Genomic DNA, 144,179 nt, shown 5'->3' on the forward strand with positions numbered 1-144,179 from the left:
TTAGTGAGAATCCTTGTGTTGTCAACTTCTGGTAAACTGTTGCCACAGATTTAAAAAAAAAAAAAAATGATGCTGGAAGAAATGGCAGCAGTTTTAGGGGTGCCCAACCAATTGTGCTATTATGTTTATTTTCGCGTTATTTGTTAATTATTTTGTACATAATGTTTCTGCAACCGTATCTTACGGCAAAAAAAAGCTTCTGGACATCCAGGACAGTTATCACTCACCTCGGATTAGATTAAGATTTTTTCTTCAACAAGCAGGACATTCTCCGAACACCCGACAAGGCCAACATCCCAGTTATTTGCAAGTGGAAGAGACACAGAGGACACAGCGCGTGGTGCCAGGTTAGGATCTGCAGAAGGCGAGTGGGAAAGCTGCTGTTACCGTCAATATTACTTGCCATCGTGCAATTATTGGACAATAAATTAGATGAGATACGATCTGTAATATCTTATGTTTCACAGAATCGTGGCTGAATGATGACATGGATATTCAGCTAGCGGGATATATACTGCACCGGCAAGATAGAACCGCACACTGCGGTGTGGGGGGGGGGGGTCTGTGCATATTTGTAAACAGCTGGTGCACGAAAGTAGAATATCTTGTGAGAAAATGCAGACCACATTACTTGCCTTGAGTTTTCAGCTATACTTTTTGTGGCTGTTTATTTACCACTGCAGACGGATGCTGGCACTAAGACCGCACTCAGTCAGCTGTGTAAGGAAATAAGCAAACAGGAAACCGCTCACCCAGAGGTGGCGCTCTTAGTGGCTGGAGACTTTAATGCAGGGAAACTTAAATCAGTTCTGCCTATTTTCTATCAACATGTTGAATGTGCAAAGAAAAATTCTAGATCACCTGTACTCCACACACAGAGACGCGTACAAAGCTCTCCCTTGCCCTCCATTTGGTAAATCCGACCACAATTCTATCCTCCTGATTCCTTCTTACAAGCAATAATTAAAGCAGGAAGCACCAATGACTCAGTCTACAAAAAAATGGTCAGATGAATCAGATGCTAAACTACAGGACTGTTTTGCTATCACAGACATATTCCGGGATTCTTCCGATGGCATTGAGGAGTACACATCAGTCACTGGCTTTATCAATAAGTGCATTGAGGATGTTGTCCCCACAGTGACTGTACGTACATAGCCCAACCAGAAGTCATGGATTACAGGCAACACTCGCACTGAGCTAAAGGGTAGCGCTGCCGCTTTTAAGGTGCGGGACTCTAACCCGGAAGCTTATAAGAAATCCCGCTATGCCCTCTGACGAACCATCAAACAGGCAAAGCGTCAATACAGGGCTAAGATTGAATCGTACTACACCGGCTCCGACGCTCGTCTTATGTGGCAGGGCTTACAAACTATTAGACTATAAAGGGAAGCACAGCCACGAGCCTACCAGACAAGCTAAATCACTTCTATGCTCGCTTCGAGGCAAGCGACACTGAGGCATGCATGAGAGCATCAGCTGTTCCGGACGACTGTGTGATCACACTCTCCGTAGCCGACGTGAGTAAGACCTTTTAAACAGGTCAACATTCACAAGGCTGCGTGGCCAGACGGATTACCAGGATGTGTGCTCCGGGCATGTGCTGACCAACTGGCAGGTGTCTTCACTGACATTTTCAACATGTTCCTGATTGAGTCTGTAATACCAACATGTTTCAAGCAGACCACCATAGTCCCTGTGCCCAAGAACACAAAGGCAACCTGCCTAAATGACAACCGACCCATAGCACTCACGTCCGTATCCATGAAGTGTTTTGAAAGGCTGGCAAGGGCTCACATCAACACCATTATCCCAGAAACCCTAGACCCACTCCAATTTGCATACCACCCAAACAGATCCAAAGATTATGCAATCTCTATTGCACTCCACACTGCCCTTTCCCACCTGGACAAAAGGAACACCTATGTGAGCATGCTATTCATTGATCAAAGCTCAGCATTCAACATACCCTCAAAGCTCATCACTAAGCTAAGGATCCTGGGACTAAACACCTCCCTCTGCAACTGGATCCTGGACTTCCTGACGCGCCACCCCCAGGTGGTGAGGGTAGGTAGCAACACATCTGCCACGCTGATCCTCAACACTGGAGCCCTGCAGGGGTGCGTGCTCAGTCCCCTCCTGTACTCCCTGTTCACCCACAACTGCATGGCCAGGCACGACTCCAACACCATTCAGTTTGCCGACGACACAACAGTGGTAGGCCTGATGAGAGCCTACAGGAAGGAGCCCAGAGACCTGTTTGGGTGGTGCCAGGATAACAACCTATCCCTCAACGTAACCAAGACTAAGGAGATGATTGTGGACTACAGGAAAAGGAGGACCGAGCACGCCCCCATTCTCATCGACGGGGTTGTAGTGGAGCAGGTTGGGGAGCTTCAAGTTCCTTGGTGTCCACATCACCAACAAACTAGAATGGTCCAAACTCACCAAGACAGTCGTGAAGAGGGCACGACAAAGCCTATTCCCCCTCAGGAAACTAAAACGATTTCGCATGGGTCCCGAGATCCTCAAAAGTTTCTGGTTGCATCACTACCTGGTACAGCATTTGCTCAGCCTCTGACTGCAAGGCACTACAGAGGGTAGTGCGTACGGCCCAGTACATCACTAAGCTGCCTGCCATCCAGGACTTCTTCACCAGGCGGTGTCATAGGAAGGCCCTAAAAATTGTCAAAGACCCCGGCCACCGCATTCATAGACTGCTCTCTCTACTACCGCATGGCAAGTGGTACCGGAGTGCCAAGTCTAGGACAAAAATGCTTCTCAACAGTTTTTACCCCCAAGCCATAAGACTCCTGAACAGGTAATCAAATGGCTACCCGGACTATTGCATTGTGTGCCCCTCACCCCTCTTTTACACTGCTGCTACTCTCTGTTTATCGTATATGCATAGTCACTTTAACTATACATTAATGTACATACTACCTCAATTGCCCCGACCAACCAGTGTCCCTGCACATTGGCTAACTGGGCTATCTGCATTGTGAACTGTTGGCCACTAACCTCTGGTGAACTGTTTGCCAACTGTGGCAATAAATATTATTGTTGCCAAAGGATTGCCTCAGTTTCACCACTAGTGGCGAGCATTTGCAAACTTCTGTGAACATTGTGGTATACTATTTAGTTTGCATCAAATTTGCCACAAACTGACAGAAAGTTTGTTGAAAAACAACAACATTTTTGTAAGGGATAACAGTTCTTTACAGGTTACACATCCCTCCCATTAGACCCCTCTCAGACCACTCACAGTCCTATCAAAATTCTTGTTTGAGAAATTGCATTTAGCTAAGAAGCTATTTTTACTTATTTTTGGCCATTTTAATTGAAAACAATCACAGTAAGGTACTTAGTTGTTTACCAGAAATCATTTGATGTTGAGATCAAATCAGATGCCTTGGAACTTTAAATAGTGCAGCTTTCTGTGCCATGCCTTTGCTTACTCTTGTTTATGTTTATGCCTCATGGCCCTGTTGCCAATTTGCTCACTGCAGATGTTGACATAATTCAATATTCAGTTGTTTTAGAAATGGAATGCTTCATTTTGCTCGCATACGTTCAGTCTAAACGGTTTATCATAGGAGTCCTAAACTTGTACGGGTACGCACAGCAGTGTTCTAGAATATTGGACCGTTGGCTTTCATACTTTTCGAATTCTCAGCCCAGCTCAAGCAATTTCTCCAACTGTCAACACATTCAAATGATTAGAGGACTGGAGTACTGGAGACGCGTTGGTTGGAAATTGTGGGGAGGTGACAGTTCGGGCTGTGTGTCCCCGTGGATGGTGATCTCCCTGGTAACTAGGATCGTAAAGTAGTTTCAATGAATCCTGCATTTGATTGTGTTTGTATGTGTGATGCATTAGAGGAGACCATATGCCTTCAAGCGTGTCATGAGGGAGTGCATTTTTATTGATGCTCTGCCACAGCATCAAACTTAACATGCAAATGAGTGCGAGCCACCGGCCCAGGCTCGATCAGAGGCTCAATGACATCATCACCATAGCAATGCTTATTGAGAACATGTGGGAGCAATCTTGCCATGCCAATCACTCATGTCTCACGTTGCAGTGGCGTCGTCGCGGCAGGGATGAGGCAAAGGAGGCCGTTCTCCAACAGCGTAACAGCTGCTCTGCAAGCTGGCCTCTAATATCGCTTATAAGGAGAGAATTGTTATTTGCATATTGTATTGGCAGGAAGGTACCCCACGCATCTCTTATCAGTGATTATGACACCACCATGTTAACAGTGGTTGTACAGCAATTTCACAGCTGAGAGGAAGTAGAATAATTGTATTTTCCAAGTGATTGAATTGAACACCGTGTGCTGGGATTTTTCTCCCTGGTTCCTTGCAGTGTACATGGTGTAAGTGGGAAGACAAACTGCAATTTCAATGTTATTGAATAATTGGTTTCTGGTGGAAGATGTAATATCAGGCCCTTAGCTCCTTTACAATGAAGGTTGTAATGATATATCTCATGCAGAGGTCACATTATTAACCACATGATCTTCCTAATTGTGCTCTTCAATTCTGAAAATGTTTGCTCTAGCCTGTTTCCTTGAACAGCCCATAAAACAAAATAGATGTAACTTATCATCACATTTATCCATCTCTAAACACAAGACATTTAAGTTAGTACATGTGGCTGTGATGTGTCTGTGTGCTTTCACATGAGAGTACATGTGTGGCTGCAACCGAGTGAATTATTAATTATGTGGTTATTAATTCTGTGAAGAAGATAATTGTGGTGATTTATGACAAAAGTCCTCAAATCCAAATTCTATTCCCGATGGATTGTGCTACAGTGCCTTCAGAAAGTATTCACACCCCTTGACTTTTTCCACATTTTGTTGTGTTACAGCCTGAATATATTTTTGGGTCACTGGCCTACACACAATACCTCATAATGTCAAAGTGGAATTATGTTTTTTGACAATTTTACAAATTAATAAAAAAGTGAGAAGCTGACATGTCTTGAGTCAAGTATTCAATCATTTTGTTTAGGCAAGCCTAAATAAGTTCAGAGTAAAAATGTGCTTAACAAGTCATAGAATAAGTTGCATGGACCTATGTGAAGTAATAGTGGTTAATGTTATTTTTGAATGACTACCTCATCTCTGTACCCCACACATACAATTATCTGTAAGGTCCCTCAGCTGAGCAATGAATTCAAACACAGATTCAACCACAAAGACCAGGGAGGTTTTCCATTGCCTCGCAAAGAAGATCACCAATTAGTTATTAATTACACTTTGGATGGTGTATTAATACATCCAGTCACTACAAAGATACAGGTGTCCTTCCTAACTCAGTTGCCGGAGAGGAAGGAAACCATTTAGGCATTTCACCATGAAGCCAATGGTGACATAAAACAGTTAGTCTAATGACTGTGATAGGAGAACTTAAACAACACTAACCTAATTCACTGAGCAAAAAGAAGGAAACCTGAACAGAATTAAAATATTCCAAAACATGCATCCCATTTCCAACCAGGCACTAAATGAATACTGCAAAATATGTGGCAATGCAATAAGCTTTTTCTCCTGAATACAAAGTCTAATGTTTGGGGCAAATCCAATACAACACATTACTGAGTACCTCTCTCCTCCTCTTTTTTTACTTGAAAATCTATGTCAAGACCTGAAAATGGTTGTCTAGCAATGACCAACAACCAATTTGACAAAGCTTGAAGAATTCTGAAAATAATAATGGGCAAATTTTGAACAATCCAGGTGTGGAAAACGTCTGTCATCGCCGCCAAAGGTGCTTCTACAAAGTATTGACTCAGGGGTGTGAATACTTTATGTACATGAGATATTTCTGTATTTAATTGTCAATCAATTTGCAAAATAATCCAAAACGCATGTTTCCACTTTGTAATTATGGGTATTGTGTGTAGATGGCTGAGGGAAAACATTATTTTTAATCAATTTTGAATTCGGGCTGTAACACAACAAAATGTGGAATAAGTCAAGGGGTATTAATACTTTCTTAAGGCACTGTATATCCCACAGTCTGTCCACTGTATGTGCTGTGTGCAACTGTGCATCCAGGGCGAAGAGCGCATCCTGTCAGTTTGGCACTGTCCAAAGGGCTGATTGTGCAGTGCTGTGTCCTTGGTCCCTGAAATGGCTGTGATGTGTCTGTGTGCTTTTACGACCAGACCGGAGACAATATCCTATGTTAGGCTTTACGATCAGGAAAATATTTTCCCCCAAAGCTATGAATTGTCCTCAATATACCTCTTTCTCAAATTATATCTTAACTGTCACGTGGAGCTGAATACATTAACTGTGCATTGGACACTTAGCCAATAAAGCAAACTCCAGTTATTGGAATCCTGATTAGCAACATGTGACTGATGTAGGCAAAGACATTCATAAATTCTCCACCTGTTGATGTCCTACCAGGGTTAATTGAACATGTTAATTTATGTGTTGCATCAGTTGTCTTAGTTTGTTTTTGTATGCTATAAATGCAGACAGATAGATATAGTTTGTCAAAGATGGATGGTCCTACAGCTTTAAGAATGACCGTCTTGTAAAAGTTTAATGAACAAATAACCTGCTCAGATCATTCCGCCTAATTGATATTCCCCATTGCAAGGCACTCACTCCCCTTTCTGTGTGTGAGGAGAAATCTCCCTCCGCCGCAGCCAGAGCCGAACGAGCTGAAGCGAGGTATCAATCAGCGATTTGCACTAGAGGGTGGCTGCACCATCAAACCGCTTCATATCTGCGATCTGCGCTTTTGTTTAAAATCCGGGTCTATTTATACAACACGTTGCCTGGATTTTATCTTGTAAACCTAGTACACCTAATGTGAGAGAGTGGCAAAGAATACGGAATCTCAAATAAAAGAAATGGGAGCCTTTGGGGTAATAGTAGGGACTTTACATTACATGGGACTCTACATCCAACTTAGTGCCTCCACAAGGCAAGGTGGACATGCAGAGGTAGAGAACCACATCTCCGGGAACGGTACGTTTCTGTCCTAATGTTTTATTCGGTTAAATTCTAATGATATTAGTGTGTAACATGCGGAAAGGAACAATTGACAGTAAACACCAGGAAGATACTGCGGTTACAGGGGGAGAGTAGCCTACGATCAGGGCGGAGGCAACTGATGCAAAGGTGTTTTTCTTTATAAAGGGAACACCTGAGGTAGAAGGATGAGAGATTTATTTTGCCGGCAGCTAATTCATGTTCTATATGCACTGTTATTGAACTTTTTTCATTTGTTTATGTACAAATCTGTAGATACCGTTTTTTCTGTGAAATAAAAGTTAATACTTAGCACACTGACAATCCTATTTACGTCATAGCAGGACAATAGTGGGGGCAGAAATATTATGATGAAAATACCTCGTGAGGGTTATTGAAAATGTAATGTTCATCTCAATCAACTGTATTTATCCAAATATATGTGTGTGGAAGCTATCTATTTCTTTCAACTAAATTATATAATATATAATAATAATAGGCTACAATAATAGGCTACAATGGTCAAAATTCTGTTACTAACTGGAGGATTCAAACATCTCTCTCTTATGATGCACCAACATTCTCTCTGGCTTCCTGCAGTCTATTTTACAGTTAGTTGCATCACTCAGATAAACATGTATTGTCTGGGTTCATCATCATCTGTTTGAGATTCCAGCTGCTTGGTTGTCAGCTCAGCAGATGTGTGGGCAGAAGTTTGGCATGTGTATAAAAATGGACTGTCGAGAAGAGAAGATTGCGTGTGAGGTTAAGTGCCTCCATGCCCTTGAGCAAGATAATGATGATACCCCGGAACAAAGTGTAACATCAGATTCTTACTTCTGCCAGCACTATTTCTAACGTCACTATTATGCCCACTGGTATTACTAGCAGATACTAGTATGATAACATGCATGGTATCATTTCTATGGTTGGGTTGTGTGAAGTATAGTGTGATGTTGGGTGGTGTGATCAGGGACGGAAGTGAGATCTCTCTGATGACTCATTAACTTTTAATTTAAGGAAAAGCAGAGGAGGAATACTGCAGAGGAGCAACATTGCCTCACCAGGGCTCGTTAGTCCACCATGGAAAAGCTTAAGACTGGGAATATGTTGCGCTGATAAAACTTTATCCAAGTAACCCAGTTTGAAAATGGGAAGCACCTTGGTGTCCAAAATTAATGTGCAGAAAAAAAGCTTACATTTGTATCAGGGTGTGAACCCTAATTACCTGCTCCTCCAGGGTGTGTGGGTTAACCTCTTGCCAGTGGGCTGGAACCAGATAGACCAGGATGACATGCAGGTCACGCTATTACAGACAGCCAACTGTGTCCATCCACCGCTTGCCATCACCTCTACAGATGCATGAATCTCCCACTGCTTCTGACCTAAATGAGTGGTAACAGGGATAGCATAGAGCGGGTCAACTGGCCCGGAAAGGCTACAAGGTGGGCTAAATATTATAATAGAATGTCCCTGCAGTCATTGTGTCGGTTGACATGATCCATTATTTGTAGTTCACTACAGATGTTCTGAATGCTGCAGTCTGCATCACCAACTGTTATGCAGAGGGATTTTTTACAGTGCATTCTGACAGTATTCAGAGCCCTTGACATTTTCCACATTTTGTTACGTTACAGCCTCATTCTAAAATGGATTAAATAAAAAAAATCCTCACCGATCTACACACAATAGTGACAAAGCGAAAAACAATAATGACAAAGCGAAAAATGATTTTTTTTAAGACATTTTTGCAAATACAAAACAGATACCTTATTTACATAAATAGTCAGACCCTTTGCTAAGAGACTCAGAATTGAGCTCAGGTACATCATGTTTCCATTGATCATCCTTGAGATGTTTCTACAACTTGACTGGAGTTCTCCTGTGGTAAATTAAATTGATTGGACAAGATTTGGAAAGGCACACACCTGTCTATTTCAGGTCCCAAAGCAAAAACCAAGCCATGAGGTCAAAGTAATAGTCCGTAGAGCTCCGAGACAGGATTGTGTTGAGGCACAGATCTGGGGAAGGGTACCATAACATTTCTGCAGCGTTGAAGGTCCCCAAGAACACAATGGCCTCCATTATTCTTAAATGGAAGAAGTTTGGAACCACCGCCCGGCCAAACTGAGCAATCGGGGGAGAAGAGCCATGGTCAGGGAGGAGACCAAGAAACCGGTGGGAGCTCCAGATTTCCTCTGTGGAGATGGGAGAAGCTTCCAGAAGGACAACAATCTCTGCAGCACTCAACAAATCAGGCCTTTATGGTAGAGTGGCCAGACAAAATCCACTCCTCAGTAAAAGGCACATGACAGCTCGCATGGAGCTTGCCAAAAAGCACCTAAAGGATTCTCAGACCATGAGAAACAAGATTATCTGGTCTGATGAAATCAAGATTGAACTCTTTGGCATGAATGCCAAGCGTCATGTCTGGAGGAAACCTACAGTGAAGCATGGTGGTGGCAGGATCATGCTGTGGGGATGTTTTTCAGCGGCAGGGACTGGGAGACTAGTCAGGATCAAGGGAAAGTACAGAGAAATCTTGATGAAAACCTGCTCCAGAGTGCTCAGGACCTCAGACTGAGGCGAAGGTTCACCTTCCAACAGAACAACAACCCTAAGCACACAGCCAAGACAACGCAGGAGTGGCTTCGGGACAATTCTGAATGTCCTTGAGTGGCCCAGCCAGAGCCGGACTTGAACCCGATTGTACATCTCTGAAGAGACCTTAAAATAGCTGTGCCGCGATGCTCCCCATCCAACCTGACAGAGCTTGAAATGATCTGCAGAGAAAAAACTCCCCAAATACATTTGTGCAAAGCTTATAACGTCATACCCAAGAAGACACTAGGCTGTAATCGCTGCCAAAGCTGCTTCAACAAAGTACTGAGTAAAGGGTCTGAATACTTATGTAAATGTGATATATAATTTTTATTGTATTTTATACATTTGCAAACATTTCTTAAAAACCTGTTTTTGCTTTGTCATTATGGGGTATTGTGTTTTTCACCTTTATTTAACCAGGTAGGCTAGTTGAGAACAAGTTCTCATTTGCAACTGCGACCTGGCCAAGATAAAGCAAAGCAATTCAACACATACAACAACACAGAGTTACACATGGAATAAACAAAACATACAGTCAATAACACAGTAGAAGAAAAGAAAAGAAAAGAAAAAGTCTATATACAGTGAGTGCAAATGAGGTAAGTTAAGGAAATAAATAGGCCATGGTGGCAAAGTAATTACAATATAGCAATTAAACACTGGAATGGTAGATCGGCAGAAGATGAATGTGCAGGTAGAGATACTGGGGTGCAAAGATTGATGAGGGAAAAAAACAATTTATTCAATTTCAAAACAAGGCTGTAACGTAACAAAGTTTGGAAAAAGTCAAGGGGTCTGAACATTTTCAGAATGCACTGTATCTAGCCAATCAAATGACATGAATTAATCAATTAAGTGCTAAAGAGGAGAGAAACAACCAGATCCTGCAACTCCCACATAGAGACTGAGACACTGAGAGCCAACAGTGTACAGATTATGAATATACCGGTAATATTATTTAAACCGATAGGTTATTGAATAAAATATGACATGTCAAGGCAGATTTTTCAAATGTCCTTTTCAACAATAGTATGGGCCGCTATATAACAAACAGCCACCTAACGTCCATGTCCTCTCTCTGCTCTAGGCCTACAGTCACTCCTGCTTCAGCCTTAGCAGTTTCTGTTGACTATTCATCAAGCCAGGCTCACGCTGAGCAGGAGAGGCTGACAGGCTAGTTTCTGGTCTGCTCTCAGTGGTGGGCTCCTCTCCCTACCATGCTCAGCCAGGAGGAATCAACTTGGGACAGATGTCCCTCTGGTGGGAAGGGTACGCATGATAAGCTTCTCTGAATGGCACACTTCCTCTCCACTCTCTATTTTATGAGTGGGTATAATATATGTTAGATGAGCCTGTAACTGCACTACAAAAAAATATGCTTTGCAGTTGTATAGAAGCTTTTTGAGGGCCATATATGAAGCGAACCATTTCACTATTTTTGGTTCTATATACCAACATTTCTCCTAGCAGTGGGTAATGCAGGGAAGCCCTGTTGACCAAAAGGTTCCAGTAGAATAAAGTACTATTTACATTCAATTTTTTTGTCATTTAGCAGACACTCTTATACAGAGCAACTTACAGGAGCATTTAGGGTTAAGTGCCTTGCTCAAGAGCACATCAACAGATGTTTCACTTAGTAGGCTCAGGAATTCGAACCAGCAACGTTTTGTTTACTGACCCACGCTAGGCTTCAGACCTGCATTGAATGGACAGGGCACTTATTGCAGGCCTCCTGATACAACCTCCTTACCATTTCTCACTCTCTCTTTCTCTCCATTTCCTTTTCCTTTCTCTTCAAACGCAGCCCATTACAAACTGTAGGGTCAGCCAGCAGTCATGCAATGTGTTTTCTCTCTGTGTATTCAGTTCTGATGGCTCTTGTGGAGTATAAGCACCTCAAAGTGAACCAGTTTTTTCCTTGTCATTTCCCTTTCATGTCCTTATGTCTCTGGCCAAACATATCCCCAGAGCACTTTGGAGAAGAAAATATGTGCCTTTTGACTGGCAATACAGAGTCACAGTCTCTGTCCCTTTCATGCCAGTGTCTCTGGAAGTCACCAATTCTCCCTGGCTCTCCCCACAGAGAACAAACCATATTTCCTCTATATTTCCTCCAGCCTTGATCATAAGACGACTGGATGGAGGGATCCTTCTGGGCTCTGGTTGGAAGAGTGGGCAAGCTTATCTCACATTAGACACATGACTGCTGTGGTGGCTATCGCAGACCTCCTGGAGAGGACTTGGCAGGGCTCATATGTTGGCAGTCAGCGTGAATAGTGGAGCCATGTTGATTTGCTTTAGTGGAGTCGAACTGAGATTTGCTTCTCCAAATAGCTTGCATGCCCCCATGGGTGTCCCGAAACGAACCAATGAAGACAGCAGCTTGAGTAAATGTTTGAAGTATAATACCTCTTTGTTTTTAAGGACAGACCATGTTAAAACATATTTTTAATTTATGTTTTTTCTTTACATGTGGCTTGTCCTTGAAAACAAAGAGTTATTATACTTTTTGTCAGTATTAGGTGTGAAGTGGTCAATTAATAACAGACTTATGTGCTGAGTTAGAAACTTCACCATGGGAACTACTTTGTGCAACCTTGATGACTAATATGGATTGACATCAGTGTCACATCACTGATGGGCACCAACAAATTATTACTCCCATTATTAGCATTACACAACATTCAAGGGCTTGGAGAAAACAACTTTGTTTACCAGTTATGATTATACTTTTTTGTTATTGTAATCAGGCAGATTAATTTGATTATTTTGTAAACATGAGATGGATTTTGGTCACACCAGTAAAAACACATGTATGTTAATGCTTTTCAATAGGCTTACAGTATGTTGCTACTGAACACATGTGGGCTAGTTTGCAGTATTATTCAATCCGGTAGCCTACACAGTGTGTTGAAAAACAATGTTATCAGTGTGGAAATACAACGTTAACTAGCCATCATGATCCCGTCCACCATATCAGAGGCCTGGCTCAATTAGAAGGCTGGCCTGGGGCCATGTTGAGACAGGGACATCCATTATACCGTTTCTCTTTCTCGCCAGTGACCAGCCCTAATTATGCTGCTGTGGAGCGGCTGGTTCACACACAGTGGGTGAATGGAGGCCCAGCAGCACTGTTCAATCATCTCATTCTGGGAGTGGACTGGCTCAGCCAGAGGGGGTGATGGTAATACACAGGAGACTCACTTTTTCTGTTTCTCTTTGTATTTATAGTCTGTTCCACGGTATTATCTTGGTTTTAATGATCTACAAGGCTGTGTTTTACACACTAAGCAAGTGTAGAAAGGTTTGAATAACTGAGAGAAATTTAGTACGAAAGGCAATTTGACAACAGGGAATTGATATCTGCACGCATGTTGCATGTTATTCACAGGATTGTTTAAAAGCCAACCATTAGCTCCTGTATGGCTTTCATATGCAATGTTTCTGTCTTTTACCTGTCCCTCTAATTGCTGACAGTAATATTTTAAAGGCTACTTGGTATTTCAAAAGGCTAGTGGGCTGGATAGCTTGCACCTATCAGTAATGTAGAATGGTAAATGCCATTTTTCTGTGGTTTTGTATTGCTTGACTGCACACACCTCCTGCTCAGAGCTAATGCTCCCTTCAGCAATGGTTCTGTCTCTATCCAGTTACTTTGCTGTTAGATTGGTGCTTTGGCCAAGGACGGCGGGCCTATTACAATGATATGTTCACAAATATAGCAAATAGAGATGTTGCTAATTAGATCGTCCTCTGGCTATCATATACACAATTATGCAATACCATGACATTCAGCCATCTGACTACACTGATGCATTCGTAGTGTTGGTTACAATGATGGATAGTTAATAGCAAGTTTTTGTCCCCAGTTAGATGTGATTGAAGTCATCGCTTCAGTTGACGGCATGGAGGATAACATTTAGAAGGGCATTTAGCTAAAAGAGATGATACATTCTACTGCAGATAAATTATTATTAGGACATCGTATTCACAGAGTCACTTTTGATTAGCGGCCAAAGAAATGAGCTTATGTTTTTTTATTTTTAGTGTGTTGTTACCATATCTGGATGTCTGGGGACTTTTCTGCAGACGGTTGATGTGTTGCGGCCTATCAAATGTGACACTTTTGATAGGCCGTTGTTTTCCTTTTTAATATGGCACGTCAAAGTCATTGCTGCTCTCTCTCTACAGTCATGCTGTCAAAAGCTCCACTGATGTGGCATAGAGAGAGACTGTTGAAAGCCGGTGTTCTGTACTTTTCAATGAAAAAGAGACCGTCTCAGAGTTCTCAGAAGTGTTTCATTTTAAATGGATTAAATGGGTGGTATGAGAAAGTGGGACAGGCATATTATATTTATCTGGTTTTCTGTTCTTATGTGAAGGATATTGACTGGCATTCAGTCATAGGTGGCTGGTGGCACCTTAATTGGGGAGGACGGGCTCATAATGGCTGGAACGGAATGAATAGAATGGTATTTAATACCACTTAATATTTTGATTTCACTCTATTCCAGTGATTATTTTGAGCCGTCCTCCACTCACCAGCCTCCTGTGTAGCAGTCATTAAATAGGCTAGCTCATCAAACATGGAGTTCGTGGTAAGCTAGGATTGAGCAATAAGAACAACTATGCAATGGATAAAGTGAGAATCCAGGTTTTCAGTGTACCTTTAATTTATATTGATAAATCATGTTAATTATCAGGTTGCAAACATGTAACAATTTGACAAAATCGCTCCCGATCTTGTGTTTACCTTTAGGAAACCGCAAATCACCTTTTGCTATTGTATTAGATAACACAGAATTTTCCAAGTCCTTCCTGTCTATATAGGACTTCCGACTTGCAGTCCACAGTGCGCCGGGCCAGCTTGCTTCTGTCTGATTCCCTTTATTTCAGATGAGCGCTAAACATAAGCAGTGAGTTACATCATTCATCAAAGTCACCACAAGTGAAGGGAGATGAAAAAAAGACAGCATGGCTGTTTTGTTAAATCCCTGACTACATGTTCTCCAAAAAGGCCCTGTTTATTTCTTATTTTTGGTGTCAGGTTGCCCCATGAGCATCTCCTTAGGAACGCCTGAGGAGGAGAAGCTGATTTAAGTGGAGGTGAATTTCAGTAGCACTGTCGGGCAATTTCAGTAGCACTGTCGGGCAGACTTCCAGCTCCTCTCCTCTCCTGCTCTCCTATCCTGGCCCTGGCTGGCTCTCTGAGCTATCAGCTCTTCTCTCAGTCTCAGCTGCTGGAGAGAGAGACTCCTGGGTGCATTAGGAGGGCGAGAAGATTAGATACCAAACGCTGATATCTCTCGTAGCGCTGCATCACACCATTTGTATCTGGCCCCAGAGAGCTGGCTTGGATGGCTGCTGGCTAGCTAGCTGGCTGGGGAGATTTAAAGAGGACGAGCAAAAATATGCTCTTTTTTGTTTTCTATGTTCCTTTCTTTTTTTTTACATGAAGGTTCAAAGGGTTTCAGTGGATTACACACCTTTAACAGGCTGTGGCGGCTGTTGTGTGTGGATGTATTGTGATGAGTGCATTTTGAATCCAGATAGAGGTTCTGGATAGCTACTGTATGCCTTTCCGAGGAAGTACTGTTGTGATTATTGATGGTCCCATCTCTGAGGTGAGGTATTTGCCTCTGAATTCATTGATTGTTGTGGGGAGGCTATTTAATCGCTCTCCTTCGTGACGGATGAAACACAGTGGAAACAGTGCCATGGAGGAGACACTAGTTGCGTACGTCAATGGACTCAAAGGCCCCCTGTCTCACAGGATACTGCTTGCATATTGTTAAGCAGGCAGCTCAGCATGGGGCTCAGTGTTTGTCTGTCATGTGACCTTTCTTTTTTATACAACAGTAATATCACTCCTTTGGTACAGTGTTTAATTAACCTAGTTGAATATTTTTTCTGTCCTTTTAGCTCAGCCAGAAATTCTATGAAACAGTGACAGAGTATTTAACACATTCTCCCACTGGAGAGTTTTTGCAGTGTTGGTTTTTAAGACATTTAGATAATGATGATATTCTTACCAATTTCTCCCAAATGCTGTAACAAGAAAAATGCTTTGTATGCACAACAACAACCAATAAACACCCTTCTGTAAATCGCTGAAATGAACAGTCTCATGGAATTATTATGTGATCATTCTGAATGACGCTATTTTGACTGTTAGATGTGTTGGAAGTAGCATACAGATGACTGGATTATAGCGCCTTGGCATTTACACTAGATCATGTTAAACATCCCAGGCCATAATCATTTAGAGCTTTTATGCTTGTTATGGTAACTACTGGTTGTGACCCAAAATCCTTCTTTATTAAGCTCTGTAAAATACATTACACATGTTTCATTGTGGTGTTATATACTTTAGGCCTAAACCTCCAATGACTTCAGCTTTGTCCTGAGAACAGAGAGGCTTCACAAGGTTCATGTATGATCATGTTTGACAGCCGTTTTTCAGATTGTGACTTTATTGACTTTTTGTAATCAGCTGCATAAATCCGATCTCTGTCTTGTGTCAAAATTGCTCATGGAAAAATTGTACGACTCAAACGAGGGTTAATCATATTTTAATTTCAATTACCCCAGCTTCCACTGTTCTCCAAAATATTTACAATACCTTTTCACAGGACAATGACTAGGCCTAACCATGTAGACTATTCATTACAAACAGAAATATCTACAGAGAATTTCACTTCATAAGAACGAAAGCAAAAGACGTTCACTAAACGAATAATTTCTAAATGGGCTGTATGCATTACATCACAGCATAAACAAACCAACAGCCAGATGACCTTTGGATAGTTAGTCACTGTCTGTTTACTGTGTCTTCAAGAAGCTTACAGGTGTCTTTGAAACATGACTGCTGCTTTTTACAGTATATTAAGCGAGCATCGTAAGAAGAGGCAATTATTTCAGTGGAGTGGATGGAGTTGGCTGGCCTGCCAGTGATAAGTGAGGAATCAAAGGGAGAGGCTGTGCTCAGCGACGAGCCTCTCTCTGCCTGGGTCTGTGGGGGCAACTGCAGAGGTTAATGAATCTGCTAGGCCAGCTATCATCTAGGGAGGGAGAGCGCATCGTTGCACATCACTCTCATAACTTGTTTTCATGCTATTTTTCGTCCAGGTGTTTAAAGCTGCAGTGACTACATATGTGTTTATAGATACTGAATAGATATTTGAATAGATATTTCTTGTTAAAAGAATCAAGACTAGGCTATAAAAGAAATACACCCCTTTGTGTGTAGAGTGCATTCTCTGTTCTTTGTAAATGTATTTCATTCCCAGGGCCCTCAAGATGTCCTCTTTTTAAATGTCACTATTCTCCACTATCTCGAGTTCCTCTTAGTTCCTCTTCTTCAAATGTCTCTCCCTTTTCTTTCTTCTCTCTTCTCTTGTTCTCTCTCTCTCTCTCTCTCTCTCTCTCTCTCTCTCTCTCTCTTCTGACACCATCTTCACCCCTGGTGTGCTTCTCTCTCCATCGCTCTCTCCCTTTGTGAACGCTCTGGCATCCCACTCACCTTCCCTTCCCCCTGTTCACCCTCTCTTCCCGCATCTACATTCTATTTTCAAAAGTGCCATGTACAATCCTTGAGTATCTGCCTCCAGATCAGTAGAGATGTGGAGTTCATTAGAGCTCCCCCTGTACTGCATAACACTGACATCTTAAGAGGAGGCTGATGATGACATGATTCATATCACTAGATTGCCTTACAGATACCAGACATGCTGTGCTGTAAGGAACAATATCCTCATACATCATCTCACAGCAGCAGGAGCTCTAAGCGACAGAGGCAGACCCCCAGCATGGATCATAATGGTTTTGAGAGCTGGGGTTTTGGGCTGCAAGGTGGAGGGTGGGGGGTGGGGCTTTACATGTAGCTAACACTGTTAGTGATGAAACATTTTGAAATCTTCAGCCCTGTAGATGATGCCTGGAACAAGAGCTGTACGAATGCTACCACATGGAATTTATTGACCACACATAACAGAGATCACTAATACGCTTCACCATTGTCCTGAGTCCATTTCCTAATGTTATTTACCATTACAATATGAACCGATGAGCTCTGTCTAAAGACCCTCTGATAAACTTAGCTGAAACTTCAATCACTTTTTACATTCTTTTCTGTGGCAGGTGATATTCTTTGAGCTTTGATTTTGAGCCAAAACAGAAGAGATTGCACAAAATGAGCTCTAGTGAGTTCAAGTTGGAGAGATGCCCAAGGCAAGGCTGTGGATGGTAGTGGTGGATTAAATGGAAGACAGTATTGAAGTTTTGGCATCAGTATTCTTGATGCAGGAGTTGGTTATTCGAAGCCAGTGTGGCTCCATTGTGCTTAGCCCTTTGTTTCTGGAGTGATTGTACTGCGTTATTTATTTCTCTCTCTCTCACACTCTCTCTCTCTCTCTCTCTCTCACACACTCTCTCTCTCTCTCTCTCTCTCTCTCTCTCTCTCTCTCTCTCTCTCTCTCTCTCTCTCTCTCTCTCTCTCTCTCTCTCTCTCTCTCACACTCTCTCTCTCACACGATCTCTCTTTCTAACACTCTCTCTCTTTCTGTCTCAATCTTTTATCTTGCTCTCTCTCTCTTTCTTGTGTTCCAGCTTTCATTCCCAGAGCTAGCTACATTGTAAGGGGGGGAACTACCAACCTTTGTCTACTGTTGTCTAACCAGTGGTGTAAAGTACTTAAGTAAAAATACTTTTTGGGGGGTATTTGTACTTTACTATTTATATTTTTGACTACATTTACTTCACTATATTCCTAAAGAAAATAAATGTACTTTTTACTCCATACATTGTCCTTGACACCCAAAAGTACTCGTTACATTTTGAATGCTTCACAGGACAGGAAAATGGTCCAATTCACTCACTTATCAAGAGAACATCCATGGTCATCCCTACTGCTTCTGACCTGGAGGGCTCACTAAACACGAATGTTTCATTTGTAAATTATGTCTGCGCGTTATAGTGTGCCCTGTCTATTCATAAATAAACATTTTGAAAAAAAATTGTGCCTTCAGATTTGCTTATTATAAGGAATGTGAAATTATTTATACTTTTACTTTTGATACTTAATTATATTTTTGCAATTACATTTACTTTCGATACTTAAGTATATTTAAAGAAAAATACTTTTAGACTTTTACTCAAGTAGAATTTTTCTGGGTGACTTTCACTTTTACTTGAGTAATTTCCTATTAAGGTATCTTTACTCTTACTCAAGTATGACATTTGGGTACCTTTCCCACCACAGTGTTTAACCACCAAAATTAGTGCAGAATGGTTTCAAAACTTTCAAACTCAACATTACAGAACAGAAGCATTTATATTCAGAGTTGGACTCCTGTGGTTGCGGTGTTATGAGATATTTAAAAAGTGTGCGAGAGAGGCGAAGACTGTTGCAGTGTAATTTCATGGGGGTGAGAGTGGAACTCTAGATGAGTCACTGCGGTACAGCAACTTCAAGCCCAGAATATGGATCAGAGAAGGAGAATGCAAATTATGTTTATGTTGTGTAATGGCTTGATGTTGTCGGTGCTGTGCAGTGTGACTATCAGACTGCAACTTGGAATAAGGTTTCATTTGGAGGCTTGAGCAGAATTTCTCCTCCTGAGTATAAAGCTGCTGCTGTAGATTCCAATAAGCAAGTTACCAGACTGCTTGCCTCGCTCATATGATCTCAAGAGAATATATGATAGAAATGGTTTATTTCCCATCCCAGCCACACTCAGTCATTTTTATACTGTACAATCAAATATATCTCCATCTCTCTGTTTACAGTACAGTGTGGGCTGCAATCCTCCTTCCTTTTGGCCATTTTCTTCAAGATTCCACAAAGTAATCAATGAGATTCAAGAAAAGGTCTCATGCAGTGAGGATATGTGGTGAATCTCTATTTTTATCTGTCATTAGCTACAGTATATCTTATAAAATAATATGATTTTTTTAGGGAGTCTGGATTAAGATAATAGCACGAAGAAGCACCTCCAGCTAGCTTTTATCAGGGTTTCATTAACTAACTCCACATTTCAAAGGAAAATGATGACAAGAGCTCTCCCAGGCTTTCCAGAGCCTCAAAGATACCTTCTTTCATATCCATTTCTCTGCATTGTGGGGGGGCCTTTGTTCATCTGTCATGTCTGTCTTTCTGTTGCAGTTTTGTCAGCATTGACTGTAGTGATTGTCTAAGTCTATTTAAACTATTGTGTTATTGTGAAGATAATGATTCCTCCAAACATTTCATATCCAACTTCCAAAGTCCTTTGAAGGCTCTAATTAAGATGTGCAGACAGGGTGCTAGTGATTACACAGGCCATCTTTGAATTAGCATTGTTTCTAAGTCAATGTTGTCATGTAGGCATTAATAAGAGAAATATTGTCAATCATTCCCACATATTTTCCGCTCTAAACCCATTTGGCATGATTCATACAGATGGAGGATCTTCATTTGATCAACCTGTTGCAGGAGAACTGTCCTGCAATGCAGGAAATGTAAAACTTGTAGTGTATTTGAGGTTTAAAAAGGTTCTGGTAGTTTCCCTTACGGAAAATGTATGAATCCTACAAAAACGGGCATTCATTATAATTCACATAATAATTCACATTTCCTGTTTCTGCAGGGTTATTTTAAGATCCTATGTCTGTACTAAATAACAAATAAACACGATCAACGTCAAAAAACAATACAGAGAGCCTATCCATTTAATGGCAGTTTACATCACTGCTTTGAATACAAGAAAGCTGTAGGCTCCACTTCCTACCATAAAGGTGAATCAATACAAAGTGTGTCTTGTGTCTGGCAAATGAAATTCAAAGGGATTTGATCGATTTACAAGGAGATATGACTTGGGGCTTGCAGCTCTCTGGAGCGGGAGACATTGCTTTCTCAGTATGCACAGTTGGCCCAGAGATTTACAGAGGCTATTAAACTCAGGCCTGAGAGCGGTGGAATAAAAACAAAGATAGATCGACATTTTAGGAAGAAATGGAATTAGTTTATTGTCTCTATGTTCTCTGGTATTCTAGTGGAGATTGAATAAGCCTACCACCTGGGAGCTAGTAATAAGCTGGCAGCAGCACTAGACTTTCAGCACCATGGCCACCGCTCTCTCTATAGCTCAGACAGTGCTGTTCTCTCTCTCTCTCTCTCATTCTCCAGCCAGTTGATTTTCTCAAGGTTGATGTCGTTTTTATGGGTAGTGTTTTCTGGTAAGCACCAATTCTGATCCGACAATTCCCAGTGGATGTCTAATGTATATAAATGACATTTGCTTTAAGAATAAGTAGTCAGGAATTGCAGGAAAGATCAACTTTTATTATTATCTAAAACACGTGTCAAACTCATTCCACGGAAGGCCGAGTGACTGCCGGTTTTCGCTCCTCCCTTGTTCTTGATTGATTTATTCAAGTCACTAATTAGCAAAGAACTCCCCTCACCTGGTTGTCTAGGTCTTAATTGAAAGGAAAACCAAAAACCAGCAGACACTAGGCGCTCCGTGGAAAGAGTTTGACACCCCTGATCTAAAATGTTTGGTTTTGGTACAATGGTTTGCCATGCTGACTTCATTGTGAATCTTCATTGTGAAGACTTCATCGGTGTGAGCACCACCAATACACCCGTGGGTACGTGAACCTCCGTCGCCATGAACGGGATTAGAAGCAAATTAAAAATGTGTTTAAGGGAGCGTTTAAGAGGATTTGGGCCCAGTTAATAAACGGATGTGCTGGGATCAGAAGAGCTGTGATGTCTTCATTCTACTGAGGCTAGTTTACCCATGTGAGGGATTTCAGCCTGTGTTATACATGGAGAGGATCCAGCTCAGCCCAGGCAGCTTCCTTACTCTCCTCCCACCCAGGCAGGTGTCTGGAATGAAGCCCAACTCTAGCTCCGCTTCCATGTGAAATATAGTGGGTAAAATTAAGATATTCTAACCTCAGAATGTGCTAAGCTCTTTTGACATAGGTTACTGATATCCACGTTTGGACAAGAGTAAACATTCAATGCCAGTTTACATTATGACAGGCTAAACTTTATAAATCTTTATTAAACTGCATATTCACACTATGTGTTTGTGAACACATGCACATCTAGTGTGAGTGTTGGTTTAGTAAACACTAGTTTTGCATAACCTACTGAGTGTGGTGTTATGCTGGAGAGAGATACACCCAATCCTCTTTAGTTTGCCAGCTCTTTAGCAAGGCGTCACTCTCCAGTTGTGACATTGCTCATCAGAACTACTTTAGAAAATCTGTCAAAGCTGTCTGTTGTTTCTCAAACCTTCAGTACATATTTGAACTGAAAAACAAAAACAGGGGAGCTGTTTTAGCAGTAATGCCTTTTTTAGTAAACAAACATTAAGTGGTACATTGAGTGGTACATTAATCAAACAAAATATTACACACTTTGTATAAGTAGGCTAACTAAAGAGCAAGCCAGGTGAGCACAATGATTTATATTTTTGGTATTTTCTTAGGATCCCCATTAGCTACTGCTAAAGCAGAAACTACTCTTCCTGGGGTCCACACAAAACATGAAACATGACATTAATAGACAAGAACAGCTCAAGGACAGAACTGCATACATTTAATAACGGCACACGTAGCCTACATATCAATACATACACACAAAATATCTAGGTTAAATAGGGGAGAAGCATTGTATTGTGAGTTGTTGCTTTATCTGATTTTGAAACCAGGTTTGCTGTTCATTTGAGTAAAATGAAATGGAAGTGAGTTCCATGCAATAATGGCTCTATTATAATACTGTACGCTTTCTTGAATTTGTTCTGGATTTGGGGACTGTGAAAAGACCCCTGGTGGCATGTCCTGGTGGGATAAGTGTGTGTGTCAGAGCTGTGTGTAAGTTCACTATGCAAACTATTTTGAAATTTCAACACATTGTTTCTTATAAAAAGAAGAAGTGATCCAGTAAGTCTCTCCTCAACTCTTAGCCAAGAGAGACCGGCATGCATTGTATTTATATCAGTCCTCTGATTACTATGAAGAGCAAGGCGTGCCACTCTGTTCTGGGCCAGCTGCAGCTTAACGAGGTCTTTCTTTGCAGCACTTGACCACATAACGGGACAATAATCAGGATAAGAGAAAACTAGAGTCTAGGGACTTGCTGTTTAGAGTGTGGACAGACCTCTCCCCATCTTTACAACCATTGAATCTAAATGTTTTGACCTTGACAGTTTACACTCTAAGGTAACACCAAATAATTTAGTCTCCTTAACCGGTTTAACAGCCACATCATTTATTACCAGATTCAGCTGAGGTTTGTTGTTTGCCCACTTTGCCAATGATGTAATCATTAAAATAATTGGCAACATCACATGGTTTTGTGATGAATAAGCCAGCTGATTCGATTAAATAATTTGTCTTTCTGCCCATAATCTCATTTAAAGTACTCAAAAGCTTTTTTTCCATCATTCTTTATCTAATTGATATTGGCTTCATAATACAGATTCTTCTTATTTTTGTTGAGTTTAGTCACATCATTTCTTAATTTGCAGAAACTCAGCCATTTAGATGTGCAGCCAGAGTTATTAGCCACTCCTTTTGCCCCATCTCTTTCAACCATACAGTTTTTCTATGCCTCATCAATCCATGGAGCCTCAACAGTTCTAACAGTCAGTTTCTTAACAGGTGCATGTTTATCAATAATTGGAAAAAGCAAATTCATAAAGCAATCAAGTGCAGTGTCTGGATGCTCCTTATTACATCAGACCAACAAATGATACTCATCAAAATGGAAATGTTTCAACTGGTAAATGAGGATTTATGATTGTATTCCTCATAGTTGCTTAAAAAAAACAAGTATTTCTAGATTGTGTTGTGTTATGTTAAAAAATGACAATTTATGCACACTATTATTAGGGTTAACTCAATATTCTATTAGAGACCATTTACAATCACAGTGTATTATCATTACTGTAAATCAACTGCAGTAAGAGCAAACACCACCCATATTGTCTTCAGAGAGGACTGAGTCATCGTTTCTGAAGCCAACTGTTAACTTAGCTTTTTTCTCCATACAGCTGTGTTCACAGAGGTCCCCCATGACATCACAGCACAGAGTGGCCAGGACGTGGAGATGGCGTGCTCCTTCCGGGGGGCAGGCCCCTCCTACTCCCTGGAGATCCAGTGGTGGTACATCAGGAACCACAGAGACTGGACAGAGAAACAGCCCTGGACCTCCAATCAGGTAGCTAGACTGCTCACTCTGTCACTGCTGAGAGAATGTTGTTGGTGAGGTGTTCTGTGATCAGTGATCAAAGGTTTGAGGCAGAAGATGGAACAAAGTCTTCTTATTCTCCCACATTGCAAACAGAAATGCAAATAGCAAGCATAGCATTAGAATACAATGCACAAACTCCTGACTAAATCCCAATCCTTAGAGTTTGCCATCGAGGCACAGCTATACAAGTCAGAATCAGTACCAACTAATAAAGTACATAGGAATAAACTGAGTGAGGTGAGCAGCAAGGTAATAAACCACACATTAATCACTGCAGTAGGCAGAAATAGCAGCAGGTTCCCAGGTGCCCCGGAGGCACAGGAACAGAAGAGGAGGCTGAGGAACCATCTCATGGGAAAATGCACCTGAGCTGGGTAAAGCAGAGCAGGTTTTCCATGAGGACACACAGAATGTTTTCCAGTCCTCCTGCTGTGTTTTCCAACACTTTTTAATTGGAAAAGGGAGAAATGTAAAGAAACTTCCTCTCACCTCACTCTGATTCATTATTCATGAAGTGTCCCTGAGGACTAGCTGTGTTACACCTTGCTTCCTTCCCTTGCTGGAGCGTAGGGCAGGTGGTGCTACTGACCTAGAATACTGTACAGGCTGTGCTGTAGTGAACCCTCATTTTCTTGATGAATCATGCCTACATGATAATATAGACACAGGTTGAAATGTATAGCATAATTGTTTTGTTTTTTCGAATTCATATTACAATTTTGGGGAATACTAAGATTGTGGAGATTGGTGCCTTGGGGGAAACAGAGGTGGGTGGTTCCATGAAAAGAGTGCCTTTTGCATCCCTTTGATATTTTAAGTAGAAATTGTGCACCAATATGGAATTTTAAAAGACTGTTATATTTAATATGTTGCCGTTTAATATAGACTACATGGAGAATTCAATAAATCTAATGTTTTTATATGAATAAAATCTTGCTGAAGTGCTAAATTCAGCATTTTGACATGTCCCTTCGTGACTTCTAGGTAGATTTTACCCCAATAAACCCCAACATTTAAAAAAAAATGTCATCCCCATTGTAAAGCCATAGTTCTTTTGTTGCTTTAACAAAGTCATTTCTGGAGATGATTATGTATTGTTTAGTGATTGATTTATGTCTGTCCCTCATTTTAAGTTCAACCCTGTTACATGAACTGAACTCTCGTCTTAATATGGTGAAACTATTCCTTTTGAAATTGTATTTTTTTGACCAAGTTATACTTCTCAAAATGCCCCGACCCAGGTTTCACCTCTCAAATCTATTCCTCTGAATAGAGTGGTGAATCTCCACATCCCGTACGGAATTTTGAGTACAGCTGTACGTTTTGGATGCAATTACCTGTAAAGTAGGCATTATTAGGCCCATTATCTATGTTCTGCTCTTTGGTAAAATTACCTGTAAGTGGACTCATCATCGATATGAGGGAGTGGGGAATTTAAAAAAAAATAATACAAGTATTTCTAAAGTTTCTTATTCTTTGAAATCTCTTTCCTACAGGTTGTACCCCAGGACGAGAGGTCAAAGGATGCTACCAAAATAAGTGTGAGTCTTTACTTGCTGCAGTATATGTTATATTTCCTGCCTGTGTGGCTTCTCTTTTGCACTTTTGTATTTGTCTTGTTGGCAATCTAGTGTCCAACAGAGGCCTCATTACCAAAGAATCAATGCAATAATTATTGACATTTATTGGGGGCTGTGGAAGCTGAATGTCAGCTTTTTTTCAAGAATCCAGAACTTATGAGAGTTCCACAGTATACCTTGAATCTTGTAATAAATCAAATCTAGTGATACTTAACTTGACATTTTTGCCATCCATTGTGAAATTGTGGGAGGATAACCAACCTTCCAATTAATGGCAAAGCATTTCTTAGCCGCTATAAATGCTAGGTTACACAGTTTCTTCTGACAACAGTCTTCAGTATCAACATTTCCAAGCAAACAAAAACGGAGAGAATCTGTTGACATGCTGAGATAAAATAACATACTCTTTGACAGAATTCAGCCACCCTTCACAAGACCACAACATATGCAAATATGTCACCTCCAGCTAGGAAACGCTGTCACTACTGATAAATCCATGATAACCGAGAATTTCAATATGCATTTCTCTATGGCTGGCCATGCTTTCCTCCTGGCTACCCCAACCCGGCCAACAGCTCTGCACCCCCTGCAGCTACTTGCCCAAGCCTCCCAGCTTCTCCTTCACCCAAATCCAGATAGCTGATGTTCTGAAAGAGCTGCAAAACCTGGAACCGTACAAATCAGCTGGGCTAGACAATCTGGACCTTCTCTTTCTAAAATCTTCGGCCGCCATTGTTGCAACCCCTATTACTAGTCTGTTCAACCTCTCTTTCGTATCGTCCGAGATTCTTAAAGATTGGAAAGCTGCTGCGGTCATCCCCCTCTTCAAAAGGGATGACACTCTAGACCCAAACTGTTACAGACCTATATCCATCCTGCCCTGCATTTTCTAAAGTCTTCAAAAGCCAAGTTAACAAACAAATCACTGTCCATTTCGAATCCCACCCTACCTTCTCCGCTGTGCAATCCGGTTTCCGAGCTGGTCACAAATGCACCTCAGCCACGCTCAAGGTACTAAATTATATCATAACCTCCATCGATAAAAGACAGTACTGTGCAGCCGTCTTCATCGACCTGGCCAAATCTTTCGACTCTGTCAATCACACTATTCTTATCGGAAGACTCAACAGCCTTGGTTTCTCAAATGACTGCCTCGCCTGGTTCACAACAACTTCTCTGATAGAGTTCAGTGTTTTAACCACAGGGTTCAATTCTCTGGCCTACTCTTTTCTCTGTATATATTAACGATATCGCTCTTGCTGCGGGTGATTCCTTGATCCACCTCTACACAGACAACCCCATTCTGTATACATCTGGCCCTTCTTTGGACACTTTGTTAACAAACCTCCAAACGAGCTTCAATGCCATACAACACTCCTTCCATGGCCTCCAACTGCTCTTAAATGCAAGTAAAACTAAATGCATGCTCCAACCGATCGCTGCCCGCACTCGCCCGCCCAACAAGCATCACTACTCTGGACGGTTCTGACTTAGAATATGTGGACAACTACACATACCTAGGTGTCTGGCTAGACTGTAAACTCTCCTTCCAGACTCATATTAAGCATCTCCAATTCAAAATTAAATCTATAATCGGCTTCCTATTTCGCAACAGAGCCACCTTCACTCACGCTGCCAACATACCCTCATAAAACTGACTATCCTACCAATCCTCGGCTTCGGCAATGTCATTTACAAAATAGCCTCCAACACTCTACTCAGCAAACTGGATGCCGTCTATCACAGTGCCATCCGTTTTGTCACCAAAGCCCCATATACCACCCACCACTGCGACCTGTATGCTCTCGTCGGCTGGCCCTCGCTACATATTCTTCACCAAACCCACTGGCTCCAGTGGCTCTAGGTCATCTATAAGTCTTTGCTAGATAAAGCTCCGCCTTATCTCAGCTCACTGGTCACATAGCAATACCCACCCGTAGCACGCGCTCCAGCAGGTATATCTCACTGGTCATCCCCAAAGCCAACACATCTTTGGCCGTCTTTCCTTCCAGTTCTTTCTGCTGCCAATGACTGGAACGAATTGCAAAAATCGCTGAAGTTGGAGACTTTTATCCCTCACTAACTTTAAGCATCAGCTATCTCAGCAGCTTACTGATCGCTGCAACTGTACACAGCCCATCTGTAAATAGCCCATCCAACTACCTACCTCATCCCCATATTGTTTTTATTTTGTTTTTTTTTGCTCTTTTGCACACCAGTATTTCTACTTGCATATCATCATCTGCACATCTATCTCTCCAGTGTTAATTTGCTAAATTGTAATTTTGCCACAACTTTGGAAGAATGCTTGGGGTCATTGTCCATTTCAAAGACCCATTTGCGACCAAGCTTTAACTTCCTGACTGACGTTTTGAGATGTTGCTGCAATATATCCACATAATATTCCTCCCTCATGATGCCATCTATTTTGTGAAGTGCACCAGTCCCTCCTGCAGCAAAGCACCCCCGCAACATGATGCTGCCACCCCCGTGCTTCACGGTTGGGATGGTGTTCTTTGGCTTGCAAGCCTCCCCCTTTTTCCTCCAAACATAACGATGGCCAAACAGTTATATTTTTGTCTAAAAAGTACAATCTTTGTCCCCATGTGCAGTTGCAAACCGTAGTCTAGCTTTTTTTATGGCGGTTTTGGAGCAGTGGCTTCTTCCTTGCTGAGTGGCCTTTCAGGCTATGTTGATATAGAACTCGTTTTACTGTGGATATAGATACTTTTGTACCTGTTGCTTCCAGCATCTTCACAAGGTCCTTTGCTGTTGTTCTGGGATTGATTTGCACTTTTCGCACCAAAGTACGTTCATCTCTAGGACACAGAGCGCATCTCCTTCCTGAGCGCTATGACGACTGTGTGGACCCATAGTGTTTATACTTGCGTACTATTGTTTGTACAGATGAACGTGGTACCTTCAGGTGTTTGGAAATTGCTCCCAAAAATGAACCAGGTCTACAATTTTCTTTCTGAGGTCTTGGCTGATTTCTTTTGATTTTCCCATGATGTCAAGCAGAGAAGCACTGCGTTTGAAGGTAGGCCTTGAAATACATCCACAGGTACACCTCCAATTGATTCAAATCATGTAATTTAGCCCATCAGAAGCTTCTAAAGCCATGACATCCTTTTCTGGAATTTTCCAAGCTGTTTAAAGGCACAGTCTACTTAGTGTATGTAAACTTCTGACCCACTGGAATTGTGATACAGTGAATTCTAAGTGAAATTACTTGTGTCATGCACAAAGTAGATGTCATAACCGACTTGCCAAAGCTATAGTTTGTTAACAAGAAATTTGTGGAGTGGTTGAAAAACGAGTTTTAATGACTCCAACCTATGTGTATGTAAACTTCCGACTTCAGCTGTATGAGTACCAAGTATGTCTACTTCACCATCAGGCTGTTTTGTTGGTAAAGGTACTGTAGTGTAAACATTGTATCTTTTGAAATTCCAATATGTAATATGGTACACTCATCGTGATTGGGTTTTAGTCCAGAGAGGCTAGAAAGTGATCTGGATCTCAACGTGACCATGCAGGGATGGAGATTGCAGATTTAAGAAACCTTCTGAAGCTCAGTACTTTCTGAGAAGTAAACCATTATTTACTATTTTACATCTGGGGTTGCTGTACATAACTTTAACCCATTGTATAAGAGATTCACCAAAATTAAAATAGTCCAGGCATTTCTATATCATTTCTAGTCATATTTTATCATCATCATTTTCAAAATCTGCTATGAAGACCAGGCCTGGTATCTATGATGTTTTATAATGTTCTATTGTTTCAAGTAATTTTCGTATATTTATCTCCAATATATCGTCCATGTAGGAAATATCTGGTAAAACCTTTTTAATTCTATGTGCTATGCATTTCGCCGGGATTTTGGCATCACAACATTGAAGTGTAAGAGGCCTCCAGTTTTTTAAATGGACTTCTTTATACTTACCACCTGGGTCCTGTTTCAGTAGTATTGAAATCAGACCTTCTTGCCTGATAAAATGGTAGACCTGATAGTCTGCCATTTTTCTAGAAGTTAGTTAAAACATGCTAATAATGGATCTTTGAGTACATCAAAAAAAGTCTGATATACCTCTACTGGTATACCATCAAGCCCTGGTGTTTTTCCAGACTGAAAATGTAATTTAATTGCCTCAAGAAGTTCCTCCTCTGTAAATTGGCCTTCGCACAGGACTTTCTGTATATTTCTTCATTTTAGATGATTATTATTCCGAAAGAAATCCTTACAGTTCACATCATTCAGTGGAGATGGAAGAGACTGAAAAGAAAACATGTGCTTAAAAAATGTTGCTTCCTCTTTCAAAATGAAATTTGGTAAATCATGGATGATTATATAGTGAGCAAACCCAATGCCATGATTAGATTGTGAAAAAACACACCAATCTCTTGCGTAAGTCCTTTAAACAATTAAAGCTAATTTACCAAGATTTCTGAAAATGTATTTATAGCGTTTTGGAAATAAACTCTTCACTTACAGTACTTCTGCTAGAATTATGTGTTTCAGTTCTGTAGAAAGACTGAGGCTGCAGTAAGAGGGTGTGATGTCTTCTTGTCTTCTGCGCCCAACCTCACGACTGCAGTGCGTTCTGATGTCTTAATTTAACCCTTGTGTAGTCTTAACATTCGGTGTACTCCCCTTCTCCTAAGGGTCAAAAATGACCCGCCTTCACTAAACCCCTCAAATAAAGCAGCTTAATTTAATTTTAAACCCCAAATCTATTTTGCATGAAGAAACAACCTGTCATTCATCACACACTTTGTGAATATCTGGGTTTTCCCTCTTCACAATGCAGAAAGACTGCATTCAATCAGTGGACAGCTCTCGTTTTTATTACATCACACCTGTCATCATTGTTTTCTTTACTAAAGTAGAGGTTTATTATTATTATTATTATTATTATTATTGCTAAAGGTACTACATGGGTGTAAACATTATTTTTTTTAGCAAGAGATAGCACTTGTATAGCCTAAGAAAGTAGCAGAAATGTGCAGAAAGTAGTTTTGAATGCATTTTATTAAAGGGAAACAATAACAGTCTTGACATTTCTTGGCAGCATAGTGATATATTCTTATATACTGTACAATGAGGAATTCAACTACAAAATACTAGTCTTCTCCCATGTTTTAACCATTGCCCCCACCCACAAGGTGTGTAAACATCAACAATAAATAAGAATAAAAGAAGATAATAAATACGAAACAAAAACGTGAAGAACATAAATCAATCAACTCTAATTAGCACATGTAGGACAGTATGCAAGTGTGTATGCATGGACTTTGCAGATGTATTTCTCACATGTGCAGCACATAGTATTTGTTTTATAGTCCTTCTTTTGGGGGGCAGAATTGGCATCTCCTCCTCTTGCCTGCCCCAGCTGCAGCCTCAGGTGGATCAGGACAAGATTCAGCCCCCTGAACAGCTTTCACAAGCAATTCAGAGGCTCCTGTGCCGGGTTGGCACTCCCTTCTTTGAATGTGTGGGGTTACAAGTGCCTTTCCTAGCTGTCATCCTCCTGCAGCTGTAAGTTACAATCATCTTGTCCAGGTTGTCCACGCCATGGTGATCTTCCTCTTCAGAAGCTGCTGGCTGAGTTCAATCAGTAGCACACGTAATCTCAATTTATAATTGTTTGTGTGTCCTGTCTGTCTGTCTGTCTGTCTGTCTGTCTGTCTGTCTGTCTGTCTGTCTGTCTGTCTGTCTGTCTGTCTGTCTGTCTGTCTGTCTGTCTGTCTGTCTGTCTGTCTGTCTGTCTGTCTGTCTGTCTGTCTGTCTGTCTGTCTGTCTGTCTGTCTGTCTGTCTGTCTGTCTGTCTGTCTGTCTGTCTGTCTGTCTGTCTGTCTGTCTGTCTGTCTGTCTGTCTGTCTGTCTGTCTGTCTGTCTGTCTGTCTGTCTGTCTGTCTGTCTGTCTGTCTGTCTGTCTGTCTGTCTGTCTGTCTGTCTGTCTGTCTGTCTGTCTGTCTGTCTGTCTGTCTGTCTGTCTGTCTGTCTGTCTGTCTGTCTGTCTGTCTGTCTGTCTGTCTGTCTGTCTGTCTGTCTGTCTGTCTGTCTGTCTGTCTGTCTGTCTGTCTGTCTGTCTGTCTGTCTGTCTGTCTGTCTGTCTGTCTGTCTGTCTGTCTGTCTGTCTGTCTGTCTGTCTGTCTGTCTGTCTGTCTGTCTGTCTGTCTGTCTGTCTGTCTGTCTGTCTGTCTGTCTGTCTGTCTGTCTGTCTGTCTGTCTGTCTGTCTGTCTGTCTGTCTGTCTGTCTGTCTGTCTGTCTGTCTGTCTGTCTGTCTGTCTGTCTGTCTGTCTGTCTGTCTGTCTGTCTGTCTGTCTGTCTGTCTGTCTGTCTGTCTGTCTGTCTGTCTGTCTGTCTGTCTGTCTGTCTGTCTGTCTCTGTCTGTCTGTCTGTCTGTCTGTCTGTCTGTCTGTCTGTCTGTCTGTCTGTCTGTCTGTCTGTCTGTCTGTCTGTCTGTCTGTCTGTCTGTCTGTCTGTCTGTCTGTCTGTCTGTCTGTCTGTCTGTCTGTCTGTCTGTCTGTCTGTCTGTCTGTCTGTCTGTCTGTCTGTCTGTCTGTCTGTCTGTCTGTCTGTCTGTCTGTCTGTCTGTCTGTCTGTCTGTCTGTCTGTCTGTCTGTCTGTCTGTCTGTCTGTCTGTCTGTCTGTCTGTCTGTCTGTCTGTCTGTCTGTCTGTCTGTCTGTCTGTCTGTCTGTCTGTCTGTCTGTCTGTCTGTCTGTCTGTCTGTCTGTCTGTCTGTCTGTCTGTCTGTCTGTCTGTCTGTCTGTCTGTCTGTCTGTCTGTCTGTCTGTCTGTCTGTCTGTCTGTCTGTCTGTCTGTCTGTCTGTCTGTCTGTCTGTCTGTCTGTCTGTCTGTCTGTCTGTCTGTCTGTCTGTCTGTCTGTCTGTCTGTCTGTCTGTCTGTCTGTCTGTCTGTCTGTCTGTCTGTCTGTCTGTCTGTCTGTCTGTCTGTCTGTCTGTCTGTCTGTCTGTCTGTCTGTCTGTCTGTCTGTCTGTCTGTCTGTCTGTCTGTCTGTCTGTCTGTCTGTCTGTCTGTCTGTCTCTTTTTGTCTCTTTCTTTTGTGGTGTGTAAATTATTGTATAACTGCCGGGTCAAAAAAAAAAAACCTGGTGGTGTACAGCTTTCATGGAAATATGAACAAAGGTGATGTTTCACTTTTTCTAATGTTGGGGTCACCCCAGGAAAGTCATCAAATTTCAAGTTTAAAAAGTATCATTTAGGGGGTTTTCTCTGCTGTTAAACATAGTGGCGGGTCATTTTTGACCCTGAAGACAACACAAGGGTTAAAAAAGGAGAGACTGTGTGCTCCTTGCTGGAGAATGATCGGGGAGTCAGTAGAACTTTTGTTAGCTCATCTGTCCAGGTAGTGCCTTGTTGCCGCCAGCCTGGCTGAGGGTAATGATTTGTTAACGGCTAGTTCTGTGCTCGCACAGCGGCTCTTCAGCTTGCTGCGCGTGTCCCTCTACTCTCTCGTCTTCAGGAGAAGATGAAGCCTATCTCTGATCTGAGCATTCCTCCCTGGTTAATGTCCCTGTTGGCTGACTAGCTGCTGCTGACTAACCATAATGAAACCAACAGCTGTGGTGTAAAGGAGGACGCCACTGGGCCGTCGCTCAGCCGGTATAACGGTACGGAGTCGCTCAGCCGGTATAACGGTACGGAGTCGCTCAGCCAGGAAAACGGTACGGAGTCACTCAGCCGGTATAACGGTACGGAGTCGCTCAGCCGGTATAACGGTACGGAGTCGCTCAGCCAGTATAACGGTACGGAGTCGCTCAGCCGGTATAACGGTACGGAGTCGCTCAGCCGGTATAACGGTACGGAGTCGCTCAGCCAGTATAACGGTACGGAGTCGCTCAGCCGGTATAACGGTACGGAGTCGCTCAGCCGTTATAACGGTACGGAGTCGCTCAGCCGGTATAACGGTACGGAGTCGCTCAGCCGGTATAACGTGTACGGAGTCGCTCAGCCGGTATAACGGTACGGAGTCGCTCAGCCGGTAAAATGGTACGGCGGGTTCCAGCCCATAGTCATTGGTTCCAGCAGACATGGATATGGATATTAGCCTTTCATGTTTCCCCACAAATACAGCTGATGGCATCAACCAGATCATTTTCATATTCTATTGATGTAAAATCGAAGATGCTGAGATTATACTAAACCATGCAGACCTACTAACTATACTCCAGCAACATTATTTTGCTCAGTTTTATTGGTTTTATTCTCAAGGCTGAATGTGATTTTGTGATTTTCTCTCTGAGCTTAGAGGACTCTGGGCTGATAACAGAGATGCACAACCACAGACTAATCATCAGCCTTGGCTACACTACCTGTGTGGGAGGAAGCTGATATATAGAAAACTGTATTTATACCCTGGTGTGTCACAACCATTGACTTTCCCACAGTATGTGATCACTTTGTGTTATCTAAGATTTGACACGATAAAATAGATTTTTAACAGGTTTTATAAGCCACTGAACTATTAGACCCCTAACAAGTAAAGGTGTTCTGTATGTATGTAGGGCCACAGCAACTCCTCATTTGTTTTAGCGAACAAATGGAACAGATCTCTCTGCAACATGGGAACGAAGTTCTGACTCTGTGTGTACATGTAATTTGTGTGTGTGCCTCCTCACATCCCCCCTCAATCTGTTTGGTTGCCAGGCGGCTTTGTTTAGTGCAGTGGCCGGGTGGCTGTGCTCCCCCTGGGCTCGGTGGGGCTGCCAGCAGTACAGGGCTTGGGGAGGAGGAGGTGCATCTGCTCTGTAAGTGTGTACTGTGGTGCATCTGTGGCAACGCAGCTAGCATCTCATTACAGAGCCGGCTGCCAGCCTCATTCGGATCAGACAGCTTGGCTGTCACACACACACACACACACACACACACACACACACACACACACACACACACACACACACACACACACACACACACACACACACACACACACACACACACACACACACACACACAGGATGCAGGGACAGAGGGGGAAGTGGTGGGGATGCACAAGGACGTTTGTTTTCTAGGAAAATTATTAACAACAGATATAGACACTTAGAATCTTCAGAGTGGAAGGAGAAATGTATCTGGCTGGCAAATTAGGGTTGAAGTGAGCATATTTCCTCTGAAAGGATAGCCTGTCAGGAATCCAAATGTATCATTTCTCTCTTGGGAATAATAGACCAATATATTTTCTCTGTCTATTGCAGGTGGTAAAGGTTGCTGGGAGCAACATCTCCCACAAGTTGCGTCTGTCCAGCGTGAAGCCGTCTGACGAGGGCACGTACGAGTGCCGCGTGATCGACTTCAGCGACACCGATAGCAATGCTCGCCACCACAAGGTGAGGGCCTACCTGCAGGTGGAGCCAGAGAGCAACCATAACCCGGCGCTGCGCCACCATGGGGCCAACTTTCAAACCAAGGACACCAAGGTTCTGGCAGGCAGCGGCCACCAGCCGGAGCATGGCAAGCACTCGCCAGCAGGCCACCACAAACCAACAGGCACTGGCAGGGAGCTGAGGAAGAGGTCTGCTGAGGGTGACAGCGCTACTGACTGCACTGACAGCTGTCCTCTAAGCCTCACAGCTCACCCATAACCTCCCTAATCTGCTCCGGCCTCAGCTCCAAGCTACAACCTTGTCCTACACCCCAGATGGGCAAGTCCAGTCCTGGAGGACCACAGTGTGTAGAGACTTTTGATTCAACCACCCCAGCTGTAACATACATGATTAAACTAAAGTCTCTGTACACACCGCTTCCCCTGTTGCGTACCCCTGCCCTTTGCCCAACATGCACACACCAAATGGACTCTGGTGCCACCCCAGTCCTATACCTTGGCCTCTCTCATCTCCCCTTACACTGCCCTAACGCAACAATGTCCCACCAAAAACACCTCAGCTCCACTCCCAGTCCCAGCCCCCTCTATCTATATCACAACCCTCTAGATCAGGGGTGTCACAGTCATTTTTCCCCGGGGGCCGCATTCCATTTTCAACGAGGTCCAGAAGGCAGCACTGAAAATTGGTTATATTTCCTCACCGTCAAAATTAGCTAAAAACAGTCCTCTATCCATAGTTTTGGGAATTTATGACGCTCCCTGACTCTCTAGCTTTTATTTCTGTGAATATCAGCGAGCTGGACCTAGTCAAGAAACTGTATGAATGTTGATCCATTATAATTTTTACACAGTTTTGATTTGGTTTTAGTCATTTTAAAGTATATTGAAATACTGGAATGGACCACCTCGCGGGCCGGATCCGGGCCATATGTTTGACACCCCTACTCTAGATGGTCCACACTCTATAGATTACTGTATAAAATGACAAAGTGAGCGCATGTTCAACATGTTTTCTTCAAATGTTTTTCAACCATCCATGAGGAGATACAGTTTTAAGTTGGACAGTTAACTTGTTGCTTTGTTAATTCATTTTGGTTTGTTAATATCTTAAGTTACTCTCCGTTTCTATGTTGCATTTGATTTAGCCAAAGTAAGATAGAGAATACTTGTTTATTTTTCGGAGCAGTTCATTTGCTGTCTCTCTATGGGCAACTTCATGGAGAAATATAATTTGGTCACTGAAGAGTTTCTTCTCAAGTATGATTTCCACGCAACCAGATCTAAACCAATGTTTATCAAATAAAACCTGTTTGTGGTGTTTTCTGCTTTCTCTACAGACTGAATGTGGCATTGTGAAAGACATGGATTAAAGGAACTGTTTCTAGCTCTTAAACTTTGCTTTAATGTTTTGTATGAAATCATTATAAAAATGTATATTTTAGAATTTCTTCTAGGTTGTTGGTCTCGCACTAAATGTATGCCTTTATCAAATTAAATCAATTGTACATGAACCTATTTACCTATTTATTGTGACTTGAATGCGAACTGCCTTCAGAGTAACTTCATTATTTAGTACCTCTAGTATGTACGGGCTTGAGACGTTGATGATGGAAAATATGTTTGTATTACATTCATCATGAAAAGTCAGCATCTGACCTTGCAATTATTTATATGCTAACACACACTGATTTGTATGCTGCCATTGTAGAGACATTATTATTCAAAGCCAGAATACTTCATCACAGTCAACTCATAAGGCAGTCATACATTTCCTCTTGCCAGTCTCCTTCCTCACACCCATGCATCCTGAGTAATCAACAAATTGAGTCTTACAGTATGTAATCTCTGAACTGCTTTACTCTTAGGTGTGCCAAACAGTGCCTGCCTAATCAGTCAAGCTAGGCTGTCAGATGATTTGATGATTAACAGAATATGAACCATTGCTGCATGAAATTATCAAGCGTGGTTGGAGGGAAATCGCTTCACCCCGTCCCTGGCTGTGTCTGTATGGGCTGCCAGGCAGGGCCTCCATGGCTGATGAGTAATGGCGCTATTGTCAGCGTTGGCAGCTGGATAAATAGCAAAGTATGGTGGAGATGAAGCACTCCCTCGCCAACGCAAAGCACATGTGGCAACCCTGTTCCGGTCTCCCCAGCATGCACATTCATTATGTCACGGAGAGGCTTCCAGACCCCTCAGTCTTAACAAGACCTGACAAACAAGCCAGGGCTCTAACCTACACTTCAACCCTCAGTGGACTTCAAGTTGTATTCAAAATCACGCTAGGACTTTCAATCAGGCGTTTGTGCAGCAAGTGGCGGATTTGTTTTGTGTGAATCAACGGGAGGTTTGTGTGGAATGACCATGACCCCTGGTTATCAAAGGAAAAATGGAACCAAGATGGGAAGCTGAAGCCGTTCTGTTAGGTGACCTAAACTGGGATATGCTTAACACCCCGGCCATCCTACAATTTAAGCTAGATGCCCTCAATCTCACACAAATTATCAAGGAACCCACCAGGTACAACCCTAAATCCATAAACATGGGCACCCTCATAGATATTATCCTGACCAACTTGAATCAGGATCTCAGCGATCACTGCCTTCATGCCTGCATCCGTTATGGGTCCGCGGTCAAACGACCACTCCTCATCACTGTGAAAGGGGGTGACACTCTAGACCCAAACTGTTACAGACATATATCAATCTTGCCTTGCCTTTCTAAAGTCTTTGAAAGCCAAGTTACATTTCGAATCCCACCGTACCTTCTCCGCTGTGCAATCCGGTCTCCGAGCTGGTCACAGGTGCACCTCAGCCACGCTCAAGGTACAAAACGATATAACCGCCATCGATAAAAGGGCTTGTTGTCCGGACCTCTGGCAGTCTCTATGGGGGTACCACAGGGTTCAATTCTCAGGCCGACTCTTTTCTCTGTATATATCAATGATGTCGCTCTTGCTGCGGATGATTCCTTGATCAACCTCTATGCAGACGATACCATTCTGTATACATCTGGCCCTTCTTTGGACACTGTGTTAACAAATCACCAAACAATGCCATTCAACACTTCTTCTGTGGCCTCCAACTGCTCTTAAACGCTAGTAAAACTAAAAGCATACTCTTCAACCGATCGCTGCCCGCACCCGCCCGACTAGCATCACTACTCTGGACGGTTTTGCCAAACATACCCTCAAAAAACTGACCATCCTACCAATCCTCAACTTTGGCAATGTCATCTACAAAATAGCCTCCAATACCCTACTCAATAAATTGGATGCAGTCTATCACAGTGCTATCCGTTTTGTCACCAAAGCCCCATATACTACCCACCACTGCGACCTGTACGCTCTCGTTGGGTGGCCCTCGCTACATATTCGTCGCCAAACCCACTGGCTCCAGGTCATCTATTCATCTTTGCTAGGTTAAGCTCCACCTTATCTCAGCTCACTGGTTACCATAGCAACACCCACCCGTAGCACACGCTCCAGCAGGTATAGCTCACTGGTCATCTGCAAAGCCAACACCTCTTTGGCCACCTTTCCTTTTAATTCTCTGCTGCTCCAATTTTTTTAAAAATTGGACTTATATCTCCCTCACTAACTTTAAGCATCAACTATCTGAGCAGCTAACCAATCGCTGCAGCTGTACATAGCCCATCTATAAATAGCCCATCCAATCTACCTACCTCATCCCCATATTGTTTTTATTTACTTTTTTTTTGCACACCAGTATTTCTACTTGCACATCATCATCTGTACATCTATCACTCCAGTGTTAATTTGCTAAATTGTAATTACTTCACTACTGTGGCCTATTTATTGTCTTACCTCCTTACTCCATTTGCACACACTGTATATAGATTTTTCTATTGTGTTATTGACTGTACTTTTGTTTATTTTAATTTGATTTACTTTACCTTTATTTAACCAGTTAGGCAAGTACGATTGCGGCCTGGCCAAGATAAAGCAAAGCAGTTCGACATATACAACAACACAGAGTTACACGTGGAGTAAAACAAACATACAGTCAATAATACAATAGAAAAATAAGTCTATATACGATGTGAGCAAATGAGGTGAGATAAGGGAGGTAAAGGCAAAAAAAGGCCATGGTGGCGAAGTAAATACAATATAGCAAGTAAAACACTGGAATAGATTTGCAGTGGAAGAATGTGCAAAGTAGAAATAGAAATAATAGGGTGCAAAGGAGCAAAATAAAAAAATAAATAAATAAATACAGTAGGGGAAGAGGTAGTTGTTTGGGCTAAATTATAGATGGGCTATGCACAGGTGCAGTAATCTGTGAGCTGCTCTAACAGCTGGTGGTTAAAGCTAGTAAGGGAGATAAGTGTTTCCAGTTTGAGTTTTTTGTAGTTCATTCCAGCCATTGGCAGCAGAGAACTGGAAGGAGAGGCGGCCAAAGGAAGAATTGGTTTTGGGGGTGACCAGAGAGATATACCTGCTGGAGCGCGTGCTACAGGTGGGTGCTGCTATGGTGACCAGTGAGCTAAGATAAGGGGGGACTTTACCTAGCAGGGTCTTGTAGATGACCTGGAGCCAGTGGGTTTGGCGACGAGTATGAAGCGAGAGGGGCCAACGAGAGCGTACAGGTCGCAGTGGTGGGTAGTATATGGGGCTTTGGTGACAAAACGGATAGCACTGTGATAGACTGCATCCAATTTATTGAGTAGGGTATTGGAGGCTATTTTGTAGATGACATTGCCAAAGTTGAGGATTGGTAGGATGGTCAGTTTTACGAGGGAATGTTTGGCAGCATGAGTGAAGGATGCTTTGTTGCAAAATAGGAAGCTGATTATAGATTTATCTTTGAATTGCAGATGTTTGATGTGAGTCTGGAAGGAGAGTTTACAGTCTAACCAGACACCTAGGTATTTGTAGTTGTCCACATAATCTAAGTCAGAACCGTCCAGAGTAGTGATGCTGGATGGGCGGGCAGGTGCAGGCAGTGATCGGTTGAAAAGCATGCATTTAGTTTTACTTGTATTTAAGAGTTGGAGGCCACGGAAGGAGAGCTGTATGGCATTGAAGCTCGTCTGGAGGGTTCTTAACACATTGTCCAAAGAAGGGCCAGAAGTATACAGAATGGTGTCGTCTGCGTAGAGGTGGATCAGAGACTCACCAGCAGCAAGAGCGACATCATTGATGTATACAGAGGAGAGTCAGCCCAAGAATTGAACCCTGTGGCACCCCCATAGAGACTGCCAGAGGCCCGGACAACAGGCCCTCCGATTTGACACACTGAACTCTATGAGAGAAGTAGTTGGTGAACCAGGCGAGGCAATCATTTGAGAAACCAACTCTGTGTTGTTGTTTGTGTCGCACTGCTTTGCTTTATCTTGGCCAGGTCGCAGTTGTAAATGAGAACTTGTTCTCAACTGGCCTACCTGGTTAAATAAAGGTGTTCTCAACTGGCCTACCTGGTTAAATAAAGGTGAAAATAAATAAAAAATAACATACATTTAAAAAAAGGTGGAATTGCAGGCAAATGAAAGCTCTGCCATTCTACTTACGGTAGAAAAGATCAATTATGGCATAGATTGCTACAGCTACTTGTATGATAGGCTAAGCAGTTACAACGAAGAGGTCAGGAAAAATACATTTCTGTTATAATAAAAAAAACAATAATTGTTTATTAAAAAGAGGACTATTAATTACTACCTTTTTTTCTCTCTTTACATTCAAAATACTGGTCGTTTCTCCATCCCTTGGGAGCACATTGGAATATGTACACCCTTACCCAACACAACAGAATCAGCACTTAACATTTGTGTTTCAAAGTCACTGTTAAACTATAGGATGAAGTCTGCAAGGCAGAGTCCCTGAAAAGAGGTTGGGGGACAAGCTATGCTCTCCTGAGGCTGTCGTCAGTGTAGTGTTCCTTTCCCGGCTTGGGGACAGACGGGTGGATGACTGGGGTACTGTTCATCAGTGCAGCTCACTGGATCTGAATCCCTGCTGGCTGTGTGTCCTCAGGCAAAGTCCTCCAGGAGTTTCAAGACATTATCTGTGTATTCATTCCTCGGGAGGCCCATCCCACTCAGCTCCACAGGCTGCAGGTCAGGGTGGGGTGGGTTGTAGGAGCAGGGACAGTACAGCTCGTTCAGAGTCAACCAGAAGGCATCAGGATCCACTTCTATTAGGCGGAGGAAGACACTACACAGAATAGAGATAGCACATAGATCAATTCAACTGAATAAAATTACAATAGAAAGCTTACTCTAAAACATAAGGTCATAAATGATATGGGATAAATCACAATGTACAGACATGATAAGGAGATGGTACCAGATAAAAACAGGATTTTAATTGTACAGCTAGATTTATTATTGCAATACAAATATACCTCAGACAGGCCTCTTGCAGTTTGGGTGGCTGTCTACAGCTGAGGTAGGGCAAGCAGGATTCCGTTACAGCATCCATATCGGAGTCCCCTGCAAATACAACTCAGATATACCACATATATACCAGAAGGAAAACCAAGGAAAAGAAAAAAAAAATGGGAAAAGAAAAAAGAAAATGGAGATACTGTTGAGAAAAAAAGAAAATACTGAAATGACTTGGGAATTTCACAGCAGCCTGCCGCCATCTCCGGATTTCACACATCCACTCCCCACTCTCAGTACCTTTCATAACCATGGCAACTCCATCACTTTGTAGTAGTCCCCTTCCCATTCCCCCGATCCCAGACACGTATTCCCTAAGCTCCTAACTGGGCTGCCATTCAAACCTCATTTCAAAATAAGCTCTCGCTTCTTGCTAAAGCTTTTCTTATTTGGCAATTCAACCCAGACGGTGAAAAACCAGCCTGCTCGTTGTGTCAGAAAACATTGGTGCATATTTGAAAAGATAAATGGGATTATTTCAGAACTCATTTGATCCAGTATACCTATCCCCCTCTTTTCTGTGGAATCAAGAGGTGAACACTGAAAATAAATACTGAGAGGGAGGCCATGCTGGCCCTGCCTTGTGTGTCTCGATATCCCTGGACTAAGGCAGCAGCAATGTCTGTCTCCCTTGGGAGCTTGGTTGGGGAAATGTACATGAACATACACCATTCAATGCAGTCTATAGGATACACCCGTGTAATTCCATAACAGTGCAATAGTGGCACCTAGTGGCCAAAAACGTTACCGTTTTAACATTCCCCCAAAAATTATGAAAATAAAGCTGAGTGCCTACCTAGGTCCAGATGAAGGCAGAGAGCCCCCAGGCCCTGCAGCACAGCCAGCTGTAACTTGTAGGCCAGGGTGTGGCTGTAGACTGGGCCAGCCCTGGCACTCACTGGCGCCTGTTTGGACAGCCAGGCAGTCAGCTTGGGGATCACCTCTTTAGACACCCTCTTCCTCAGGAAATCTCTGCAGGTTTCCCCCAATGTGCACAGAACCTAGAGAAATACATCATTATAAATACCAACTGTTCTAGGTGAATCATATGTATACAGTCAGGTCCGTAAATATTTGGACATTGACCAAGTTATTATTATCTACCACAGCATATTGGAATTTAAATTAAATAATGAATATGAGCTGAAAGTGCAGACTTTCAGCTTTAATTTGAGTATTCCAAATCGGGTGAATGGTGTATGAATTACAGCACTTTCTATATGTGGTCGCCCACTTTTTAAGGGACCCAAAGTAACTGGACAATTGGCTTCTCAGCTGTTCCATGAGCAGGTCTGTGTTATTCCCTCATTAGTTCATTTACACTCGCGGCTCCTGAGTGGCGCAGAGGTCTAAGGCACTGCATCTCAGTGCTAAAGGTGTCACTACAGACACCCTGGTTCGACTCCGGGCTTATTCACAACCGGCCGTGATTGGGTGGCCCAGCGTCGTCCGGGTTTGGCCGGTGTAGGCCGTCACTGTAAATAAGAACTTGTTCTGAACTGACTTGTCTGGTTTAAATTAAAAAAGGAAGCAGATAAAAGGTCTAGAGTTGATTTCAAGAGTGTCATTTGGAATCTGTTGCTGTTAAACCCTCAATATGAAGTCCAAAGAGCTGTCACTGCCAGTGAAGCAAGCCATCATTAGGCTGACAAATCCATCAGAGAGATAGCAAAAACATTAGGTGTGGCCAAATCAACTATTTGGGACATTCTTAAAAAGAAAGAACGCACTGGTGAGCTCAGGAACACCAAAAGTCCCGGAAGACCATGGAAAACAACTGTGGTGACAGAATCATTATTTCCCTGGTGAAGAAAAACCCCTTCACAACAGTTGGCCAGATCAAGGACACCCTCCAGGAGGCAGGCCTATCTGTGTCAAAGTCAACAATCAAGAGAACACTTCACTAGAGTAAATACAGAGGGTTTACCACAAGATGTAAACCATTGGCACGCCTCAAAAACAGGAAGACCAGATTAGTTTGTCAACCAACATGTAAAAAAGCCTGTACAGTTCTGGAACAACGTCCTATGGACAGATGAGACAAAGATCGACTTGTACCAGAATGAAGAGAAGAGAATGGAAAAGGGAAGGAACTGCTCATGATCCGAAGCATAACACCTCATCTGGGGCAGCAGGGTAGCCTAGTGGTTAGAGCGTTGGACTAGTAACCGGAAGGTTGCAAGTTCAAACCCCTGAGCTGACAAGGTACAAATCTGTCGTTCTGCCCCTGAACAGGCAGTTAACCCACTGTTCCTAGGCCATCATTGAAAATAAGAATTTGTTCTTAACTGACTTGCCTAGTTAAATAAAGGTAAAAAAATAATTTAAAAAAATCTGTGAAGCATGTGACAAAGGAAGCAGGATCAATCCTGAAGTGTTTAGGCCTATATTATCTGCTCAGATAGAGCCAAATGCTTCAAAACTCATTGGACGGTACTTCACAGTGCAGATGGACAATGACCCGAAAGCAACGCAATACTTTTTTAAGACGAAGAAGTGGAATGTTCTGCAATGGCCAAGTCAATCACCTGAAGCCAATTGAGCATGCATGTCACTTGCTGAAGGAAGGCAAAACTGAAGGCCAAACGCCCCAAGAACAAGCAGGAACTGAAGACAGTAAAGGCCTGACAGAGCATCACCAGGGAAGAAACCCAGCATCTGGTGATGTTTATGGGTTCAAGACTTCAGGCAGTCATTGACTGCAAAGGATTTGCAACCAAATATTAAAACTCACAATTTAATTTATGATTATGTTAGTTTGTCAAATTACTTTTGAGCCCCTAAAATTGGGGGGCTATGTATAAAAATGGCTGTAATTCCATAACGGTTCATACAACATTTTTGACAAAACCTTAAATTAAAGTCTACACTTAAAGCACATCTTGATTATTTCCTTTCAAATCCATTGTGGTGGCGTACAGAGACAAAATTATGCAAATTGTGTCACTTTCCAAATACTTATGGACCTGACTGACAAATTAATTCCCATGTGTACTTTTTCCTAATTATGCAATCAACTATGTATTATGTAAACAGGAAATGATTATTATTTAACTGAGTGAAGGTGAGAGCAGTAGTGAAATAGACACCCTGAAGGCTCGGAGGACAGCTAATGGTTCATCAGCAGTAAGTCTGAGCAGCAGGGCAGGCCAGCAGCGGTGGGCCATGGGCAGTAGCTCATTCTCCTTCTGACTTAGCACACACACACACAGCTCCAACACATCCAGGACCTGCAACAAACCAAATCAAAAACCTGGGTCAGGACTCACAGAATTGGAGATAGTGAGCACACGTGACAGCAACATGTGGCAGAGGCTTATATTTTATTGAACTCTCTGGTCTTTAGATTTCAAGCTAAGTATCTTTGAATTCAAAAGAATCTAGAGGACTACCTTGAGTCTGAGTCTCAGGCTGGGGTCTGAGAGCAGGTGAATGCAGCGCTCCATGACGTCTTTAGCTATGGTGATGTGGGCTGGAAGCTCAACTTTCACATCAGGACCATCCATATCCTCTTCACAGTCCATGCTTGGTGGGAGCTCTGAATTCAAATCAAAATAATAATACACGTTTGAATTCAGTGCTAGAAACCCAGCGACTCATAACACTGATGGGTTCTGATTTCTGTTGCACTGTTTTTAATTGATATTTTTGAAACATGACTAACTGTCACAGCAGCACACCACACAAAATCGTCCCGATGCCTAAAAAGCAGTGCAATGACTCAATGACTTATTCAGGTCTGACACGGCACAGTAGTGTTGAGAACCTTCACCAAGCACAGTGCTAATGTTGTGCATCATTAATGTGAGAACTTTGTTTTCAGGGGAATAGTGTGGCAGTCAGAGAGAGCCCTAACTAACCTGGGTGCTCTGTGCCCTCCTCCTCTGCCCCGATGCCCACTGCCAGCTCCTTCTGTTTGTGGTAGTCCAGGAGAAACTGGCGCACATTCAGCTGGTCCTGCTCGCGCCACACCTTCTTGGTTCCCAAAGCGTCACTTGTTCCCGCAACACTAGAGGGGAACCACCTCGCTGTAGTGGAAAAGCAACATGATTAAGATTGTATTACTTAGGCTGTGTTAGCTAAAGGTTGTCATTTTGTGTCCTGCGTTTCAATTTCCACTGAGTTCTCCAATTCAAAAGCATGCCATGACATGGTGATAACAATGTTATAAACTAGGGAAAACATTTCAGTGGATGTGGAAACTTCACCTAGAGCCTTCATAAGTGAGTGCAGCACAGTGCAGAACAGAGGGGACGTCTCGTCGTAGCTCATGTCCAGAGCCAGCAGCACGTCCTGGACTATGTCCCCCACCAGAGGCAGCAAGCTGGGGTCGGAGTGACTGAACATGACGGTTAGGACCCTGGGGGCGTGGGGGTGGACACCCAGCCTCTGGAGGTTCAAAGACACGTCGTTCAGCAGGTAATCTGAGTTCTCATTGATCAGCTCCTTCAGGGAGGCGTATCCACAGGCCTGGCTGATGTCCCACATGGCATCCAGCGCTGCCTGGCTGATCAACAGGGTTTCATCCCCGGCCTTCTCCAGAACCGGGTACAGTGATGTCATCAGAATGAGACGGAAGTCCATCCCCAAGGCCTGGGCGAAGCAGCCTATCCCCTCCAATTGAATGCAGATCTGCCAGATGTTGCTGTTCAGCTCGTGGATGTTGGAGCTCTTGTGGACTGCTTGGACCAACTGGAGGGGATTCCCTTTCCCTTCAACCCCATTAGATATGGAGAAGAGACTAAACTGAGTTTGCTGCTCCTGTTCCCCTCTGTCTGACTCCTCACCAATAAGGGTTGGCAGGTGCCAGTGGCTCAGGCAGATGTACTCCTCTATGATGGATTCTACTACTGCTTTCAGGTCCTCCTGACTGGGCACTCCCTGCCTCTCCTGGCCTCCTGCCACACCGATGCCTGCTGCTCCTGTGATCACCTCATTCAGCACCATTGCAGCTTGCTTCCTGTAGACCGATGACTCCTTGTACAGATCCATGAAGTGATCTACTAGGAGATAGACGTTCCCATAGTAACCTAACACCCTGCAGATCTCCTTGAGCAGGGAGAAGATTCTTTCGTCTGTGAAGTAGAGGAAGTGCTTCCTCTGAGCATGTGCCCCATGTGGCCCGGGCCCCGTCTCCACAGTTACGGCAGAGCTCCTCTCCTCCACGATGCGTACGTCCATCACGTCTAACTCCAACACCTGCATCAGGGCCTTGGACACCCGCTGGAGGTGGGCCGCCGAGTTGAGTACCACTATCACCTTGGGGCCCAGGATTTTGAGGTAGCCCAGGAACACGTTGAGGACAAACACCTTACGCTGGTCATCAGACGTTCTCATGAGGCGCGGCAGCGAGGTGGCCAGGGAGTGGAGGTTCTCTGACAGAACGTCAGTAAAGGCCTGGTTGTTACTATCTGAGCTCTGATGCCTCTCTGCCACCTCCCTCAGGGCAGCCTCACACCTCTCCCTCACAGTGGGCTCCTCATCGTTCACAGCCCCCACCAGAGCCTCCAGGAGGGGGCCCACACACTCACCCAGGGAGGAATTACAGTTGGCCAGGAGGTGGTCTGAGAAGTTCACCATTTCAAGCCTCACTCTCCAGTGCTGATGAGCTGAGGTGCAGGAGATTATCTTTTTTAACAGTAAGGCCAGCCTCCCAGAGGTGTCTCGCACCCAGTCCTGAGTTCTCTGCACTACCAGCTCCCATACTCTCCCCAGTTCCCACAGCTGTCTCTCCCCAGTCCCTGTGTTCTGAAGCTGGTCGTCAGCCATCACCAATCCCACTGTCTTGAACCACACCTTAATGGCCCTAACTGTGACAGCATGTCCATGTCTCATATCGCCAGTGATCACACGGCTCACAGCGATGGTGATCCCAGGTAAGAAAGAAGCCATGGTGCTGCCTAGGATACGCCTCTCCTTCTGATCCACCAACACATGGTCCATAGAACAGTCACACTGGAGGGTCAGGGCCTGCAGGCATTTCAGAGCAGCAGCCTGCACGGTGCGGGACTTCTCCTGCTCTCCCAGTGCCAGCAGCAGGGAGATAGCAGCCCCAAGGCCAGGCAGCATGGTGGGCTCAAACAGCTTGAAGACCACGTCACCATAGGCTGCATGGAGCAGAGCATCCAGGCACCTCAGTACTGCAGCTCTCAGCTCCTCGGAGGTAGGTGCTGGCTTCCCTGGGTCCGTGGGGGAGCAGAGGCAGAGGCAGAGCTCTGAGAGAAGGTCCCTCAGCGTCTCCCAGCTCCGTACACAGGTGTTCTCCAGGACATATCCCATGGCCTCGGCCACAGCCTGGATCAAGCCATCCCGCTTGGGGCCAGGGATTTTGAGGATGAAGCGGAGAGGAAAAAGGACATAGTCCTGCAGCTGCTGCAGAGTTCCATGATTTACATGCCTCAGCTGTGTGCTCAGGGTTTCCACATTGCCCACCGTGGGCTCACGAGTCAGGAGCACACAGGCTGGACGGAGGTAAGCAAAAGCAAGCTTTGGGTCATCAATCTGATGGTCCATTCTTTGAAGACAGATGTCACTCACTGAAAGAGAGAATGATGATATTGGTCATTTGATCATAAACTGTTTTGGGATGCAGTTTAGCAGTAGGCATGCTCAATGCATTCAAATTATTTTGACTATCAGAATAATAGCTTAGAGGTATATATTTCAGTTACCTAAATGTTCATCGTATAGGCCTAACTTTGGTCCTTTGCTCGTCACCCCAAAACAGAACTTTGCCTGGCCATCCTTGCTAAAGGTAACGTTAACGTTAGATAGACAGAAAGCTAGCTATCTAATGGAATGCTTAAATGCCAAAGCAAGAGTAACCTAACAAAGTAAGCTTCAAATTAGCTTACCTTTGTTGGTAAATATTTTGTGACGGACATCTGAGACGAACTCCTTTCGAGATACAGCACTGAAACTGAATGAAGACTGTCCTAGCTGGCTGTCACACCAGCGTCACTTTTCCCTGTAGCTACGTCATTATCCTGCGTCGCATAGCTGTGTTTACCATGCTTGTTTGCTAGCTTGCTTGCTTTGGTGCAGTTAATACTTGTAAATGAATTATATTTAAACATATTTTGGGGTCAAAGTTCACTTCGCTACACTTCAATTTTTTGACCTGCAAAACTGGCTAAAGGAAACGGTACGATTGTATCTTTGTCGTTTTCCCCCACTAGCAAAGCATGATGATACTTGACCGACAGCGGTTGATTTAGCGAGCTAATTTGCATGTAAATGTATGTCGTTTAATATAGCTACACGTGACAATAATTTGATAATATTTCAAGTAATGATCTAATTTCACCAGTTACTCTGCAACGTTTTTCGAACAGATTTTGTACGGTGTGACTGTGTCGGGTGAAAGGTCAAGCGGCCATCTTTGAAGAGATCCAGAGACTTTTAGAAAGACAGCTGGCTAACGGAGTGACGGTATAGCGACATATATGTGTATTGAAACGCACATTTACTAGACTGTGAATGGATGTATTGGTAATGAACTTGCAACTAGTATCCCAGAGTAGCTAGAGAGAAAACAAAGCCAGTGAATAGGTTAGCTAACTCGCTAGGCTAACGCTATCTAGCTAGGACTTTCTAGATGGCTATTTGTAAATAGATACTATAACGTTAACGTTAGATAGCGAGGTAAACACGTTAACTAGATTGCGAACTCATCAATGTAAAGGCGATTGCATAATTAATTGAACACGTTTTTGTAGGTAGTTAAATTAAGGAAGACTCGAGAAGCATGGACAAACAGACGTTTGGGTAGCAAACGTTAGGGGGTTTCATGCATAACATTAGCAGGTTGCATGGCTAACTGTCTGGAACTTTTGTTTTTGATGACATTGCTAGTTTCCTTAGTTAACGTCCAAGAAACAGTTGTGGGGTGAGGCATATCAAAGCAAGACCTCTCTGGGCACATCATGTCATCATTTTCTGAATCTGCGTTGGAGAAGAAGCTTTCGGAGCTCAGCAACTCTCAGCAGAGCGTTCAGACGCTGTCTCTGTGGATCATTCATCATCGCAAACACTCGTCGCTCATCGTCAAAGTATGGCACAGAGAACTGAAGAAAGGTGAGAGAACTTATGAACGTTGCCACCTCGACAATATTGTCTACCACAGCTAGTTGCACACTGAAACGTTAATGTCACTTGAAGTATGCCAAACACTGTTATTTACCTTGTCTACTTTCTGTATTTGTCTTTCAGCAAAAAGCAGCAGGAAGTTGACTTTCCTTTATCTTGCCAATGATGTGATTCAAAACAGCAAGAAGAAAGGTCCAGAGTTCGCCAAAGACTTTGAGACAGTCCTTGTTGATGCTTGCTCTCATGTTGCAAGGTATGTGGTCTGGGATGATACAGTTTCAGAGCTAAACTTTTCTCTCGCACTGAAATGTTCCTTTAAGAGACTTGTGCTGCAGGCCTATGTTTTAGTATACCGTGTTTGCATTGGAGGGTTGGCCTAGCTACATCGGTAAGACATTAAACTGCTTCTAAACATTGGTAAGTGGAGTACACTGCTACTGCAGTATAACAAGACAATAACCAAGAGTATCAAATAAGTTATTGAGTTGCTTGGCTAGGAAGAGTTGAATTTCATGGTAAATCTCTCTTTTTCTCTCTCTCCCTCAGAGAGGCTGATGATGGCTGTAGAAGGCCCATGGACAGGCTGCTCACTATCTGGCAGGAGCGCAGCCTCTACAAGGTAGAGTTCATCCAGCAGCTGAAGCTCGCCATCGAAGACTCTAACAGCCCCCAACACCAACCCACAGGTACGGTCAGTTAGGTTATCACTGATGTAGCAGTACAGCTTTACTAGATGACTGACTGGTGACAGCATGTTTCGTGTGTGTGTGTGTGTTTGGATGTCAGAATTCCCATGCAACATCAACTTCCAATTGGTTGTTTTTGTATAAATCTGTGGTATTTTTTATACAGAAGAGAAGAAGGCCCCTAAACGGACCTATCAGAAAATCCAGGAGCTGGAAGAAGAGGAAGAAGATGACGACTACAGGGGCCACATGTCCCCACAGGATTCAGACATCTCAGGGCCACAGCTGGTAGACATAACTAACACAACTCCATGTCTTTAGCCCATCCACCAGTACTTTGCTTATTACACTGCAATGTGACAGCTTTTCACACTAGTTGTAATTATCTCCCAACTCTCCACTAGGTGTCAGTGATCCATAATGTCCAATGGACTCATGATTTGGAAAATTCTCGTTTTTGTACTTTGGTTGTGAATTGTGTTTTAGAAACATTCTCCAGATTGAAAATTGGAGATTGATACTCAGAGCTTTGGTATTCACACACCCTTCACTTCTTCCCCCATCCTCCCCTCAGACGGAGGAGCTGGTCAAAGCCCTGCAGGACCTGGAGAATGCGGCCTCGGGTGATGCTGCTGTGCGCCAGAAGATTGCCTCTCTGCCACAGGAGGTGCAGGATGTGTCCCTGCTAGAGAAGATCACTGGTAAGTCCTGAGGGAGTCGTTGTGGTATCTGGAGCACAGGTGAACTTTTGTCCCCGCCCATCTCCAAACTCAATGTGTATTGTAGGCGAAGGGATTATTTTTTCAAACTTAAATTTGGTGAATTAAATAGTTTACGATATTGTGCTTAAGGCAACATTCCACCCTGTTTGACATGACTCACCCTGACCCTATAGATAAGGAGGCAGCTGATAAACTGTCCAAGACGGTGGATGAGGCCTGTCTACTGCTGGCTGAGTATAACGGACGTCTGGCTGCTGAGCTGGAGGACAGGAGGCAGCTGGCACGCATGCTGACAGAGTATATCGGTAGCCAGAAGGAAGCCCTCACCGAGAGGGAGAAGAAACTGGAGGCATGTCTAAACCATCTAAATCACTGTTTTACTTGTCTCTTGTTACAAACAAGTAATTAGAATGTGGAAATATTTATGTTCCCATTATAAAATTACAGCAGCTATGTAATTTACATGGCTTGTTTAGAAGAAGTACTCAGTGAACCCATCTGAATTGTGTACCGTTTGACATCAGTAGCGTTCTTTGTATTGCAGGAGTACAAACAGAAGCTGGCACGGGTCACACAGGTGCGCAAGGACCTCAAGTCCCACATCCAGAGCCTGCCTGACCTCTCTCTGCTGCCCAATGTGACGGGAGGTCTGGCTCCTCTACCCTCTGCTGGAGACCTGTTCTCCACCGACTGAGCTCCCTGCCATACCCTGCCTCTTGCCAGGGCACACACTGTTGAACCTGCTCTCTTGCTACTGAACCCTAGGGAGAGGCTCAGAGGGACAGTGGGAGCTTGGGGACATCCCTGGTGGGGGAGACAATGGTTGTTGACGATTCTGTTCCACCAGCTTGGACAAATTTCTCCTGTTTGTTTTTATTATGAATGTCAGTCGAACGCCAGCTAACTGATTCTGCGTTGGAAAGAAGAGAAGTGTTGGTCATCAGCCAATCCCCATTTTTCTGCATTGTTTATGTGCTCGTATGGTGGGATGGTGGCTCACACACCCACTAGATCTTTATGAAGAGATGCATCTCATTTATTTTAATGGCTTTAAAGTTGGTTGATTTTTGTAATGTTGGGGGGGGGGGGTGTTTTTCTATGTAGGTTATATTTTGGTTGTGACATTTTCATCTTCCATTATTCCAGCTCAACACTTTTCAGGTCTGTCATCAAACATGTTTTGCATTGTCATGCATACCAATCATCAGTCGATACCGTTACAACCATGTGGTAGTTTTTCTCAATCCAATGTGAAATATTTTAGCCCTCAGACATGTGGTTGATAGAAGTTATGAGAGCAAACGTGGGGCAGATGGAGACACTGACTTACAGTCACTTAGAAACACGTGTCCATAAAATGGTCTTTGATGAGTTCTTCTCTTTCCCAGATGATTGCATCACTTGGTACAAATGTCAAACTAACTAGCAGACTGATGCTTTTCAGGGCTATGCTTTGCCACCAATTATTCAGACTTGACAGAGTAGCAGAATCTGAACTGGCTCATGGTTCATTGTCACCACTGCAGTCCTTCCTTCCTCAGGAGTCAATCGTTAACTCAGTTTTACGATGGTTGACAATCTGATTTCTGCCATCTCTTTAGTTTGGATTATGGATCCTGGGAGATAAGTGCTTGTCAATGTTACCAAATGCAGTAGGAGTAATAGGAGGGCATCTGCCCCAAGAAATTATGTTTTGCAGATGATGTACTAAAGCGGTAGTTTTTCAGTAAAAACAAAACAAATCCATGGATACAAATAAAATTGAACAATTGGAAAAAAAAGCTGTCCAGACTGGTTTATACTCTGACTACAGCTGTCCAGACTGGTTTATACTCTGACTAATGTGACGTTGATACATTGAGTCTGTTTTATATTTTTAGGTGGACATTTTGAATTGATCAACTTCAACCAGCGTCTTCCGACAGGTGGCTTTACTTCTACACAACACTTGTCTCTGATTCAGTGCAAACAGATTTGTTGCGCTATCTGATGTTGAACAATGGACTTTCACAGCATTTACAAATGTAAAAAGGTCATTCACATTTCTGTGAAACAAATCGAATATTTGTATTTCTTGAATAATTAGAAATGCTCATCTAAGTGCTACAGCATGCAAAAGTACAGATGTCATCAAATACTGTAAGGCAGTGCAATTGAAATGTGGCAAATCTCTTCTTAAAAAAAAAATAATAATGGCATTAGTGTCGTTGGCCGTTAAATGATTCATTCCTTTATCTCAATGTTCAAGTATCCCTTGATGTTGCTCAGCTTGTCACTGTCAAAATCTACCGTTAGGGTCCTGGACCCGGTGCTAGTAGGTGTGAATTCCACTGTGTACTTGGCCTCTTGTTGTGGACCCACAGTTCCAACACTGCAGGGAGAATAGAGAGAACAGGAAGGTCATGAGAGGGAAGGATACAGTGACGTGGGCAGAGAGCATAGTTTACTGGTGGGCTATATGAGAGGACCTCTAGTATTTTCCAATGTGAGAAGGATATGTGGCCTTGAAGTGAGTTTACAATCATGCCTACTACAACTGTACTTCCATATTTGGAGATTTTTTGCTGACTAGTGGCTAAAAAAGCTATCAAGCTAATATTGAACAGATCCAGTGTGTCAGCACTGTTTGTATACTTCTGTATGAGGAGTTTTCCATCTGTGAGACCGGCTCCCATCACACTGAAGAAGCAGTTCTGCAGGGGTTCTGGTAGAGGGTTCTGTAGTGAGATTTGTGCAGACAGCTTCTGGTTCACTCTGGGTTCTCCCAGGAGCTGCAGGAGAACATGTTAGACATGCTGATTATACCCTCTCCGAATACCTACACTACCGTTCAAAAGTTTGGGGTCACTTAGAAATGTCTGTGTTTTTGAAAGAAAAGCTATTTTTTTTTGCTTTTCTTTCAAAAAGAAGGACATTTCAAAGTGACCCCAAACTTTTGAACGGTAGTGTAAATATTACACAAAAGTAATCAACTTTATCTGAGGAAAGGAAACATTTTGAATGATTTGATTTAACATCCCAATTTCTACAAATAATTGGTAAAGAAAATAACCAATACCTTAATGGCTATATCTGGGTTCTCCAGCACAATGGTCCTCTTTGCCTTGTGGAATTCCCTGGGACTTGATTCGATGACAATGAGAACCAATTGAATCAGCCTATCTGACGTTATGGTGTCACCATAGTCAACATACTCCAGTCTTAGGGGAAGGCGCTTCTCTACAGATCAGAAGACAGCAGGGTCAGGAAAACATATACATTCCATGTTTCTGGCTAATACTGTAGATGGCACGAAGTAAAACTAATGAAACCTGACCTTTTCCAGTGGGAACCTCCATGGTTAAGTCTTCAATAAATCCACAATTGGCACCTGGTTTGCCATCATAGGACACAATTCGGGCGTAAAACATAACACGACATGTCTTGTCAGCCTCTGTGTTGTTTGTGACGACTGCAAACACATCCAAATCTGCCCCAATGTCCATGTCAGGGGACACCTTGATCTTCACCTTCAGGCCTGGTTCCTCTCCTTTCTGCTGGAGCTCATGGTGATGCTTGGCTCTCTCAAAGACCTCTCTCTCCTGCAAAGAACCTGAAAGCCACCAGAAGTTATAATGCAGCTCTAGCCCAGATTTACAAAGACTAGTCTGATTTTATGTGTCCTGCAGACATGTGACCTACCTTCAGGGTGCTTGTATAGGTGTGTGATGTCGTGCCTCTCGTCACTGCCCACAGCCTTGGTGCTAATAAAGTGCCCCACATCTATGGACGATCCCCCCATCTTTACTATCCTACCATTGGTCAGCTTCACATACTCGACCACGTCAGCGTTGACCTCAGCAAACACAAACGGGGCGTCGTACTTCAGGTTTAGTTCCCCCTCTTTAATGGCTTTCAGAGGGACAGGGCCACAGCAGAACACTCCTGTCAGATAGAATAACCAAGGACATGGAGTGGGTTGTTGTACTGCAATTGTTGTGAGAGTGTACATGCCAGACAAAGTAACACATCATAAAACGTTTCCCTTTCAACAATTGTCTCTGGATATCTCTGAAGATAGGCCTACATCAGACTACCATGCATCTTAACTGGTTGCACCTTGCATTAAATTAGTTGAGGTAGATAGTGTGACAAGTGACCTAGATACTCCCAGCTGAGTGGATTAATACCTAGTAACAGGCATAATCACACAGATAGTATTGCATTCTAAGACACCTAAGAGGCCTGTGTCTAGAGTGTGAGTTAATTAATTACTTGCTTTGGCCATGATAATAGTGCCAGCTTAATCTATGAAGCATTTTCATGCACACGGTGGTGTCTGACTTGAAATATAACTTTTGTGTATTAACATTTGCAGGGTCACCTTCACTCTTTTCTTGTGGTGTGGGGTCACTTGCTTGCCAGCCATCATAGCCTGCATCAAGATCAGGACGAGCCATCCAATTATCCACCCACACGTGGAAGTTCCTGAAACAAAGTGTATAACACGGGTACATTGTAACATTGTTTCACGATCATATAGAGCATTTTTGTGTCAGCAGCGCTTAAGAGTTTTATTCTCACCATACGGAATCATCAGATATATCATTCCCATCCTCATCATACAGGAACTCAATCAGTAGGTTGCTGTTCGTGTCATGAGCGGATCCAAAGTTAGTAACCACTCGACACGGGATACCCAGAGCACGAGAAACTTGTGGATAGAAGAAGTCACACATCAGCACCTTCCTATCACTTGGCACATAAAAAAAGGCACTGAAGGTATTACAAGTAGCGGCAGATTACAGTCCTGACAGTTTCCATTGAAGCTATGCACTATAAATAACCTCATGACCAGACAAAATATGTATTCTAGTACTTGCAGCTTCAAGACAAATATATACATTCACTATTTTATGTACAGTACCAGTCAAAAGTTTGGACACACCTACTCATTCAAGGGTTTTTATTTCTTTTTGCTATTTTCTACATTGTAGAATAATAGTGAAGGCATCAAAACTATGAAATAACACATATGGAATTATGTAGTAACCAAAAAAGTGTTAAACAAATCAAAATATATTTTAGATTCTTCAAAGTAGCTACCCTTTACCTTGATGACAGCTTTGCACACTCTGAACACAGTTATTTGGCTTTTACCTGTGCATGCTACTGCAGCAAACACCCAACACTGGCCATAGCGAACCCTCTGGCAGCAGTTATCAGCCCACTGATGTAGTATGGCAACACTGTCTGTCCAGTGAGAGGGTCTCACGCCATCATCATAGTCACCTGACCAGTTCCCCACTAGCACACCTTTGTCATCATTACTGTTGATCTGACACACAAGGATAAAATCATTACTTTCTTATATTGATGTATTGCAGTCAATAGTGCCTGATGTTTAGTCTGAGCACAGCCACATCCTGGTACTTCAGTGCTCACACTTACCATGGCACTGATCACCCTAGTCACATAAACCGGGTTTCTCCTTCCAGAACAGTCTGCATCGGCATCTGACGAGTATTTAGGATTCTCATCCAGGAGTTTCAGACAGATGTCCAGCATCCCAGGCTCAAACTACAGAGGGAGAACCGGAAGACAGGGATAAATATACATTCATCCTGGCTTGTCATACTGTACATAGTTCAACTAATTCAAATTCCAATTATGCATGCTACATGTGCATTATATAATGTATTATTCTGTGGAAGCACCACAACATACCTGGCCAAATGTCCATGGGGAGGCTTTGATTCGTTTTGTTGTGCCTTTGTAGATGAGACCAGCCTGGGATAACACATACTCCTGCCTATCTCTCTCTTCCTCCATGTATACTGCATCCTCTGTAGCCAAGAAAAATAGACAAGCAGATTACAGACGAGATCTATTACAGAGCTCCCTGGTCTAATGACAGTGCAACGAAACACTCTGACTTACTGGCACACCAGGGATTGAACAGCAGTACAAACTCCCCCAGTTTGACCTTTTGGCCCTGGTCCAAGGTCAAGGAGTACAGTCCAATGGGGACATCAGGAGGGGAGGACACAGACAGAGAGACTACATTCCCAGGGGGACTATTAGTGGACACACTCCAGGCTGTCTTTAATGCAGAGTCAGTCAGACTGAAGGTAGACTTGGTGCCTGATTGCTCTTTAGGTAACGGCCCTGTTGAAAGACATCAATTAGAATTATGCCTTTAGGACAAGTCACCTGTAGACACTGAGGAAAAGAGAAACCGAAGAGATGATTCCCCTCGATGCCGTAGACATTCAGTAGGGTCTGAAATTATTGACACTTGTGTCATTCCACCTCAAAAAGCACAAGAAAAATAATTTTGACAGATAGTTGGAGTATCCTTGCTTGGAAATGCAGTATTTTGTCAGCAAAACTGTATGTATGTGAATTTACATGAATGTATATGAATTTACATTTACAGTGGGGTCCGAAATTATTGACACCCTTGATAAAGATGAGAAAGAATGATATAATAAATCATACAAATACTGAGCTGTATTGTTTGCTCAAATAAATTGGTAAATTATATGATTTTATATTAAGACTGCTGAGAGAATTGCTGAAAGAGATTTTGTTTAACATTATATAGATTTTTCTCAAAAAGGTAGGTGTAAAAATGATTGACACCCTAGTTTTCAATCCCTTTCAATACCTCACCTTGCGGGGAAAACGGCACTGAGCCTGTTTCTAAATAGTTTTATGAGTTGGAGAACACATTGGGAAGGTTTGAGGACTTCAACTGAATCCTTTAGGACTTTATTACAGAATCTTTCCAGATCCTTGATATCCTTCGTCTGTACTTATGGACGGCCCTCTTCAATTCAAACCAAAGCTGTTCAATAGGTTTCAAGTCCGGAGACTGAGATGGCCATTGCTAATCTTAATATGAATCCTATCAATTAAAATGGCCAACTTGAAATATTTGAAGGATTTATTATATAATTTTTGCTCATCTTTATCAAGGGTGTCAATAATTTCAGACCCCACTGTAAATGTAAATTCACATACATACAGTTTTGCTGACAAAATACTGAATGTTCCAATCCTAATGAGGTCTTTGTATCGTGCCCACAGTACTGTACCTATCTCTACTATGAGCCTGAAGGTGCTGACGCCTGCTTCGAACTGACTCCCAGATCTGAGGTGCAAAGTGATGGTGAAGGGCAGGCCCCTTCTAACTATCAGCCGGTCAAGCCCATTCTGGTCAGTGTGGTGAGTAGTATTGTTGATCCTACTCTCCAAATCACATCGCTCTATATCCAAGGCTGTGAAATAAGTCAAATAAAAACACATTTCAATCTCATCAAGGCCATTTTCCTAAGTAATAATGTATAGTATAACAGGTAAAAATGTGGATTACTAATAAGCAATGATTTGTATTCCTTTCAAACTCTTATATGACTTATTAATCAATGTTAATCAGCAACAGGTTACCAAATGTCAAGCTTATTTTCTGCTGATGGTATTTCTTAGCCAAAATATGTAATTTCAATTGTTTAACAACCTGTCCACCAACCTGTCAAACTTGGAGAGCTTCCATGAGTAAAACACAGACAAAGACTTTGAAGAACCACAGTACATTTTGATGTATCTATACCAGATAGATACACACTAAAGAAACGTTGTTATTTTACCTTGATCCATTACTTTAGATAATGCTGGGTGTTCCTGGTTGGGCCGTTAGAACGCATGCTTTATGATGTCCTGGCTGTAATGTCAGCCCAGGGATATTTGTAGCATGTGTAATATGACCAGAGTTGTCTGTCAGGCCACATCCCCCTTGAAGCTGTTTTAGTCACGTTGTTCCTTCCCCAAAAGTATTAAATGTTGCTTGCATTACATAAAGATGGAATTGTGAACTGTAGGTTTGTAAATTCAGTCTATGGTATAGCTTGCTATATGTAACAATGACTCACACAGACCTGACACTTGCATGGAGGTCTATAAATACTTTACAACAGTGTTCTACTAATCTTCAGATAAAATAACAACAAACACATTTTTACATAAACCTTTTATGTCATTATTGTTCTTTGTAACATATATTAATATCATAGACAGAGGTTATAATTAAATGACAACCCACATTTAAAAAATAATATCTCAATGCCTCATTTTTATACTCATGTTCTGTGCACTGACATTGCAGTGAACCCATGTTTGACTTTTCAGGACAGTGGAGGGGAGCTGGTAGAGGAGCGTTCAGTTCAGCAGGGTAGCCTACACCACTGGTTCCCAACTCTGGTCCTGGAATACCAACAAAAGCACACATTTGTGTTGTAGCCCCGGACAAACATACAGTAACTGATTCAACTCATTGAGGGCCTGATGATTAGTTGACAAGCTAAATCAGGTGTGCTTGTCCGGGACTACAATAAATATGTCTGCTGTTGGAGGTACTGGAGGACCGGAGTTGGGAACCACTTGCCTACACAACAGTGTTGTTAATTATCTGATACAGACAGTTTAACCGATAGCTATGTGCTGACCAAAAGGACTATGCTCGGTCAAGGTTTAGTCATGACCTATGACCTTTTGAGGTGGCAAGTTTCATTTTCCAGTGAAGGAAGTTGTTCCCATTTCTTCTAATTGCACAACATAAGGGTGGGCTGCAGTTCAAACTAGCTGCTGGAGAAATACAGGCAAAAGTCCTCAATTGTCTACAAAAAATGGCATTGATCCTACAATAAATATCTTTGTAGTGAGAATCATTGCATTGAGCAGGATATAAAAAACATAACAAAAAAAAAGATTCAAAAAAAGAAAAAGGGAAATGTGGACAATGAACAAAACTAACATTGGTAACAGTGGATTCATAGAATGTCACACCATATTGACATTACAAAGGAAGCAAAGTTGCTCATTCATTTTTCTAATAAAAGAAAAGAAAGAAGTCAATAATGTACATATTTTATAATGACAGTATTGTAAAATAAAATGTTGACTGAACCGGATAATAGTCAGTCAGAAATTGGTGGCTTCTGATGATGCCAGACAGACCCTTATCGTTAGTGGTGTTCGACCTTCCAGAGATTATATTCACAGAGCTTTCTGTCCAAATGGAAAAATTAGATTAAGGACGGGGTTCAATCTGATCGCAATTTCTCCGCAATGCACGTTTTAAAAGCAATATTCCCGTGTTCACAGAGACCACATTCACGGTAAACGCTGCATATGTTGGCTCTATCCGAAATGACCTTAAATGGTGCATTGTCCAAATCTGCGACTGGATTGAATCCCGGCCTATGTATATTGCTGCTTCTCTTCCCACCTGTCAGTGGTCTTATGTTGACCCTGGATAATTGATCCCAAATCTATTTACCTGTCTGGGCAGCAAATCATGTCTAAGCATGCCACTGACAAGTTGCCCTGAACCTGCAGAGAATACTGATGGGGACAAGACTGTTGTTTCTTTCGCCAGTTGTTTGACAATATCTACATTGTTATTATAAACCGTGTCAAAAATCTGTAAAAATGTGGTAATCAAGAGAGTAAACATCACATGGGAAAGATGTGTCAGTTCCAAAGAAATTTGCAACATTGAAATTCATAGCTGAGATTTCAAACATATTACAAGAAAAAGGAAGTCAGTTCTATGAGCCAATGATGTCAAACGCACAGCCATTCAGTTAAAGCAGTAGCTGATAAAGAAGTGGTTGTTCAAGTAGTATTATCAGATGAATGGATACCCTTTAAGCTAACCACAGTTCATCAGGTGTTCATTTTTCATGATATTTCAGCTAGAATATTCCAGATACAGTAGCTCTTTAAAAACAAAAGTGGCTTTCTCTCCAGTGCTTGTCAACTAGAGGTCTTAGTTACCGTATCTGTTATCACAAGCGGTTTTAATTCAAACCTTCTTCGTGCCAGGATGGTCAGCTTGACTGCACTCCATCATCACTCCTCATAGATCTACAGGACGGTCACAGCAGGCTGCACCATCAATCTGACTGCATGAAACCATCAGGAAGAAAATCAATCCCATAATGAGTTAAATGACTACATTGCACATCTATGCCCCGTACATGGCAATGAAAAGTACTGTATTTGGTTTCAACTCACCCGTTGAATCCACAGGTTAAACTTCCGTTGATTTTCCTATAGCAACCACTTCTTTGCCCTGTGAAGAAAGTACTGGCCGTCGGTTTTCTTTGATCTTCATAGAGATGGAATATACAAAATGTAACTAAATTCATACATTTGAAAATTTGCAGTGTAATTTTTATGAAGGTTTACAATTAGATCCAATTACTGGCTTGATCACATCATTTCACCACACCTTTTGCAGGCTCTGAGGAGCAGCCAGCACTGGTGGTTTGGGAGAGATGGAGGGCTTCTTCCTGATGGTAGCAGGTGAGCTGAGGCTGGGTGCTGTTGTTCTCTGGCTGACATGGGACTGGGAACTCTGGGACGTGACAGATGACGAGTCCTCCATCTCTCCACCAATAGCAAAGAGGCAGCTGCGTTTCGAGCTTATGAACACACTGGTACTCTCACCTGACGAATCTGTGCAGCCCACTAGAATATCAACAGAAAGGTATGTAGATATGGCATCACTCAGGTTTAGACACATGCTTGCACATACAGTGCCTTGCAAAAGTATTCATCCCCTTGGTGTTTTTCCTATTTTGTTGTATTACAACCTGTAATTTAAATATATTTGGATTTCATGTAATGGACATACACAAAATAGTTCAAATTGATGAAGTGAAATAAAATTTAAAACATGTTTTAAAAAATAAATAAATAAATAAAAACGGAAAACTGGTGAGTGCACATGTATTCACCCACTTTGCTATGAAGCCCCTAAATAAGATCTGGTGCAACCAATTACCTTCAGAAGTCACATCATTTGTTAAATAAAGTCCACCTGTGTCCAATCTAAGTGTCACATGATCTGTCACATGAGGGTATGAGGGTCTCAGTATATATACACCTGTTCTAAAAAGCCCAGTGTCTGCAACACCACCAAGTAAGGGGCACCACCAAGCAAGTGGCACCATGAAGATCAAGGAGCTTTCCAAACAGGCCAGGGACAAAGTTGTGGAGAAGTACAGATCAGGGTTGGCTTATAAAAAAAAATCTGATACTTTGAACATCCCACGGAGCACCATTAAATCCATTATAAAAAAATGGAAAGAATATGGCACCACAACAAACCTGCCAAGAGAGGGCCGCCCACCAAAACTCACAGACCAGGCAAGGAGGGCATTAATCAGAGAGGCAACAAAGAGACCAAAGGTAGCCCTGAAAGAGCTGCAAAGCTCCACAGCGGAGATTGGAGTATCTGTACATAGGACCACTTTTAGCCGTATACTCTACAGAGCTGGGCTTTACGGAAGAGTGTCCAGGAGATAAAGTCATTGCTTAAAAAAGAAAATAAGCAAACACGTTTGGTGTTCGCTAAAAGGCATGTGGGAGACTCCCCAAACATATGGAAGAAGGTACTCTGGTCTGATGAGACTAAAATTGAGCTTTTTGGCCATCAAGGAAAACGCTATGTCTGGCGCAAACCCAACACTTCTCATCATCCCGAGAACCATCCCGAGAACCATCCCCACAGTGAAGCATAGTGGTAGCAGCATCATGCTGTGGGGATGTTTTTCATCGGCAGGGACTTGGAAAGTGGTCAGAATTGAAGGAATGATGGATTTCGCTAAATACAGGGAAATTCTTGAGGGAAACCTGTTTCAGTCTTCCAGAGATTTGAGAATGGTACAGAGGTTCACCTTCCAGCAGCAGAATGACCCTAAGCATACTGCTAATGCAGCACTCGAGTGGTTTAAGGGGAAACATTTAAATGTGTTGGAATGGCCTAGTCAAAGCACAGACCTCAATCCAATTGAGAATCTGTGGTATGACTTAAGGATTGCTGTACACCAGCATAACCCATCCAACTTGAAGGAGCTGGAGTAGTGTTGCCTTGAAGAATGGGCAAAAATCCCAGTGGCTAGATGTGCCAAGCTTATAGAGACATACCCCAAGAGACTTGCAACTATAATTTACTTTGGGGGGGTGAATAGTTATGCACTCTCAAGTTTTCAATTTTTTTGTCTTATTTCTTGAGCTACAAGAAAAAATATTTTGCATCTTCAAAGTGGTAGACATGTTGTGTAAATCAAATAATACAAACCTTAATTCCAGGTTATAAGGCAACAAAATAGGAAAAATTCCAAGGTGGGTGAATACTTTCGCAAGCCACTGTATCAAGAGTAAAGTACTGTATGTCTGTTAGTTTTAGTCTGTAGTCATCATATACCATCCAAGAACAAGAAAACTCACTGAGATGAAGGTTTTGTTTCTGGTGATTATGATGATTACTGAGGTCCTCTTCAGTCACAGTCGCCGGGAAAGAATGAACAATATGACTGGCCTCCCCACCTTGTGTCGGGTTGCCAGGGTAACCAACCGGAGGTAAAGAACCTCGCCCAGAGGAGGAAGATGAGTGGCTGCAGGAGGTAGAGGCACTACTGCCTGAACCAATGGAGTTGGGCCGGAGATATTCAATATCTGTTTGTAGACAAGACGGCACCGGGGCTGACAAAGGAAAGACATAATTCAGTCAGTGAGTACAGTATGCATTTGTGTTGTTAGTTCATGTGTATGGGACTTGGCTGTGGACTTTATACAGTACCTCTTCCTAGCAGGACACAGTTGACAGCCCTGTCACAGATTGCTGCCTCACTAGGCTGGATGTCCATGAAAGGTTTCCTCCCCATCCCATTGAACACCCTCTCCTGCATCCGCAGGTCTACAACACACCAAACACACTCTAAAACATTTGACCAAAACATCAATAAGATGTATTTGTTCGCAACTGCACCCCCCAAGGAAAATATATCAATAATTACAGACACAGAGGTCGGCTTGAGGAACAAACAAATAAAGTCTATGACTTAAAAATCACATTTGAAGTAGACAGTTGATAAAAACCCATGTATAGCGATTGACAGGGCATATACAGAATGGAGGATTAACCTCTGCTGTAGGCAGCTTGTTCCCAGAGAATCTGCTCCAGGTCTCTGGTCCAAGACCTCTTCACCTCTGCCCTGTCAGCCTTCAGAGTGTACGTGTCCTGGGACTTCCTCCTACGGATCCAGATCTCAAAACACAGACCACTCTCTCCAGAGTTATGTGTCATCCCGATATCAGACGTCTAGACAGAAACAGAAGTGAAAGAAAGACTAAAGAAAGAAAGACTAAATAAACATGGCTTTCTGTTAGCAATTTCAACATAAGGGCTGGATGATTTGGTCTTTGTTTCGCAAACATAAAGGCCGGTAAGATTGCATTATTTTTGTTGAACAATGAAAACAACACAAAATATTTATTCTGAAAATGGGGTCCTTTACGGTTGTTCATGTAAAAAATGTCTTTATATTGTATACACACTTTGAAAGACTGTTTGTAGATGTACACATCATTGCCCACATCTGTCTTCTTGGTCTTGCTGAAGAGAATGAGATCCTGGAAGAGGAAGATATGGCGGAAGCACTTCTTCTTTCTGAAGAACACGATGAACTCATCCTGGCGAATCAGTTGGCCCTGCTCCTTCAGATTCACCTGGAGGGGAAGGAGTGGAGAGAAAGACATCCATGTTTTTCCTGAAAATCCTTGATACTGTTTACACACTAATAGGCGATCATTTTCCCTTTATAGCCCACATTTCCCTCACATTTAGACAGCTGTTCATAAGTTACACATTATTTTGGAGGTTGTGATGATTTGGTTGGTAAACTTACGTCACAGTCCTGGATGGCGTCCATGGTAAGGAGGTCGTTGCCATGGCGCATCTGGAAGCGGATCACATCGGCTGCAGCCTGGAGCTCTTCCCTGTCCCTGTCTCTCTGAGGCCCACATACCCCCAGCATGTCCTGCAGCAGCAGGCTGTACTTACTGATCCTCTGGATGGGCCTCAGCAGGTAGGAGGACAGGTCCATTTGGTCCCCCAGCTCCTGCTGTTTCCTCTGGAGTGGGAGGAGATGGCACAGAGAATTGGTCACCGGAGGGATGGAGAGAGCATTGATGGGAATTGACCATTGATCTTTGACATTGAGCATTGATGGGAGTGCCTCACCTTGAAGATGTCATGGCGATGGTGAAGGATTAAGGCATCTGACTGAGGCTTGTTCTTACTGTAGAGAGCATAAAGGCCTAAACTTTCTCTCTGCATATAGGGGGGAGAGTTGACAGTCACAACAGGAATATTCAAGGTATCAACTTCAGTAGCAAATTCAACAAATCAACAGAGTTATAGAACTCAAGCTTAACATGTAGAAAATGTGAATTAAGAGACACGAGCAGGTGAACTGTAACTCACGTGTCTCAGAAAGCAACGAGCCACTCCTAAGGGTTCTGTCTGACAGGCCTCCAGCTCCCTGAGGAAGAAATGGCTGTGGAAGTCATACAGCTTCTCCAGATTTCCAAATATCACTCCACGTTTGCCCCGCAGGTCCTGGGGCACGTCAGTCCTCTCCAGTAGGGGGAGGTAATGCATCAGGATGTAGCCCAGGGAACGCACATACTCCCTTTCTGTTAACAGCAGCTCCTCCATGATCCTCTGCAGCTTCCTACAGAGATATAAAGTTACACCAACAACACAGTCAAACACAAGCTCTCATGTTCAGTCCTCTGAAAAAATAATACATGTCTGTAATGTACCTGTGCCACGTCAGTGCAAGCTTAGAGACAGAAAAAGCAAAAAAGGATACAAATATATTGAGTCGTTCTAAGGTGAAGGTCTTGCTCAATTAGTAACTCACATAACACTGCCAGCGTTCTCCTCTGGACTTGCCAGAGATGTTGTTCCCTCACACCTTCTCACTGATGAGCTAGTATTCCTTGAAGAGGCCTTCTCTGCTCCCTCTTGGCCACTACAGGACTCTGCTGAGCAGAAGCTACCATGCCGTGAGATCTGAAACTTCTGAGCAGCCTGCAGGATCCGGCAGGAGGGTTGCCCGTGGGAGCAGGACGGTGTTTGGACCCGAGCCTCAGACTGACTGGACATGGCGGTTGTACACGAGTCCTCACTCATGGACCGGCCCAGGCCCCCGCGTTTCCACGGGAACCACTCACAGCCCACCGTCTGTGAGTCTGCAAGGGTGGCGGCCTCTCTTCTCCTCCCTCGACAGGCCTCTCTCCTGCTGGGCTCCCTCTCCGCTCTCCTAATGGATTTGATACGGGGAGAGGCCAGCACGGTGGTGGCCTTTGACCCTTTACAAGGTCTGTTATTCTGAGGCTTGAAGTTGATATTACAGCAGGTCACAGAGTTGTTCCTGCTCTCCAAGATCCCATGATACCTTTCCACCATAGAGCCTGTTGGGGGATTGTACCAGTGTGGTGGACCAGGTCTGGGCAGTAACAGAGCTCTATCATGATGAGTCACTGTCTGAGCTGTGGCCTGATCCTCACCATGTCTATGTTGTTCATACCAGGAGCCTGTGTTCCGCAAGGCCCTCTCCACATCCTGTAGTCTCTCCTCCAGTTGCTGCCTGACCTCCTGACACTTGAGCCAGGCTACATTCCACACCCGCATGCCCCTGGAGCCCCTCAGAGCACACGCCTGGCCCTTCACCTCCTGGAAGTGATCTGGGGAGAACTGGACAAAGCTCTCCTGGTACATCTGGAGTGTAGAGATATCATCCGTCTCTGGGTGTCTGCCAACCTGCTCCTGGCCCAGGTATTGTCTGCAGTCTTTGGCCAGTTCAGTAGCCTGGAAGAAAGAGGCAGAATACCTATTCAAAAACCTGAAAGAGGCATTGAGAGGCGATAGTCATTTAAGCTTCATTACTTTTTCCTATATACCTACAGCATGTCAACATCAATATGATATGCTATAAATGAGATGTAAACAGCAATTGTGGAAAAATCCATCCCACCAACCTGTTCACAGAAGCTGCAAACAGAGACCATAGTCTCCAGCTCACTGGAGCACCTCTCTGCCCGTGAGAGGGAGTCAGCCAGGCCAGACTTGAAAGTGCACACCATGGTCCTGAACACCTCAGTCTCAGGGTATGAAGATGGGCCCTGAATCTTCTCTGCCTCTGTCACCAGGACCAAAGCCTGGTGCTTCTGCTCCTAAAAGATAGTAACAGACAAATTAAACCAAAAAATAACTTTCATGGGCACTTCCATTCCCCCTTGTCTAAGAAGATTCTAATGAAACAAGTGTGAAACAGTGTCAACACCTTGCCGTGGTGTGGTGGAGAGAGAATGAATGGAGAAAGCCGGACTTACATTGGCTTCAGACAGGAATGCTCTGAAACTCTGGAGAGTATGTGCAACCTTTTCTCTGGAGTCCTCCACCGATTCTGCCTCCAGCAACCGCCGTTCCCCTTCGGCATCAAACCATTCCCTGATCTACATGAGGAGGAGGATTCTAAAAATGTTATACCCCAAAACATGGCGTAGTCATATAGTCAGTGAGTTATCCTCATGCAATCGTTCTTACAAGAACAGCCCCTGGATGAACCAGTATGTACTGTATATGACTCTGAATGTACCTTAGAGAAGTGGCCCTCCATTTCTCTGAGTTGGAGTAGGTATTCAAGGTGCTCCAGGGACATGTTGGATCTTTGCACCAGCATGTGGGCTTGCTCCTCTACATGGTTGTACATATAGGTCACAGAGTCTACAGCATCACTGTACAGAGAGGTCAGAGGTCAAGGGAATAATACATTGACAATCATTTTGTGAAGGAGCCTCTCAATTGGCCCAGCCATACTAAACAGTGACAGGTAGTGGTCTCCCGAGTGGCGCAGCGGTCTAAGACACTGCATCTCAGTGCAAGAGGTGTCACTACAGTCCCTGGTTCGAATCCAGGCTGTATCACATCCGGCCGTGATTGGGAGTCCCATAGGGTGGAACACAATTGGCCCAGCGTCGTCCGCGTTTGGCCGGGGTAGGCCGTCATTGTAAATACGAATTAGTTCTTAACTGACTTGCCCAGTTAAATAAAGGTTAAATAAAAATAAAACGTATACCTGTAATCCTCACAGTGAGAGTATCTGAGGTCACTCTCCCTTCTCAGCCTGGCCAGCATGGCTCCGCCCTCCCTTTGCAGAGCGACCAACCGGCTGTCCTCCAGAACATCCTTCATCAGCGTTCTCTGTTCTAGAATACACCTCTGTACATCCTGCCACACATGGAGAGAAGGGTTTCAGGATAAACCAACATGTTTTCAGTAATACAGTGTCGTCAAAGTCAAGGTTAAATTCATTACCTGCACTTTGTCAATCTTACGACCTCCCTCTAGTTTTCTGATGGCCTTCAGTAGCAAACCTGAAGCCTCCTGGAGATCTGACATGAAGGGATGAAGTTTCTGAAAGACAAATGTACTGTTCATCAGACATCAAAGCAAAACAACAAACAAGAGTTCTCTAGTGTCTGTCTATTGCTCTAACTGTCCCACCTGATGGAGCTGCAGCAGGTCCTGGTGGCTGTAGGGCAGGGTGCCCTCTAGGGGTCTAACTGATGGAGCTGCAGCCAGTCCTGGTGGCTGTAGGACAGGGTGTCCTCTAGGGGTCTACCTGATGGAGCTGCAGTCAGTCCTGGTGGCTGTAGGGCAGGGTGTCCTCTAGGGGTCTAACTGATGGAGCTGCAGCCAGTCCTGGTGGCTGTAGGGCAGGGTGTCCTCTAGGGGTCTAACTGATGGAGCTGCAGCCAGTCCTGGTGGCTGTAGGACAGGGTGTCCTCTAGGGGTCTAACTGATGGAGCTGCAGCCAGTCCTGGTGGCTGTAGGACATGGTGTCCTCTAGGGGTCTACCTGATGGAGCTGCAGTCAGTCCTGGTGGCTGTAGGACAGGGTGTCCTCTAGGGGCCTACCTGATGGAGCTGCAGTCAGTCCTGGTGGCTGTGGGACAGGGTGCCCTCTAGGGGTCTACCTGATGGAGCTGCAGTCAGTCCTGGTGGCTGTAAGGCAGGGTGCCCTCTAGGGTCTACCTGATGGAGCTGCAGCAGGTCCTGGTGGCTGTAGGTCAGGGTGTCCTCTAGGGGCCTACCTGATGGAGCTGCAGTCAGTCCTGGTGGCTGTAGGGCAGGGTGCCCTCTAGGGTCTACCTGATGGAGCTGCAGCAGGTCCTGGTGGCTGTAGGTCAGGGTGTCCTCTAGGGGCCTACCTGATGGAGCTGCAGTCAGTCCTGGTGGCTGTAGGGCAGGGTGCCCTCTAGGGTCTACCTGATGGAGCTGCAGCAGGTCCTGGTGGCTGTAGGTCAGGGTGTCCTCTAGGGGCCTACCTGATGGAGCTGCAGCCAGTCCTGGTGGCTGTAGGGCAGGGTGCCCTCTAGGGTCTACCTGATGGAGCTGCAGCAGGTCCTGGTGGCTGTAGGTCAGGGTGTCCTCTAGGGGCCTACCTGATGGAGCTGCAGCCAGTCCTGGTGGCTGTAGGGCAGGGTGCCCTCTAGGGTCTACCTGATGGAGCTGCAGCAGGTCCTGGTGGCTGTAGGTCAGGGTGTCCTCTAGGGGCCTACCTGATGGAGCTGCAGCCAGTCCTGGTGGCTGTAGGGCAGGGTGCCCTCTAGGGTCTACCTGATGGAGCTGCAGCCAGTCCTGGTGGCTGTAGGTCAGGGTGTCCTCTAGGGGCCTACCTGATGGAGCTGCAGCCAGTCCTGGTGGCTGTAGGGCAGGGTGCCCTCTAGGGGCCTACCTGATGGAGCTGCAGCCAGTCCTGGTGGCTGTAGGGCAGGGTGCCCTCTAGGGGCCTACCTGATGGAGCTGCAGCCAGTCCTGGTGGCTGTAGGTCAGGGTGTCCTCTAGGGGCCTACCTGATGGAGCTGCAGCCAGTCCTGGTGGCTGTAGGTCAGGGTGTCCTCTAGGGGCCTACCTGATGGAGCTGCAGCCAGTCCTGGTGGCTGTAGGGCAGGGTGCCCTCAGGGTCTACCTGATGGAGCTGCAGCAGGTCCTGGTGGCTGTAGGGCAGGGTGCCCTCTAGGGTCTACCTGATGGAGCTGCAGCAGGTCCTGGTGGCTGTAGGGCAGGGTGCCCTCTAGGGTCTACCTGATGGAGCTGCAGCAGGTCCTGGTGGCTGTAGGGCAGGGTGCCCTCTAGGGTCTACCTGATGGAGCTGCAGCCAGTCCTGGTGGCTGTAGGTCAGGGTGTCCTCTAGGGGCCTACCTGATGGAGCTGCAGCCAGTCCTGGTGGCTGTAGGGCAGGGTGCCCTCTAGGGGCCTACCTGATGGAGCTGCAGCCAGTCCTGGTGGCTGTAGGGCAGGGTGCCCTCTAGGGGCCTACCTGATGGAGCTGCAGCCAGTCCTGGTGGCTGTAGGTCAGGGTGTCCTCTAGGGGCCTACCTGATGGAGCTGCAGCCAGTCCTGGTGGCTGTAGGGCAGGGTGCCCTCTAGGGTCTACCTGATGGAGCTGCAGCAGGTCCTGGTGGCTGTAGGGCAGGGTGCCCTCTAGGGTCTACCTGATGGAGCTGCAGCAGGTCCTGGTGGCTGTAGGGCAGGGTGTCCTCTAGGGGCCTACCTGATGGAGCTGCAGCCAGTCCTGGTGGCTGTAGGGCAGGGTGTCCTCTAGGGGCCTACCTGATGGAGCTGCAGCCAGTCCTGGTGGCTGTAGGGCAGGGTGTCCTCCAGGGGCCTACCTGATGGAGCTGCAGTCAGTCCTGGTGGCTGTGGGACAGGGTGCCCTCTAGGGGTCTACCTGATGGAGCTGCAGCAGGTCCTGGTGGCTGTAGGTTAGGGTGTCCTCTAGGGGCCTACCTGATGGAGCTGCAGCCAGTCCTGGTGGCTGTAGGGCAGGGTGCCCTCTAGGGGCCTACCTGATGGAGCTGCAGCCAGTCCTGGTGGCTGTAGGGCAGGGTGCCCTCTAGGGGCCTACCTGATGGAGCTGCAGCCAGTCCTGGTGGCTGTAGGTCAGGGTGTCCTCTAGGGGCCTACCTGATGGAGCTGCAGCCAGTCCTGGTGGCTGTAGGTCACCTGATGGAGTGTCCTGGTGGCTGTAGGGGCCTACCTGATGGAGCTGCAGCCAGTCCTGGTGGCTGTAGGGCAGGGTGCCCTCTAGGGTCTACCTGATGGAGCTGCAGCAGGTCCTGGTGGCTGTAGGGCAGGGTGCCCTCTAGGGTCTACCTGATGGAGCTGCAGCAGGTCCTGGTGGCTGTAGGGCAGGGTGTCCTCTAGGGGCCTACCTGATGGAGCTGCAGCCAGTCCTGGTGGCTGTAGGGCAGGGTGTCCTCTAGGGGCCTACCTGATGGAGCTGCAACCAGTCCTGGTGGCTGTAGGGCAGGGTGTCCTCCAGGGGCCTACCTGATGGAGCTGCAGTCAGTCCTGGTGGCTGTGGGACAGGGTGCCCTCTAGGGGTCTACCTGATGGAGCTGCAGCAGGTCCTGGTGGCTGTAGGTTAGGGTGTCCTCTAGGGGCCTACCTGATGGAGCTGCAGCCAGTCCTGGTGGCTGTAGGGCAGGGTGCCCTCTAGGGGCCTACCTGATGGAGCTGCAGCCAGTCCTGGTGGCTGTAGGGCAGGGTGCCCTCTAGGCCGTAGGTCAACTGGCTCCCCTCCACCAGCTTGTGCAACGCCTTCAGTGATGTCACTACATCAATCTGTCAGTGACAGTCAGTGACATCAGACAGAAATTCTCCCAGAATAAATTACAGTAACTGTTCATGAAATGATAAGCCTGATGGAAATCATTAGAGGAAACACTTGGTTCAGATCTGACCTGTTGTCCAGGACATTTCTCTGGGCGATGGCTGCTCTCTTTCTCCACCAGGATAAGGACACTGTGTACTGCATGGGGAATTTGCTCCTGTAACATTCTCAAAATATGAGACCTCACAGCAATAAATAGTTATCCGTAAATGCATTAGCTTATACCTGTAGCAGTGGAGGCTGCTAAAGGGAGGATGGCTCATAATAATGGGTGGAACAGAGGGAATGGAATGGGATCAAACCATGTGTTTGATGTATTTGATACCATTCCACCCATTCCGCTCCAGCCATTACCATGAGCCTGTCCTCCCCAATTAAGGTGCCACCAACCTCCTGTGACCTGCAGGTAAAGCTGAGCACAAGTCAGGGGAGTGAAGAAAATAATAAACAGAGGGAAAAGTTTAGTTGAGTATAATATTTAGCAAGTTGCTATCCTCTTGATGTGATTTTGTGTAGTGCAGATCCCAATGTGACCAGGAAGATGTCAAGTCTTTCTTACCTGAAGCATCAGCAAGGCCTTATTGAACTGTGATGGAGGTGGATTCTGCCGAGCATCAATAACTAGTGTCAGTCCAAGTTCTCTTAGTTCTCTCCTAGAAAATATGAAGATGAAAACAATGAATACGTTTTTATTTTATATTTTAAACAGGTAAAACCCATTGAAGTTAAAAACCTCTGTAGCCTGAACCACAATGCACAATGCATATATACTGTACCTGATTACAGAGTGGAGGTAGAGCAGCAGTTTGCAGAGTTCCAGACTAGACACTGAAGGACATCTCCATCCTTCATGGTCTCCGTACACCTCAACCACCAACCGACCTGTCCTGTCTCTGCCACCTAAATATGGGAGAGGGGAACATGAGGATCTTTCACTGAACGGAGATGTCATCCACCTCTGTCTCTAAGGCAAACCATGTAAGGGGGTTTCCATACCAGTAAGACATGCTATTCCCATCTGGAGGGGGTGAGTGCTGGGTTCCTCTGAGTCTGGTGCCTGGACCTTAGACCTGGAAACAGCATAGTGACCCGGAGGCTGCTGGGTTGTCTCAGGGAGAGGGGCCGGTGGAGGGGTCTGTTGTCCGTTTCTAACAGGCATGGAGGGTTGGTGAGCCTGGGAGACATCTTTAGAGAGGAAGAATGGTACATAGGGATGTAATAAATCAAATCCAAGTTTATTTGTCACATGTGCCGAATACAACAGGTGTAGACTTTACAGTGAAATGCCTACTTACAAGCCCTTAACCAACAATGCAGTTTTAAGAAAAATAAGTGTTATAAAGAAAACATTTTCATCCAGTACGAGGTGAGTAATCGCTGTCCTGATTTCCAGAAGCTCTTTTCAGTCATAAGATACGGTAGCAGAAACATTATGTACAAAATAAGTTACAAATAACGCGAAAAAACACACACAATAGCACTTAAGAACCTGTAAAACGGCAGCCTTCTCCTCCGGCGCCATTCATTTTTTAATGTTTAAAAAAAATCACCTTTATATATTACAGAATAAGAAACATATTTCATGCTGTAGATCTCTTACCTTTGGGCAGTCTCCGCCTGTTCATCTTTGGGGAAACCAGTCCAAAAGCTGTGGTGTTTTTACATTGCACTACATGTAAGCTGGGAATCTTCTCTGCAGACGAGACAATATCCTTCCTAATTTTTCTTCCTTGTATCACTACTTCACACTTCTCTGATGTGTCCACAACAGTGGTCGACAGAGAAGAGGGACATCTCCCATCGTTCTCTATAGTGTCACTCAGGCCTTGTAAAATTCTACTGGATATAGTGTTACTTTCTCCAGACTCCCTACAGGTAACAGTGCTAACAGGGGGAATCTGGTCATGATGTCCTGGGTCTGGATGGCAGCACTGCTGGGAGACACCAGGACATAGTTCTTTCCCCTCTAGTCCCAGCCTCCCCTCACATGGACTAGCCTCCTCCAGAACCGCCAGTGTATTCAGTGTATTGTCTCTCTCAAAGGTAACAGGGTTCTGCAGTGCTGAATGGTAAGACTCCCTGTACCGGCACCTGAGCTCCTGTGCTTTGGACACCTGGCCCATTCTCCTCCTCATGCAAGGGGTGCAGGGGGGCTCCTCGGAGGACTGGATGGTCCGGCCGCAGTGTAAGTGTTCCCTGGGGTGCTGGTTGGGGGCCAGGGCTTGGGCCAAGGACAGGGGCAGGGCTGGAGCCAGAGGGACACCAGGCCTGTTAAGTGGAACAGGCCTAGACATGAGCGCTCTGGGATATTTGTAACTGTGAGCCCCACTGAGGAGCAATGCTTCTTTCTTGTTAGTGAACTCCACCAAGTCCACGTATTCCCCCTCAACCTCAGAGGTGTTGTTGCTGCGGCTGTCCCATGTGTTGGGAGACACCCAGCCTATGGGCTTAGCCATAGGCCCATCCTGATCCACCTTAACCAGCCGGGAGCAATTACTGTCCACCAGACGCAGCGACACCGCAATGCCATGTTTAGCAGGAGAGATCCTAGTCTCCACAGAGTACACAGGTGCAGGGTGAGGCAGGACCAATGAGGGCCCGGGCCCTGCCACTACCTCCTGTTGAACAGCAGCTGGAGAAAGAGATGATGAGGCCATAGTTCTGGGTTTATCCACAAACTCAGGGAGAGTCACCTGCGCCCATGGCACCTTCACCATGCCCTGGTCTGTGGAGAGGACACAGTGGCTAAGTGGAGTACCGTGGCGGCCTTGGTTGAGCTCCCCTAGCCAGTCCTCAGAGAAGATGCAGGGGTAGGAGGTCTCAGGGATGGGTGTCTCCTCCACCTCCACCACTTGACCCTGTCCGTCCTCCAGCAGGCTCCGGACCACGATGCGGGCGGCCTGCTCAGAGAAGGGAGCAACCTGCAAGTAGAAGTCCCCTGGGCACAGAAATAGGGGGTTGATCGGGGCCAGCTGGATCACCACTTTCTCATGCAGACACAGAGGCCAGCCCTCACAGCAGAACACCACATCAGAGTACTGGGCCTGACAGGAGAAAATGACAGACATTTCTTTACCATTTCATTTGTCTTTACAATTAGCAGTACAAGACAGAGAGGAGTTGAAGGCAGTTGCAAACTTTGTAATTGACCTAACTTTGATTTGCATAGGTGGTCGTTATTTGAGCCTGTAGGTGTGTATGGTAAACTGTTGCACTATGTATTTTTTTGTATAGCTGTGCATCTGTGTTGATGAGTATAGCTCTGAGGTTGTTGACTCACACAGGCAGCCTGCTGAACACTCTCAAGGATGTGTTTGGCCGGGATGAGGAAGTCCAGTAGACACTGGAGGGCATCTCCACGGAAACGTTCCTCTATTACCTGGAAGAGCTGGCTCAGGACAGTGGGGGCTGTGGCCTCGAATGGGGGAAAGAGGGCTGAGAGAGTGTTCTGGATGGACCCGTCCAGAGACTCAGGGTTCTATTAACATAAGAGACAGCACAAACAAAGATCAACACAAACAAAGGTCAGCACAAACAAAGGTCAGCACAAACAAAGGTCAGCACAAACAAAGGTCAGCACAAACAAAGGTCAGCACAAACAAAGGTCAGCACAAACAAAGGTCAGCACAAACAAAGGTCAGCACAAACAAAAATGTAAATATTCAACAACAACAAAGAAAATGACCAAGAAAAGCTAAAGATAAAGATTAGATACAGGCAGGAGTTTTTTTTCTCTCCCACATACAGTACCTTCAGAAAGTATTCATAGCCCTTGACTTATGCACATTTTGATGTGTTACAGCCTGAATTCAAAATGGATTAAATAAAAAAAAATCTCTAACCCATCTATACACAATACACCATAATGACAAAGTGGAAACCTGTTTTCATACAATTTTGCAATGTCTCATTTAGTATTCACATCCTTGGGTCAATACTTTGTAGACGCACCTTTGGCAGCGATTAAAGCTGCGAGTCTCCTTCCACACCTGGATTGTGAAACATTTGCCCATTATTCTTTTCAAAAATCTTCAAGCTCTGTCAAATGAATTGTAGACCATTTTTAGGTCTTGTCATAGATTTTCTAGTAGATTTCAGTTAAAACTATAACTCGGCCACTCAGGAACATTCACTGTCTTCTTGGTAAGCAAGTCCAGTGTCAATTTGGCATTGTGTTTTTAGGTTATTGTCATGCCGAAATGAGAATTAATCTGCCAGTGTCTTGTGGAAAGCAGACTGAACCAGGTTTTCCTCTAGGATTCTGCCTGTACTTAGCTCCATTCGGTTTCTTTTTTATCCTGAAAAACTCACCATTTCTTAATGATTACAAGCATACCCATAACATGATGCAGTCACCACTATGCTTGAAAATATGGAGAGTGGTACACAGTAATGTGTTGTATTGGATTTGCCCCAAACATAGCACTTTATATTATGGACAAAAATTGAATTGCTTTGCCACATTTTCTTCAGTATTCCTTTAGTGCCTTGTTGCAAACAGGATGCATGTTTTGGAATATTAAATTCTGTATAGGCTTTCTTCTTTTCACTATGTCAATTAGGTTAATATTGTGGAGTAACTACAATGTTGTTGATCTATCCTCAGTTTTCTCATATCACAGCCATTAAACTCTGTTTTAACTGTTTTGAAGTAACTATTGGCCTCATGGTGAAATCCCTGAGTGGTTTCCTTCCTCTCTGGCAACTGAGTTAGGAAGGACGCCTGTATATTTGATGTAACTGGGTGCACCCATAGGTGCCCTTCTTTGCTAGGCGTTGGAAAACCTCCCTAGTCTTTGTGGTTGAATCTGTGTTTGGAATTCTCTACTCAACTGAGGGGCCTTTAGATAATTGTATGTGTGGGTTACAGAAATCAGGTAGTCATTCAAAAATCCTGTTAAACACTATTATTGCACGCAGAGCGAGTCCATGCAATGTATTATGTGACTTGTTAAGCACATTTTTACTTGTGAACTTATTTAGGCTTGCCATAACAAATAGTTTGAATACTTATAGACTCAACACATTTCAGGTTTTCATTTTTTATAAATTTGTAAAAATGTGTAAAAACATAATTCCACTTTGACATTATGGGGTGTTGTGTGTAGGTCAGTGACACATTTTAAATTCAGGCTGTAACACAACAAAATATGGAAAAAGTCAAGGGGTGTGAATACTTTCTGATGACTACGGTGTCATATATCGCTGATTTGAACATCTAAAAGCAGCACTGCATCCCTTAAGGTCATAAAATACACAGTCACCATTGTCTGCTATCCTCTGATCCTGGCATTATTCAGTATTTTTCCAATAAGATGTCACACCCCACTTTTTTTCTCTTTTTTTGTTCTTTTTTTTGTTCTTTTGTTCTTCATACAGCACAATCCAATAAACGTTCACCAGAGACAGATGTTGACAACAAGAGGGCAAAGTTGCTGTGGATGTCAGGGTGGCTACAGGTGGCTACAGTATCACGGGAGACATTGAGCAGCATAAGAATCATACAGGCAGATACCAATTATCCATAAACAGACTGGGGGTCTCTGCTAGAGAAGAGGCCTGGTTTATGGTTTCACATTCTCTCTGATCTCATCAGAGTGGCCCCATCACCCATTTTAGGCCCTGCTTAATTTAGCTTTGTGAAGGCCATGTGTCGGCTGTGGGAGGTAAATGTACATGTGCGTGTTTCTCATCTCAATAGACAGCCTCTGTAGGAGAAAACATTGTTATGTGGTTTCTGGTGCAATGAGGTTACAATGCCTTGCCAAGTTACATAGTCTGGTTTCAATATAATTGCAGGGATATAATGACTGGCAAATGTTACTAGACACCACCGTCTTGATTGTTCAATTATATTCCAACAAAGAGTAGGCATTTCAATAAATATGTTAAATGTAATGATGAAGCGATTTGATCAACAATAGGCTACATATGTTGCCTGCTTGCATCTCTGTTCAGTTTGTTTTGAATAGAGAAATACCACTGTGATCATTCCACAGACCACACCACATAACTCAATGTATCCCAGCTGTGGTGTGGAGGTGGAGAGAGGGTCTGGGCGTATCAGGATGTGACCAGAACGATCCCCTCAGACCTCATCTGGCTAATTAGACTGCTTCCCGTCCAGCTCTCAGTTAGAACACCTGCTAGTCTATGGTGGTCAGGAGAAAAACCTACCCTTTCACTAACCTCTGCACCCAGTAACCCAATCTGCACTCTGACTGCTCGATTTGTACACTTTTATGTAACAGTCTGACTAGGGTTGCAAAGGCAGGACATATTACTGGAAACTTTCGAAGTTTACCTGTAAACTACCAGAATTTTGGTATCTTTCTAGGATTTTATGTAATCAATCACAAAACATTTAGTGACCCTTTTTTACAGGTGTCTGTAATTATCTTTGGGCCTCTGTGTGGCCTTATCACATGTAAAATATATGAAATAACTAATTATGATGATTTAAAAAATGTAATTGACAAAGCTGTAAAATATTATCCTAAATATCAACTTAGTGAATACCGTTGGTGTTTAACATGAGGTTTTTAGCATTAAATACTCTTTATATATATTTTTTTTTTACACACCTTTATTTATTTTAATATGTCAGCATGTATTTGTTGTCAATGTTTTGGCATCAAACTGGTGGCAGTTTTGAAAAAAGTCAATAGTTGGAAGAGAACCATATGGTCTTTCTACTAGAAACTCATGGACAAAATGGACAAAAAATTAATACGACTGTATATATTAGTACTTAAAAAAAAAGTTATTCAAGTATAAATGACCAAAGTTGCGATAGATTGCAATAGATTTTCTGTTAAGTACCGAAATTACTGTAGATTTTCCAGTAACTTTTGGTAAAGTACCATTAGCTTTGCAACCCTAAGTCTGACACAAGATACTAGACCTCCTCTAAAAGCCTCTCCCAAGTCTCTGGAAAGGCTTTAGGATTCTAAGGACCAGTTCCGCATATAACATGGACACTCCCTCTTGATCTCTCCAAAGACAACGATCATTACACTTCTCGCATGACTGGGCCACAGCTCAGAGCCTCAGACACACACCAACAGTGGTGGGCTCATGATGATTTACAATAGATGATGTACTTTAGCTGGGAAACACTTGGTATTTTCATCTTATGAAGGTTGGATCATTGTCTTGGAAAAGCTCTGTTGCCGCTGAAGAAGATAGAAACACCTGCTACATGGTCAAGGGAGTTTCTATGAAAGATGTGTTTTGTTCCAAGCATACCTTTAAAGTTGTGGCAAAATGGCTTAAGGACAACAAAGTCAAGATATTGGAGTGGCCATCACAAAGCCCTGACCTCATTCCCATAGAAAATGTTTGGACAGAACTGAAAATGCGTGTGCGAGCAAGGAGGCCTACAAACCAGTCAGGAAGAATGGGACAGAATTCCCCCAACTTATTGTGGAAGGCTACCCGAAACGTTTGACCCAAGTTAAACAATTTAAAGGCAATGCTACCAAATACGAATTGAGTGTGTGTAAACATCTGACCCACTGGGAATGTGATGAAATAAATAAAAGCTGAAATAAATCATTCCTTCTACTATTATTCTGACATTTCGCATTTTTAAAATAAAGTGGTGATGCTATTTGGGGTTTCAGGCTGGGTTTCTGTACAGCACTTTGTGACATCAGCTGATGTATGAAGGGCTTTATAAATACATTTGATTGATTGATTGATCCTACCTGACCTAAGACAGGGAATTTTACTAGGATTAAATGTCAGGAAATGTGAAAAACTGAGTTTAAATGTAATTGGCTCAGGGGCATGTAAACTTCCGACTTCAACTGTGAGATGCAGGGCCTGATGTTGGGTCAATAGAAAACTAGGTCTGGGGCTGACCTGACCTAAATACATTTTTCCAGCACCTTTACGGCCTCTGAATAAAGCCCTTGTGTTATGTCATACTATGGTTGAATGAGTTGATCTCCACACTTAAAACAGCACTGCAGGGCAGGTTACTTATCAAGGCATGATAACAAGCCCTAAGGAAAGCATGACAGGTAATTTATTGGTCGTTTGAAATGAAAAACAGAGAAGAGCAGCCGAGGGTCTGCAATGTGGGAAAGTAGCATTAGCAGGGCTAGCACGGCCATGACTCATGGTTACTGTTATGTCTGAGCAACAAGAGAGCACCCTGAGGGTGTAAACAGCAAGCCTGCCTAACGGTCTACTGCTGAGTGCTGACATTCTGCTGAGGTAGGTCTAACACTGGGCACTAAATAAATACACATCCCATCTCTAAAATAAATGGCTCGTTTCAGATGCAGTTTATTGCATTAGGATATCCCAGTGGAGGCAGAGTACATTCTTATATTTCAGAGTTGAACATTTCTCTTCACTAAACAGCCAACCTAAACAACTCTTCTAAGCCAGTGGCCAAGACGCCTTTTAAGTATCCTAAAGTATTTCAGTATGAATTATCTTGTATACAAAATGTCTCTGTAATACGACCATGGATAACGTTATTTGGCAGAGCATCTGAGCAATTTAACTTCAGATAGGCAAAAGCTCAATTTCCTATGTTTACGTCAGTTTTTATTTTTTAACGTTCAACAAATTGCGTGATGTTTAGACTATCCTAGACCAGACTATCTTTGTGAGGTCTGAGGGACAGCTTTCTGTTGGCCATCAGGAGATAACACTGTCCTGTAAGCCACCCCCAGGATGACTGTCCAAACAACACACATCATTCTCAGTGGTCCCCCAGGACAGGCAGGCACAGTTTACCAAACTAGCCTATTACAGTAAGAATCTAAGAGATCACAAATACCTAAAAGGAATGGCAAACTGGACATCCATTTGCAGCTGGACCAATAGAGGGTTGTTGTAGCATCCAATCCTGTGAATTTTTGGTATCCTACATCTGGTACATTTTTCACATGTTTCTATTGAACATTTTATTAGGTATGTTAGTTCTGTGTGACAGCGTTGGTTAGCCTTAATGATATCTTCATCTGGCATCCACTGAACAACAAACACATACTGACTTTTTAGGAATGCCCCAAAATGGAGATTAGGACAAAGTGTGTATTGTTTAGTTGGGATGAGCTGCCTGTCAGTAACCAACCAAGATGTTATGAGTCTGTTCAGTTCAGAAGCTAAGTCCCTACCATGCATCCAAAGGATGAGATTAACATCAAGCCGCAGTACTCTTAGAAAAAAGGGTGCTATCTGGAACCTAAAACGGTTCTTTGGCTGTCCCCATAGGACAACCATTTGAAGAACCCTTTTGGGTTCCATGTAAATCCCTTTCCACAGAAGGTTCTACATGGAACCCAAAAGAGTTGTACCTGGAACCAAAAAGGGTTCGACCTGGAACCAAAAAATCACTGAGCACACAATGGTTGAATCAATGTTGTTTCCACGTCATTTCAATAAAATGACATTTAACCAATGTGAAATAGATGTTGAAATGACATCTGTGCCCAGTGGGAGGGGTTATCCTACGAGGACATCTGAATAACCCTTTTGGAACCCTTTTTTCTAAGAGTGTAGTGCTATTTAGAAGGCAACTCCATCAATAAACTATGTGAATCGATTAAGAAAAGCACAGTGTTGGTCATTATACAGTCCCTGTGAGTGAGCATTTAGTCTTACAGAGATGGCAAACAATGCAAACTAACACAGCCAACTGAAGATAAACCCAGCCAGTTCCCTCCTTTGTGTCCTCAATCAGCTGTGGTTGTTGGGCTTTGTGCCCAGATTTAGACTGCTTACTGTAAATGTACTGGTGCGGTGTTGCAGAAATGAGATTCATATCTGTGATCTAAATAAATCAATGTCACTGTAACATTGTTTTCATTTACAGGCCAGTTAATAGAAGGGTCTTACTGACGGATCACTACAGATCCTCAATCAGGATCTGTCTAGGTTTAGTCCCCTTTGGGTTCCATAAATGGTTGCCCTGAGTGTAGCAGACTGACTGCTGCACATTGACATGCTAATTCAGGTAAATGTCCATAAATGGTTGCCCTGAGTGTAGCAGACTGACTGCTGCACATTGACATGCTAATTCAAGTAAATGTCCATAAATGGTTGCCCTGAGTGTAGCAGACTGACTGCTGCACATTGACATGCTAATTCAGGTAAATGGCCATAAATGTCTTTTTTGACATTGGCTCTTTACAAACTGTGCTTGTGTCAATAATCATGGAACTAAACTGATAAGCAAGCTATATACAGTGAGTATACAAAACATTAAGAACACCTGCTCTTTCCATGACATTGACTTTCCAGGTGAACACAGGTGAAAGCTATACATCCTTATTGATGTCACGTGTTAAATCCACTTCAATCAGTGTAGATGAAGGGGAGGAGACGGGTTAAAGGAGGATTTTAAGCCTTGAGACAATTGACACATGGATTGTGTATGTGTACCATTCAGAGGGTGAATGGGCAAGACAAAATAGTTAAGTTCCTGTGAACAGGGTATGGTAGTCGGTGCCAGGCACACCGGTTTGTATCAAGAACTGCAACACTGCTGCTTTTTCCCCGCTCAACAGTTTCCCGTGTGTATCAAGAATGGTCCACCACCCAAAGGACATCCTGCCAACTTGACAAAACTGTGGGAAGCATTGGCGTCAACATGGGCAAGCATCTCTGTGGAACGCTTTTGACACATTGTAGAGTCCATGCTGAGGCTGTTCTGACGATAAAATGAGGTTGGGGTGCAACTCAATATTAGGAAGGTAATTCCTAATGTTTGGTATACCCAGTGTAATTAAACAGAGGGCAGAATTGAAAGATAACCTCTCCTTGATAACACCTGAACAAAGTCATGATACATGTTCCCTGAAGTAAATGGACCGGGCGCCCACAAAAAGCTGAGGGCAAATATCCTGCATTACACAGCAGAATTTACAGACAGGCATTCAATTACATACCAGTAGATCTATTCTGAGAGAATGTCTCAACATCTTGATTCACCACCTCAGATCAGAACGTGCTAACGCCCTCCATGAGAACATACCAAATTACAGTGAGAGAAAATAAACACAGGCCTAATCTGTGTGGATCTACTGTCAACCATCACTGAGCCACTGAGAATCAGAGGTTATATTTAGTTGTTTCACAAGCTCTGCAAATGGGGTATGTATTGCATGCAAATACTAATTATGATGCCTTGTCTAGCAGAATGGCTTGAAGTTGGTGGCCGACCAGTAGTCTGGCATTAGTAGTGAGCTTAAAAACATTTAATTAGAAGTAGGGGATCAGTTTCATCATCTTTACTCATCCTCCTACCTGTAATTATGTCACAGCTGAACATAGTTTTATTCAAACTGGCAGTTTTCACTCCCTCGCATGATCACAGAGATAACAAGTACATAGAGAGCCTGAATTGTATGGTGTTCCATGAGTGGCCTCCATGTTTAAGAACTTACTGAGGTAACCAGGCAAGACAGTACATACTTTTTAATGCTAAAGTAAGAAGTCTTGTTTTCAGGTTGTGGTTCAATGGAAACATACCGGTATGATGGTCACTTCAGTTCCTAAGTCTACCTCTCCAATGTACTCTCATCCTGAGCTATAAAGATAATAAACATATAGCCATCCCCTCTCCAGAGCCCGAGTAGCACTTGAAACAGTAAAACATTAATTCAGTCATTTTTTCCCGAAGGGATCCTTTGTGCAATTCTATGTGCTGGACTCTAAGAGGAGACGCAGGGCAACAGATTCTGTGAGTGTTTTGGGAAATCACTGGGAAATTGCAAATGCACAGTAACCTGAAACCCTCACCTTGAGTCAAAGCATTTTGCTGTGTCGCTAGCTATGTGGGTTAGCTCTACATGTGTATTTGTAATGACAGAGATTATGGGGCCAATTTAGACATTTGAAGGATGTACATTTAAAAATATATATTTTTTAAATGATTTCCAATATGATGAAAATCCTATCAAAAAAGAAAATACAAAAAATGACACACATATGAAATTGAATGAAATACAGTCAAATGAAGCCATGTTGAGCAGCAGTTACAGTACCATGTCTCCTACAGTGTGTTGGTTATCCAGTTAAGCAGGGATGTACAGAGTCCAGTCAAGAGGATAATCCTTAGACAGATAGGTCTCACAAGGTGACAAACTGACCACAGTATTCTCCAATATATCCACATTGTCTCTCATTGCTTACCGAGGAGGACAATACTTATAGAAACAGGAAAATGTGAAGAAAATATATATATCTTTAAAAAAAATTGTTTATCTTGGAGCTCCCGAGTGTTCTTCTGCTGCTGCTAATAAATCTCCCTGTCTGCTTTCTCTCTTCTGGTGTTATGTTTGTCTGCCCACAGTTTGAGAGGGGGCAGCATGACACAAGCAACTCATGCAAGCATGTAAGAGCGAGGGAGAGACAGAAAGAGAGAGAGGGAGTTAGAGGGGAGAAGCTTTCCCTCTCAGAAGGAAATCCCTTCGAGATGATTTCTTACTTTTCTCTGGGGTTACGCTGAACTTCTGTCTCACCTCTCCCTCCCTCTTTCTTTATCGCTCCCCATCCCCTTCTCTCTTCCTCTTCCTCTCTCACACATGCACCTTTCCCACTTTCCCATTCCTTTGGCTTCCATTCCACATTCCTGTCCTCTTCTGTCCTGCAAATGAACTAAATATGCTTGTTATTATGGCACTGTGAGCAGAGAGAATGTGAAATGGTGGATATAGATACAGAGAATTCCATTCAGGAGGACTAGCTGTGGGTTCTTCAATATCGGTAATTCCATTCTGACCAGATAACTTGACCTCACATTTGTATTTGTATTTTATTAGTGATCCCCCATTATCTTCTGCCAAGGCAGCAAATACTCTTCCTGGGGACCAAACATATTAAGACACTTATATTACACACTGTCACACCACCACAACACAAAATGTATGATACCACTATACAACAATATTACATTGTATGTGTGTGTAGAGTGCGTGTGCTAGCGCCCATGTGTGTATGTGTGTGTCTATACCTGTGTGTGTCTCTTCACAGTCCCCGCTGTTCCATTAGGTGTTTTTTTAATCTGTTTAAAGAAGTAATCTGACTCCACTGCTGCATCAGTTACCTGATGTGGAATAGAGTTCCATGTAGCCATGGCTCTATGTAGTACTGTGCACCTCCCAAGGTCTGTTCTGGACATGGGGATTGTAAAAAGACCTCTGGTGGCATGTCTTGTGGGAGTGTCCGAGCTGTGTGCTAGTAGTTTAAACAGACACCTCGGTGCATTCAGCTTGTCAACACCTCTAACAAAAACAAGTAGTGATGAAGTCAATCTTTCGTCTTTTTCTCTCCAGTTTTGTGGTATCCAATTGGTAATTACAGTCTTGTCTCATCGCTGCAACTCCCGTACAGACTCGGGAGAGGCGAAGGTCGAGAGCCGTGCATCCTCCGAAACACAACCCAACCAAGCCGCACTGCTTCTTGACACAATGCCCATTTAACCCGGAAGCCAGTGTGCCATTGTACACCTGGGGACTGTGTACTGTGTCCAGTCCGCCACAGGAGTCACTATTGTGCGATGGGACAAGGACATCCCTGCAGGCCATACCCTCCCTTAACCAGGATGACACTGGGCCAATTGTGCGCCGCCCCATGGATCTCCCGGTCGCGGCCAGCTGTGACAGAGCCTGGACTCGAACCCAGAATCTCTAGTGGCACAGACCACTGTGCCTCGGGAGGCCCTCTCCTCCACTTTGAGCCATGAGAGATTGACATACATATCATTAATTTTAGCTCTCCATGTACATTTAAGGGCCAGCCAATTGCTTTTTCCTAAGTCCCTCTTTATGGCACCTGACCACATGACTGAACAGTAGTCCAGGTGCGACAAAACTAGGGGCTGTAGGACCTGCCTTGTTGACAGTGTTTAAAAAAAAGTAGAGTAGCGCTTTATTAAGGACAGACTTCTCCCCATTTTAGCTACTGTTGTATCAACATGTTTTGACCATGACAGTTTACAATCCAGGGTTGCTCCATGCAGTTTAGTCTCTTCAACTTGCTCAATTTCCACATTATTCATTAAAAGATTTAGTTGAGGTTTAGGGTTTAGTGAATGATTTATCCCAAATACAATGCTTTTAGTTTTTGAAATATTTAAGATGAACTTATTCCTTGCCACCCATTCTGAAACATAACTGCAGCTCTTTGTTAAGTGTGGCAGTAATTTCAGTCGTTGTCGTAGCTGACATGTATAGTGTTGAGTCATCAAATTAAGGGGCCTAAATAGCTGCCCTGGGGAATTTCTGATTCTACCTGGATGTTGGAGTGGCTTCCAAGAACACCCTATCTGTTCTGTTAGACAAGCAACTCTTTCTTGACAACATAGCAGGGGGTGTAAAGCCAAAACACATATGTGTTTCCTGCAGCAGACTATGATCAATAATGTCAAAAACTGTCCCCACAATCTTTTCATCATCAATATCTCTCAGCCAATCATCAGTCATTTGTGTAAGTGCTGTGCTTGTTGATTGTCCTTCCCTTTTAGTGCACTGAAAGTCTGTTGTCAATTTGTTTACCGTAAAAAGTTTACTACGGGTTGGTAACAGGCTGATTGGTCTGCTATTTGAGCCAGTAAAGGGCTCTTTGCTATTATTTTTTTGAAATGTTCTTTATTTAACCTTTATTTAAATAGGCAAGTCAGTTATGAACAAATGTTTATTTACAATGACGGCCTACCCCGGCCAAACCCTAACGACACAGGGCCAATTGTGTGCTGCCCTATGGAACTCCCAATCACGGGCCGGTTGTGATGCAGCCTGGAATCAAACCAGCGTCTGTAGTGACACCTCTACCACTGAGATGCAGTGCCTTAGACCACTGCACCATTCTGGAGTGAAAACTGTTCTTAGGTAGCGGAATGTCTTTTGCTTCCCTCCCGGCCTGAGGGCACACACTTTCTAGTAGGCTAAATTGAAGACATGGCAAGTAGGAGTGGCAATATCAACCACTATTATCCTCATTACTTTTGCTTCCCTCCAGACCTGGCACACAGCTACCCTACTATCTCGGTATAAAGATCTGTGTGCAAACACACTCTCCCATGGACCAGCTCTTAGATATCTCTATTTGCAGAGCACACAGAGACAGATATCTCAAATGTATGCCCATACATCCTGTACTTAATATCAGTGTGTTGAGAGATAAATAGTAGTTCTTTGAAGAAACATATTAACTGGATAACCATCTAAAACTACAGCCTGACAGACGCTCCCTCCCTCAGCCCCTTCTTAGTGTGCACTGACTGGACCATTTTTCCCTGCCTTAAATTGGAATGTTTGTTGTGTGGATAGATCTTGTTTAGACTACCAGGCGCATTATCGGGCCAATCCGTTACACAGTCAGTCACAATATGTACCAAGACCCCAGACAGGAAACCACACTAGGGAGGAGAAGAGATAAGATAGGAGAGAAAAATAGAGAAGCGAAGAGAGAAGAGGGGAGAGAAAAGGAGAGAAGAGAAGGGAGAAGATAGGAGAGAAAAGGAGACATATCAGGTCATTTCCTTGCCCTAACCGTGGTCTGACAGAAGGAGCTGTTCAAAGAGACAGCGGTGTGTGATGAAAAGCCTTATAACGCACGGCCACTGAGAGTAACTGTTCTTAAAAAAGTGAAAAGTATATCTGTTCCGTTTGGCTGAGTAAGCAAACCTGGGAGGGGAGAGTGAAGGCTCATACTAACCCTGACCATTGGAGAGAGGACCCCAACCAGCACATTCCTCTACACAGATTACATTCAAAGGACAAGACGTATGTGTATGTATGTGGTTACAGTATATGTAAGAGATGGATATATCTACACTGCCCTACCATGCAAAAAGGCAGTAACTGCTAATTTGTTAAAAAATGAGTTAATATCATTTTTGCTACATTAAATACATGCTTAATCATGTGGACAAGTATCCTGCCTCCATTGTATTGTTTTGGAGAAAATGGGGGTCCTGTTAGCAGTAACTGCATAAAGTTACTGTGAAACCAAGGTAAATAAAAGCCATTTTTCTCAGTTCCACGCTATGAGCAGTTGCTGCCTTTTTGCTTGGTAGGGCAATACATGCTTCCCAGTTTGCAGGTTCATTCCACAGGTCTTATCATACGATAGCATTTCAACTCAATAAAGGATTCAGCTTCTCCCTTGTGGACAACATGTAAGTGTTTACCAGGGCCTGGTAAACCATTCTTCCACAAAAATGAAATGAGACGTTATTAAATGTACTTGCAAGCACAAAGCATATAGTAATTCTCCATTATCCCATCAAACAACCCACAGACTGGCCAAGGGGCAATGAAGTCAATTGACCCTCAGAGAGAGCATCCTAATCTATAGTGAGGATGAGCATGTGATGATTATACTCCCATATGGTTGCATTTCACCTAGCAACCTTGTGACGGTCACCAGCCAATGTGTCCTATTTACACAAGGCTTTCCTGTTGTCTGTCATATGTGTGTAATAAGCACATGTTAGTCACTTTCCCTTGTCCTTCTTTGCTTAGTTGCTCATACTGGAGGGCAGTGCATTGCTCTGACTGTAACACATAACCCTGGGGAAGTGAGGATGAAAAGTACACTGCTGCATGGTCCTCTGTCCTTGTTCAACTCTCTCCCTACATCATCCTCTGCTAGGCCCCTGGCCAACACGAAAAATGTCATGCCACATCTCTGGCATATGGACTTATCAGAGTTAGCATGTTATGGCCAGGGGAGTTGTCCCTGGCTTTATGCATTAGTTGGCCAAGGCTTGGTCGACCTTGTATCATTGACCTGATAGCCTACGGGTGACCACAGTTCCCATGTGACGCAAAAGTAGAGTCAACAGTCACAGACAGTCCACAAAAAGAACAGTAGTCAGTAGTCTGCAGGTCTCTGCAACAGTAGCTTCAGTGGCTGTGGAATGGACTGTTTTCAGTTGCAGTGTTGTTAATGCTGGTCCAATGGAAACAAACTGACCTTGCACCCCTCACTATTTTTGACTTGAAAATCCATTGAATGAATGGCATGTAAGAACCAAACACTTATCTAAATCAACTAACACCTCATTATCATTCTATAAAGCAGTTAACATAGGAGACAAAATGCCTTGAATAAGCAATCAGTGGCTAAATAATTACAAGGGAGGCCTAATAAGGAAACTCAAAGCACTTTAACATGAACACTTGTTTCACTATGACAGATATGATGAGTGAGAAAAATAGACTCAATGGGAGAGGTCTATTTTAGCAGTCATCTAACTGGCTGTGTGAGCCTCTGACCCGACATCCTAGGCTGAACCCTGACCCTGTCATCGTAAATCACCCTCCTGTTTGTATTTGTTTCAAACAGTCTGGCCTTAAAAGCAGCTGCATCCATTTTTGAAGTTCTCACATAGCTGTGCGTGAACTTCCTTTTTTTCTGAGGCATCAAGAGTAAACCGCCGGTGGGAAATAACTCAAGAGACCACAAAATAACTCTAGATGACAATAAATGACAAAACTGATGAGTAGGAAGGTAACGATAGTGAGTTACAGGAAAGTTTAGATGTGGTCAGTACTGAGGTAGAGGGAGGCATTAGGCAATTTTCACTCACAACATCCAGCTGAAATGCCTAATATAACATCCCTTTATCTAAGCAGGGGTTACTGGTGGATGAAGACTCCATTTTGCATTAGGGGACAATTCACCTCAGGGTAACCTTGAGTCGTCAGTGTCTGTCCTTCAGGCTAATTCACACGGAGCCTTGTCTTTGACTCATACATGTCCTCCATCCTCGTATCTCTAAAGATGCCCTCTCTACTATTAATCACCCATAGACAAGCCAATCTCATTTTAACTGGAGAATCTGTTGGTGATAAGCCATCACTTTGACCCCAACCCACCTCATACCCTGAAACTAAATCTAATATGACCCTTTTCATGGATAATATAGACTGCCAAGCCTACTGGTGGTCTCTTCCCCGCGCACATTCAGTCTGGCTCTCCCAGCATGTTCTCCCTGAAGCCTGCCAGGGACAAGTCTACTCCCTGACTCACACAGACCCCTCCACCTCCTCCACTCCTCCTTTCCACCGCAGCTCCCCCATAGCTGTTCTCCTCCTTTTCTAATAGAACGATTGGACTGACAGTGTGCAGCTGCTTAAACAACACAACGGCTGAATGTCTTGCTGCTGCTGGGATGCACTCCTTGGGTCCTTATTTATAACCTGCTGCACAGGGGCAGTCCTGGTGGAGAGATACAGACAGCAGCAGCTGGCAAGGAACAGAGAAAGTGGTATAGTGGGATATTGGGAAACACTGGAGGGAAGGAAGATATAGAAAGAAAATGGAAAGGAAGAATTGAATCATCATATTTCAACTCACTAATTGTCTCATACCTGAAAAGTTGTAGCTCCCTCTACTGGGCTTCTGGTGAATATAAGACCTAGTATTACTCTATATTCTGGTGGGGGATAGCAAGAGATTCAATTATAAATGATTTATGTAAATAATGATTAAAAAGGATCTGGTGACCAACAAATGGTGTGAATAGTATAGTGTTAAATACCAATGCCAGAGGGTCCCCACTGGGCACACACTGGTTGAATCAAGGTTGTCATTTCAATGGAATTACGTTAAACCAACGTGGAATAGACGTTGACGTTGAACACCAATATGTTAAGGTCAAGCTAAGAGTCTATATATTTTTAGATATTAAGGCATATATAGATTTTTCAACCATTTTCTGTAAAGAAAATGTGGAATAAGCAAAGGCTTTGATTTCTGGTCAAACAGATGGAAAGGGGGGATTCAACAACATCTATCAGAAAAGTCTTAAAAGGTAAAAATACATCAAAACACAACAATGCTGAAGTAAAGACCCCTGCCAACTAATATCAATGCATATTTAATTGTTGGGAAATTATTTGCCTTCTGTAAGTTTAAGTAACATTACCCTGGGCCTTGAAATTCTGTTATCCTAAACCCTACATATCTTTAAGATAATTAAGGGAGGATAATGAAAGTTCACAGAAGTAACAAGTATAGGTAGACCTATTAATTAGTTATAGTGTTTTTACTGATATAAAGTTTGTTTATGAATTATTAAGTGATTAAAACGAACAGAATTTCTGAAAAATCGGTAACGGAATTTCTGCAATTGAATTGACTACAGTGGGAAATCATTAGTAGTCACAAACCATAGCTGGGTCCACAAATTTGGACAGCACAGTACAGTACAGTAAAGAAATGTATAGTTCAGTACTGTAAAGTAGAGTTCACAGTAGAGCACACTGTAATGTATTGTACTGCGCTGCACTCTACAGTACTGAACTACACTATACTGTGCTCTAGTTTTCTGTACTTTGATGTTCAAACATGTGAAACATAGAAGTCTATGATTGGTTCAGATAATTAAATAGTGTTTGTTCATTTATACAGTAATCATTATTAAACATATCCTAACCTGAAATTTGAACTTACAACCTCTTTATTAATGGCATTCAGATCTTCCTGCTATGCCACCATGTCTGTGTCAGTTATCAGTTAATTACTATTCTCTCATCATTGATTCGATTGACTTATTTCAGTAATTTGGGGGGCTTCTGTATAGTTGTCTTATGCTGGTGGGGCATATTACTGTTTTAATGTTATTCCTTAATCACTATGATCAATAAAATTGTTTTTCTTGAATGCACTTCTAACAGAGCTGAGTTTTCCTTAGTGTAAAGTGTAGCAATAGTGGCATAGCAGGAAGATTGGAATGCTGTGAACCAAGAGGTTATGAGGTCAAATCTCAGGTGAGGACATGTTGAATACTAATTATTTTATGCATGCACAATGTAATCATGTTTGTGAGATATGTTAATTTAAAACATTGTATGTTAAAAGCACTTGTGTAACTTGTTTTAATGCCTTTTTTTCTGTGTAAAATAATAATTTGTAATTGAATGAACATATGAAACAAATTGAGCAAACGCGTCATTTTTTATTGACTGCATTTTGTCCTAGATTTTCTCATGTTGGAGCTAAGTTTGGGACAACTAAAAATATTACATGAAGGTAACACTTTGACCAAACAGTTGAGTAAACAAAGAAAAAAAGCAGTGGAACCAGTTACTTAATAATAGTTAGTTGCAACATCTAGACTTTTTTACAGTGCATAATGAAAGTGTGTGGGCAATGGTCAACATTTATTTACCAATTCATGACAGTCATATTTCTCCCAGTTAAAATAACACCTGACCAAGACACATGGGATGGACTAACATAATATTCTATGTACCATAGCCTAATGTAAAGGTGATGATCATTAATATGCTTTAGTCTTGAGACATGGATGTGATGCTAAATGTGTCTAGAAAACGAAATGATGGCCATTTCTGTACCCTTTTACAAAGGAGACATGGGATTTGTAGAGTAGACCATTTGTACACGAGTCAATTTTAAACCTGAGAAAATTAAATAAGGCCCCTTGTGTTCAATGTAACTCCTTTACGTGACAAGCAAACATGCCTTTATTTTCCGCTGTGCGAATCTCAAACAGTAAACATTGAAGTCAGCAGACTCTGTCCCGAGTAGGCTATATCCTACAGCTCCTGCTTGCAACTGATCTTCATTCTCACAAAAACATTGCCAAACAAAATACAACCACATACAAAACCTTTTCTGGACCAGTAGCCTGCAAAGGTTTGAGTAATTTAGTCCTATAATAGCACATTAGCACAGTATTTATAAACCCTACACTGATATATGATTTTATTGACCTGACTAACGTTTTGAATGAATGCATGATCAATTCTGAAGAAAATTGTGTGAGCAAAATGTCAAGAGTGAAACACTTACCAGCCCTTAACGTGTCTATGTCGCTCTTCATTTCATATTCATCAAGTTCCATGAGCGGTCGACAGACGAATAATCAATCCCAGAGGCTTGATTTGGAAGATAACCTTGCTGCAACCTAATCGACAGGTAGACAAATCTCTGCTGCTGCTCAGTAGGCTACAGACCCGAAGTAGTCCTGTGTGCCTCCATCTGCGTCGCGGGAATGCTTGCAGTCACAGCAGCAAGTGTGAAAGGTCATCGAGGCTCTTCAATTATGACTGGCTGACAGGCCCTGTTGTTCAGGTCACGATTGGTGCCCACCCGTCTGGTGCCATGGTGTCTCCAACGTCTTTTTCGAGGTGCATGGAACGGTTTTGTAAGATCATCAGCGTACTAGAGCTGATCTGTTGAAACGTACAGCTGTTGAATGTGACTTGTGTCCTTCTGCTGAATTTACAGCTTTTCAAATATAACTGAAAATGCGTATAGTCATGGCAACGTGCATAGCATGAGTGAGTCTAAGTTATTAATGGAACAGGATATGAGTGTGGGAATTGAGTGGTTCAGAATGTTGCAGTTTTTTCTTCAAAAGGATGATGTTTCTGAACACAGGTCACTCCATTCCAAACAAGGGCATTCTGTTCTGTCTCTCCCCTAAATAAACAATGCACTGCCAAACATGGATCGGTTAGTATTCCTAATTAACTATTCATTATCTCTCTTCTCTTGAAGCTCTCCCTTCCTTTGCCTGGCTTTATTGGTTCAGTTTGTATTGGTCTACAATGTTCTCAAATATGTTATCATCTTATACAAAACATAGGATATGATTGAGGACAATGACAGATTATCTCAGATCCTTGAAGGATCCCAAAAATGACATTGTTTTTCTGTAGATCAGCATGTCCAAAGCTTAAGCAAACATGATTTGTTCATTTCATAATTTCTATTGCCTTTGTGTATTATTTTAAGTTACATGCAGCATAGTTTCCCCTCATGTACAGTATGATGATGCTTCACATTCCAACACTGTTTATATCAGTCAAGCCTTTCTCGTGGGAACAAGAACATTTGATTAGAGATAACATTTTCTCATAACATAGGTTAGTCATCAACATACAGTAACTGAGGGAGATCTATTACGCTGGCCCGGGTTGAATCGGCCAATGGCCCGTCACGTCATAGGGAGATAGTGGGGAGGGAAGAGCACCCTTCTCAAATCAAACAGTCATCTGCGCCGCTCGGTCATGTTGTCAACAGGGCAACATGGTTGATCGTCCAGAAACATAAAACGTCTCTTTTTCATAAAATAAAGGTTTGAATTTACTAACTACTTTTCATTGGGAAGGCAGATAAGGTGTTTTTATCAAAAGCAATCACTTTTGCATGCAAACCGTTTTTTCCTGCAGTACCAGTCAAAGTTTGAACACACCTGCTCATTCAAGGGTTTTTCTTTATTTGTACTATTTTCTACATTGTAGAATAATAGGGAAGACATCAAAACTATGAAATAACACAAAAAAGTGTTAAACAAATCAAAATGTAGATTTTAGATTTTTCAAAGAAGCCACCCTTTGCCTTGATACAGCTTTGCACACTTTTGGCATTCTCTCAACCAGCTTCACCTGGAATGCTTTTCCGACAGTCTTGAAGGAGTTCCTACATATGCTGAGCACTTTTTGGCAGATTTTCCTTCACTCTGCAGTCCAACTCATCCCAAATCATCTCGATTGGTTTGAGGTTGGGTGATTGTGGAACTATGATTTGTTTTTCAACAGGACAATGACCCAACACACCTCCAGGCTGTGTAAGGGCTATTTGACCAAGAAGTAGAGTGATGGAGAGCTGCATCAGATGACCTGGCCTCCACAATACCCCAACCTCAACTAAACTAACATGGTTTGGGATGAGTCGGACTGCAGAGTGAAGGAAAAGCAGCCAACAAGTGCTCAGCATATTTGGGAACTCCTTCAAGACTGTTGGAAAAGCATTCCAGGTGAAGCTGATTGAGAGAATGCCAAGAGTGTGCAAAGCCGTCATCAAGGCAAAGGGTGGCTATTTGAAGAATTTTTGTTTAACACTTTTTTGGTTACTACATGATTCCATATGTGTTATTTCATAGTTTTGATGTCTTTACTATTATTCTACAATGTAGAAAATAGTCAAAATAGAGAAAAACCCTTGAATGAGTAGGTGTTCTAAAACTTGACCTGTAGTGTAACTTTGGGTCTTCCTTTCCTGTGGCGGTCCTCATGAGAGCCAGTTTCATCATAACGCTTGCTGGTTTTTGCAGCACTTGAAGACACTTTCAAAGTTCTTGAAATTTTCCGCATTGCATGACATTCATGTCTTAAAGTAATGATGGACTGTTGTTTCTCTTTGCTTATTTGAGCTGTTCTTGCCATAATACGGACTTGGTCTTTTACCAAATAGGGCTATTTTCTGTATACCACCCCTACCTTGTCACAGTGCAACTGATTGGCTCAAACGCATTAAGAAGAAAAGAAGAAAATAAATTAAGAAGCATTAAGAAGCATTAAGAAGAAAAGAAATTCCACAAATTAACTTCTAACAAGGCACACCTGTTAATTGAAATGCATTCCAGGTGACTACCTCATGAAGCTGGTTGATAGAATGCCAAGAGTGCGCAAAGCTGTCATCAAGGCAAAGGGTGGCTACTTTGAAAAATCTCAAATATCAAATATATTTTGATTTGTTTAACACTTTTTTGCTTACTACATGATTCCATGTGTTATTTCATAGCTTTGAGGTCTTCATTACTATTCTACAATGTAGAGGTGTGTCCAAACTTTTGACTGGTACTGTATACCTGGGCCTGATTACTATTTAGCCATCCATGTTCTTTGACATGTGATTCAGGCACTGCAAGATTATGCATGTTTAGCTTTATGCATGATAAGCTTTATAGTGTGCCATTGAGAAGATTATTTACTGTATTTAGCTTAACCTCTGTGACGCAGTAGTGTGAAAGTATATATAGCCCTAGTTGCCTTGTATCTCTCATGTGTATAAATTACATTTCCATGTTTGTCTCTCCTCCTAGAAACCACCCACACTGTTGTATAAGCACACAAAATGGAAAGTGCATTGTTTTGTGACAACAATAAAAAACCTTTTCTGTAATCTTTGATTCTGTTCTTGCCGGACATCCCTGTGGTCCTTCACACATCCCTGAATCAGTACATGTTTAGTAGAGGTCATCCAGACCCTTTCCATTTTTTCAGTAACCTTTAAATGATTGGATTTGCCAGTTACATGATTTCTCTAAATTAAAATATCTACATTGCCCTAAAGTACAGGTAATATGATCTGGTCTTATAGATTAAAAATTATACCTGCTGCAAACCCCAATATAATACAATATAATACTGCAATTTATTTATCCCAATGTCCCTCAAATTGTCCCAAATATAACTGTTTCTCAAACTGTGTGTTGCAGTCCTATATAAAAACAGCAGATGGCAATATAAGGTTGTATGTCTGGTCTAAATTGAACGAAATACACAAACTATGCTGCAATTGTTGGTTACTTTGGTTACCCAATAAAATGTGGAATGAGAGATGACAATGCAGTTTGGCTATCTTCCTTCCTGCACCTGCCTGAAGGGGAGAAGACAGGTTAAATAAAGATTGTTAAGTCTTGAGACAATTGAGACATGGATTGTGTGTGTGTGTGTTCAATTAAGTGGGGCAAGACAAAAGATTGAAGCGCCTTTGAACGGATTATGGAAGTAGGTGCCAGGCGCACTGATATGAGTGTCAAGAACTGCAAAACAGTTTCCCGTGTGTATCAAGAATGGTCCACCACCCAAAGGACATCCAACATGACACAACTGTGGGAAGCATTGGCGTCAACATGGGCCAGAATCCCTGTGGAACGCTTTCGACCTCTTGTAGAGTCCATGCCCCAACGAATTGAGGCTGTTCTGACGGAAAAAGAGGGAGCAACTCAATATTTGGAAGGTGTTCCTAATGTTCTGTACACTCAGTGTGTTCTTTTTCTGTCATAACAACAGCTGTCCAATATGCATGACCAACCATACTGAGTTTCTCCACTTATGCATTCAGACAATTATTATCCTGAATGGGATAATTAGTGGTATAAACATCCCTCGGCCCAACAGGTGTGTCGGCCAAACTGAGGGACATTATCGCAGGTCTTGAATGCTTTTATGACAGTTGTATTACATAGTCACTGATCCTGCAAAACTTTTGTAAACCTGTTATGGATGCTACAGTTTTTCCTCACCTTGACTTTCTGTGACTACAGTCTAAAAATTGAAAATGATTGAATCCTTGGCTTTGTGACATTTATCCAGTGACTCAACTCATGACTGTGTTGTCAAACTTTCCCCTCTGGCCTGAGACAGACAAACATACAGCATTCTTCTTCATCCTCCAATTCTAAAGAATGACCAAGAGATAAAGAAGAAAGATAGTAGAGAGCTGACAGAACTATGATTTGCTGTGTAGAGGCAACAGCCAATATTGAGGCCAGCATGTGGTAAATTTCTCCATACCGTGTCTGTAGATTGATTGAAAATGATAAAAACATCAAATGAGAGCATAATATGTCCATTTGTGAAATTTTTCATCAAAAATGTATTTTAGGCGGAAGAGCAGTATGGTGATGTTTCTGGCAATAGCAAACTCACTAGATGTCATTTTACTGAGTTAGAATTCACAACTATCCAATTAATAAATTGATAGACTGGATGTCTATCACAGTGCCATCCGTTTTGTCACCAAAGCCCCATACACTACCCAATATTGCGACCTGTACGCTCTCGTTGGTTGGCCCTCGCTTCATACTCGTCGCCAAGCCCACTGGCTACAGGTTATCTACAAGTCTCTGCTAGGTAAAGCCCCGCCTTATCTCAGCTCACTGGTCACCATTGCAGCACCCACTCGTAGCACGCGCTCCAGCAGGTATATCTCACTGGTCATCCCCAAAGCCAATTCCTCCTTTGGTCGTCTTTCCTTCCAGTTCTCTGCCGCCAGTGACTGGAACAAACTGCAAAAATCTCTGAAGCCGGAGACTCATATCTCCCTCACTAGCTTTAAGCACCAGCTGTCAGAGCAGCTCACAGTTCACTGCACCTGTACGTAGCCCGTCTGTAAACAGCCGATCTATCTACCTACCTCATCCCCATACAGTATTTATTTATCTTGCTGCTTTGCACCCCAGTATATCTACCTGCACATTCATCTTCTGCACATCTACCGTTCCAGTGTTTAATTGCTATATTGTAATTACTTTGCCACAATGTGTCACGTTCTGACCTTTATTTCCTTTGTTTTGTATTTATTTAGTATGGTCAGGGCATGAGTTGGGTGGGCAGTCTATGTTTGTTTTTCTATGTTTTGGGGTATTTCTATGTTTCGGCCTAGTATGGTTCTCAATCAGAGGCAGGTGTCATTAGTTGTCTCTGATTGAGAATCATACTTAGGTAGCCTGGGTTTCACTGTGTGTTTGTGGGTGATTGTTCCTGTTTCTGTGTTTTGCACCAGATAGGGCTGTTTTGGGGTTTCACGTTTCTTGTTTTTGTTAGTTTGTTCATGTGAAGTGATTTATTAAAACATTAATCAAAACAACCACGCTGCGCTTTGGTCCGCCTCTCCGTCAATGGAAGAAATCCCTGACACAATGGCCTATTTATTGCCTTAACGCCATTATCTTACCTTATTTGCACTCACTGTATATAGACTTTTTGTTTTCTTTTGTTCTACTGTAATTATTGACTGTATGTTTTGTTTATTCCATGTGTAACTCTGTGTTGTTGTATGTGTCAAATTGCTATGCTTTGTCTTGGCCAGGTCGCAGTTGCAAATGAGAACTTGTTCTCAACTAGCCTACCTGGTTAAATAAAGGTGAAATAAAAAAATAAAAAATTGACCAATCATCCAACAGAGTATTGCAATCATTTCTGTGTGACATTTTCCAGAATATTTTGCTGAAAAGGAATGTTTTCTTCATGCAGCAGAGCTTGAAAATGTGAAAAATCTGTCTCCCTATGACAACTGACATTTACAGTATATCGTCAACGTTTGGCCTCGAAATATGGATACAAAAGTTTTCACAGAAAACACACACTACACTAATCCCAACATAACTCAAACACAATTAATTAAAAATGGCTTTTTCAGGACATCATTGAAAGAGAACTTGATATTAAAAGGCCGTTTTAAACACTGCTCAGTTTTGCATGTACAGTTGAAGTCGGAAGTTTACAGACACTTACGTTGGAGTCATTAAAACTCTTTCACACCACAAATTTCCTGTTAACAAACTATAGTTTTGGCAAGTCGGTTAGGACATCTACTTTGTGCATGAAACAAGTATTTTTTCCAACAATTGTTTACATACATATTATTTCACTTATAATTCACTGTAGCACAATTGCAGTGGGTCAGAAGTTTACATACACTAAGTTGACTGCCTTTAAACAGCTTGGAAAATTCCAGAAAATTATGTCATGGCTTTAGAAGCTTCTGATAGGCTAATTGATATAATTTGAGTCAATTGGAGGTGTACCTGTGGATGTATTTCACGGCCTACCTTCAAACTCAATGCCTCTTTGCTTGACATCATGGGAAAATCAAAAGAAATCAGCCAAGACCTCAGAAAAAAAAATAGTAGACCTCCAAAATGCTGGTTCATACTTGGGAGCAATTTCCAAACGTCTGAAGGTACCACGTTCATCTGTACAAACAATAGTACGCAAGTAAAAACACCATGGGACCACGCAGCCGTTATACCGCTTAGGAAGTAGAGGGGTTCTGTCTCCTACAGATGAACGTACTTTGGTGAGAAAAGTGCAAATCAATCCCAGAACAACAGCAAAGGACGTAGTGAAGATGCTGGAGGAAACAGGTACAAAAGTATCTATATCCACAGTAAAACTAGTCCTATATCAACATAACCTGAAAGGCCGCTCAGCAAGGAAGAAGCCACTGCTCCAAAACTGCCATAAAAAAAGCCAGACTATGGTTTGCAACTGCACATGGGGTCAAAGATCATACTTTTTGGAGAAATGTCCTCTGGTCTGATGATTCAAAAATATAACTGTTTGGCCATAATGACCATCGTTATGTTTGGAGGAAAAAGGAGGAGGCTTGCAAGCCGAAGAACACCATCCCAACTGTGAAGCACGGGGGTGACAGCATCATGTTGTGGGGGTGCTTGCTGCAGGAAGGACTGGTGCACTTCCCAAAAATAGATGGCATCATGAGGTAGGAAAATGATGTGGATATTTTGAAGCAACATCTCAAGACATCAGTCAGGAAGTTAAAGCTCGATCGCAAATGGGTCTTCCAAATGGACAATGACCCCAAGCATACTTCCAAATTTGTGGCAAAATGGCTTAAGGACAACAAAGTCAAGGTATTGGAGTGGCCATCACAAAGCCCTGACCTCAATCCCATAGAAGATTTGTGGGCAGAACTGAAAAAGCGTGTGCGAGCAAGGATGCCTACGAACCTGACTCAGTTACACCAGCTCTGTCAGGAGGAATGGGCCAAAATTCACCCAATTTATTATGGGAAGCTTGTGGAAGGCTACCCGAAACGTTTGACCCAAGTTAAACAATTTAAAGGCAATGCTACCAAATCCTAATTGAGTGTATGTAAACTTCTGACCCACTGTCAGAAGTGTGATGAAAGAAATAAAAGCTAAAATAAATAATTCTCTCTACTATTATTCTGACATTTCACATTCTCAAAGTAAAGTGGTGATTCTAACTGACCTAAGACAGGGAATTTTTACTTGGATTATATGTCAGGAATTGTGAAAAACTGAGTTTGAATATATTCAAATCAAATCAAATTTATGTGTCACATACACATGGTTAGCAGATGTTAATGCGAGTGTAGCGAAATGCTTGTGCTTCTAGTTCCGACAATGCAGTAATAACCAATGAGTAATCTAACCTAACAATTCCAAAACTACTACCTTATACACACAAGTGTAAAGGGATAAAGAATATGTACATAAAGATATGAATGAGTGATGGTACAGAACGGCATAGGCAAGATGCAGTAGATGGTATCGAGTACAGTATATACATATGAGATGAGTAATGTAGGGTATGTAAACAAAGTGGCATAGTTTAAAGTGGCTAGTGATACATGTATTACATAAAGATGCAGTAGATGATATAGAGTACAGTATATACATATACATATGAGATGAATAATGTAGGGTATGTAAACATTATATTAAGTAGCATTGTTTAAAGTGGCTAGTGATATATTTTACATCAATTTCCATCAATTGCCATTATTAAAGTGGCTGGAGTTGAGTCAGTGTGTTGGCAGCAGCCACTCAATGTTAGCTGTGGCTGTTTAACAGTCTGATGGCCTTGAGATAGAAGCTGTTTTTCAGTCTCTCGGTCCCTGCTTTGATGCACCTGTACTGACCTCGCCTTCTGGATGATAGCGGGGTGAACAGGCAGTGGCTCGGGTGGTTGTTGTCCTTGATGATCTTTATGGCCTTCCTGTGACATCGGGTGGTGTAGGTGTCCTGGAGGGCAGGTAGTTTGCCCTTGGTGATGCGTTGTGCAGACCTCAATACCCTCTGGAGAGCCTTACGGTTGTGGGCGGAGCAGTTGCCGTACCATGCGGTGATACAGCCCGACAGGATGCTCTCGATTGTGCATCTGTAGAAGTTTGTGAGTGCTTTTGGTGATAAGCCAAATTTCTTCAGCCTCCTGAGGTTGAAGAGGCGCTGCTGCGCCTTCTTCACGATGATGTCTGTGTGAGTGGACCAATTCAGTTTGTCTGTGATGTGTACGCCGAGGAACTTAAAACTTACTAACCGCTCCACTACTGTCCCAACGATGTGGATAGGGGGGTGCTCCCTCTGCTGTTTCCTGAAGTCCACAATCATCTCCTTATTTTTGTTGACGTTGAGTGTGAGGTTATTTGCCTGACACCACACTCCGAGGGCCCTCACCTCCTCCCTGTAGGCCGTCTCGTTGTTGTTGGTAATCAAGCCTACCACTGTAGTGTCGTCCGCAAACTTGATGATTGAGTTGGAGGCGTGCATGGCCACGCAGTCGTGGGTGAACAGGGAGTACAGGAGAGGGCTCAGAACGCACCCTTGTGGTGCCCCAGTGTTGAGGATCAGCGGGGTGGAGATGTTGTTGCCTACCCTCACCACCTGGGGGCGGCCCGTCAGGAAGTCATGTACCCAGTTGCACAGAGTGGGGTCGAGACCCAGAGTTTGGAGGGTACTATATGGTGTTAAATGCTGAGCTGTAGTCGATGAACAGCATTCTCACATAGGTATTCCTCTTGTCCAGATGGGTTAGGGCAGTGTGCAGTGTGGTTCAGATTGCGTCATCTGTGGACCTATTTGGGCGGTAAGCAAATTGGAGTGGGTCTAGGGTGTCAGGTAGGGTGGAGGTGATATGGTCCTTGACTAGCCTCTCAAAGCACTTCATGATGACGGACGTGAGTGCTACGGGGCGGTAGTCGTTTAGCTCAGTTAACTTAGCTTTCTTGGGAACAGGAACAATGGTGGCCCTCTTGAAGCATGTGGGAACAGCAGACTGGGATACGGATTGATTGAATATGTCCGTAAACACACCAGCCAGTTGGTCTGTGCATGCTCTGAGGACGCGGGTGAGTATGCCGTCTGGGCCTGCAGCCTTGCGAGGGTTAACACGTTTAAATGTTTTACTCACGTCCTACAGTGAAGGAGAGTCCGCATGTTTTGGTTGCTGGCTGTGTCAGTGGCACTGTATTATCCTCAAAGCGGGAAAAAAAGTTATTTAGTCTGCCTGGGAGCAAGACATCCTGGTCTGTGACGGGGCTGGTTTTCTTTTTGTAATCCGTGATTGACTGTAGAACCTGCCACATACCTCTTGTGTCTGAGCCGTCGAATTGCGACTCTACTTTGTCTCTATACTGACGCTTAGCTTGTTTGAATCCCTTGCGGAGCTACACTGTTTGTATTCGGTCATGTTTCCGGTCACCTTGCCCTGGTTAAAAGCAGTGGTTCGTGCTTTCAGTTTCACACGAATGCTGCCATCAATCCACGGTTTCTGGTTTGGGAATGTTTTAATCGTTGCTATGGGAACGACATCTTCAATGCACGTTCTAATGAACTCGCTCACCGAATCAGCGTATTCGCCAATGTTGTTGTTGGACGCAGTGCGGAACATATCCCAGTCCACGTGATGGAAGCAGTCTTGGAGTGTGGAATCAGATTGGTCGGACCAGCGTTGAACAGACCTCAGGGCTGGAGCTTCTTGTTTTAGCTTCTGAATGTATTTGGCTGAGGTGTATGTAAACTTCCAACTTCAACTGTATGTGTAATATTAACCTATGACATGTTACTGCATGTTATGTTAGCAATATAATGCTGTTACATGTATTATGTGAGGAATTATAATTATATAGTATTAAACAATGTTATGTAATGCATGTATTGTAGCTAGTGAGTATGGTGCATGAGCCAAATATTTCCAGATGTTTTCACCATTAAACTCAGCCAATGGATTATGCAGGGAGCAGGCTCAGTGAAATGACAGTTGATTCACAGCCAATGAAGGTAATTGTCAGAGAAACGGATGAGAATATCTGTGTACGCACACACACACACACGCATGCACACACACACACGCATGCACACACACACGCATGCACACACACGCATGCACACACACAAATGCGAGCACACACACACATCCAATGCATTCTGCAGGACAGACTTATGATAACTACTAAAACCAGAACGGACGACTGCACGTAATGCTGCATATCAATAATGAGGTTCTCTGCAGTAATGTGTCCTTCTCTGAAATGGGCACCATTAAATTCCATTTCTCACCCATTGTCTATAACTTCCTGCTCCCAGTGGGCACAAATAGGTGCAAAGAACCACAAGAGGAAGAAATAAGGCAAGGGATAGGATATTCAGCACTTCTTCCCCGCTGTCTCGACAAGAGCTAGCATCACTCGAAGATCAGGCCCACCCACCACGGCTGTGATGTCTCTCCCAGGGGAGCCGGTTGGTTGGGCTGCGATTGCTCAGCAATCCTCTCCTCCCCTTTCCTAACCTCTCCTTTCCCATGTTAGGTACTGAAGCTGCAGGTTAACTGTTTGTGGTTATCTACAGTATACACAGTATGAAGGGCTGAAAGAAGAGAGAGGAGAATGGGAGATTGAATCATATCACTACCAAATAACAAAGCACAGAATATTGTTAACTGGGACAAGACTAGAGAATCATCTTGCAGTCCTGCTGAGCTACTGTACACATTTTGCTATAGATTTTTCTCTCTCAATACATGGGATTCAATGTACAAATGGTTTTACTCTGCCTCCCGAGCGGCGCAGATGTCTAAGGCACTGCATCGCAGTGCTGAAGGCATCATTACAGACCTGGGTTTGACCCCAGGCTGTGTCGCAGCTGGCTGCGCCCGGGAAATCCATGAGGCGGCACACATTTGGCCCAGCGTCGTCCGGGGTAGGGAAGGGTTTGACCGGCCGGGATGTCCTTGTCCCATCGCGCTCTAGAAACGCCTGTCCGGAGTCCGTACGGGAGTTACAGCGATGGGACAAGACTGTACTACCAATTGGATATTGGACTGTACTACCAATTGGATATCACAAAATTGGGGTGAAAAAAGGGCAAAAACTACCAACAATTTTACTCTCAATATATGGGATCGAACGTTGAAATGCATTGAAACGTCAGTCACATACATTTAAATAGTGTAGAATAGATTAAGGGGTTGAGTAATGAGGTATATTTCTATCTATATCCTGCCTTTTATATGGTGAGGATTGAGGGTCTCTTCAGAGGCTGCCTTTGATGGCAATAGTCTTTAGGGAAGATTTAGCCCATTGATTTAGCCCATTATACCAATAGGCAAAATGAGACAATTGGTTGTGGGTTTAATTGACAAAAGCTTGCCTGACAAAGACCAGCTGTGAATGACATTGTGAAGAAAATTCAACTTCACCATTGTTAGGAACATCAATAAGTGTGTGCATTCTTTCCAGTGTTTCGGTACCCTGTGTCCTTTTCACCAAGCAAGGCTAGAAACAATGGGAGGTTTGGACAACAAACTAGACACAGGAAAATACATGTATATCTAATCCAAACTAAAAAGTTTCCACAATGAGGTCAATACTTGACCTCCTGATGCAAAATGAACCAACTCCAGTCCCCTCACTTAGACGGAATAATCATAAAAGGCTACCGTCTCGGTCACTCACTATCTGATTGATGACTTTACTTTTTACGATGGATTACTTTGTTTTTTGTTTAGGCTGTTGATGTTGAGCTGTTTTGTCAGATGATTGATGCGGTAATTAATGTAATGAATTGTGTGTACAGTTTTGTACATCAGGTAGCATTAAGGGTGATGTGAATGAGGAGAGAACATAAATAAAAACAAAACAAAACCCAACTCTGACCTCCCCCACCACATGCTCATTAGCCTACTCTGATACACATCATATTGCAGAGCAACCATTATATTAGCTAACGGACAGAGTAGCCTTTTCTGCATTTTTCTGTATCTGGTACAAGATAAACTCTAAAATAAACACGCTAAAGCCATAGCTAATCTTGCACATGCCTAATCTGTAGAAAAGGTGCTGGTCAGAAATACAACAGTCCATGAAGGACTAGCTAGGTGTCTCAGAAAGACTAATGTCTGGATCATGATCTAAAAGCTGTTTCATGGATCTAAAACCCCTCAATTCAATTATGATTTTATATCATTTTGTTATAGCGTTTTTTTCCCTTTATTTTTTTCAACATGAATTAGATATTGGAGCTGGCTTCACAGAGCTATCTGTGTTACTGGCTCAGTGGTGCCAGGATTACAGAACTGATGTTGTTTTTGAGACAGAACCATTGGCTGCTGCGTCAACCCCAAACTGAGACAGACCAGCTCTAGGTACTTACTGTAACTACTGAGAGCACACAGGTCAGCCCCAACATAAAGGAGACCTCAAGGACAGATGGAAAAGAGGTGGAAAAAGGAATTTCTGAGAAAAAAATGGCTGACTGGCGGCTCTGGCGGCTCAGGACAGACTGGCGACTCTGGCGGCTCAGGACAGACTGGCGACTCTGGCGGCTCAGGACAGACTGGCGACTCTGGCGGCTCAGGACAGACTGGCGAATCTGGCGGCTCAGGACAGACTGGCGACTCTGGCGGCTCAGTACAGACGGGAGACTCTGGCGGCTTAGGACAGACGGGAGACTCTGGCGGCTCAGGACAGACTGGCGACTCTGGCGGCTCAGGACAGACAGAAGACTCTGGCGGCTCAGGACAGGCTGGCGACTCTGGCGGCTCAGGACTGACGGGAGACTCTAGCGGCTTCTGGATTCTGTAAGGCATTCCTCCTCCTCTTCTATGAAAATACAAAACAATAAACGAAACCGAAACAGTACCATGTGGCAACAAACACACACACGGAAAACAAACACCCACAACTCAAAAGTGAAACCCAGGCTACCTAAGTATGATTCTCAATCAGAGACAACTAACGACACCTGCCTCTGATTGAGAACCATACTAGGCTGAACTCAAAACCCCAACATAGAAAAACACAACATAGAAAAACTGCCCACCCACCCCAACTTACGCCCTGACCATACTAAATAAAGACAAAAGGTCAGAATGTGACAACTACTTTTTAAAACCATGTCTATCTTTCTTTCCCAAACACAATTCGACACAATCACAATCACTTTTTGTATTGTAATAATATATATATATTTAACACAGATTTAACACCTAACACACTTGTTAAACACATTTAACATAGGCCAGACCCTGTTGTTACCTAATATCCCAGTGATAATGCCTTGCCTTATGACTTTGCTCAACTTGCCATTGGCTCAACTTAACCCATGTTTAACCCACACAGCTACAAGGATGAACTTTCATGGTAGATTTAGGACCTCCTGTTGAAGCTGATAGAGACCCCAACTGATGTACAGAACAATGTTAAAACGATCTACTTTGGTTTAGATACAAGCATCATCAAACCTCTAAAACAAATTAATTTGACATGGTAAAATGTTTACCTAACTTGCTTACCACTTTCCCCATGTTGTTTCTTTCTTCACAGACTCCATTAAATTATGACCTTTTCCTAAATATCTGGTCAAATGGTTCATTTTGTTTTCCTAGAAACAAGGGTGGCTCAATTTACCCCTTTGGCTCAACTTTACCCACTCTTCCCTATCGTAGTTCCTTGGAAGGATTGTTCATTTTTTGTGGATACTCATTATCTCTTTATGACCGTCAAAGACGGAATAACTTGTACTTTTGTGAGCTGGAAAGTGTGTCTGTCTATCTCAGTTACCACGCCTTACTACCCGTGACTGTCCCTGGTGGTCATCATGAAACATGAGGCCTGTTTAATTAGGTTAAAATAGTCCCACTCTGATATGAAGAGCAATCAGTGAAAGCCAGATTATAGAGTCGGTCAGGACCTGTATGTTGTGTGCTCCGGGCTCCCCAGCCTGGCCAAATGCTCCATGGCCTCTTTCCCTCTATTATTTGTGTCTCCTCCTGTCGACCAATCTCTTACATAATCATCTGTTCACTTTAATCTCTTTCCCTTTCTCCCTAGGATTCTGGCTCCCCTATCCACTGCACTCTTTCCCCTGCAGCCTTCTCTAGTTTCCTTTCTTCTCCTTCACTGCTTTTATCTGACACGCCAACTGACTCTCTCACTCCTCTCCAGTCCTCTTGTCCTTGTCTTTCCTTCACCGTTGAGAGGTCATTACATTGGAATCCATGGCAGAATGTAACTTGCCTAACTAACATCCTCGTCAGCTGCTCCTGGCATACCACTGCTTCCCATTTCTACCTATTAGTCAAGCATTTTACTTTGTCTAATGTTCCCGGTGGGTTGTATAATCTAGCTGTGACCCTGTTACCCCTCTTAGTATGCTCCTGTCTTAATGTTGAATATAGGGGATCATATATTGTGGCAAGTGTCACATACACTACAGTGCTATCAACCATAAAACCGCAGCTTTCATAGTTTGGGGTTAATGAGCTACTCCAGGTCACAGGTGAAGGGATGTCACTGTGGAAGGGTACAGAATGTTGCTACGACATGCTTAGCTCCAGTACAGGTACAGTCAACTGAGGAAATGTCAAATTTGCCCACTGGCAGAGGAGTGGGAGGCTTGATATTTGGCAGAGCCTTGAGTAGGTGGTAAAAGATCTCTGAGACTGGCCTAAATGGAGCAGCAGTGAAGCTCACGACCACGGTGTGACTGATGTAGGACTCTGCAGGGGTGAGAATGGAAGAAACAAGTTGTGGTTCACATGGGCTGTGATGTCACAATGACCATGCTATGGATCTGGTACGCTGACCCTGCATGACCCACAGCGACAGGTGACACGTGGCCCGCCTATCTGTCCACTCAGGAGCAGGAGAGAATACAGAGAGGCTGTGACTTCCTGCTTTTATTTTAAGAAAAGCTTGTACAAATAGGCTGCTCCCACAGAGATAAATAATTGGCGTGACATCTTGGGGGCACTTGCATGAGGAGCATTCTGCATTTTAATGCCAACCCTCCACAGGAAAAACTGAGTTATACACGCCAACAGGCACACTCTCAGGACTGTGTTTAGAGAAACACTAACTCGAGTCAGGACTGAACTCAAAATAATGGGTAGTAGGCTGGAATCAATGTTTCAGATTTACAGGAATATATTTGGACTAATAATTGAAAAAGAAAATATTTGGCTGTTCATTTTTCACACAAATTTAAGTGTACACCGTACTAGCTTCAGTATCGTTTGTCAACCCTGAAAACAAATTGCAAATCTGTAGACAAACATGATTCGACAAATGTCTATATTGCCTGGAAAATTGTGACTGCATGTGGATTTTCCAGGTGACAGTACAACCTGCAGCCATGAGAATGGAGCCATGTATATTTCATCACAATAAAAACATTCACTATCAAAACTGGCATGGAAATCTCCTCGCGTCTGTTGTAAATCCGAGTGCTTCACATCTAGCTGAATCAAGGCTCTGATGTACATTTTTAAACATGACAACCATGGAACTATAATTGAGCGTTGGGTTAGCTATTAAAGAAAAACTGAGCAACAGTGTTATCATATTTCCAGGATAGAGTGATACATATCTATATGTCTTACTGTGGACTGATGAACATCAAGGCTTTTAGAGATACTTTTGTAACCCTTTCCAGCTTTATGCAAGTCAACAATTCTTAAACTTAGGTCTTCTGAGATCTCTTTTGTTCGAGGCATGGTTCACAACAGGCAATGCTTCTTGTGAATAGCAAACTCACATTTTGTGAGTGTTTTTTATATTGCAGGGCAGCTCTAACCAACATCTACAATCTCGTCTCATTGATTGGACTCTGGGTTAGCTGACTCCTGACTCCAATTGGCTTTTGGAGAAGTCATTAGCTTAGGGGTTCACATACTTTTTCCAACCTACACTGTGAATGATTAAATTAAGTATTCAATATAGACAAGAAAAATACAATAATTTGTGTTATTAGTTGAAGCACACTGTGTTTGTCTATTGTTGTGATTTAGAGGAAGATCCGATCACATTTTTTTACCAATTTAGGTAGAAATCAAGGTATTTCCAAAGGGTTCACATACTTTTTCTTGCAACTGTATGCCTAGTGTGGGTGCCCATACGGAAAAGTAATAAATGGCAATAGATATATTACTTAAAGATATATTACTTATATGGGCCTATATTGTATGGTGGAAACATATGTGCCTATATATGCTTATACAGTGCCTTCGGAAAGTATTCAGAACCCTTGACTTTTTCCACATTTTGTTACGGCTTATTCTAAAATGGATCAATTTTTTTTATCCTCCTCAGCAAACTACACACAATACTCCATAATCACAAAGTGGAAAAAAACAAATACCTTATTTACATAAGTATGCAGACCATTTCCTATGAAACTCGAAATTGAGCTCAGGTGCATCCTTTTTCCGTTGATCATCCTTGAGATGTTAATACAACTTGATTGGAGTCCACCTGTGGTAAATTCAATAGATTGGACATGATTTGGAAAGGCACACACCTGCCTATATAAGGTCGCACAGTTGACAATGCATGTCAGAGCAAAAAACAAGGCATGAGGTCGAAGGAATTGTCCGTAGAGCTCCAAGACAGAATTGTGTCGAGGCACAGATCTGGGGAAGGGTACCAACACGTTTCTGCAGCATTGAAAGTGGTCTAAGGGACTGCATCGCAGTACTAGCTGTGCCAACAGAGATTCTGGGTTTGAGCCCAGGCTCTGTCGCAGCCGGCCGCGACCGGGAGGTCCATGGGGCGACGCGCAATTGTCCCAGCGTTGTCTGGGTTAGGGAGGGTTTGGCCGGCAGGAATATCCTTGTCTCATCGCGCACTAGCGACTCCTGTGGCGGGCCAGGCGCAGTGCACGCTGACCAGGTCGCCAGGTGTACGGTGTTTCCTCCGACACATTGGTGCGTCTGGCTTCCGGGTTGGATGTGCATTGTGTCAAGAAGCAGTGTGGTTAGGTTGGGTTGTGTTTCGGAGGACGCGTGGCTCTCGACCTTTGCCTCTCCCGAGTCCGTACGGGAGTTGCAGCGATGAGACAAGACTGTAACTACTACCAATTGGATACCACGAAATTGGGGAGAAAAAAAGGGGTAAAAAAAAACAGAAAGTCCCCAAGAACACTGTGGCCTCTAACATTCTTTAACTGAAGAAGATTGGAACCACCAAGACTCTTCTAGAACTGAACAATCGGGGGAGAAGGTCAGGGAGGTGACCAAGAACCCGATGGTCAGGACCTGTATGTTGTGTGCTCCGATGGTCAATCAGGCCTTTATGGTAGAGTAGCCAGACGGAAGACACTCCTCAGTAAAAGGTACTTGACAGCCCACTAGGAGTTTGCCAAAAGGCACCTAAAGACTCTCAGACCATGAGAAACAAGATTCTCTGGTCTGATGAAACCAAGATGGAACTCTTTGGCCTGAATGCCAAGCGTAACATCTGGAGGAAACCTGGCACCATCCCTATGGTGAAGCATGGTGGTGGCAGCATCATGCTGGGGGGATGCTTTTCAGCGACAGGGACTGGGAGACTAGTCAGGATCGAGGGAAAGATGAACGGAGCAAAGTACATAGAGATCCTTGATGAAAATCTGCTCCAGAGTGCTCAGGACCTCAGTCTGGGGCAAAGGTTCACCTTCCAACAGGACAACAACCCTAAGCAAACAGCCTAGACAACGCAGGAGTGGCTTTGGGGCAAGTCACTGAATGTCCTTGGTTGGCCCAGCCAGACTCCGGACTTTAACCTAATCGAACATCTCTGGAGAGACCTGAAATATTTTGTTTTTCACAATACATGTTAACACTATGTGTTAACATGTACACTCACCGGCCAGTTTATTAGGTACACCTTTCTAGTACGGGGTCGGACCCCCCTTTGCCTCCAGAACAGAATGAATTATTCTGGGCATTCTTCAAGGTGTCAGAAACGTTCCACAGGGATGTTGGTTCATGCTGACATGATGGCATCATGCATTTGCTGCAGATTGGATGGTGGTACATTCATTCTGTGAACAGCCCATTCCATCTCATCCCAAAGATGCTCTAAATCCCAGGATGGCAGCCATTTCTAAGATACACCTGGCACCGACGATCATACCACGCTCAAGTTGCTTAGTTCACTCGTTTTGCCCAAATTAAAGTTCAATCAAACAGTAATTGAGTGATTTTATGCCTGTCTTGCCTGCTTTCTATAGCAAGTCACAGCCAGGTGACTCGCTGTCTGTAGGAGCGATCCATTTTGGTGAACGGGGTGGTGTACCTAATAAACCTCCGCGTGAGTGTATGTTACAGGAGCGTTATTTCAGTGATACTTGTAGTCATGGTAATAAAACATCAGAATTCAAATGACATAACACAAAAAACACCATTTTCTTTTTTTTTGCTTCTCAATTTGGCCATTTTACTGTTTTATGCCATTCCTACTTGTCCCTTTGTTGCAACCGGGAAGTGCTATTGATGGCATCTGTGGGGTGAAAGCAACAAATAGAAGACAAGGGGCACATAGAACAGTTTGGGGTTGGGGTAAATTTATGCAATTCATGAATTGATTTAATAAACGTTTCACATCATTTAAAAAAAATCAGATTCAGTTTAATCTCATTGCCCACCTCACTCCCATAGTTTTGTCTAATTGCCCCTATCACACCCGTGTGTCAATCTAAGTAACATAATAAAAGAAATCCACGCCAAAATCTGCCAGTTTAAGCTAGAGATATCTTGTTTTTGCATGGGTTGCATCTCAATTCGACTCATCCGTCGATGTCGGCCTAGGCTGTAGGCTGTGTAAGGGCTATTTTACCAAGACGGAGAGCGCTGCATCAGATGACCTGGCCTCCACAATCCACCGACCCTAACCAAATTGAAGTGGTTTGGGATGAGTTGGACCGCAGAGTGAGGGAAAAGCACCCAACAAGTACTCAGCATATGTGGGAAATCCTTCAAGATTGTTGGAAAAGCCTTCCAGGTGAAGCTGGTTGAGAATGCCAAGAGTGTGCAAAGCTGTCATCGAATTATTTGCTTACTACAGTAAATTATGCCATGTGTTATTTCATAGTTTTGATGTTTTCACTATTATTCAAATCAAATCAAATCAAATTTATTTATATAGCCCTTCGTACATCAGCTGATATCTCAAAGTGCTGTACAGAAACCCAGCCTAAAACCCCAAACAGCAAACAATGCAGGTGTAAAAGCACGGTGGCTAGGAAAAACTCCCTAGAAAGGCCAAAACCTAGGAAGAAACCTAGAGAGGAACCAGGCTATGTGGGGTGGCCAGTCCTCTTCTGGCTGTGCCGGGTAGAGATTATAACAGAACATGACCAAGATGTTCAAATGTTCATAAATGACCAGCATGGTCGAATAATAATAAGGCAGAACAGTTGAAACTGGAGCAGCAGCACAGTCAGGTGGACTGGGGACAGCAAGGAGTCATCATGTCAGGTAGTCCTGGGGCACGGTCCTAGGGCTCAGGTCCTCCGAGAGAGAGAAAGAAAGAGAGAATTAGAGAGAGCATATGTGGGGTGGCCAGTCCTCTTCTGGCTGTGCCGGGTGGAGATTATAACAGAACGTGGCCAAGATGTTCAAATGTTCATAAATGACCAGCATGGTTGAATAATAGTAAGGCAGAACAGTTGAAACTGGAGCAGCAGCATGGCCAGGTGGACTGGGGACAGCAAGGAGTCATCATGTCAGGTAGTCCTGGGACATGGTCCTAGGGCCCAGGCCAGTTGAAACTGGAGCAGCAGCATGGCCAGGTGGACTGGGGACAGCAAGGAGTCATCATGTCAGGTAGTCCTGGGGCATGGTCCTAGGGCTCAGGTCCTCCGAGAGAGAGAAAGAAAGAGAGAAGGAGAGAATTAGAGAACGCACACTTAGATTCACACAGGACACCGAATAGGACAGGAGAAGTACTCCAGATATAACAAACTGACCCTAGCCCCCCGACACATAAACTAATGCAGCATAAATACTGGAGGCTGAGACAGGAGGGGTCAGGAGACACTGTGGCCCCATCCGAGGACACCCCGGACAGGGCCAAACAGGAAGGATATAACCCCACCCACTTTGCCAAAGCACAGCCCCCACACCACTAGAGGGATATCTTCAACCACCAACTTACCATCCTGAGACAAGGCCGAGTATAGCCCACAAAGATCTCCGCCACGGCACAACCCAAGGGGGGGGCGCCAACCCAGACAGGCCGACCACAACAATGAATCAACCCACCCAGGTGACGCACCCCCCCCCAGGGACGGCATGAGAGAGCCCCAGTAAGCCAGTGACTCAGCCCCCGTAACAGGGTAGAGGCAGAGAATCCCAGTGGAAAGAGGGGAATCGGCCAGGCAGAGACAGCAAGGGCGGTTCGTTGCTCCAGAGCCTTTCCGTTCACCTTCCCACTCCTGGGCCAGACTACACTCAATCATATGACCCACTGAAGAGATGAGTCTTCAGCTAGCTACATAGTTGTCTTTGCTGTCTTCGTATCCAAGATAATTGTGTAGCTTAGAGTGTGGAGTCTTAGAGTGATAATTGCGTTATTATCGTATTTCGTCGCCCTCCTATCTGCCTAGCAGCTAGCCAGCTAGCATACGTTCACCGGCTACCGTAGCACTGTAGTAACTATCACACTCAACCGAACGACTTGATTAGTGTAGTATTAGATAGCTACATAGTTGTCTTTGCTGTCTTCGTATCCAAGATAATTGTGTAGTTTAGAGTGTGTAGTCTTAGAGTGATTATCTTAATTCACCGAGGTCAGATAGCCAGCTATTTTGTCGTCCTTAACGTAGGAGACACTCCTAGCTAGCCAATAGCCAGCCAACGTCTACTGAATAGAACTTTCGCATTCCGGTCGCATTCGCGTCGCTCCACAGGTAGTATCACTTTTTCATTTCATTTCATTACAGTCCCAACGGTGTGATTTGTTTGATCGTAGCTAGCTACATAGCTAGCTACATAGCCGTCTTTGTTTCAAAGATAATTGTGTAGTCTAGAGCGATTTTCTAGGTTAGCTAGCCAGCTATTGTCGTTCTCCTAACGCAGCGTAACGTAACCAACACTGCTAGCTAGCCAGCTAGCTCCCGATAAGCAGCATTGTAGAAACTTCACACTCAACGGTACGACTTGATTAGGGTAGTGTCAACAACGCAGCTAGCCTACCCCAGCAGTACTCTATCATTTTAATCATTTTAGTCAATTAGATTCTTGCTACGTAAGCTTAACTTTCTGAACATTCGAGACGTGTAGTCCACTTGTCATTCAATCTCCTCTGCATTAGCGTAGCCTCTTCTCTAGCCTGTCAACTATGTGTCTGTCTATCCCTGTTCTCTCCTCTCTGCACAGACCATACAAACGCTCCACACCGCATGGCCGCAGCCACCTAATCTGGTGGTCCCAGCGCGCACGACCCACGTGGAGTTCAGGTCTCCGGTAGCCTCTGGAACTGCCGATCTGCGGCCAACAAGGCAGAGTTCATCTCAGCCTATGCCTCCCTCCAGTCCCTCGACTTCTTGGCTCTGACGGAAACATGGATCACCACAGACAACACCGCTACTCCTACTGCTCTCTCTTCGTCCGCCCACGTGCTCTCGCACACCCGAGAGCTTCTGGTCAGCGGGGTGGTGGCACCGGGATCCTCATCTCTCCCAAGTGGTCATTCTCTCTTTCTCCCCTTACCCATCTGTCTATCGCCTCCTTTGAATTCCATGCTGTCACAGTTACCAGCCCTTTCAAGCTTAACATCCTTATCATTTATCGCCCTCCAGGTTCCCTCGGAGAGTTCATCAATGAGCTTGATGCCTTGATAAGCTCCTTTCCTGAGGACGGCTCACCTCTCACAGTTCTGGGCGACTTTAACCTCCCACGTCTACCTTTGACTCATTCCTCTCTGCCTCCTTCTTTCCACTCCTCTCCTCTTTTGACCTCACCCTCTCACCTTCCCCCTACTCACAAGGCAGGCAATACGCTCGACCTCATCTTTACTAGATGCTGTTCCTCCACTAACCTCATTGCAACTCCCCTCCAAGTCTCCGACCACTACCTTGTATCCTTTTCCCTCTCGCTCTCATCCAACACTTCCCACACTGCCCCTACTCGGATGGTATCGCGCCGTCCCAACCTTCGCTCTCTCTCCCCGCTTCTCTCTCCTCTTCCATCCTATCATCTCTTCCCTCTGCTCAAACCTTCTCCAACCTATCTCCTGATTCTGCCTCCTCAACCCTCCTCTCCTCCCTTTCTGCATCCTTTGACTCTCTATGTCCCCTATCCTCCAGGCCGGCTCGGTCCTCCCCTCCCGCTCCGTGGCTCGACGACTCATTGCGAGCTCACAGAACAGGGCTCCGGGCAGCCGAGCGGAAATGGAGGAAACTCGCCTCCCTGCGGACCTGGCATCCTTTCACTCCCTCCTCTCTACATTTTCCTCCTCTGTCTCTGCTGCTAAAGCCACTTTCTACCACTCTAAATTCCAAGCATCTGCCTCTAACCCTAGGAAGCTCTTTGCCACCTTCTCCTCCCTCTTGAATCCTCCTCCCCCTCCCCCTCCTCCCTCTCTGCAGATGACTTCGTCAACCATTTTGAAAAGAAGGTCGACGACATCCGATCCTCGTTTGCTAAGTCAAGCGACACCGCTGGTTCTGCTCACACTGCCCTACCCTGTGCTCTGACCTCTTTCTCCCCTCTCTCTCCAGATGACATCTCGCGTCTTGTGACGGCCGGCCGCCCAACAACCTGCCCGCTTGACCCTATCCCCTCCTCTCTTCTCCAGACCATCTCCGGTGACCTTCTCCCTTACCTCACCTCGCTCATCAACTCATCCCTGACCGCTGGCTACGTCCCTCCCGTCTTCAAGAGAGCGAGAGTTGCACCCCTTCTGAAAAAACCTACACTCGATCCCTCCGATGTCAACAACTACAGACCAGTATCCCTTCTTTCTTTTCTCTCCAAAACTCTTGAACGTGCCGTCCTTGGCCAGCTCTCCCGCTATCTCTCTCAGAATGACCTTCTTGATCCAAATCAGTCAGGTTTCAAGACTAGTCATTCAACTGAGACTGCTCTTCTCTGTATCACGGAGGCGCTCCGCACTGCTAAAGCTAACTCTCTCTCCTCTGCTCTCATCCTTCTAGACCTATCGGCTGCCTTCGATACTGTGAACCATCAGATCCTCCTCTCCACCCTCTCCGAGTTGGGCATCTCCGGCGCGGCCCACGCTTGGATTGCGTCCTACCTGACAGGTCGCTCCTACCAGGTGGCGTGGCGAGAATCCGTCTCCTCACCACGTGCTCTCACCACTGGTGTCCCCCAGGGCTCTGTTCTAGGCCCTCTCCTATTCTCGCTATACACCAAGTCACTTGGCTCTGTCATAACCTCACATGGTCTCTCCTATCATTGCTATGCAGACGACACACAATTAATCTTCTCCTTTCCCCCTTCTGACGACCAGGTGGCGAATCGCATCTCTGCATGTCTGGCAGACATATCAGTGTGGATGACGGATCATCACCTCAAGCTGAACCTCGGCAAGACGGAGCTGCTCTTCCTCCCGGGGAAGGACTGCCCGTTCCATGATCTCGCCATCACGGTTGACAACTCCATTGTGTCCTCGTCCCAGAGCGCTAAGAACCTTGGCGTGATCCTGGACAACACCCTGTCGTTCTCAAATAACATCAAGGCGGTGGCCCGTTCCTGTAGGTTCATGCTCTACAACATCCCAGAGTACGACCCTGCCTCACACAGGAAGCGGCGCAGGTCCTAATCCAGGCACTTGTCATCTCCCGTCTGGATTACTGCAACTCGCTGTTGGCTGGGCTCCCTGCCTGTGCCATTAAACCCCTACAACTCATCCAGAACGCTGCAGCCCGTCTGGTGTTCAACCTTCCCAAGTTCTCTCACGTCACCCCGCTCCTCCGCTCTCTCCACTGGCTTCCAGTTGAAGCTCGCATCCGCTACAAGACCATGGTGCTTGCCTACGGAGCTGTGAGGGGAACGGCACCTCACTACCTCCAGGCTCTGATCAGGCCCTACACCCAAACAAGGGCACTGCGTTCATCCACCTCTGGCCTGCTCGCCTCCCTACCACTGAGGAAGTACAGTTCCGCTCAGCCCAGTCAAAACTGTTCGCTGCTCTGGCCCCCAATGGTGGAACAAACTCCCTCACGACGCCAGGACAGCGGAGTCAATCACCACCTTCCGGAGACACCTGAAACCCCACCTCTTTAAGGAATACCTAGGATAGGATAAAGTAATCCTTCTCCCCCTCCCCCCTTAAAAGACCTAGATGCACTATTGTAAAGTGGCTGTTCCACTGGATGTCATAAGGTGAAAGCACCAATTTGTAAGTCGCTCTGGATAAGAGCGTCTGCTAAATGACTTAAATGTAATGTAAATGTCTTCAGTAAAGACTTAAAGGTTGAGACCGAGTTTGCGTCTCTGACATGGGTAGGCAGACCGTTCCATAAAAATGGAGCTCTATAGGAGAAAGCCCTGCCTCCAGCTGTTTGCTTAGAAATTCTAGGGACAATTAGGAGGCCTGCGTCTTGTGACCGTAGCGTACGTGTAGGTATGTACGGCAGGACCAAATCAGAGAGATAGGTAGGAGCAAGCCCATGTAATGCTTTGTAGGTTAGCAGTAAAACCTTGAAATCAGCCCTTGCTTTGACAGGAAGCCAGTGTAGAGAGGCTAGCACTGGAGTAATATGATCAAATTTTTGGTTCTAGTCAGGATTCTAGCAGCCGTATTCAGCACTAACGTTTATTTACATTTATTCAGCACTAACTGAAGTTTATTTAGTGCTTTATCCGGGTGAGAGGGATTACTTTATCTATCCGGAAAATAGAGCATTGCAGTAGTCTAACCTAGAAGTGACAAACGCATGGATTAATTTTTCTGCATCATTTTTGGACAGAAAGTTTCTGATTTTTGCAATGTTACGTAGATGGAAAAAAGCTGTCCTCGAAATGGTCTTGATATGTTCTTCAAAAGAGATCAGGGTCAGAGTAACGCCGAGGTCCTTCACAGTTTTATTTGAGGCGACTGTACAACCATTAAGATTAATTGTCAGATTCAACAGAAGATCTCTTTGTTTCTTGGGACCTAGAACAAGCATCTCTGTTTTGTCCGAGTTTAATAGTAGAAAGTTTGCAGCCATCCACTTCCTTATGTCTGAAACACATGCTTCTAGCGAGGGCAATTTTGGGGCTTCACCATGTTTCATTGAAATGTACAGCTGTGTGTCATCCGCATAGCAGTGAAAGTTAACATTATGTTTTCGAATAACATCCCCAAGAGGTAAAATATATAGTGAAAACAATAGTGGTCCTAAAACAGAACCTTGAGGAACACCGAAATTTACAGTTGATTTGTCAGAGGACAAACCATTCACAGAGACAAACTGATATCTTTCCGACAGATAAGATCTAAACCAGGCCAGAACATGTCCGTGTAGACCAATTTGGGTTTCCAATCTCTCCAAAAAGAATGAAAGAATGTGGTGATCGATGGTGATCGATGGTATCAAAAGCAGCACTAAGGTCTAGGAGCACGAGGACAGATGCAGAGCCTCGGTCCGTTGCCATTAAAATGTCATTTACCACCTTCACAAGTGCCGTCTCAGTGCTATGATGGGGTCTAAAACCAGACTGAAGCATTTCGTATACATTGTTTGTCTTCAGGAAGGCAGTGAGTTGCTGCGCAACAGCCTTCTCTAAAATTTTTGAGAGGAATGGAAGATTCGATATAGGCCGATAGTTTTTTTATATTTTCTGGGTCAAGGTTTGGCTTTTTCAAAGAGAGGCTTTATTACTGCCACTTTTAGTGAGTTTGGTACACATCCAGTGGATAGAGAGCCGTTTATTATGTTCAACATAGGAGGGCCAAGCACAGGAAGCAGCTCTTTCAGTAGTTTAGTTGGAATAGGGTCCAGTATGCAGCTTGAAGGTTTAGAGGCCATGATTATTTTCATCATTGTGTCAAGAGATATAGTACTAAAAGACTTGAGCGTCTCTCTTGATCCTAGGTCCTGGCAGAGTTGTGCAGACTCAGGACAACTGAGGTTTGGAGGAATACGCAGGTTTAAAGAGGAGTCCGTAATTTGCTTTCTAATAATCATAATCTTTTCCTCAAAGAAGTTCATGAATTTATCACTGCTAAAGTGAAAGTCATCTTCTCTTGGGGAATGCTGCTTTTTAGTTAGCTTTGCGACAGTATCAAAAAGGAATTTCGGATTGTTCTTATTTTCCTCAATTAAGTTGGAAAAATAGGATGATCGAGCAGCAGTAAGGGCTCTTCGGTACTGCACGGTACCGTCCTTCCAAGCTAGTCGGAAGACTTCCAGTTTGGTGTGGCGCCATTTCCGTTCCAATTTTCTGGAAGCTTGCTTCAGAGCTCGGGTATTTTCTGTGTACCAGGGAGCTAGTTTCTTATGAGACATTTTTTTAGTTTTTAGGGGTGCAACTGCATCTAGGGTATTGCACAAGGTTAAATTGAGATACTCAGTTAGGTGGTTAACGGATTTTTGTCCTCTGGCGTCCTTGGGGAGGCAGAGGGAGTCTGGAAGGGCATCAAGGAATCTTTGTGTTGTCTGTGAATTTATAGCACGACTTTTGATGTTCCTTGGTTGGGGTCTGAGCAGATTATTTGTTGCAATTGCAAACGTAATAAAATGGTGGTCCGATAGTCCAGGATTATGAGGAAAAACATTAAGATCCACAACATTTATTCCATGGGACAAAACTAGGTCCAGCGTATGACTGTGACAGTGAGTGGGTCCAGAGACATGTTGGACAAAACCCACTGAGTCGATGATGGCTCCGAAAGCCTTTTGGAGTGGGTCTGTGGACTTTTCCATGTGAATATTAAAGTCACCAAAGATTAGAATATTATCTGCAATGACTACAAGGTCCGATAGGAATTCAGGGAACTCAGTGAGAAATGCTGTATATGGCCCAGGAGGCCTGTAAACAGTAGCTATAAAAAGTGATTGAGTAGGCTGCATAGATTTCATGACTAGAAGCTCAAAAGACGAAAACGTCATTTTTTTTTTTGTAAATTGAAATTATATTATTCTACATCTAGAAAGAAGTAGAAATAGAGAAAAACCCTTGAATGAGAAGGTGTTCTAAAACTTTTGACCGATAGTGTACGTATATATATTTAGTACTGTGCAAAAGTTTTAGGTAGGTGTGAAAAAACTGCTGTAAAGTAAGAATGCCTTCAAAAATAGTAATGTTAATACATTATATTTATCAATTAACTAAATGCAAAGTGAGTGAACAGAAGAAACATCTAAATCAAATCCATATTTGGTGTGACCACACGGCCTTCAAAACAGCATCAATTCTTGTAGGTACACTTGCACAAAGTCAGGGATTTTGCAGGCATAGTCAGGTGTATGATTAAACAATTATTCCAAACATCAATTCAATGTGTAGGTTGAAACACAATCATTAACTGAAACAGAAACAGCTGTGTAGGAGGAATAAAACTGGTTGAGGAACAGCCAAACTCAGCTAACAAGGTTATTTTGCTGAAGACAGTTTACTGTCAAAAGTCATTCACCATGGCAAGACTGAGCCCAGCAACAAGACACACGGTAGTTATACTGCATCAGCAAGGTCTCTCCCTGGCAGACATTTCAAGGCAAACAGGGGTTTCCATATGTGCTGTCAAAGCTCTTTTGAAGATGCACAAAGAAACGGGCAGCATTGAGGACCGTAGACGCAGTGGTCGGCCAAGAAAACTAACTGCAGCAGATGAAAGACACATCGTGCTTACTTCCCTTCACAATCAGAAGATGTCCAGCAGTGCCATCAGCTCAGAATTGGCAGAAAGGAGTGGGACCCTGGTATACCCATCTACTGTCTGGAGAAGTCTGGTCAGATGTGGCCTTCATGGAAGACTTGTGGCCAAAAAGCCATACCTCCAACTTGGAAACAAGGCCAAGCGACTCAACTAAAACACAGGAACTGGGTGCAGAAAAATGGCAGTAGGTGCTCTGGACAGATGAGTCATAATATTTGAAATATTTGGCTGTAGCAGAAGACAGTTTGTTTGCCGAAGGGCTGGAGGGCGGTACACGAATGAGTGTCTGCAGGCAACAGTGAAGCATTGTGAAGGTTCCTTGCAAGTTTGGGGCTGCATTTCTGCAAATTGAGTTGGGGATTTGGTCAGAATGGATGGTCTCCTCAATGCTGAGAAGTACAGGCAGATGCTTATCCATCATGCAATACCATCAGGGATGCATCTGATTGATCCCAAATGTATTCTGCAGCATGACAATGACCCCAAGCATATAGTGAAAGTCCTTAAGAACTACTTTCAGTGTAAAGAAGAACAAAGAGTCCTGGAAGTGATGGTATGGCCCCCACAGAGCCCTGATCTCAACATCATTGAGTCTAATCGGGGATTACATGAAGAGAGAGAAGCACATGAGGCTGCCTAAATCTGCAGAAGAACTGTGGTTAGTTCTCCAAGATGTTTGGGCCAACCTACCATCTGAGTTCCTTCAAAAAGTGTACCTAGAAGAATTTATGCTGTTTTGAAGACAAATCTTGGTCACACCACATTTTTCTTCTGTTCACTCACTTTGCATGTTGTTAAATGATAAAATAATCTATTAACATGTCCATTTTTGAAAGCATTATTACTTTACAGCATTTTTCCACACCTGCCTAAAGCTGTTGCACAGTACTATATTTCCTGAGATTTCTTTTAAAAAAAGGGGTTAAATATGTGTCCATTTAAAAAAATACATTTTCTGAGCTTTCTTACATTTCCTTGATATATGATAGACTCTTCAAAACCTTATTCCTTTTATGCTGTATTTTGGACTGTCTTTTTTTGCCATTTCTGAATGTGTTATTCAATGTGATTCTATGGACTATAGTAGTAAAGGCCAAATTCTATATTTTATCAATTATAAAACATACAATTAAAATTAGGCCTAAAAGGGTCCTAAAATTCAAAATCAAGTAGCTAAATGATGCATGGTATGACTATCTTAAAACAATTCCATGTGTTAGCTTAGTAGAATTGTGTTGCCATTGTAAAGAAGTGCAGCATTTTTTCCAGTTCAAAATAGTTTAACTAAATTCTTTACTCATCAGATTGTGCTGCTTTCCCCTCTTCTTGTAATAATTGCTGAATGAGTCTGTGAATTTTTTGGGTTGTGCCCAATGCTGGAATTGCAATGAATTACTGTACTTCCTTACCCATCCATGAACGTAATTATGCTGAACTGCAAAGATTTATGTACAATTACTGAGCAAATTTGTTAGTAAGGCCTGGCAAGAAAAACACAATGACTCATTTACTTTGCAAATACCTGAGTCTACCAAAGTATGACTATATTTTGACATACACAGGCTGTTGGCACTAAACTAATTAGCCAAGGTCTGCTTGTCTCTTGATAGGCATGTCAGGACCGCACTGGCTCCAGACAGCAGTACAACTCCTACTGGAAGGAGAGCTTCCTGGAATCAGTGCAAAAAACGATTTCTCTATTTCCTTTCACAATGTCTCACTCAAATGCGTTGAGTTTTGTGCTCAACGTAAGGTCTTTATAAAGCAGCCTAGCAGTCTTGCTGCCGTGTGTGAACCATGGTGATAACTGTAGGTGATTTACCACTAAGGTTAGTTCATCTTTAGTCAGTATTTGGAGGTAGGTAGCCGACAGTAGCACACTGCTAATGATGTCATACACTGCGGCATATAACAATTTAATTCCACATGAATTGTGGATGTGTGTCATGCCAGTGTTCAGTGAACCAGTGCCACAGCAGTCAGAGGAGAAACAGTATCTGCTAACAGATAAACAGCACAGCCTTGGATAAAAAATCAATACGCTCCTTTGCAAAGCCAACTACCTATTTGTATATCCACTACAATAGATTGTGAAAGGGAATTGGTCTATCTCACAAGTCCAAGGTATCAAAAGCAGGGTTTCTGCACATGCCCCAGTGCACATAAATTGGGAAAATAAAGAAGTGGAGAGAAATGGGGAAGACAAGTCTGATTACCCGATATCTTGTCAATTGTCAACCATGTTTTTGTTTCCCATCCAATCAGCACAGAGCTTGCTGATCACTGTGCAATGCTGTTTGCACTAGATGCTGAAACCTTACAGAGCACCGTCTCTCCCTCCCTCCCTCCCTCCCAACCCTACTCTGTAATCCTTGAAGCACTTTGAAATGTTAACTGCATTACTGTACAGCAGAGATGGGCAGCTGGGGCCCCACCTTCTGTAGGCTGTGGATAAATACACCCCCCCCCCCCCCCCCAATAAAAAACAACAACATTTGTTGAGTTTTTAGGAACTCAGTCAGGGTCTCAACTTACTGTTGAGAGAAAGAATAGTACATTACACAAGGTGCAATTTGAAATGTGGTTGTGTATCAGCAGTTTTTCTCTTGTTATGTCAGTCACTGGCAGTCACTCAATTATCCCATGTCAGCTAAAACATTTTGGATTGGTAAATTAGTATAGACAGCTATCTAAACTTAATCATGGTTGAATTACCGACTGGGGCACCCCATTGATTTTGTGAGTCACTCTCACTCAGATATCATATTAAAAACTGCAAACATTTCTCTCCACTTTATGGCAAGAAATGTATGACATTATTTTGCTTATGGTGCCCAAAAGGCTAGAGCCTTCAGATTTTCTGTGGCCCCCACCCCATCAAAGTTGCCCATCCCTGCTGTACTGTATGATGTACAGGCTGTACATCTACATTTTCTGGACTCAAGCAGAGACTATGTAACAATAACCAGATCTGTGACCAGAGACATGATGTGGCTGACACAATCATGCATCCTTCTACAGCTGTGCTTGTGTCTGTCTACCTCTCCACCTCTCTGCAACAATTCTTCTTCAGCTAAGCTGAAAGGGAGAATTAATTGTGTGTCTTTGTAAGGGACGTGACAAAACATTGTCTAATCACCCTTTAGTTTATACCTCACCGATTGGCTGCTACTTGGTCAATTTACATATTTACCCTCAGACTAGATGCCAAGATGTTAGTCATGGTCTTATCAAATCAAGCATCCTTAATGGTCCGCCGATGGGGCATTTATCAGGAGAGGATAGATCGTCGTTGTTTGTCAGTTCAATTTCAAACTGGGAATTAATCACACTGCAGGCGAATGGTGCAAGCTAACACTGTCCAACCGTGTGTGTCAGGATTTGGATTGAGTCAGGATTCATAAATAAAGTTAAAATCGTAGAAAATTCAATCACATAAAGAACCATGAGATAGTATTTCACCGACACAGTATTTTTTACATTGCATTCCCCAGGGTTACAAAAAAGCAAGATGCCTGACAAAAAACACAAACTACCTGCTTATACAAGTAAAGAAGTATTTGTATACAGGCCATTGGAAGGTAAAGTTTATAGACTTAGAATAGAGGGCAAATAAAAAGTTATTATGGTAAAAAGAATGGCCCATTGTGTAAGGGAGTGCGTAACTGGCGGCAGGGAAGTCAGGTGCAGGAGAGCAAACTGGGTAATCAACAGAGCAGTTTCATTCACAAAACCACCGGAAACCAGAACAACAAACAAATGGGTACAAAACCCGTGGCGCACTAGAGAAAACGTGCACATGTACTTACAATAAAAAAAATCCCACACGAAGACATGGGGGGGGAACAGAGGGTTAAATATACAACAAGTAATTGAGGGAATTGAAACCAGGTGTGAGGAAAAACAAGACAAAACACATGGAAAATGAAAAGTGGATCGATGATGGCTTGAAGACCGGTGACGCCGAGCGCCGAGCACCGCCCGAACAAGGAGAGGACCCGACTTCGGTGGAAGTCGTGACACATACGACTTGGAAACGACAACAAATGTTTGTATGACTAGGGTTAGCATTGAGGCTAGTGTTAGGGTTGAACGTGGATGTGGACATGAAGCTAGGGTTAGAGTTATGGTTGAGGGTTAGGGTGGAATCGGGATGTGGAAATGAAGCTAGGATTAGGGCTAAGGCAAGCCTGCTGTTGCTCTTTGAAATTAGCCATTTAAATGATCACCACATAATCAAATCAATATTTAATCAATTGAAGCCCTTCATCTTGCAAAGTCTATATTTGCTGATGCTTCAAGGAGAAATTACATTATTGCTGAGCTATACACTATATGTACAAAAGTATGTGGACACCCCTTGCAATTAGTGGATTTGGCTATTTCAGCCACACCCATTGCTGACAGGTGTATAAAATCAAGCACACATCCATGCAGTCTCCTTCTACAAACATTGTCATTCTGAAGAGCTCAGTGACTTTCAACGTGGCACCATCATAGTGAGTAGTGAGTGTTGTAACCGAGGACAGACTTTCCAACAAGTGAGTTTGTAAAATTTCTGCCCTGCTAGAGCTGCCCCAGTCAACTGTAAGTGCTGTTATAGTGAAGTGGAAATGTCTAGGACCAAGAACAGCTCAGCAGCAAAGTGGTAGGCCACACAAGCTCATAGAACGGGACCTGCGAGTGCTGAAGCGCGTAAAAATAGTCTGTCCTCGGTTACAACACTCACTACCGAGTTCCAAACGGCGCTGGAAGCAACGTCAGCACAACTGTTCATCGGGAGCTTCATGAAATGGGTTTCCATGACCAAGCAGCCGCACACACGCATATGATCACCATGAGCAATGCCAAGCGTCGGCTGGAGTGGTGTAAAGCTCATCACCATTGGCCTCCGGAGCAGTGGAAATGCGTTATCTGGAGTGAGGATCACGCTTCACCATCTGGCAATCCGATGGACGAATCTGGGTTTGGCATTTTCTTTTACATTATTTTTTTTAAATTTCACCTTTATTTAACCAGGTAAGCTAGTTGAGAACAAGTTCTCATTTTCAACTGCGACCTGGCCAAGATAAAGCAAAGCAGTTCAACACATACAACAACACAGAGTTACACATGGAATAAACAAAACATACAGTCAATAATAAATACAGTAGAAAAATCTATATACAGCATGTGCAAATGAGGTAGGACAAAAGAAGTAAGGCAATAAATAGGCCATTGTGGCAAAGTAATTACAATATAGCAATTAAACACTGGAATGGTAGGATGTGCAGAAGATGAATGTTGCAAGTTGAGATACTGGGGTACAAAGGAGCAAGATAAATAAATAAATAAATAAATACAGTATAGGGATGAGGTAGATTGGATGGGCTGTTTACAGATGAGCTATGTATTTTATGGTAATGCTACATGATGAAAGTGGTTAGACCAGGGCAAATACCGTTTATGATTTTTTTAATGGATATGTGACTTGAGGATGGTATTAAAGAACTAGTAGTAATAAAAATAAAACATGGTTTATCTTTCAGGACCTGGAATGCCCCTGCCCATCCAAAATGTATCATCACTGAATATTTATAATGTTTTTAGTAAAACAAATCCCCCTCTCTCCTTTCTATTACCCACCCACCCACCCACCCACCCTCTCTCTCTCTCTCTCTCTCTCTCTCTCTCTCTCTCTCTGCTCCCCACAAGGATAGTAAAACCAAACACACACACATGCACACACTTCAAAGTGTGCTTTTGCTAAAATAAGATTATTTTAATCTAAGGGTCATACCTTCTATTCACATTATAAATTGAGAATGCTCAGAAAATGACATCCACCTCACGATATTTTATGTTGTTGTACATGCTACGTAAACATATATGCAGTATTTTGTTTCACGATTGATTACCATGACTGTCGTGTCAAATGCAGATTCTTGTTGTAAAGGACAGCTTGCTATTAATTGAGCTGATAGTGATTCTTGAAATGCTCTGTTTCAGGGCCCTGTGTTGCCCACTGCCCCCACCCCCACCTCTAATCCTATGTCTGCACGGACCAAACGACCAGCGCAGCAGCAGCATCACCAACTGCCACAGAACTGCATCTCCAATGCAAACGTCAATGAGCCTGTGCTGCATTTACCTCCGTGAGCCGGCGAGCTCCAATTTAGCGTCGTTTATCCTTCGACACGCAGTGGGGCAATACGGCGGGCACCAGAAAACATTGTTGATTCGATTCGAATGAGAAGGACCGCCAATCTAACCTGCGTGATATTTTAGACCAGTACCGTTTTCCTTCTCATCACTCATATTGCAGATAAAACGGAATTACAGAATATCAAATCTTGTGCGACCGACACCCATCTAACAGTCAACGATGAAATAAGGTAGGCTATTGAATGTTTGGCCGACTCTGTGAGGAATGTTGAGAGATATCCGAATTGTGTTACAATGTTGCAGTCGAGATACAGGGATAGGCTGACAGACAGCGGGTGATCTCATGTTAAATTAAGTTGGCTACATTTCACATAACTTTACGTACGGTGATCGAATAATGTATGTAACAATAATATATGTACAATAAAGTAGCCTATGGATATTTGCACGCCTCTACAGTATGTGCAGTTAATTAGTATTGTAGCTAATACCATCCAATTTAACAGTGACGTTTTGATTATTGATATTGGACAAAGTATAATTAAGCAATAAGGCCCGAGGGGTTGTGGTATACGGCCAATAAATCACAGCTCTGGGCTGTTTTTAGTCACAACACAATGCAGAATGCCTGGATACAGCGCTTAGCCGTGGTATATTGGCCATATACCACAACCCCCGAGGTGTTTTATTGCTATTATAAACTGGTTACCAACATAATTAGAACAGTAAAAGTATTGTTTAGCCATTCCCCTGGTATACGCCTTTGAGCCAATCAACATTCAGGGCTCAAACCACCTGTTTTATAATGCGCATTAATAGAGGTGATTGAGACTTGGATAGTGATGGTATTCACCGTTGATTTAAATGTATGGTGCTTGTAATGTATAGTGTATATACCACACCATCTTGTCAAACTCAAGAGCATAATTTACTCAGGCAAATCAATAGAATGTCCACATTTGTGTGGATATAGGGAATGTATCCCTATGTACCCAGAAGTTTTCCCTGATGTCAGTTTGTCTCTAAGCCTATAGCCTGTTCATTATGCTATAATTTCCCCTAATTACTGTCAGGTAATCCAAATCCTCAAAAGCAATGTAAATAGGTTCAGTAATACTCCAATTGATTGAGTAGTTGAAAAATTTGTTCTGTTTTTATAAGAGACAAATCCTTGAACTCCAGCTCAATTATCTGAGGTTTACTGTTATTGACATTTTGCAATTGGAATAACACAAAAGCTTTCGGGCAAATCCCAATTGTGGGTGAAGCATGGCATAACATTCGAAAAACATACTGTAGCCTGTATGAGATCTAACACGACAACACACAGACCTATTGAGACAGTATAGAAGGACTGCAGGACAGCCTTCCCCTTGGTAGATGTCTTAATGTAATCTGGCTCACTCACCTCAGTCAGAGGAGGCCAGGGGAAGTCAGGGTAGATCGATGGGATGGGTTTGCGTTGGTCGAGGCCTGAGCCGTTGTTGTTGCCCGACAGGACTTCCCGAATTAAAGGCCCATTTTGTCATTGGAAGAATTAATAATAAGTCATCCACAAATCGAGTCGGCAACAAATCCTCACAGAGCATATTGAGGGATGTCACAGTGTGGCAGCTTGGTGGTGCTCTACTCTGATGCCCACCACAGCTGCTGCTGCAGGCAGGCCTTCAGTGAGCTCTGGGCAGCTGTGCAGAGGTGTAGGAAGAAATTCTTGTGTGGCTGGGAATGAGTAAAAGTTACTGGGCCAACCATTTCCAGCAAAAATACAACAAACATACCCAGACATATTAAAGTGAAAATTTGTGCGATCACATTGCATCATTTAACACATAACACAAGATAACTGTGATTAAGAAACACCACAATTTTTCCTTGGCAAACAAGCCGTTACTAGGCCGGTTGTTAAGTAGCAACTACACAAGTTACAACCGCTTACAACAACACCGCTGACAAAACAGGAAGACTGTAAACAAACATAATGAAATACACATCATAGGTGGGGAAGCAGCTCAGCCCCAGCTAGAGGAACATTGTTTAGGAGGATCTGGGGGAAAAAATGTGCCTTTTATAAACACATTTTATGCAATTGTACGACACTTTACATTTCTGGAGATATTATCAGAATCTTTAATAATAGGCTATATGCATACTTCAAAAATGAAACTGTAGACCTACTCTGCCGACACTGACAACCTGAGATCAATAAAAACAACCTTGTCTTGAATGCAACCATGCAATCTAGGCCTACGAAAAGGGGAAATAAATATTGTACAATATTATTTGTATTTTTTATTTTTTATTTTAGTATTTTTCTCCCCAATTTCAATCTTGTCTCATCGCTGCAACTCCTCAACTGGCTCGGGAGGCAAAGGTCGGGGTCATGCATCCTCCAAAACCTGATCCGCCTAACCACGCTTCGTAATGTGTCGGAGGAAACACTGTTCAACTGATGACCAAGGTCAGCCTGCAGGCATCCAGCCCACCACAAGGAGTCGCTAGAGCGTGATGAGCCAAGTAAATTTTCTCCGGCTAAACCCTCCCCTAACCCAGAACGACACTGGGCCAATTGTGCGCCACTCTATGGAACTCCCGATCAAGACCGGTTGTGATACAGTCCGGGATCAAACCCGGTTCTATAGTGATGCCGCTAGCATTGCAGTGCCTTAGACCACTGTGCCACTCGGGAGGCCCAAAATATTTCATTTAAAAAATGTTGTTACATATTTTAAGCCAGCCTGATTGCGTGGACCAGTGTTCAATTTGGCAAGGCCCTGCCGTGGCGTCACCTCTGCAGCTGTGAACTGTGATAGCCCTGCGACTGCTAAGCGGATGTCCGCTCTATGACATTTCAGAAGGAATCGCTGCTTATGCATGTTTTAACCCTGTGAAATATTGCTGCCATCCTCGCAGATTTATGTTCGAATAAATTGTTGTGTTGAATTTGCTGTGAATAGGTCATAGCATGTCTGTATGTTAGACCTTTTTCTGTAAAAATGCTATCTAAATTACTTAAACATAAATAAAAAATGTGCTGAACATTTCCATTCAAATTTTATACCTGCGGGTTCAGGCAAATGTAACATACAAGCTCCCACCACAATGCACATACAGTACAATACTGTACGTTGAGGAGCCACTGGAGGTTTGAAGGCTTCTACTCCATCAGGCTGAAGTGACTAATTAAAACACCCCTCTCTGCTGAAGGTTCTCTCTCTGCTTAGTCACTGGGTTGCCAATGTTCTACAGTATCTACTGACAGCAGGGCATCAACAGCAATGATGCTACTGCTAGTGAGCTTTAACTAAGGAAAATGGAGCTAACTTAAGTCCAGAATGGTGGTTGTTTTGCAAGCAGTTGTCTTAGTCAAGCTGAGTACAGAGAAACACAGTCATTCCATATCATGACTTCAGGGACCAATGTTTTATTAGTAATGGCTCGAAGTGACAATATTTTCTTCTGCGATATGAGATCCATGGGCTTTGTTTTGACTCTCTCCCTTTCCATGGTTATAAAGTGTTCATTGTAAGATGCATTTAATCAGGTTTCATGAGCCTCAGTGGTGTGTAACCTCTGATTGGCCATTATGTAGAAATGGCAAGACATCTCAGTAAGGACACTATACAATAATGAATAATAATTGATGACATTTCTATAGTTCTTTTCATAGAATCTCAAAGCGCTTTGTGAGCAAAACAACTAAAGCAATAGGCCTATATCATGACAGGTCAACCAACAGAGGCTTAGTCTTTGGAAGCTGCATCCTCTGAAGATAGAGGGTCAGTTCATGACTTGAGCGAAGGGAGCTGGACAGGGGATGGTAGATGATGGTGATGGAGTCTGCTGATGATCTTGTAGAGTCTTATAGCCACTGGACTTCTCCTCTTCCACTCTGTGTAGCAGCCACTTGGGTGGTTCCTCAGCAGCACCAGAAAGCTCACCACACAAAGTTTACCATAGTAGCCAGTCGTCCTCATTACGAGCCCTCTGCCTCGGCATTGCTGTATTCCTCTATATCCCATTCCTCTCACGCTTCAGGCGACTCCTCAAATTATGTTCTCAAAAGATCTGGAATTGGCAGATGAAACTAAATAGATGGTACTGTGTCCAGATGCATTTTTTAAAACTAGCTAGCCAAGCCACAAAGTGTTAACCTGTCAGTCAATCTGCAAATTCGTGGCTCAAAAACGGCAGATATATGCAATAACATCCAGATGTTATCAAAACAAAAGAGCTGATTAAAACAACAACAATTGAAAACACCTAAAAATAACTAAATATGTACAAATTTACAGGAGCTCTGTGCTTAGGCTTCTACCAGGGCGCTATGGAAACTGGTTGATGTACCAGGATTTCATCACATTTGAAGAGAAGAGACAAAAACATTGCTGCGATGGACTATTGCTATCAATTTTCCAAGATGAACAGCCAAGTAAAGTCAGTCAATGGTAAGGTGAAAAACACTTGTGTAAGCAAATTATGCATGAAAAGATGGCTTGGCTGATTTATGTTCCACTGTGCTGCTCATAGGGGGAGGAGGAAAACATAATATGAATAATTGACATTCACCAGTTGCATAAAACATCTTAAGTTAATTTCCCCCTCATCTTTTCCCTTAAAGCTTCCTTAATTTTTCCTCCTAAGTGGCACAGCGCTTGAGGCGTCACTACAGACCTCGGTTCGATCCCAGGCTGTGTCACAACTGGTTGTGACCGGGAGTCTCACAATTGGCCCCGTGTCATTTGGGTTAGAACAGGTATTTTTTACTTGGCTCATCACACTCTAGCGACTCCTTGTGGCGGCCTGGCGCCTGCAGGCTGACTTCGGTCGTCAGTTGAAGGGTATTTCCTCCGACACATTGGTGCAGCTGGCTTCTGGGTTAAGCGGACGGGTGTTAAGGAGCGCGGACTGGTGGGTCATGTTTCGGAGGATGTATGACTTGACCTTCACCTTTCCAGAGCCCGTTGGGGAGTTACAGAAAGTAGGAATAGAAACAAATTGAGAAAAAATGTAAAAATTTGTTTTTATCATATTATGAATCCATTTGTTTCTCCTGTCTTGAATGTAGAAGTTCTGTTTTGCGATCTCCCCAAATAAGTGCAATCTCTTTGACTAGAAGTTCAGTCAGTGAATTGGGTAATCTCCATGGTAACCATTTTTCTCACCCTAGCAGAGCTAGTTAGGCTTTTTTTCATGTTATCCAGAGCGTTGGTGACTGTAACTGTGCTGCTGGCAACAATTGAATTCTGCTTTTTTTCCTCAGATGAGAGTGCTCTGAAATCAGAGTAGATAGCCAGAGCAAATTTACAAATGTTATTGTCATCTCTCTCTGTGACATAATCAGTGACTGTTACTGCTAAGCTGCTGGGAAACCTAATGCGGACTTTGCACATTCCAAGCTCGAACGTTTCAAGTCCTCTTCATATCCAAGTCCTCTTCGTATCGTGGGAGCCGTTTCCGATGCGTTGTCAGGCATTGGCAACAGGGAGGAGATGTTAAATGTGAATTCAATTGTTTAAAATTACAAAATTAAATTCACAGAATTTAAAAGCTACAGCAATGCGTGTGTTAGCAACATTTAAGAACAATTGAAAATGATTGTTTCAACATAGTAGAACCACTACAAAGATGATGCTACTGTAGCTAGCTAGTCTCTTCCATAGACTTGACTGGTTATCTAGCTAACATCAGAGCCTTCTGGCTAATATCGTAGACTCGATCTAACATTGTATTTACAGAGAAATAGGTCTATGTACTTGCCATATTAGTTGAAGCCAACATTAGTTTACAAAAGTATTGTTTGCTAAGGTGTATATTTGGTTGGCTTTGCTATCTAGCAAGCTGAGAACTCATTGCTCAAGTTGATCCAATGTTTTGAAAACAGCTTGCTAGCCCTGTCCAGTACATAGCATATGTATCTACTATCTAATGTTATCCAAATAATTGTTATTTCTCTGCACCACTTTTGTCATTGATAGGCTCTACATATACCTGCTTATTCCCTGACGTTGTCCATGTCTTTTACAGATGCCCTCTGTTTGTACATCCATTAACAGATTACTCATTTATTCTCCCTTCCTCCAATGTATTCCATATTGCCTACTTCCTCACCAGACAGTAGCAAAAATCGAATAGAAACAGTGCTAATTGCGGTCCTCCCGAGTGGGCAGTGATCTAAGGCACTGCCTCACAGTGCTCGAGGCGTCACCACAATCCCAGGTTCAATCCCGGGCTGTGCCGCAGCCGGCCGCGACCGGGTGACCCATGAGGCGGCGCACAATTGGCCCAACGCCATCCGGGTTAGGGGAGGGTTTGGCCGGCATGTCCTTGTCCCATCGTGCTCTAGCGACTCCTTGTGGGGGGCCGGGCACATGCATGCTGACTTCGGTCGCAAGCTGTACGGCATTTCCTACGACATATTGGTGCAGCTGGCGTCCTGGTTAAGTGAGCGTTGTGTCAAGAAGCAGTGTGGCATGACAGGGTTGTGTTTCAGAGGACACATGGCTCTTCGCCTCTCCCGAGTCCGTACTGGAGTTGCAGCGATGGGACAAGACTGTAACTACCAATTGGATAGTGCTAATTTCACTCAACAACTTCTTTAAAAGGGTAGTAGACATTTACAGATCATAGTCTAGCCTCAAACTAAGCTTGAATGACTCGTATGTTGTGTGATTACATGATCGAATGATTGACTGATACAGTAGCCTATAGAAGTATTGAATATAGGCCTCAGTAAGTTACGGTATTAAGACTAGACAGGATGTGCTCTTAGGCCTACAGCTCCATGGTGGTTATACAAGGCTGCTATACTAAGCCTACTACTGATAATGACATTACTTATGATCATAATAATAATAGTAATAATAATAACAATAAGAAGGAGATCAAGCAGATCGTTATTATTATTATAAATATTATTTTCCCCACAATTTGAAACAGTGTAAACACTAAATAAATTATACCAAAGAGGCTGTTCTAATGGGAAAAAAGGTTTAAAGTCTTTATTACAGCAAAGCGAAGATTAAAAACAGAGGAATTTGTGAAATTGTTTACTTGTTGCTAACGGAATCAGTAGGCTATTAAACAACCACTCCGACAGGCAACAGAAGCATGATCTGTGTTATTTCTGTAGATATATTGATGATTTATAAAGCCAGGCACATTTAAGAGTTAGGCTATTGATTATAGTCCTAATTAAGTTCGGGTTTCCTCTCTCCTCCATTTCATAGACAATAAGGCAAGGGCTGTTTTCTCATCTCCTTATTCTGCTGCTGCCTCCGTGGCATTGTTCTCAACACCAATATACTGGTTAACTTTGCTATTGCGCACATATCAACATAGCAAGTCTAGGAAAAGGCGCCAATTCAACAGCGCACTGATGTGTTTCAGAACCTTGGACAGCGAGAGCTATCCGACGAGGGAGAAAGCACATTTGTTATAAAATAATAAATGGTTTATTAGTGTTGCACCATTGTTCTTATGTAATATAACCATATATACTTTCAGTAGCACATGTCTTAGACTTATAGACTGTGACATCCTCACTGCCTCCACAATGGATCAGTCCAATCAGCGTGAATCAGACTGGGTCTTGGGTACATCGTGATATATATATATATATATTTTGCTACTGCTCGACTAAAGAAATCTCAGTCGACCAACAGCGTATCAACCAGACTATCGACCAGTTGACTAAATGGGGTCATCCCTACTGTACACTCTACTGCATGATCGTAGTGGGTTTACTAACACGTTAGTTATAGTAGCTATGTTGACTATGACGTTAGCTAATATGGTGACAATAATGTAGGCTGTGTGTAACGGTTAGCGATTATGGTAGGTTTGGCTTGGAAAAGTCCATAAGCGAAGGGAAAAGGTCAGAGGTGGAGAGATGTACATGCAAGAAGGAATTATACAACGGGCAAAGTGATCATGCTGTTTGTATGTGGCTGCTATTAAAGTGAACTGTGTGTGCGGGTGATCAGGGGTGTATACATTCTGCCAATTCTGTTGAAAAACGTTTCTTAAGCGGAATAAAACGAGAAATAAACTACTGAATTTGTAACTGTTTAGACTAATTATTTCACCCTAAATCAGTTAGATGCAGGCAAGTGTATGCAAGGCAGTATTGAATGTGTCACTGTCTGAATGTGTCACTGTTTGTGCTGTAATAGAAATAAGACCATTGCCCCCCCCCCGACCTCCCTAATTTTAAACGCCACCGATTGCCACTGTACTGGTGGTAGAGCTGATGGCAGAGCTGTATGTTGCATCCACCTGCTTCAGGATGTCTTTCTCTCTGTGGTGTTTGGCCAGAAGCCCATCAACAGCAGCTCTCATGGGCACTGTCCATCATGGTCAGCACAGGGAGAAGCTGTCAGAAGCAGAGATGTGCTTGGCAGGTCTGAAAGAGAGGCACAATGTTATTTTGATGAGAGTTTAGTACACTTGACAATTCAAGATCAATCAACTTTCAACCAAATGTATTTATAAATGTCACAAAGTGCTAAGAGAATTCAATAGTCATGCTGATGATCTGTACAACATGAGACAGACAGCAATACAGTACAAATAGTTTAAAACATAATATGGAATATAATACAGATACAGATCATGTGCATGTGGTGGTTTCAAATAATCATGTTACGTCTACTAGCTTGCTCTATCCCTGCTTTTCCTGAAAATGTCTGATATATAACGGGGGCACAACGGGAGCCTAGCGGTTAAGAGCTTGGACCAATAACCAAAAGGTCGCTGGTTTGAATCTCCGAGCTGAATAGGCGATAAATCTGATAATCTCCGAGCTGAATAGGCGATAAATCTGATGTGCCTTGAGCAAGGCACTCAACCCTATTTTCTCTGGATAAGAGCGTCTGCTAAATGACTAAAATGTCAATGTAACATGTTCTATAGCAGTGGTCCCCAACCTTTTTTGAGTCAAGATCACTTTTGCAGTCAAAAAACAAGCCGAGATCTATTGCTCAGATTTTTTTTATACATGATTTAAAAAATGTATCATTAACCTAACAAAAACAATTCTGTAGGAATGAGGTTTGGGTAGTAGACCAATACATTATCACAGCATATTGGCTATATGCCTGGCCTGCCAATATTGTTATTCTCAGACCATATTATACCGAACAAAAATATAAACACAACATGCAACAATGTCATAGATTTGACTGAGTTACAGTTCATATGAGGAAAACAGTCAATTGAAATACATTTATTTGGTCCTAATCTATTGATTTCACAAGACTGGGAATACAGATGTTGGTCACAGATGCCTCACAAAGGGCCTTAGGATCTGTTTACAGGAGTTTTGTGCATTCAAATTGCCATCGATAAAATGCAATTGTGTTTGTTGTCTGTAGTTTAATCCTGCCCTTACCATAACCCCACCGCCACCATTGCGCACTCTGTTCATAATATCAGCAAACCTCTCTCCCACACGACACCATATACGTGGTCTGCAGTTGTGAGGCAGGTTGGACATACTGCCACATTCTCTAAAACAACATTGGAGGTGGCTTATGGTTGAGAAATTAACACTCATGTCTCTGACAACAGCTCTGGTGGACTTTCCTGCAGTGAACATTCCAATTTCACGCTCCCTCAAAACTTGAGACATCGGTGGCATTGTGTCGTGTGAGAAAACTGCACATTTTAGAGTAGACTTTTATTGTCCCCAGCACATCCACCTGTCTAATGATCATGCTGTTTAATCAGCTTCTTCATATGCCACACCTGTCAGGTGGATGAATTATTTTGGTAAAGGAGAGATGCTCACTAGCAGGAATGTAAGCAGATTTGTGCACCAAATTTGAGAAAAGTACGCTTTTTATGCGTATACATTTTGGGGGGATCTTTTATTTCAGGTCATGAAACATGGGACCAACACTACATGTTGCATTTATATTTTTGTTCAGTGTATATAAAATTATAATAAAACGACTGCATGGGGGCTTTAAATTACCTGACCATTAAAGAGACACAGCAATTATGACGGTGACACACACAAACACACACTCCACTCCGGATAGCCATTGTCAGCGGTGGGTCATTTCACAAGGCTAAGTGTTACTCTTGACTCAAAATTAGCCAGTATCAAGTGTGCTTGGCTCACTCTCCTTATCAACCCCAGTGCCATTGTATTATATTTTTAAAAGGAACAAAACAACCTAGTAGGTATTCAGAGATCTACTATGTAAGTATATCCCATACTTTCCATTGCCTTTGCAGGCCCAGCTTGTTCCACTCTCAAGCAGCAGGACCTGCAGAGAAGCAGCTTCAGTGACAGCCTATGAATATAATCTCCCAGTCTCCCAGAAGTATCCCACCTATAACTCAAAAAATGTACATGAATCAAAGGCCCATAAACCAGTGAGATGTAAATGCACCCGGGAACACTTTGCTGAGCTGCCGTCACTATTCCGAACAGCTCATTCTGCCACTTCCTTCCTGCCTTCCATCAAAGTTATGATGTTCATGGAAATGTTATAACTTTTGCATTGACTTTCAGTTCATTACGTAAGACCCTGGCATTATTCAAAGGCAGGATTAAGTCAGATTGAAGCCTTGGTGTGATTTTCAAACCTCGAATTTAGCTTAATTTAATCTAGTGGTTCAGATAGGGGAAGAGGATTCCTTGACTCCTAGTCAGAAAATCCTCCACTGGGTTCAACCCCTACGCTTCTCTAACTGAGCTGTGTGTGAGTAAAATAGGCTTTTCCTTCCATTTTTAATTACACTAGGAATCTGTGCAAAGCACCTTCCAGTTCGATGGACTTTGGGATTAGGGATGAGAAAAGAAAATCAAAGAGAAACCATACCCATGTTCCTTAGCAGGTTATTAAAGTGATCTCTGTTGAGTATAATTATTGTAACATAGAATGTGTTATCAGTTGAACCAATAACATATTAGAGTATATGTTAAATTAAATAGGCAACCAACATAAAGAATGGCCATGGAAACCAATCTTCTCATTATTAATTGCACTAGTGTCACTTCTGACTGTAGTCTAACGAGCCTAAAGCTAATCGAACAGTATCCCTGTTAGAGATTGTGTGTTTGACAACATGAGGTTGCTACTTGGCACCAGGGTTCTGATGTCAGCCCTAAAGGTGCAATCTGGTGTTATCTGAGCACGGAGCCACAAGGTTGGCATCCCGCAGTGTTCATCTGACATCAGAGGACTCATCTCTGCTCACTGACATTCAATATGTCCCTGCCACTGTCTGTAAAAAGTATTTGTGATGAGACACCTACAGAGTACTATCTCAGGTGACAAATCAAGCCAAATCTTTCAAATGTCACATGAAGTAATCGTTTGTGGTGGCATTTGGAATATTCCAAATCAATTTAATTGTTTATGTGTAGGTGAGTCATCACACATCACATTCACACATCAAATTCTGCTTGACTCCCATTGACATCTTGATCTCATATTGTTGTCCAATGAAATGAGAGAACTGACTTGATGGTTTCTGCTTACAGTTTCTAAAGATGACCTTGCTGTTTGAACAGTAGCGACTGAGTGGGATATTCTTCTATGATGAACAGAAGAAATCTCACAGAAATATGTTGGGAGAGTATATGGCTCGTCCTCTTGACATTTTCCACATTTTGTTACGTTACAGCTTTATTCTAAATTTGATTAAATCGTTTTTTTCCCTCATCAATACACACACAATACCTCAAAATGACAAAGCAAAAACTTTTGGAGGGGGAATTTGACCAAATCTATTTGAAAAAATAACAAAATATCACATTTACATAATTATTCAGACCCTTTAATCAGTACTTTGTTGAAGCACCTTTGGCAGCGATTACAGCCTTGAGTGTTCTTGGGTTTAACGCTACAAGCTTAGCACACCAGTTTCTCCCATTGTTCCCGATATATCCTCTTAAGCTCTGTCAGATTGGATGGGGATTGTTGCTGCACAGCTATTTTCAGGTCTCTCCAGAGATGTTTGATCGGGTTCACTTCTGGGCTCTGGCTGGGCCACTCAAGGACATTCAGAGACTTGTCCCGAACTCACTCCTGCTTTGTCTTGGCTTCACCCAAGTCTGAGGTCCTGAGGGCTTTGGAACAGGTTTTCATCAAGGATCTGTACTTTGCTCCGTCCAGTTTCCCCACGATCCTGACTAATATCCCAGTCCCTGCCGCTAAAAAACATCCCCACAGAATGATGCTGCCACCACCATGCTTCACCGTAGGGATGGTGCCAGGTTTCTTGCAGACGCTTGGTTCAATCTTGGCTTCATCAGACCAGAGAATCTTGTTTCTCATGGTCTGAGAGTCCTTTAGCTGCCTTTTGGCAAACTCCAAGCAGGCTGTCATGTGCCTTTTTACTGAGGAGTGGCTTCTGTCTGGCCACTCTACCATAAATGCCTGATTGGTGGAGTGCTGCAGAGATGGTTGTCCTTCTGGAAGATTCTCTCATCTCCACAGAGGAACGCTGGAGCTCTGTAAAAGTGTAAAATGGTATAGAATCAGCTTGATCCCCTCTGTCAAAGACAATTTGACCTTCTTTTTTAAATATTTTCAGTGGTATTGTTAATTAACAAACACGCCCTGATAAAGAAAATTAGAATTAAAAACAGGTTCAGCCCCTCGTTCGACCGTGAGTTACTCCACCTCAAGAATTGCATTTGGCGAAAGGCTCGGCACACGCATACTCAGGCTGACTGGCTATCGTTTAGGCAAATGAGAAATAAGTTCACTCAGGATATCCGGAAGGCCAAAGTTACTTACTTTAAGGAGCAGTTCTCTCTCTGTGGGTCTAACCCCAAGAAGTTCTGGAAAATGGTTAAAGACCTGGAGAATAAACCATCCTCCTCACAGCTGCCCATGTCTTTTAATGTTGATGTGATTCCTATTTGACTCAGCCATGCCTCCTTATCGCCCACCCCTTCTAATGCGACTATCCCCGATGCTTCTCCTTCTTTTTCCCCTGCCCCGCTACAAAGTTTCTCCCTGCAGGCCGTCACTGAGTCCAAGGTGCTAAAGGAGCTCCTTAAACTTGAACCCCAAAAACCATCTGGGTCAGATAGTTTAGACCCTTTCTTCTTTAAGGTTGCTCACCCTATCATTGCCAAGCCTACCTCCAGCCTGTATCTCCTTTCTGGGGAGGTTCCCATTGCTTGGAAGGCAGCCAAGTTTGTCCTTTATTTAAAGGGGGAGATCAAGCTGATTCTAACTGTTATAGGCCTATTTATTTTTTTGCCCTGTTTATCTAAAGTGTTGGAAAAACTTGTCAATAATCAACTGACTGGCTTTCTTGATGTCTATAGTATACTCTTGGTTATGTAATCTGGTTTCCGCTCAGGTTATGGATGTGTCACTGCAACCTTAAAGGTCCTAAATGATGTCACCATTGCCCTTGATTCTAAGCAATATTGTGCTGCTATTTTTATTGACTTGGCCAAAGCTTTTGATACGGTAGACCACTCCATTCTTGTGGGTCGGCTAAGGAGTATTGATGTCTCTGAGGGGTCTTTGGGCTGGTTTGTTAACTACCTCTCTCAAAGAGTGCAGTGTATAAAGTCAGAAAATCTGCTGTCTCAGCCACTGACTGTCACCAAGGGAGTACCCCAAGGCTCGATCCTAGGTCCCACGCTCTTCTCAATTTACATCAACAACATAGCTTAGGCAGTAGGAAGCTCTCTCATCCATTTATATGCAGATGATAAGGTCTTACACTCAGCTGGCCCCTCCCCGGATTTTGTGTTAAATGCTCTACAACAAAGCTTTCTTAGTGTCCAACAAACTTTCTCTGCCCTTAACCTTGTTCTGAACACCTCCAAAAAAAGGTAATGTGGTTTGATAAGAAGAATGGCCCTCTCCCCACCGGTGTGATTACTACCTATGAGGGTTTAGAGCTTGAGGTAATCACCTCATACAAGTAATTAGGGTATGGCGTGATGGTGCACTGTCCTTCTCTCAGCACATATCAAAGCTGCAAGCTGAAGTTAAATCTAGACTTGGTTTCCTATATCGTAATCGTTTCTCTTTCACCCCAGCTGCTAAACTAACCCTGATTCAGATGACCATCCTACCCATGCTAGATTACTGAGACATCATTTTTAGATCGGCAGGTAAGGGTGCTCTCGAGCGGCAAGATGTTCTTTACCATTCAGCCTTCAGATTTGCCACCAATGCTCCTTATAGGACACATCACTGCACTTTATACTCCTCTGTAAACTGGTCATCTCTGTATACCCGTCGCAAGACCCACTGGTTGATACTTATTTATAAAACCCTCTTATTGTTGTCTCTACCTTCTTGCCCTTTGTGCTGTTATCTATAACCTTAACCCAATAATGTTTGTACCATGTTTTATGCTGCTACCATGTTGTGTTGCTACCATGCTGTCATGTGTTGCTGCCTTGCTATGATGTTGTCTTAGGTCTCTCTCTCCTCGCATGCTAAACTCCCTGCCAATGCTTGTGTTGTTGCTCCTCCAGGTTCAATAATAATGTCTCTCTCCTACCCTTAAGCCCACTCGCTCAAAACTCTGGATAAAGTGGACTCAAAATGGCCCAAATAAACGTTGTCATTTCATCTCGGAGAGGACTGCCATCCTCATTCTATGTAGTTTCCTCTGTGATATGATAATATATGCCATTTAGCATATGATGACCTTCCTCTCCATACATCCCCTATTAGAGTTGATGAAGTGGATGGAGGTGGTTGCTAAGTGCTGGGCTGCTGGCTTCATTGACACTGAAGCACCATGTCATTGACTCAGCAGAAAACAGCACAGCTCCTGCCAGCATATTAGTGGATTGTACAACAATCGTCTTGTCCCTCTGCGTTCTGTTCTCTCTCCAGTGATCTCTCCATAAAAATAAATGTTGGAAATAGCTGTCCTATGTTCCTGATGGACTGTGTGTTAGCTGTTATCTCCGACCACGCGTGTCGTGTCTGTTTCCAGTATGTCCCTGCCTCCCCACTCTCACTGAAAGGATCCTCTGACACAGATTAGCATGTTAAATTGAACGTCACTCACAAGGGACGATTAATGAGCAGCACAGCAGTTAATGAGTGTGTCCCTAGGTGATTAATTTACATTTCCTGCGTCCAACACAGGGAAGAAGCTGGACCAGCTGTTTGTTCCATTTAGTGAGCTTTTTTCTGGCGTTCTGTTATAATGAATGAATTAAGGGGAAAAATGATGTCTAATCGCCAGTTGGCAACCCATCCCTTATGGGATTAATTGACACATAAACAAACATTACAATAATTCACTGTGATAAATCAGTGGTAAGTCTTATTCCGGTGTTCTCTGCAGTGCACATAAAGAGTGAAAAAATGATAGATAAAAATAAATACATATTATTAATTAAGCTTTTATTATATTTGTATTTACTCAACTTTGAGGAGAAAAATAGTCTGTAATTGTGGCATGAGATATGGTGCATTCTGAGGCAATTCCATCATAAAAGTGTAGCTTCAAGCAGGCTCTTTTTTTATTTAACTGAAAATGAAGCCAGTTATTTGTGCTCTAGTACTGAAAAATGTCCTACCCTGTTATAGTTCATTTACAGGGAGACATAACAGAAAGTCTTCAGGGTAAATAATATACAGTTACAGCACTGAAAGAAAAAGAATCGGAGAGAAAGCCCTCTAAGCAGTTAATTACATTAGCAAGAAGATAAGTTGTTTGTTATGAAGAGGAGGCTGCGATGGTGGGAGAAAAATGCATGTATACTGCAGTGGAATACTGCAGGGCTGTACACTACATTCAATGCAGAGAGACACTTTGTTTGGTGACTACAAAGCAATTTCTGTTATTCTCTTTGCCGTTTCAGGGGCATTGCTGGGTGATTTTGTGTCTGTGGGTGTTCTGCATATAAAATGTATTTGTTGAAGGCTGAGACACACACACACAGACATACACACACACATACTTGTGCACACACATAATGACCACACCAATGTTTCCCTAAGGTTTTTTGTTCAGCTGTGGTGGCAGAGAAAGTCACTTTTTAAAATGAAATTCTACTTGAAAATTGATTAATTTAATTATGTTATCTTCCTTTGAAAGTCATCTGAAAATTGAGGACACCTAAATGTTCTCTCTTGACCTCAACACAAGCATTGGCAGCGAGTTTAGCATGGCCAAGGATTTGTGATATCTGGTGTACAGTAAATTGAGTTTCCCACTAGGATATCGACTCAAACAAACCATACAATTAAGTGAATGAAATGCACAAATTGAATTAAGTAAGATACTGGGTTAACACTGGCATACATCTAAATAAAGTCAGGATCTTAGTTGAGTATGTCCTGATCATCTGCTCCCTCCCTCCACACTGTTGTGCATATATCAGCCTAATACATGGCCATCAACAGGGAGCTTTTCACACTCTTTCTCTTGCTGATCTCCTCTCTGCATTCTCTCAATCTGCCTCAAATCCAAGCCTTGTTTCTATGGAGAATAAAACGGATATGAAAATAAGCTGTCGGTCAAGAGTCTACAAATACACCCCCACTCAATGACAAAATTTGACGCATTTCAGAATGTCCTCTCCTTCCTTGCTGAATATATTTTGTTACCTACAGTACTATGAATTGTGAGAGCAAAATTACAAGATTATGTTATAATACTGTTATTGCATCAAATGGTTGTTTTATGGAATAGAATAGGGTTCTTAGAGCACTCTCATCTGTATGTGTTCTTCTGAATTGGGCCTTTGGGGCTTAATTCTGACAGTGGATTTACGATGCCTTTGGTGATAAAACCTAAAGGCCGCATTCAAACATGAGTTGGTGTTTGTGTACTGCGAGGTACCAGGGAGGAGATGGCTCAGGTATGGATAATGATGAGAGGAATCTCGTTTTGGGGGCCAAACCCTGGTTTCCACGCAATAAGAACAGTTGTTTACAGCAGATACTGTCTTCTGTGAATTATTCATTTCTTTCATACACATCCTAACCTTGTGACCCATTCCACACATCTGTTGTTTGTCATGTAGACTAAGGGGATGTATCTTTGCTATAAAATATCTTTGTATCCTTTGTGTCGGGGCTCTCAATGAATCATCTAAGGGTGGTTCGTCGACCAGCCATCGTTATAGCAGAGCACTCACATCATTCACTTGTGTGCATGTGTGTGTGACATGCTTTCCTTATTTATAAGTGAATAAAGATTTAGTTTAAGTATAACTGACTTGTGTGATACGTTTGTCTCTCCTCATTTGATAATACAGAAATTAACCCCCACAGAATACATTATATTATACAGGGCCACTCTGAGCTGCATGTGTTCTGGACTAGGGATGAATATTTTCCTGAAAGTCTACTAAATTTCCATACCGCAAAAATTGGAAGTACCCATTTAAAGTGTTTAAAACCATGATATGGTCAATAGGCCAGAGTTCTCCCCAAATAAAAGTGGAGCTGCGCCAGCTTATCTGCTTGGCTGCACCACTATGTAAAGATTTCAGAGCAAATTGAACTGATATTTAGGGCTCTATTCAATCTGCATCATGGAAGTTCAGCTTTACAGAGTGATTGAAATTTAAAGGCAATGTTCTCGCTTTAGCGGAGACTGCATTCACGGTAAACGCTGCATATGTCGGCTCAATCTGAAATTACTGTTAAATGTATACTACTTCAG

General features: G+C 43.2%; 5 protein-coding genes across 9 annotated transcripts; 2 read left to right on the forward strand and 3 right to left on the reverse strand.

The window, feature by feature from the left end:
- The first annotated feature begins 6,656 nt into the window (after positions 1-6,656).
- On the forward strand, positions 6,657-36,298 carry LOC115102293 (V-set and transmembrane domain-containing protein 2-like protein). Its single transcript, XM_029622094.2, has 4 exons — positions 6,657-6,995; positions 23,648-23,814; positions 25,344-25,388; positions 34,655-36,298. Exons 1-4 carry the CDS (start codon positions 6,878-6,880, stop codon positions 35,039-35,041), a joined length of 717 nt encoding a protein of 238 aa, XP_029477954.1. The 5' UTR covers positions 6,657-6,877; the 3' UTR covers positions 35,042-36,298.
- A 3,147-nt stretch (positions 36,299-39,445) lies between these two features.
- Positions 39,446-48,162, reverse strand: tti1 (TELO2 interacting protein 1). 2 transcript variants are annotated; one of them, XM_029622098.2, is made up of 8 exons: positions 48,039-48,162; positions 45,393-47,720; positions 45,045-45,212; positions 44,577-44,722; positions 44,274-44,414; positions 41,981-42,185; positions 41,145-41,232; positions 39,446-40,954 (listed from the first exon to the last, which is right to left on the reverse strand). In XM_029622098.2, exons 2-8 carry the CDS (start codon positions 47,695-47,697, stop codon positions 40,771-40,773), a joined length of 3,237 nt encoding a protein of 1,078 aa, XP_029477958.1. In that variant the 5' UTR covers positions 47,698-47,720; positions 48,039-48,162; the 3' UTR covers positions 39,446-40,770. The 2 variants fall into 2 exon arrangements, with proteins under 2 accessions (XP_029477958.1, XP_029477959.1); XM_029622099.2 differs by lacking the exon at positions 48,039-48,162 and adding an exon at positions 47,856-48,014.
- A 28-nt stretch (positions 48,163-48,190) lies between these two features.
- Positions 48,191-52,461, forward strand: LOC115102297 (regulation of nuclear pre-mRNA domain-containing protein 1B-like). 3 transcript variants are annotated; one of them, XM_029622102.2, is made up of 8 exons: positions 48,191-48,328; positions 48,519-49,260; positions 49,396-49,525; positions 49,819-49,958; positions 50,125-50,246; positions 50,533-50,659; positions 50,854-51,029; positions 51,225-52,461. In XM_029622102.2, the coding sequence occupies exons 2-8, from the start codon at positions 49,110-49,112 to the stop codon at positions 51,372-51,374; spliced, it is 996 nt and encodes a 331-aa protein (XP_029477962.1). In that variant the 5' UTR covers positions 48,191-48,328; positions 48,519-49,109; the 3' UTR covers positions 51,375-52,461. The 3 variants fall into 3 exon arrangements, with proteins under 3 accessions (XP_029477962.1, XP_029477963.1, XP_029477961.1); XM_029622103.2 differs by having other exon boundaries at positions 48,192-48,615; positions 49,039-49,260; XM_029622101.2 differs by having other exon boundaries at positions 48,192-49,260.
- Positions 51,745-58,418, reverse strand: LOC115102296 (protein-glutamine gamma-glutamyltransferase 2-like). Its single transcript, XM_029622100.2, has 13 exons — positions 58,312-58,418; positions 57,760-57,942; positions 56,600-56,827; positions 56,387-56,505; positions 56,111-56,239; positions 55,820-55,997; positions 55,244-55,373; positions 55,044-55,147; positions 54,362-54,604; positions 53,997-54,272; positions 53,739-53,899; positions 53,315-53,451; positions 51,745-53,051 (listed from the first exon to the last, which is right to left on the reverse strand). Exons 1-13 carry the CDS (start codon positions 58,319-58,321, stop codon positions 52,904-52,906), a joined length of 2,046 nt encoding a protein of 681 aa, XP_029477960.1. The 5' UTR covers positions 58,322-58,418; the 3' UTR covers positions 51,745-52,903.
- Positions 58,419-58,676: 258 nt separating this feature from the next.
- On the reverse strand, positions 58,677-83,547 carry LOC115102294 (uncharacterized protein KIAA1755-like). Of its 2 annotated transcripts, none has more exons than XM_029622096.2 (24): positions 83,270-83,547; positions 74,542-74,739; positions 72,862-74,305; positions 72,258-72,446; positions 72,038-72,161; positions 71,821-71,914; positions 71,332-71,418; positions 71,096-71,212; positions 67,899-67,997; positions 67,660-67,811; positions 67,180-67,318; positions 66,914-67,036; positions 66,560-66,754; positions 65,440-66,389; positions 64,998-65,247; positions 64,755-64,844; positions 64,420-64,644; positions 64,070-64,240; positions 63,656-63,833; positions 63,312-63,428; positions 62,960-63,214; positions 60,957-61,195; positions 60,740-60,797; positions 58,677-60,627 (listed from the first exon to the last, which is right to left on the reverse strand). In XM_029622096.2, exons 1-23 carry the CDS (start codon positions 83,270-83,272, stop codon positions 60,756-60,758), a joined length of 5,481 nt encoding a protein of 1,826 aa, XP_029477956.2. In that variant the 5' UTR covers positions 83,273-83,547; the 3' UTR covers positions 58,677-60,627; positions 60,740-60,755. The 2 variants fall into 2 exon arrangements, with proteins under 2 accessions (XP_029477956.2, XP_029477955.2); XM_029622095.2 differs by having other exon boundaries at positions 60,740-60,833.
- Positions 83,548-144,179: the final 60,632 nt, after the last annotated feature.

This window comes from Oncorhynchus nerka, linkage group LG20, assembly GCF_034236695.1.
Source record: "Oncorhynchus nerka isolate Pitt River linkage group LG20, Oner_Uvic_2.0, whole genome shotgun sequence".
Taxonomy (NCBI): domain Eukaryota; kingdom Metazoa; phylum Chordata; class Actinopteri; order Salmoniformes; family Salmonidae; genus Oncorhynchus; species Oncorhynchus nerka.

What these genes read in the sequence shown, in the direction of transcription:
- LOC115102293 (XM_029622094.2), top strand. Translation starts at nt 6,878, where the DNA reads ATGGGAGCCTTTGGGGTAATAGTAGGGACTTTACATTACATGGGACTC. An exon ending in AGCCCTGGACCTCCAATCAG is followed by an intron (nt 23,815 to 25,343) that starts GTAGCTAGACTG and finishes TCTTTCCTACAG; the next exon opens with GTTGTACCCCAGGACGAGAG. An exon ending in AGGATGCTACCAAAATAAGT is followed by an intron (nt 25,389 to 34,654) that starts GTGAGTCTTTAC and finishes TGTCTATTGCAG; the next exon opens with GTGGTAAAGGTTGCTGGGAG.
- tti1 (XM_029622098.2), bottom strand. Translation starts at nt 47,697, where the DNA reads ATGGACCATCAGATTGATGACCCAAAGCTTGCTTTTGCTTACCTCCGT. An exon ending in GCCTGAGACTCAGACTCAAG is followed by an intron (nt 44,415 to 44,576) that starts GTAGTCCTCTAG and finishes GGTTTGTTGCAG; the next exon opens with GTCCTGGATGTGTTGGAGCT. An exon ending in CTGCAAGAGGCCTGTCTGAG is followed by an intron (nt 40,955 to 41,144) that starts GTATATTTGTAT and finishes TATTCTGTGTAG; the next exon opens with TGTCTTCCTCCGCCTAATAG.
- LOC115102297 (XM_029622102.2), top strand. Translation starts at nt 49,110, where the DNA reads ATGTCATCATTTTCTGAATCTGCGTTGGAGAAGAAGCTTTCGGAGCTC. An exon ending in GCACAGAGAACTGAAGAAAG is followed by an intron (nt 49,261 to 49,395) that starts GTGAGAGAACTT and finishes TTTGTCTTTCAG; the next exon opens with CAAAAAGCAGCAGGAAGTTG. An exon ending in ACATCTCAGGGCCACAGCTG is followed by an intron (nt 50,247 to 50,532) that starts GTAGACATAACT and finishes TCCTCCCCTCAG; the next exon opens with ACGGAGGAGCTGGTCAAAGC.
- LOC115102296 (XM_029622100.2), bottom strand. An exon ending in CAGGCTCATAGTAGAGATAG is followed by an intron (nt 56,828 to 57,759) that starts GTACAGTACTGT and finishes GTCTTTCAACAG; the next exon opens with GGCCGTTACCTAAAGAGCAA. An exon ending in ATATCTGATGATTCCGTATG is followed by an intron (nt 55,148 to 55,243) that starts GTGAGAATAAAA and finishes ACTTTGTTTCAG; the next exon opens with GAACTTCCACGTGTGGGTGG.
- LOC115102294 (XM_029622095.2), bottom strand. An exon ending in TACCTCCACTCTGTAATCAG is followed by an intron (nt 71,915 to 72,037) that starts GTACAGTATATA and finishes CATATTTTCTAG; the next exon opens with GAGAGAACTAAGAGAACTTG. An exon ending in ATCGCCATGACATCTTCAAG is followed by an intron (nt 64,645 to 64,754) that starts GTGAGGCACTCC and finishes CTCCCACTCCAG; the next exon opens with AGGAAACAGCAGGAGCTGGG.